We start from the raw sequence: 144,179 nt of genomic DNA on the forward strand, positions 1-144,179 counted from the left end.
TTCAGATTAACAACTCAGTTCACCTGCACTTGTACATGACGTAAACTAGAACACCCAAACTGAAAGCGAACTATTGGTTACTACAAAATACCTCACAGCTTCAAAGTGCAATGGCAGTACAATATTAATGGATTAACTGATTTGAAGTTAACACAAATAAATTGCTTATAAATAGCAAATTTCCTAATATCATAGACAGGCATTTTTGATAGCCTACTTATAGATGACACACATTTTCTATGTTTAGAGAGGGCTAGGTGTGGAAAAGCAAGATCTATGATTATGCCTTTCATTCCATAAAACCTTTTTTTATTCGTTCATGAGGCTGAATTTTACATGTTCCTGGGAGGCATGTTTTCCATGGGGGTCGGGGGTGTGTAAAATAGGGTAGGTGCCCATCCCACCACCTTCCCGCTCACCCCTGAGCTCATCCCCATAATGGGGGAGAGGGCGTCAGGTGACGTGGAAATCGGCAGCCCGCCTGCCATATTTAAATGAAGAATTAAGGGTCATTTAGGCTTGTTATCAAGCCAACTGACCCTGATAATACGCTGCTCACACATTAAACGTTTGGTGGGGGCAGCAGGGTGGGAGCAGGAAGCCATCTGGTGCCCTCGGCGCCGCACCTAGTTGCACCTCCTTGCCATGGGAGCTAAGACCGTGTTTCAGAAAGTGATGGACTCAGGATGTGTCCAAGGTGGCCGTTGGGTGTGGGGGGAGTTGGCCACAGCCGTACTATATTTTTGCGACCAATCAGCAGTAGTGTGGACAGGAGGCACTGGAGGCCTCAGATGGGTCACTGTGGTTAGGGAACGGTGTGCACGTGCAGAGTACATGAGCGATTAGCCCCAATGAATGGTCTTGTCTGTTTTGCAGGAGAAAAATGCGCATAATGCTTCTGAGCGTTTGTGTACTGGAGGCGGCCAGGCTCAGCTGGTGATATTGAGCCCTTTTGAGCAGGAAGCCCTGGAGCTAGAAAGGCGCCATGCGCCCAGGTGTCAGTGAGGCTGGGGTGGAGCAGCCAGGTATTTTAGGTCCACAGTCCCATTTGCTCTGTCTTCCCACCATCCAAAGCACTGAAGATTGTTGGAATCGTTAATGTAGTAACATTGCTCACTCACAGACTGATAGAGTCAGACGTGTGGGTCATAGACAAAGGTCCCTCGGCCCTTCGAAGATGCGCATGTCCAGCACCTTCCAAAGTCGCCTTATCCCATTTCCGACCACTATCCCCATGGCTTTGTATGCCATGGCATCGCAACTGCACACCCAAATATTTATTACATCTTAGGAGGGTTTCAGCCAGCACGTCCCACATTACTGTGTGCAAAAATTCCTCATCACCTCATCTGTCAACCTCATACCCCTTACCTTAAATCAATGCCACCATGTTAGTCATCCGTCTGCCAAGGGGAAAAGTTGCTTTCTGTCCACCCGATCTCATAATGTTATGAAGCTCAATAATGTCACCCCTCAATCTCCTGTGCTCCATGGCAAATATCACTAGTGTATGCTATGTGTCCTCATAACTCCAACGCTCCAGCCCAGCATGCATCCTGGTCAGTGACCTCTGCACTCTCTCCACTCCAATCACATCCCTCCCATGAAGCATTGATCACAATTGAATGCAGGAGTGTAGCTATGGCCGAGGCAGCATTGTCTGCACTTGCAACATGGCCTCCCTGTTCTGATATTCTATTCCTCGGCTAATAAAGGCAAGAATGGCTTTTATCTTCATAAACGCCCTGTGTACCTGTCCTGTTACCTTAACGGGCCTGTCAACATGCCTAGCAAAGTCCCTCTAATCGTCCTTACTTTCCACGGTCCTACCATTCCTCGTGTATTCCCGTACCTTGTTTGTCCTGCCCAAGTGCATCACCTCACACTTATCCACATAACATTCCATTTGGCATTCCTTAGGCCATCTGACCAGCTCGTCTGTATCTGCCTGTAATGTTTGGGCCTCCTCCTGACTATTTGCCATTCCATCAATGTTCTGGAAGGTTGAGCGCATAATGAGCCTGGGGGAAAGGGAGCAGGTGCAGACCAAATCGTTGCCCACGATTGGGTCCGTGCCGCCATTTTACGCGGGTGGGCCAATTAAGGCCCGCCCAGTGTACTTCATGACTCCCGTGCACAGTGGGAGTGGGCAGGCGGTGGCGGGTATGCTCAGCCCGCCAGGTCCAATGATGACCCGGTGGCCTGTATAAATGAGGGCCTGGAAGCCTTGGAAAGGCTGCTCACAATGGCTAGGAGAAGTGCTCTGCAGAAGGGTAATGTTGGTGACGCAAGTCCGGTGGATAGGCCATCTGGGCAGGCCAGGCTGGAGGGTAGGCCAGCGGGGCAGTGTGCCCCTTGTTTTTCAGAGGAGGTGGCAGCATGCCGGGAGATCCTTCTTCCGAGGGACGGGAGGCGGAGGCCCCCCCACCTGACCAAAAGTGCCTGGGAGGAGGTGGCCGAGAGTGAGATCCCATGATATGGTGCGATACACGTTGTTCCAGTGCCGCAAAAGGCTCAATGATCTCCTGCGCCTGGGAAGGGTGAGTACCATGTTGCCTCAAGTCACTTAATACAGCCGTCACCCTTTCCCCCAAACCACCCCACCCCTCCCACACACCCTCGCCAACTCTGAGTACAGTAATGTCATTGAATCCTTCACGGCATGTATCTCTCGGTGGGTGGGCCAGCAGATATTGCCCATGCCCAGTTCACCCTGAGAGGGCTGAGCTAGGATGTGTTCTGCATCTGCAGCATGTGTGACACTGACATCCAGAATATGGAATGGGGTTGAAAGTCAAGGGTCTGCACTCCAGGCAGAGTGCTGGAACTATGAAATTTGTCAAAGTCAGGGTGCTAACATGTTAGGAGGGGAGCTTCCAGTTGGTGGGGCACCAATCCATCTGCTGGTCTTTGCATTCCACATGCTTGTGCCTCCTTGCTTGCCACTTATGAAGGGGGCAGCATTTGGGCAATGGTGGGGGTCAGCCATGGCTTGTTTGGGTGAGTGTGCGGCAGCTGTGGGGTAACGAAGAACTGGAGTCCTGCAATGCCCCACTCTGGATGGGGTGGCAGGGATGTGATGGGACACAGGCTAGACTAATCAATGCTCAATGCTCTTCTCTCCTCTTCAGGAAAAGACTGCGCACAATGCGTCGGAATGAATACGGACTGGCAGAAGGCAGGCCCAGTTGGCCATCCTAATGGCTTTTGAGCAGCAGGCCATGGATCTTGAGAGACACCATACTCCCCGGCCCACCACGGTGGCAGTGAGGCTAGGGTGCCATGGGGAAGTATGTTTGGTGAGCACTCAGGTCATCATGTGTGTCCCAAAAGCCATGGCACTGCTGAATGCTCAGTGATTGAAGTTAACAACATGGGTTTACCATTGATTATGGAAAGATGTACACATAATGATCTGGGGGAGCGGCATACAAATTGACATTGCTTGCACTGTAACGAACCAAATGTCCTTTTTCTTCCTTTCAGCATCTCTGGAACAGGGCTGGGAGGAGGAGGCAGAGGGCCCACCTGTCATCCTTGAGGCCCCTGAGCAAATGCACTCTCCAGCGTCACACCATCTCAGTCAGGCAGGCACCAGCGCAGATGCTAGCACCTCGGTGGGAATTAGATCATCGGCTAATGTCCCGGGGCACGGCAATGAGGGCACTTCACACTCGTTTGAGGTGCAGGCAGAGACAAAGAATGGCCATGGCGATAGCAGTCGGAGGACTGTTGGGGACCAGGTACTTGCTCGGTCAGTGGCTGATGATGTGCCTCTGGAGTCGCCCATGAGGTAGCAAATGCTGGAAGTCCAGCAGGGTTTGCAGGAGGATCTGGCGGCGATACATGAGGCTATGCCTGGCATGGTCTCTGTGCTGGAAGAATCCACATGGAGCATCACTGATGCAATGACCCTCATGGCCGAGCTCCATGCTCCCTCCATAGAGAGAGTGGCGACTCTTATGGAGAGGCTCCTCCAGGAGAGCAATCAGGGCCTCCTGGGGTTGCGCTCAGACCTCACAGCATCATTGGCCACAACTGATCAGTGCCAGTGTGGGAGATGGTTTGGGCACCAAGTATCCCAGCTCGGTGCCCTTCCATCAATGGCGAGCAGGGAGGCCTGAAGCGACTTCATGTCGGCGCAGCAGCTGCCTGTCGTCTCTGTGGGCACCTCTCAGGGTGCTCCAGATGAGGACAGCAGCTCCTCTGCCAGTGACCGTGGCACCCGATGAGGCTGCGACGACTGGGGGGCTTCCAGCTGTGGAACTGGCAGCTCCCTCCCAGGCGGAGCCATCAAATGCTCCCCGGGCCAGAGGACATCCGCCAAGGTCATTGTGGCCAACAGGATGACACAGTAACCAGGCTGTCTCAGAAGCCAGTGCCAGCGAGGGGGCAGCACCTAGATGTAGCACTCATAAGTGTAAATTTAAGGCACCTTAGGCACACCATGGGTTTCTCACTGGTGCTTTTATGTTGGCCCATAGTATTTATTGGAAGATTTAATGTGATGTCCAACACCGTTTTTGTTTTGCTTTATTAATTTATTTTTGTTTACTCAATAAATTTTGACATGTCGCCATGCCTCAGGGTGATTCCTTACTTCTGCATGTGTACGGGAACCCATGATGTTATGAGTGAGTAGTTTGACATTGAGCTTTATTGATGAGGGCCTTAGTTAATATTACTATCCAGGCTGATTTAGCACTCAGGTATCGAGTGTGGAACCTGCAGCCCTGGCGTGTGTTGAAGGTCCATCTGTAGTGGGCTAGCTGAAGGTTCTTTGGACTAAAGCCTCCCGGGTGTCCCTGCCTACCTGGGGTATGCCTGGTTTGGCGTCTACCCCCTCAGCGTTCTCCTGTGCGCGCTCATCCTCGGACTCACTGCTGGACTCATCATGTGCATCCGAAGCAACTGCGTCTACGTCTTCCTTGTCCACTGCGTCGCCCCTTTCCAGCACCAGATTGTGGAGAGTGCAGCATGCAACCACAATCAGCGATACACGATCTGGGGGATACTGGAGTGTGCCCCCTGAGTGGTCCAGGCATCGGAAGTGCATCTTGAGAATACCGATGTTTCTCTCCGCCACAGCCCTTGTGGTGCCGTGGCTCCTACTGTAGCGCTGCTCAGCTTCTGTTCTTGGATGGCAGAGAGGCGTCATGAGCCACCTTTTGAGGGGATAGCCCTTGTCACCCAGCAGCCATCCATCAAGCCGGGCTGGAGCACTGAAAAGCCCCGACACTTGCGAGTGTCTGAGGATGTAGGCATCGAGGGAGCTGCCTGGGTACCTTGCACAGACTTGTAGAATCTGCATCCTGTGGTCACACACTATCTGCACGTTCATGGAATGGAAGCCCTTCCTGTTGACGAAGGCACCGGGCTCACCTGCTGGCGCCTTAATGGCCACATGTGTGCAGTCTATAGCACCCTGGACACGGGGGAAGCCAGCAATGGCCACGAAGCTTCTGGCTCGCTCTGTCTGACTGGCATCGTCCCAGCGGTAGTGGATGAAAGTCAATGCATGCCTAAATAGAGCGTCTGTCACCTGCTTGACACAAGTGTGGAAAGCTGGTTGGGAGACTCGGCAGAGATCATCCACCAACCCCTGGAAAGAGCCTACAAAGACCAACAAAGGACAACTAAAAAAGAAATAAGGAGGGAGAAGATTAAATGAGGGTAAACTAGCCAGTAATATAAAAGAAGATTGCAAGAGTATTTTTAGATATATAAAGGGTAAGAGAGAGGCAAAAGTGGACATTGGGCCACTGGAAAATGACGCTGGAGAAGTAGTAGTGGGGAACAAAGAAATGGCGGAGGAACTGAATAGGTACTTTGTGTCAGTCTTCACGGTGGAAGACACGAGTAACATCCCCAAAGTTCAAGAGAGTCAGAGGGCAGAGGTGAGTATGGTAGCCATTACCAAGGAGAAGGTGCTAGGAAAACTGAAAGGTCTGAAGGTGGATAAATCACCTGGACCAGATGGATTACACCCCAGAGTTCTAAAGGAGATAGCTGAAGAGATAGTGGAGGCATTAGTGGTGATCTTTCAGGAATCACTGGAGTCAGGGAGGATCCCAGAGGACTGGAAAGTTGCTAATGTAACCCCCCTGTTTAAGAAGGGAGTGAGGCAAAAGACTGGAAATTACAGGCCGATCAGCCTGACCTCGGTCATTGGTAAGATTTTAGAGTCCATTATTAAGGATGAGATTTCAGAATACTTGGAAGTGCATGGTAAGATAGGGCAAAGTCAGCATGGTTTCATCAAGTGGATGTCATGCCTGACAAACCTGTTAGAATTCTTTGAGGAGGTAATAATGTTCCGCCTGTAACCATTGCTGAACCTGTGGTTCCTGTTGAAGTTGCTCAACCAAGGATAGACATGCTCGATACACTCTGTTGGAGTGGACGACATTGAACTGCCTGTGCTTAGTGAAGTACCTGATGTTAATGTGGTTCCAGAGAATGTGGTTTCTGTCAAAGAATTAGAAGTCGTGGAGCTATGATATTCCACACGGACCAGGAAACCACATTAAAGACTGAACTTGTAATTTCATGATCTGTGTAAATATTGTAATGTCATGAGATAAGTATCCTTGTAAATATAAAACGTAGAGATATTTTAAAGGGGGAGGAATCTAGTAATTATAGTTTTGGTCTGTACATTGGACTGTAGTTTTAAGTATAATCCTGTGTTGTAAGATCACATGATGTGTGTAAACCAATGAGTTAGCAGCATGGGGAACCTCTCGGAGAGAGTTCGGCTTTAGTTATATAGGGTTAGATGTATGCATGTATTTGCTGCTGCTGTCTTGTAAATAAAGTTCAACGTTTCCACCAAGAAAAGTTGAAAAAACAATAAATTGTAATCTTATTAAGACAATGCAGGACTGCCAGCCAGCCACAATATAGCACTTGCATTCCTCCCAAGTGGGATGAAAAGGGAACAGACACCCAAACCCACACTGGGGAGTGTGAAAGACCCCATCTCCTGTTGGATTTTATACTACCCTAAAACTCTTCAAAAGTGTCTGAGATGAGATATCAAAATGCAATTAGCTGTTCTAAAAACAATGACTACAGCAGACATGCATTAATCAATGACCTCTGAAATATACAGCCAGCAGGACTTTAAGAACTGTTTACCAAGCCAGAGAGATTAGAGATTAGAATGCTGTACTGAAATGCTGAAAAGAAGCTGTATCTCTCTCACTCTCAAAAATATTGCACCCAGATTTGCAATATTTTTGAGAGTGAGAGAGATACAGCTTCTTTTCAGCATTTCAGTACAGCATTCTAATCTCTAATCTCTCTGTCTTGAGAAGTGAAATTCACAGCAAAGCAAGATCTTTTGGGAATAAAAAATGGAAATCTGCTCCATACAACTGCACCCAAGAAGACAACTGAACAACATGGGTGCAACATGAAATCGCTGCATGGAAACCAGCCAAAGAAGAAGTAACCGTGTTCTCCTTTCTTTTATCTTCTTCATGAAACTATAAAAAAAGCCTTAAACTATCCTGTTGTTCTACCATGTGTACTAGTGTGTGTGTGTGTGGGCCCAGGGAATGTGTGTGACGTACGAATGGTGGTTGTGATTTACCTAGTTTAAAAAAAAATTCAGCCAGTACTTTGCCCTTTGTTTAAACTTAGAAATCCTGTCTGGTTAATTATTTATACACTGAAAGTATACACACTGGAAGCTCCTGCAGTATTGGCAAAGAACATCCTCCCTAAATTTATGAAAAACCCTGTTACAGTCAGACCTGGAGTGGTAGAATAAGAGAGTCATTTTACCCCTCATCATGTGGTCGTAACACTGGACAACTCTCTAAGATAAGCCAGTGATATACATTGCATCTCATTAGTGGGTTCAGTGGGACAAAGATACGAATTCTGCTCTTTGACAACAAACACAGCTGAGACCTGAAAACGCCCCCTCAGAGACTTCTTATGCTGCGGCAGTAGATTCAAATAGCTTATCAATCTCCAGGATCTCAACTTCCAATGGATCACTCATTGCTACAATGGTTTGTTTCTCATAGCTTTCTTCAGGAAAGAGCCAACCTAGGAAGCACCACTTCTGATCGAGCTGGCCGAGCCCTAAATGACATAGCTACTAGACTGGGTCTGCCGCAGGTGATGAGGGAACCAACGAGGGATAAACATACTTGACCTCGTCCTCACCAACCTGCCTGCCGCAGATGCATCTGTCCATGAAAGTATCAGTAGGAGTGACCACCGCACAGTCGTTGTGGAGACAAAGTCTAGCCTTCACAAGAGGATACCCTCCATCGTGTTGTGTGGCACTACCACCGTGCTAAATGGATAGATTTTGAACAGATCTAGCAACTCAAGACTTGGCAGCCATGAGGCGCTGTGGGCCATACACAGCAGCAGAATTGTATTCAAACACAATCTGTAACCTCATGACCCGGCTTATCCTCGACTCTACCATCAAGCCAGGGGATTAACCCTGGTTCAATGAAGAGTACAGTGGGGAATGCCAGGAGCAGCACCAGGCATACTTAAAAATGAGGTGTCAACCTGTTGAAGCTGTAACACAGGACTTCTTGCATGCCAAACAGCATAAGCAGCGAATGATAGACAGGGCTAAGTGATCCCACAAACAATGGATCAGATCTAAGATCTGCAGTCCTGCCACATCCAGTCGTGAATGGTGGTGGACAATTAAACAGCCCTCTGGAGAAGGAGGCTCCACAAATATTCCCATCCTCAATGATGGAGGAGCCCAGCACAGCACTGTAAAAGATAAGACTGAAGCATTTGCTACAATCTTCAGCTAGAAGTGCCAAGCGGATGATCCATCTCGTCGTCCTCCAGAGATCCCCAGCATCACAGATCCTAGTCTTCAGCCAATTTGATTCACTCCACGTGATATCAAGAAACGACTAAAGGCACTGGATACTGCAAAGGCTATAGGCCCTGACAATATTCCTGCAATAGTACTGAAGACTTGTGCTCCAGAACTTGCCCGCCCCTAGCTGAGGTGTTCCAGTACAGCTACAACACTGGCATCTACCCGGCTATGTGGAAAATTGCCCAGGTATGCCCTATACATAAAAAGCAGGACAAATCCAACCCGACCAATTACCACCCCATCAGTCTACTCTCCAACATCAGTAAAGTGATGGAAGGTGCCATCAACAATGCTATCAAGCGGCATTTGCTTAGCAATAACCTGCTTACTGATGCCCAGTTTCGGTTCTGCCAGGGCCACACAGCTCCTGCCAACATTACAGCCTTAGTTCAAAGATGGATAAAAGAGCTGAACTCCAGAGGTGAGGTGAGAGTGACTGTCCTTGACATCAAGGCAGCATTTGACCGAGTGTGGCATCAAGGAGCCCTAGCAAAACTGTAGTCAATGGGAATCAGGGGGAAAAATCTCTGCTGATTGGAGTCATACCTAGCACAGAAGTAGATGGTTGTGATTGTTGGAGGTCAGTCATCTCAGCCCCAGGGCATCACTGCAGGAGTTCCTCAGGGTAGTGTCCTTGGCCCAGCCATCTTCAGCAACTTCATCAATGAGCTTCCTTCCATCATAAGGTCAGAAGTAGGAATGTTCGCTGATGATTGCACAATGTTCAGCACCATTTGTGACTCCTCAGATACTGAAGCAGTCCACATCCAAATGCAGCAAGATCTGGACAATATCCAGGCTTGGGCTGACAATTGGCAAGTAACATACGTGCCACACAAGTGCCAGGCAATGACCATCTCCAACAAGTGAGAATCCAACCATCACCCTTTGATGTTCAATGGCATTACCATCACTGAATCCCCCGCTATCAACATCCTGGGGGTTAACATTACCAGGAACTGAACTGGACTAGTCATAAATACTATGGCTACAAGAACAGGTCAGGGGCTAGGAATCGTGTGATGAGTAACTCACCTCCTGACACCCCAAAACCTGTCCACCATCTACAAGGCACAATTCAGGATTGTGATGGAATACTCCCAACTTGCCTAGATGAGTGCAGCTCCCACAGCACTCAAGAAGATTGACACCGTCCAGGACAAAGCATCCTCCTTGATTGGCACCACATCCACAAACATTCACTCCCGCCACCACCAACGCACAGTAGCAAGATGCACTGCAGGAATTCACCAAGACTCCTTTGACAGCACCTTCCAAACCCATGACTACTACCATCCAGAAGGACAAGAGCAGCAGATAGATGGGGATGCCACCACATAGAAGTTCCCCTCCAAGTCACTTACGGTCCTGACTTGGAAATATATTGCCGTTCCTTCACTGTTGCTGGGTCAAAATCCTGGAACTCCCTTCCTAACAGCACTGTGTGTATACCTACACTACATGGACTACAGCGGTTCAAGAAGGCAGCTCACCACCACCTTCTCAAGGGCACCTAAGGATGGGCAATAAATGCCAGCGAAGCCCACATCCCGTGAATGAATAATTAAAAAAAAGGTCCAGAAGGTCATTTTGTGGATGGCCACCATAGGCTGCAGTACCTTCTGTTTCCGCACTTTTCGGCCTATGTCCAAATGAACTGAGAGATCCACGATCTCAATCTGCTTCCAGGTTCTAGTGGATGATGTCTTTGTGATGGGAAATGAACAACGGCTCAAGGGATAAACCCAGCCAGCTGCTATTGGATGGAACGTCATCTGTTCTGCCTCTGACTTTGGGAATTCCTCCAGGAAAGGTACCCAGCTGTCCTGCTTTCTCCAGAATGCCCAGTTGTACACATACATTTCCAGTCAGTAAAGATATGCATTGATTGTAGACAATATAGAGAGTCTCAACAATCAGTCGGCCCTTGTGGCGAAAGCTGGTGGTTACCAATGGGGCAGATAGTGGTGTAGTGGTAATGTCACTGGACTAGTAATCCAGAAACCTAGCCAAATGTTCTGGGCTCATGGGTGCATGTCCTACCACATCAGCTGGTGGAATTTAAGTTCACTTAATAAAATCTGGAATTGAAGGCTAGTCTCAGCAATGGTGAGCATGAAACCATCATTGATTGTTGTTAAAACCCATCCGGTTCATGAATGCCCTTTAGGGAGGGAAATCTGCCATCCTCACCTGGTATGGCGTACATGGCCTCCAGATCCACAGCAATGTGGGTGACTCTTAAAGTACCCTCTGAAATGGCCTAGCAAACCACTTTCAAAGTCAACTAGGTATGGGCAACAAATGCTGGCCATGCCAGTGATGCTACACCTCAATAAAGAATCTGACTTCTTACTTGAAGATTCGTACCATCTGGACCTTGCAATTTAATGTTTGATGGGAGGATGTGTGCTGTTTTGAGCCATTCTAAATGATCAGTGAATATTGCAATGCCAGCTCTGTATCAAGTTTGAAGTCAGTTTTAAAGCCTTTAACTTCTAAAGTGACTGCCAAAAGTCTTGTTCATGGCCCTTAATTGTTCCTAGGAACTCTGTAATCTCATTTCTTTTGTTATTTACAATTTCTTGAATTGTCTGCATTTCATAGATGCTTGCTTCTGTTAATAAGACTTTTAGATTTACAGAACTGCTTGAAGTGCCATCATTTTCCACATTGTAAACACTCTGCACCCCTTGCTGGACGATCTTGCCTTCTGCGCTGCTTTTTCGTGCCACAGCGATGGCTGCTGTGGGGTTTCCCACCTTTTCACCTGTTTTGTCAGGCTTTTGAGCAGGCACGGCTGCTGGCCTTAGGCCTAGCCAACTAACAGACTCATCTAAAGCCTCAGTATCTAAATGGATTACAGCCCGATTTAGCTCCCTAAGTCTGACCTGCCTAGCATATTGAACTGCTTGATCAAGCGTTAGCTTGTCTTTTGTCTGTAAAAAAACCTGACAGCTTTTCGTCGTGGACTCTGACGACAATGAAGTCGCAAATAAGTTAATCTTTCAATGCACCATACCGGCAACATCTGGCTAACATACACAGGTCTGTAAGAAACAATTCAACGGATTCTGCTGTCTTTGGGATCTCTGATTGAACTGCACTCGCTCGATTATGAGGTTCCATTTTGTGTTGAAATATGTATTGAATGCTTTTAGGATGGTTTTGAAATTTTGAAATTGCTTCTACCCTCTGTCACAGGAGGACATCGTTGGCAACAGGTTTGGAGGAAAGAACTAACCTGGTACGTCTGCTCTTTGGCATGCAAACCAGATGCTGCTCAATACTTTAGGAAGGGGTTTATAACCATAACTTCCAATGCTGGCCTCTCTGTAGACCTTTGGGGTTTACGAATGGCCACAGGGACAGCAGGCAGGGACTGCTTGACTGATGCTAACAGTGCTACCGTTTCTCAGGGTGGAATTTTCTATGTCCGTTGGCATCGGGTGTCATGGCAGGTATGAGCGGACAAATGGCGGGAAGGCCAAAAATTGGTTTTGCGCTGTTGTGAAACCAATTTGCAATTGTCCGCTCCGCCCGTCAATGGTGGGCTGCCTTTCCCACTGCCGGACGTCAAGGACTTTATTTTAATACATTTGCATATCATCATAAGTCCTTCTCACCAGAATCATCCCCCCATGCTGGATCATCCAAGCACATCGGCGTGATTGCATGTCGTTGTGTTTCACAACTGTACATAAGCGACATGCACCTGGTGAGCTGCACTTCTCTTGGAACTTTGGGGTTTGTTTGTCTACTCTGCTTCAGGCAGCACTTGTGGCCACCAGAGCCAGGTTTTGCAGGCAGAAGCACGTCACTTTTAGCGGGGCTCACGGGCAGGTCGCTACCTACAAGGCCAGCCATAAGGCAGGGGTGGCTTTTCAATGGCTGCCAGGCTATGGCTTGCTTGGGGAAGAGGGAGAAATGGCCTCAGGCAAGGAAAGAGTCTGCAGGGCGAGGGCTGTACTGTGGATGGTGGGTATCCCAGGGTGTGTCTGGGGGAATATGTTGATTTGTGCAAGTGGCTTCAAGATGGTGAGGACTGAGGAGGCAGTCTCCAGAGGAGATAAGGCCAGATGGAGATGTGAGGGTGTGTGTGATAGAGTGATGTCCCTTGAGTTGGCTGTGTGATGGGCTTGTGAATGTATGAGTTTAGAGTGATGAGATGGTTGCCTTACCCTGGCATGCGATCATTCATCCTCTTTCTGCACTGGATGGCCAACCTCTTCTGTGCAGTGTTGGTACTGATCACCACTGCCACTGCCTCCCAAGCCCGTTGCTGGACCTCCTGTGGCCAGAGTGGGGGTAGAGGACATCATGGTGGGCTTCCAAAAGGCATTCCAGTGATGGGTCACTGAACTCTTCTTGGCTTTCAGGGCCATGTCTTTGCTGGAGCAGTCCGAGGCTGCAAGCATTGAGAACTGTGTGGGCAGCTGCAGTTTAGATATGGCACCTGGAGTGGTAATGGAATGGCGAGAGGTTCAGAGGCCACCCACCAGCGAGATGGTGCATTTCCTGTGGCTGCATAATTGATGAGGCACGAAGTGGACGATACAGTGTCTAAGCCGCCATTGCAGCCGGTGGGTAAAACATCCTTTATCTCACCTGCTACTGCACTTATTGCAAATCTGGGACAATTCCTCTCTTAGAGTGCCTCCCAACATGGGTAAGTCTTCAAATTTCTCCTTTGAAGAAGTCTCCTTCCGATTTCTCTCCATGGGTGTTCTGTCCAAGGCATCAAATTGTTAGTTTGGCATCACCACCGCTGCTACCATGTTTTGTGGTTTATCTCATTGGCCTAACCTGTACTGGGAAGTTTTTCCTGTACTCATGACTGACTCAGGGCTGACTCGGGCAAGTTACTTCAAAACTACTTCATTAACACTATACACATGATAAGATACTCGGTAAGTATATCTCTATTTTACACAGACTATTCCATCTGCTCTATAGACTCTCTAGCACATGACTGTTGAAGTCAATGTTACATCATGAGACACATCACTATCTCATTACCATAACTGTTAACCCATTATGCTACAGCTGCCACTGCCAAATGACCCTTTCTGGGTCCATATCGGGTGGTTAAAAAGATCAATGTGGTAAATTATCTGATCCATACTCCAGACCAGAGAAAGAAATGCTGATTATGCCACTTCAATATGTTGAAAAGTATCACAGCTGAGAGCCTATTCAACCTCTAACCTTTGCTAAGGAGTAGAGGTAGCAGAGGATAACTGGAGGAGTCAGATGAGGAGGAGGAAATAGAAGACTCCCATGCCAAACCCCCAACTATTAGACTGGTAAACACCAAAATTCTAGAAAATATAAATGCCCAGTTCACCCACCTGACAGACTAGCAGACTGATTCATATCCAATTCCTCACATCGAGAGCTGTGTATATATAGAAATAAGTCACTCTTCCGACCACAGTAAAATTGGCCCATTAAAAGGATGTTGACAAGTTCCCATGATCCCAAAGTGAGAGAAATCTCAGCCTTTGTCACCCTAGATGACCTATACCAGTGTAAGGTCACGTCTTTTAGCCTTAACAATGCCCCAGCAACTTTTTAGAGGTTGACAAACCAGGTAGTAACTGGATTGACTAAATGTGCTGTATATCTGAACGACCTTTTAATCTGCAGTGATATTTGGAAGGATCATCTGGACCACCCGGAGGCAGTGTTCCAGGGTCTACAAAGGGCTAACCTTTGAATGAACTTAGCTAAAAGCAAGTTTGCTAAGGCAAAAGTAATTTACCAGGGCACATTATAGGACTAGGTCAAGTGTTACCCCAGGCAGTGAAAATGCATGCACTGGTCGATTTTCCCATTCCCAAACAAAAAGATAAATCCTGCAATTTGTAGGCATGTGCAGGTTCTACTGAAAGTTTGTTCCCAACTTTAGCATGCTAGCCACCCCACTAACAAATTTGCTAAAGAAAACTGCTAAAGTAGGCAGGGATTTTCCAGCCCAGTCATGGCAGGACCCGCCACAGGAGACTCAGCGGCACAGCCAAAAGGCCATTAACTTTGGGCGGGACTAGACGATCCCGGCGGCGGGCAAGGCTGGAAATTCCCACCCGTAGCGTGGACAGAGACATTTTGAGAAGGCTTTTGAGAAATTAAAAGCCATTCCTACATGTTAACCTGTGCTAGCCGCTCCAGGTTCCAGTAAACCTTTTAGAGTAGCTGAATGGGAGCTGTCCTACTCCCGGAAGATGACTTGAATGCCTGATTGGTTATTTCTCAAAAATGATAAATAAACATTAGCAAAAGCATTCTACAATCGAGAATGAAATTTAATTCTTTTGTTAGCTCTGCAACATTTTGAGGTCTATGTTAGCATTGGGCACTAAGAGACGCTGATATACATGGACCATAACCCTTTGAAGTTCCTGGATAAATTGAAAGTGATCAATGCCAGATTGTTTCGATGGAAACCTAGGCTAGCTTTTCATTGCTGGAAAGAATAATGTCATCGCTGATGCGCTATCCAGAACATAAACTAGCTGGGGATGCAAACAACAGAGAAAACTGTAACAATGATAGATACCTGTGTGAGTGCCAGAATCTGTAAAAAGAACAAATGTTTTTTTTTCTTGCTTCACAGAATAATCATGTAAAAAGTTCACCTTATTCCATTTTTTTTCTGTAGGGGGGGGCATGTCATGCTCTGTACAGGCATGAGGATATTGGATACTACAGACTGTAAGATCATGCTTTGTGAAAGTGGTCACAAAACCTGTCAAGATGGGTGCAGCTTAACATGTGACTATGGACATTCAAACTGGAGACATCATTCAATTCTATGGTCAATATTTAGTTAACCATGGACCTGAATAAGGGTACTTTGCAGCTACATCTCACTCTGTAAGGATGAACCAGCGTTTGAGCAATATGGAGTCTCTAGATTGTTGGGCTCTGAGAGTCACATTGAACAGAAGAGACTATTTGAGCTCAAGCTGGGACAGAGATAAGAGTGAATCACCATTGTCAATCGCTATTGTATTATGGTGGTCTGGACCCCAGCAGTGTTAACCCTGCAATCATGTGATTAAAATTTACTGTCAGGACAGAGTGTAATACTACCTGAAAAAAGCAAATCTGTGTGTGCGTTAGAAACACCTGAAATACCAGGACACATCTGAAATAGCTGAACCATCATAGCTGAAAGTCTTCTAATAGAGCCAAAGTACTGTACTTGTCCCAGCTTCCAAACCCAGCTGAGAACCAACCTACTGACTATTCATCTACAGGAGGCTCTGCAGCTTCATGATAATCCTATATTTCTAAAAGACCTTTACTCCAACTGAAGTATCAACTCAGCCAAGAAGACAACAGACCTGCATTGAAATAAAGACTGAATTATAAATCCCATTTTTATAATTACTGCTTTATCTTCATCTGTATCTAATTTTTGTCTGTGTGATAGTGTAAGTGAGATGAACGATTGAGACGTTGTGTTCAAAAATCTGAGGCAAGTGTGTGTGATAATAAATAACCTTTTTCTTTTAAAAAAAATCACCAACACTGCTGCTGGAATTTATTTTTAATTAGGGAAAAATCACTCAGAGGGTAAGGAAATACATACACCTTACACACAAACAGCCTGATTACAGACTTGGAGGGACCACACAAATTCTGTCTGTAACTCTGAGTCTGATACAGGCAGTGATAGGCAAACCATACAGTCATGAACAGGTTCTCAAGAAGCAAAACCTCCACTTACTCAAAAAGGCATCACTTTAGAGCAGCAAACAAGAAAGAATGCTGCCCACAGTACCCTTTGGATAGGGGACAAGTGTCACATTGTGTTGAATAGCTACAAATGTACTCTTACATAACTAAATGTAATGTACAGTGACATAAGGATTAGATTTTAAAAAATATTATACCAAAAAACTCTTAAACTAGTACAGAATGTAAAAAAAAAGTCTTGTGCTAAAAAGTTAAAAAAAGTTAGGTAAAAAATATATATCAGATGACAGCTAGCTGATATTCTCTAATCTGTTCTATTTGTACGGTAGAAGTACTTACAATGGATAGCTTTTGTTGTGCTAACCATCTTGATGTTCTAGACATCCAAATTCAGCAGCTCATTCATCATACACCATTTTGTCCAGATCCAGATCTTTATGTGATTGGCTTGGCAAAGTGGTGCACCCTTTAGGCTGACTTCCTCCTTGCTGCTCCTGAATACTCAGTGACAGATTGGTTTAAGATGGAGCCCTCTATTCCTCGAACCTCTTTGTCACAAATCCACTGCACAACTTGGTCCTTGATTTTGTTCCTGGGCCAGATAAAGCTCTATTGCTGCATATTCAGGAATTCTGCTTGGGGTGATCCCAAAGTACAGTTGACAGCCACCGGAATCCTCAGGTACTAATATTCAATTATTTAATAATATTCAATAATCATTAAATGGAATAGATGCATGATACAAATCAGCAAAAAGTAAAGGTGGTGCATGATTCATGAAGTTCATTTCAGTTAGGCTAAGAAAAGGCATGAGGAAAATGATATGTGAGTAAACAACTCCAAAATGGTATGTGAATTGGAGAACTGGAAGGAAAATGGAGTTTTGATAATTGATTGCCATTCAAGCATATTTCATTCCATCAGAAAGTCTGTAAACTAGACTGTGGTCCAGCACAGGAGAGAGTTCCTGTTTCCAACCTTTTTCCTTGAGTGGAACCTGCTCCAGCATTGATGGAGGTAGGCCTGGTCAGAAGATGCATACTTTCTTGACAACCAGGTGGTTGTTGCGACACTTGGAAGGTCAAGGTGAGAACCATAGCCTGAATCCCTGAAGAAAAATGGATAAAAATTTCCCTGTAAATTTTAAAAAGTGCCCCTTCTCACAAAAGGGGAAAGCAAGATTTATTTTGTGGAGTGGAAGTCTTCAAGCCCTAGAATGGGCATTCATTTGCTGAACTTATGAGCTTTTTTATTGGGTAGCTCCCCTAAATTCATCCCACGTGGTATGACCATCCACTGTTGGCAACCAAACTGGGAAACCTAAAATTTGGTGGAGGTTCCTGAGCATTTCAGTATCAGTCCTGTTCTGAATCAAGAACCTAGAAGGCTACAGAGTGTCCTGGATAAAAGTGAGAACTGCTAAAATTTGTTCCAGCTTGGTCAGAACAGAGTAGTTGGTAAAATCAAATTGGGAATGGAAGGGAGTTATGGGAGGTTGGCATGCAAGCCATGGAGGTGGGGCAGCATCTTTCTTATGAAGGGAAGAACACGTTTGGCAGTAATTGCATAACATGTACTTATGAGGGGTCATCGTCAACCTGAAATGTTAACTCTGTTTCTCTACACAGATGCTGCTTGACCTACTGAGTATTTCCAGCCTTTCCTGTTTTTATTTCAGATTTCCAGCATTTGCAGTAGTTGTCTTTTGTATTGCACAACATGTGTTTGGTATCCCCAATAAAACCATATCGTGAGCAACAAACTAAGTATCCTAGATTGGAAGGAATAAGTCACTTTCTAGCATGGAAAATGTGTTTTTGCACTTCAAAGGTGTGGTAAAATGAATGGATAGTTCTTGCAACCCATTAGCAGCTCTCCTTTGTTCAAATAATTAGCTCATTGGATGGATGATCCTTACCTGTTGATCTCTCTCTTTTTATTTGTTTGTGTTGCAAAATATCTCGCTTGGTTTCCCTTTTCAATTCTGCTATGGTTAGGGCTGCTGTGTATTTCCTGTAATTTTCATTTTTATTTCAGATGTCTGGCACTTGCAGATTTTTCTTTTCATCTGTTTGATTTATAAGCCGGTCCATCAGGTAATATTTGCTGTAGTTGGCATGCAATGTGACATATTTAAATGAAAGAAAATTCAATCTGCTGTAACAAGTGCCTTCTCATCCAGGAACAAAGCAACATCTGGGGACCCATGCTTGTTCGTGAAATGAATTAAGTAACGTAAATGATTGAAATATAAAAGAAGAAAATTCCATTAGCATCTGAAAAGAGAAAGGATAGATTAGTGCTTTACTGTTACACATCTATTCCCTTTTGTATTTAGCCAGCATTTTCTGTTCCTTAATTTTCAGATTTTCAACTTTTGATCTTGTTTTTAGTTTTTATTTCTGAAAGAAATAATTAAGATCGATTAAAGAAAAGCTTTATGTAATGTTAGCCTTTATTGCACAAGGATTGGAGTATAAACATAGGGAAGTCTTGCTACACTGTGCAGGGCATTGGTGAGACATCTGGAGTACTGCATGCAGTTTTGGTCTCCTTTTTTAAAGAGGGATATAATTGCATAGGAGGCAGTGCAGAGAGAATTAATTAGACTGATTCCCGGGATGAAGGGGTTGCTTTATAAGGAAAGCTTGAGCAGGTTGGGCCACACTCTTTGGAGTTTAGAAGAATGAGAGGTGATCATATTGAAACATATAAGATTGTGAGGGGGCTTGACAGGGTTGATGCTGAGATGTTTCTCCTCGTGGAAGAATTTAGAACTGGGGGCACAGTTTCAAAAAGACCCTCCCATTTAAGAATGGGATGAGGACGAATTTCTTCTCTCAGAAGGTCAGTACTCTTTGGAATTTTCTACCCCAGAGAGCAGTGGAGGCTGGGTCATTGAATGTATTCAAGGCTGAGTTAGATTTTTGATCAATAAGGGAGTCAAGGGTTATGGAGGCGGGGGTGGGGGGGGGGGGGGGGTGCGGTGGCGCAGGTGGCAGCAGGAAAGTGGAATTCAAGCCACAATCAGATCAGCCAATATCTTATTGGTTGGTGGAGAAGGATTAAGGGGTCAAATGATCTCCCATTTCTTATTTTCTTAAGCTCTAATGTCTCCTTAATAAGTTCAAGCTGATCGTAATTAATATGGAAACAAAGGCTTAGAAATTTGATGGCTCCACGCCAATTTTGCAGCTTTTTTGAGCTGAAGCTTCCAAAATGGTGGGTCAGAAATGTGCATTCATTATGAGTAGGAAGTGCACCATTCACCAGATTGATAAGTGCAAAAAATAAGCATTCAAGCACATATCTATTACAAGCATGTGCAAATAAGGGTCCTAACATCTGCTTGAGACCACCTGTGTAAAAGTGGGTTGCTCTGAATGTAGCTGAGGCCATATCATTTTGGAACCTAACACATTTCTTCATCTCCTCCCTATCTTGGGGAGGAACTATCATGTCTTCAGCATCTCTAGGGAATTTAATTGTTACAATATGATTGAGGAGAACAATTGGGGAGAATGGTTTGCATAATGTGATGATACCTGACAAATGTAGAAGATAACAGTTATGAAGGAAAACAACACTGGCTGAAAATGTGATGGTAGGAACCTGAAGTGCTGACGCACTCGGCTGCATTTGCTGCCAAGGCCACAGCCAATGCCGGGCATGCACAGTCGACTATGGTGCTCCCTGACATCATAGTGAGTAATGGAGCCAGCCGCCAGCCGCCAGTGGCCAGGGCCAAAAATGGCACCTCTCAAATAATCACATCTGTGTTTTCTCCCATTTTGCACGATCCAGATTTTGTACAGAACTGTTTAAATACGCATTTAACTGGGAGCTGAGATTCGTGCTATAGCTCATGGCTCTTACAGACAAAGGAATCTAATAGTCTCAGCAGAATTGCCTGGCTATCTGATGATCTTGTTATTAAATAAGCTTTGTTAAAGCCTGCGGCAATCATTGCACCAAATGCTCTACTCCTCTTTATTTTCCCATTATATCTTATATCAGAATAAACTCCTGTTTGATTAAATACGGCACACAGCATTACATAGAATACTACATGTACACTTTCTGGATTCCAATGTTGAGAGATGAAGTTGCTAATGAATAGATTCCTATTTGTTGAAATAAAACTCTGGGAAGTAAATCATTGCAGAAATTGGAAAAGGGTTTCATAAATGTTATCATATACCCTCTTGTCCCATAGACTTGGGCTCTGTTCCCCGCACACATTGCTGTCATGTCAACCCCTCCTCAAAAAAAACACCGTCAATCCTTCCATCCTCACCATATACAGTGCAATATCCAAGCTTCATAGGAACATAGGAAATAGGAGCTGGAGTAGGCCATTCGGCCACTTGAGCCTGCTCTGTCACTCTACTAGATCATGGCTGATCTTCTGCCTCATCACCATTTTTTCGCACCATCCCCTTTTCCCTCGATATCTTTAGTATCTAGAAATTGATCCATTCCTGTCTTGAATATACTCAATGACTGAACCTCCATACTCAGCAGGTGTAGAGAATTCTAAGGATTCATCAGCCCATTCCTTCCTCTGTAAAGTGTTCAAGTGTTTCAGTTACCATCCAATTTCAGTAAAAAAGAGGCTCCTTTTCAGAAAAAAATAATTCCCTTTTCAGCAAAAGAAGGCTCCCTTTTAAGTAAAAGAAGGACGCGTTTTCAGTAAAAAAAAATGTTTTCGGCCTCTCTCACTGCTAAGCAACTGCTGAAATTTGAGACTTGTGCATGCGCGGTCCTTTTGATGTCACCACGTGGACATACCTTAGTTCTGCATGCGCACAATGTTAATGCGCTGGAACGTAGTGATGTCAGAATGTGCTTGTGCATGCACAGTAGACAGGATGCAGCTGGGTGACGTTGTGGAATTCCTGCGCATGTGCAGATTTGTACATATGTGCAGAACACTGTTGGTGGCCATCTTGCATTGGCAGGAGCTATAGTGGACACACCCAATGCAACAACATGTAAAGGGCCAACCCTTAAGCACTTTCTGTATTTTTTTGGACTATGTACAAAAACAGTGAGACTTCTGGGCAGTGGGTTTATAACAGCAAGACTTTGGGACAGAAAGGTTAAAACAGTGAGACTTTGGGAGAAAAGGATTAAAACAATGGTGTTCTGTTGAAGGGTCATTCGGACTCGAAACGTTAACTGTGTTCCTCTCCGCAGATGCTGCCAGACCTGCTGAGTTTTTCCAGGTATTTTTGTTTTTGTTTAAAACAATGAGACTTCAGGGCAGAGAAGTTAAAACAGCGAGACTTCAGGAAAGAGGTTATAACAGCATGACTTCGGGACAGAGAGGTTAAAACACAAGACTTTGGGAAAGAAAGGTTATAACAGTGAGACTTTGGGACAGAGAAATTAAAACAGTGAGGCTTCAGGACAGATAGGTTCAAACAATGAGACTTTGGGACAGCGACGTTATAACAGTGAGACTTTGAGACAGAGAGGGTATAACAGCAAGACTTCTAGAGGAGAGCCGGAGGCTTCAGTTTAAAAAATAGTGAACAGTGACATAACAGGAAAGCTGTAAGTTGATTGGCTGGTGAGGAACTGTTTAGGGAAAATGTGCAAATAGCTGGAAGTTGGAAAAAAACATGTATTTTTAAATATTTTAGGTCTATTCTAGTACTAAGGTTTAAATTAGTGCAGTAAGTCGTGATAAGGAAAGGCACCAAATAAAATTTTAAAAGGGGAAATAAATAATTAAATACAATTAAATAATTAGTTAATTAAAATGCATTAAGGGTAGCAGGGCAGTTGATGTGTTGTGAATGCAGAATGTGGGAGTCCCTGAAAGCCATTGTGATCCAGGACAAACACGTCTGCAGTAAGTGTCTGCAGCTTGAGGAGCTTCATTTCAGAGTCATTGAACTGGAGGCTGAGCTGCAGACACTGCGACACGTCAGGGAGGGAGAATGTTACCTCGATACTTTGTACCAGGAGGTGGTCACACCACTTATGATAGGGTCATCTGATTTGGTCAGTGGTCAGGGACAAGAGGGTGTGACTGCAAGTGTGGCAGGTATGGGGAGCCAAAAGACAGGAGTGCAGGAGCCTCAGCCCTAATGGTCCAACAGGTTTGAGGTTCTTTCAGCTTGTTTGGGTGAGAGTGGGGCATGCAGGTTAATGATCTAACAGACCAGGGTGCTATGATACAGGAAACCATTCAAGCGGTGGGAGGTAGGAGGTGGGGGGTGGGGGCGGTGGTGTGGAGTAGGTAGAAATGCCCTGGAAGTAGGGTATAATATAGTCAGGTGGATAGACACAGTTCTCTGCAGCTGAGAGTGCGGGTCCAGACAGCTGTGTTGCCTGGCCGGTGCCAGGGTTTGGGACATCTGCTCTGGGCTGGAGAGGGACTTGCAGTGGGAGGGGGAATCTAGTTGTCGTAGTCCACGTACGTACCAATGACATAGGTATGACTTGGAAAGAGGTTCTGCTGAGGGAGCATGAGCAACTCGGGGCTAAATTAAAGAACAGAACCTCACGGGTAATAATCTTTGGTAAATAAGATTAGAGAGATGAATACATGGCTCACTGACTGGTGTGCGAGAAATGGGCTTCAATTCATGGGGCACTGGCACCGGTACTGGGGAAAGTAGAAGCTGTACCTTTGGGATGGTCTACACTTGAACTTTGCTGGGACCATGTTGTGGTGAATGGTATAACTAGGGTGGTAGAGAGGGCTTTTAAAAAAAAGTGGGGCGAAGGGATCACATGAGAGGAAATATAGTAAAGTAAAGGCAAATAACAAAGGAATAGAGCAGGCCAGCTTAGGTAAAGACAGCCAGAGTGACAGGACATACAAGACAGACATAAGAATGCATCAGCAGATAAGACCGGAGATTGGCAAAAATCGTAAAAAAATGTTTTAAGGCCCTGTAGCTGAATGCAAGCTGCATTTGTAACAAAAGGGGTGAATTGTTAGCACAGAAAGATGTATATTTATATGACCTGATAGGCATGACAGACATGGGGAGGAATCATCCCAGATTTGCACAAAGTATGGTAGTGGGCAGGTAAAATTATGTTTTACCCGCTGGCCACAATGGTGGCTTTTCACACTGTATCGTCCCAAACCAGCCACATTAATTATCCATTCCCAGGGAACATGCCATTTCCATGGCGGGCGGGTTCTCATTCGCACACCATGCCATTACCTCGCTGCTTCATCACACCTGGCACGATATTTAAAGTGAAGCCGTGTGCACACCCCTCAGTGCTTCCATGAATGCTGCACAGAAGACATGGCCCTGAATGTCAAGAAGACTGGAGTCCCCAGGTTCACTGATGCATTCCTCGAGTGCCTTTTGGACACAGTGGACACTCGCTGTGATGTCCGCAGGATGGGCAGCAACCTCACTAATCCGGCTTAGGAGGCGGTGGCAGCGGTGGTCAGCGCCAACGCCCTGCAAAAGAGGACAGCCAGAGGATGAATGATCTTCTCTGTTCACCAGGGTAAGTCACTCTTCTCGTCACTTTCAATTCACACACTCACAAACCCAACACATCCACAGGACCCTCGCTCACTGCCGGTTCAAGGGACATCACTATTCATCTGTCAGCCAAGGCATACTTATCATCTGGCCTGGCAGGCATCCTGCTTACATTCTCTCCATCTTTATTCATGCAGGACAAGCTGGCACACAACAAGAGAGAGAGGTCACTTGTCAGCAGAGGAATGCCTGAAATCAAGGTCCTCATGGACTTTTAAAACAGATCCATCCATCTGGCCAGCAAGGGTCTGGACCAGTCCTGTGCTGACGGTGAGGTCGGCGGTGGTCTATCAAGACAACCATGCTGTGAGTGATGTGTCCTGTTTCACAGGCCACTGCCATACACTAATTATCTCTCCTTGCTTTCGCAGGCACATCTGCCAAACAGCTCAGAGTCCACAACCCATTCAATCTAGCCCTGAAGAAACCCCTGAAGAGGAATCTGGAGGCAACCTCCTTGAAGTCCCGTCACGGTGCTCACCCACACCCTCTGCCAGTGCAGAGGCACAGACCTCGGAGGGACCTCGCTTTAGAATAGCCTCGGGATCATAATCTGGTGAGCACAGTGCACAGTCTGGATCCACTGCAGGTGGCAGGAGGACTTCCCAGGTTTCCAACACTCAGAGGAATGATGGAGGCCAGAAATTTGCTGAGTCCGAGTCAGATAATGAGTCTCTGGACTTGATTATGTCACAATTGCTGGAGCTGCAAAGCAAGCTCGGGAACATCAGGAAGGGATGTCCACTGCACTCCTCAGATTGCAAGGCATGAACGAGGAGTCCATTTGCCTTCAGGCTGTGGTGATAGCACCGGTATGCAAATGCACCCAAGTCAACACTGGTAGAATGGCGGCCACCATGGAGACCTTGGCCCAGGATGTCCTTGCGCTGTTGTGCAAGCTGAACTCCATCGCTGGTGCCATAGTTGGTCTCCAACAGTGTGTACGCGAGAGAGGTGCGGGGCAGCTCGATCTCACTCCAGCTACCCCTCTCCTCAAGGAGACAGCCAGGGGCTCTCGGGCACCCTTAGGGAGGAGGATCAGCAGGTGCACACTCCAGGGCCATCCACCCAGGTGACTCCGGAAGTGTCCAGCCCATCCAAATCCCCTGTTCCTGTGACCCCAGCAGCTCCAGCACCATAGCTTGAGGAGGGTGCCACTGCCACACAGGAAGCAGACCAGAGCCCTCCAGGTCTTGAGCCTCCAAAAGGTGCCCGTCAAGGTCATCAGAGACAGTGTGTGTCAGCAGGCAGCCTCCACCTCCGCTGCGGATGTCCGGGGAGCACCAAGATGCAGTGGCAGGGTTAGGAAGGTTAAGAAGATGTAGTTGTACAGCCTGGGAATGGGTGTTAATCACTTATACATAATGTTCAATGTTGTCAATAAACTCCCAGAATTGTCTCCCTGCCTATGACTCCTTGTTCTGATGAGCAGTGTTCATGCCACTCAGATGTACACCTTTCTGCACAAGATAAAGGCAGGTGTTTCAGTCCAGGGCCTTTTCCCTTTGCGGCCTTCAGACCACAGTGATAGTCTGGCCTCATACCCCCTGGACACATTATTGGTGCTTGCACTTCAATTGTGCTTGTCATTGTTGCCAGAATGTCGTGGGCAGGCATCACCGAGTTCTGTCATTCTCTCTGTGTGCTCTCAGCACCTTTAAGGTGGGGCTGGCCACCATCTTGTCAGCATCTGTGACCAGTGATGCTGTGCTCCTGGAGGGGTCAGGTGCTGAAGGTGGACAAAGGATCAGGTGCATTTAAAGTTTCATGGCTGCATCTCCATGATATGACCCTGATCACTGAGCACAAGTGAGTTGCCCTCAGCCAGACAGGAGTCAGACATTCTCAGAGGTTATGTGAAGATCTAGGGGGTGTCCTCACTGCATGTCACCATCATCCTCCTGCAATCGAGCAACTGTTAGGGCCTCCACTGTATCTCCATGACAGGAGAATTCTCACAGAGGGTATGTGTGCTGCCATAAACCAGACTGGAGTCAAACATTCATAGGTGCGATGTAAGGATCTTATGGTGTCACCTCACTGCTTGTCATCATCATCCTCCACAAATCTAGCAGATATGAGGGCCTCCCAAGCATGCCTGCCTCACCTGACCAGTGCGAGGGCCTCATCACCATCATTGTCACCTCGGAGGACCTCCGCACCCTTATCACCGTCGACGTCCTTTTCATCGGAGGAGACCTCCACGTCCTGCATCTCCTCCTCAGCCAGATCCTCTCCCCATTGCAGCGCCAGGTTGTAAAGGGTACTGTGGTAATCTGAGGTGTAATACACCTTGAAGAGAATGTGAGCAGATTGACCACATGACTGCACGACCCAATAGCCTTGTAGCGCATGCTACTTTGTTGAAGTTAGTCTCTTAGTTAGGGTCTAGTTGGAGAAGCACACATGATGTTAGTGCTCAGTTGTCTGTGTAAAAAAAATGGCACGTTCTTCATTTCATATTGGTCTCTGCGTCTGCTGTATATTCCTATCAACTCATCTATCAACAGATAAGCGTGCAACCAGTTCGCAAGCAAAGCAACCTCACGGCAGAACATAGCAACTGGCGATGAGCACAAACCATGACCAGTTGACGACACCAAGGAAAGCCACGAAAACTCAACTGAAGTGAATCAGCCATGCCTTGCAGGCTGGTTGTAAATACAGCCATCACTATAGCCGTCGAAGTTATCTCCCTCCAGTATGCCACGATTTGGCCATATCGAACCATTTGATCAGACCACGGATGACTGATCACATTATATTGAACGCCTCGTGTTTTTCTTTTTGGTCAATGACATATTGGGGGAGGAGAAGAGGCGGGCGATCTTCTTATTGACATGTGGCAGTAAAACCTACGGCCTAATGCATAGTGTAATGGCACCCAACACCCCAGATTCTAAGAGCTTTGATGATTTGGCGAATCTTGTGAAAAGCCATTTTCAGCTGAAACCCTCAGTAACAATGCAGCATCTTAAATTCAATTAGAGGTGTCGCGCCCCTGGAGAGATAGTCACTTGCTATGTAGTAGCCTTAAAACAACTGACAGAGCACTGGGAGTTTGGGACATCAATTAATGACGTGTTAAGAGACCGATTAGTGTATGGGATTTACGAAGACGCCATTCAAAGAATGTTGTTGTCAGAAACAAATTTAGATTTCAGCAAGGCACTGGAGTTGGCGCTTGCAATGGATAGTGCAGTCAGGGATTCAGAAGCAATCAAGGAAGCACAAAATGGCGCCGTCCTTCACGTCGGGAGGGAGGCACCGGTTCGAAATGGTGCAGAAGTGCAGGCTTCATGGAAATGCAGGAAACAGCTGCCATTAACAGACCAGCAAAAAGCAATGCTTTAATGGATAAAAACCACGTTAATAATAGCAGAAATGGAACCAGACAGCCTGCAAACGAGCAACAATTTAAAAGAACCGAATGCGTCTACTGCCATCGCGATGGGCACATTATGCGATATTGCAAAGACAGATTGTGACAAAATTTAAACAAAAAGGCAGAAATCGTGAAATTCATATAACGGAGGAATCAGAAGAAATAGTCAGATATTTACTCGCTACATAACTTAAAAATGGGTAAAACAGAGCCAATCTACGTGACAGTAGAAGTCAACAGACAACCCATCTGAATAGAGGTGGATAGAGGCACATCCACGACAGTTATAGAAGAACACACATCTTCTATGTATCTGAGTGGAGAAGGCCACTCCCTAAAGCTGGGAAACATCGGATGCTAGATTAAAAACATATACTGGCGAAGGCATACGAGTAAGAGGTATTTCAAGGTTCTAGTACAATATAGAAGCCAGTCTGCTAACCTACCCCTGATAGCGGTAGCAGGGGAGGGTCCAACTCTACATGGTCAGAACTGGCTTAAGGAAATAAAGTTGGAGTGGACTGAGATTTTTCAACTCAGGATGAAAGATCTGCAAGAATTATTACAGAAATGTGCCTCTGTGTTCAGGGAAGAGCTTGGGAAGATTCAGGGGCTGCAACCTGAAATCCACGTGGATCCTGGAACAAGCCCCAGGTACTTCAAGGTGAGGCCAATCCCCTTTGCATTAAGAGAAAAAGTTGATGTTGAATTAAAAAGGCTGGAAAGGTTGGGAGTCTTACAACCTGTGCAATTTTCCTATGGGCAGCACCCATAATTCCAGTCTGACCAGAGTGTGTGAGTTTGCGAGGACTACAAATTGACCGTTAACAAAGTGGCCAGACTTGACAGGCATCCTATACCAAAAATTGATGAATTATTCTCCAAGCTGGCAGGGGATACCGCACATATGAAACTCGACATGAGCCACGCTTACCAGCAAGTCGAGCTAGAAAAGGCTTGTGCTATTTTCCAATGGACTATGGAAAATTTACTTCAAGGTCTTCCCCATGTGGTGGTTTATCTCAATGATATCCTAGTAACAGGACTAACCGATGAAGAACACCTGGCTAACTTGGAAGAGGTTTTGAAGCGTTTCTCACAAGCTTGAAAAGGGAAAAATGTATCTTCCAAGCAAAGAAGTGATTTACCTGGGTCATAGGGTCGACTGGCAGGGCCTTCACCCAGTAGAAGACAAGGTGAGAGCTATTCGTGAGGCGCCAGCCCCGAAAAATGCCACAGAACTCAAGTCCTTCTTGGGAATGGTTAACTACAATGGTCGTTTTCACCCAGATTTGCCAACAGTTCTGGCTCCATTATATGGTTTGCTCAAGAAAAACCACAGGTGGACTTGGCAAGCCCCACAACAACAGGCTTTTATGGCAGTAAAGCAATTACTACATTCATCGGTCCTGTTGGTACATTTTGACCCAAAGGAAGAATTGATTTTAACCTGCGATGCATCTCCTTACGGAGTAGGGGCAGTACTCTCTCACCGGATGGCGGATGGCTCTGAACGGCCCATTGGTTACGTCTCAAGGACACTCAGTGTGGCTGAACGAAGATACTCACAAATAGAGAAAGAAGGCTTATCCATTGTATTTGGCGTTAAGAAATTCCACCAATACATCCATGGTCGCCACTTCACCATCGTATCCGATCACAAGTCACTACTAGGCTTGTTTGGGGAAGATAAGGCACTATTCCCAATCACCTAGGCACGCATCTAAAGGTGGGCACTGATTCTAGCTGCTTACGAATATATTTTTATCCACCAGCCAGGAAGCCAGATTGCCAATGCCAACACGCTGAGCTGATTACCTCTAAAGGGCAGCAATGTGAATGTCCCCATCCCTCAAGAACTCATCTTGTTATTAAACTTTCTGGATTCGTCACCAGTGAATGCCAAACGGATCAGAGAATAGACAGACCGTGATCCATTTGCAGGGATGGTCTAAAGAGCCAAAGTCGGATGAAATGAAGCCCTATTTTAACAGGTGATATGAGCTCACTTGCCAGGATGGCATCTTGTTGTGGGGAGCAAGAGTAACTGTGCCTCCCAGAGGAAGACAACCATTATTGATAGAATTGCAGAGCGCTCACTCCGGCATTTCCAGAATGAAAATGTTGGCGTGCAGCTACTTATGGTGGCCAGGAATGGACACTGAAATCGAAAACATGATCAAGAGCTGCATGCAGTGCCAACAGGTGGAGAAATTACCTCCTTCTGCTCCACTGCATCCATGGGAATGGTCAATAAGGCCATGGGTCCACCTCTATATTGACTACGTGGGACCTTTTTAGGCACAATGTTCCTCTTACTTATCGACGCCCATTTCAAATGGATGGATGTATACGAGATGAAATCACCCACATCTGCCGCCACCATAGACAGATTGCGTCAGAGTTTTGTAAGACACGGTATTGTGTCTGATAATGGAACGGCATTCACTAGTGGGGAATTTGAAAGATTTACAAGTCTCAATGGCATAACACATGTCAAGACCTCGCCAAACTGCCCTGCATCCAATGGGTTGGCCGAGAGGGCAGTCCAGACCTTCAAAGCTGGAATGAAAAAACTAGATGGAGACTCTATACTAAGTTATCACATTTCCTGCTCAGCTATAGGACTACGCCACATACGACCACCGGTATTGCCCCAGCAGAGTTATTAATGAAGAGATGTCTCAGGACACATTTGAGCCTCACAAGGCCAAATTTAGTGGTGAGGGTGGAGAGAAGTCAGGAGGCCCAGAAAAATGAACACGATTACCACAGTCATGAAAGAAGCTTCGCTGTGGGAGAAGCAGTTTTTGCAAAGAACTTTGGAGATGGGCCCAAATGGATATCAGGTGAAGTCAGTGCAGTGGCAGGAACCATGTCCTACCACATATCAGTTGAAGGTCAGATAATCAGGAGACATGTAGATCACCTCAGGAAAAGGAAAACCGATCCACAAGAAAAGGTGCGCCAAACATTCCCATTGGAGTCTATACCACAGATAGAAGGAACTCCCTCTGCTTTGGAGGTACCTGCAGGATCCTTTGAGCCTGAGAAAGTCGAAGAGGCAAACTTACAGGTTCCTGCTGGAAAGCCTAGTGGACAGATAATTCCTGAGAGGGAGGCCTCAGATAAACCATCCGAAGTTGTAGAACTACAACGGTCGACACGTTTGAAAAAGCCTCCTGAGAGACTAAATTTGTAAATTGTTTATTTATGTAAATAGTTAATATTTTGTAAAATGTACTTTCAAGTAAAGGGGGAGGGATGTGGCAATACACCTTTAAGAGAATGTGAGCAGGTTGACCACATGACTGTACGACCCAATAGCTGTGTAGTGTGGGCTACAGTGTTAAAGTTAGTCTAGAGTAGGGTCTGGTTGGAGAAGCACACATCATGTTAGTGCTCTGTTGTTGTGTAAATAAATAGCATGTACTTCATTTCATATTTTTATCTGCATCTGCAGTGTATTGTTATTGACTCACCCACCCACAGATAAGCGTGCATCTGGTTTGTGAGCAAAGCGACCCCGCAGTAGAAAATAACAGGCACAGCAGGCGACAACGATACGTGGCACCCTCTGTGGATTACATTACGGGGCTACACCAGACCTGTCCAGGCACCTGAACCTCATTTTCAGCATTCCGATGGTTTGCTCCACTAAGTTGCACGTTGCAGCATGAACCTCATTACACACTCACTCTGCTGCAGTCTGAGGCTGCTGCATGGGTGTCATCAGCCACGTCGTTTGCGGGTAGCCCTTGTTTCCCGTGGAGCCATCCCTGCAGCCTCTGTGGACCCTGGAAGTTGACCACGTGTTGCAATGGAGATCTGAGCACCACATGAGTCTATTCAATGGCACCCTGCACCTTTGGAAGCCTGATTTTTGGGCAAATCCAATTGCTCTTGCATCCTGGCTCTCTTTTTCCCAAGGGAAATGCACAAATTTGTTTACCCTCGCAAAGATGGCGCCCATGACCTCATGGATGCATTTGTGGGTGACAGAGGAGGATGAAGATGCCACCCCTCATGGGGTGCCCTCATATCCTCATAATGGAGGCTTGTGATATCCCACAGAGATCACCTGTGGAGCCCTGAAGGGAGCCACTGGCTTAGAAATTGAGCGCCGTGGTCACTTTCACAGCCACTGGCAGTGGATGCCCTCCATGTCCCCTTGGCACCAAGTCCTGCAGTAGCTGGCAGATGTGATCGACCAGTTCCCAAACATGCTCAGTCTTCGGCGACACTGGTTCTTGGTCATCTTCAGGAATGAAAAGCGGTGTTTACAAGCCCTGGTTATAGCGACCAGCGACGGCTCACTGTGGTTCTTCGGCAGTGTGTGCGGAAGCTGCTGCCGTCCCTTCTTTCAGAGGGTGCTGCTCCCTCCCTCTGCACAGCTAGGTGCCTCAGTTGCTCTCTTCTCCATTGTCTTTGCTCTCTGTACTCCATGAGGCATACAGCTAGTTTATTAGGCTCCATGATCCTGGTGTACTCCTCCTGCAGGATGAAAGAGAGAGACGCATGGGTTAGCATGGGTGTACTAAGAAGCTCTCTTGTTTAAGCCTGAAGGCCCCTTAACACATCCCTGAGAGTGCTGGACACCACATGGATTGCCAGAGATTAGTGCACTGTCGGGCTGCTCGAAACCCCAATCACCTCCGCCCCACTCCACCTGACCGATTGGCGGCAGCTTTGCCCATTGGACTGCATGCTGTGCTCTCAGCTCGTGCACAGGCATTCTCCTAACCCACACTGCATGCCTGCACTATTGGCTTGAAACATAGGGGAGACTGGTCCAAACCAGGATGTTGACATTGCAAGGGGCTGTGAGCGCCTCCACCAGTGACTGCTCCATGGCCAGCTTTAGCAAGGAGACTGTACAATGTGCCCAGTCGTCCAACTATTCTGCAGTCCACTAAAACGCTCATTAGTTTGCAGCCTGTGCCTAAGGGCGAAAAGCTCTGGAGCATTTGGTGGTAATTTGATGCCACTGCAATGCTTGGGTGGGCAGATAAACTAGAGGCCAGACTCCAATCATATCAATGTGGCTGCACCTGAACTGTCTCAGCTACAGAGGAACGGACACTTTATACAAAGTGTCCCTAATGTATTGCTGCTTCCCTCGCCCACCCCACCGACCCATTACTGTGCGCTCACCCCCAAGTTCCCCTCAAAGTGCAGCTGCCAAGTTCACACCTTTTATGTGCTGTTGTGAAACAAGTCGGTGTGTAATCATGCCAACGTGGGCGGACGATCCATCAGAGGGCGGGATGAGTCTGATAGGCTAGACTTATAATGACATGTAGACGTATTACGATGAGGTTCCTGACGTTTGATGGCGGGAAACGTGGCCCGCCATTGACGGCTGAGTGGACAATCACAAACTGATTTCACAATGTCGTGAAACCGATTTTTGGCCTTCTCACCATATTGTCCACTCATGCCACTGAACACGTCTGCCACCAGCAGGCACAGGTGATTCTGCCCACGTTTGAAAAGTGATCAAGGCTGGGACCCCAATGTTGAAGGGTACTTGACATATGGGAATGACAAGAAGCTATGGTAAGGTGGCAGGGTAGATCTGTTAATTAAGGATGGCATTAGTTCAGTAATGATAGACAAGCTTAGTTTGAAAAGATCAGGATATAGAATTAGTTTGGGCAGAGATAAGAAATAGGAAAGATAAATGGTCACTTGTAGGAGTAATTTATGTCGTGTTTTAATAAAGGATTAGGTAAATATGTTGTGTATCTCATTTATTGAGACTAGACACATGGAAACATTTATATGGAGGTATAAATCTTGAAGACATATCAGCAGAGCTGTCTGCGCTATGCACTCTGATCAAAGCAAAATTTGAAACTAAAACTGGATTGCATGACTCACTTCCTTCTAGTGATGTCATGCTGCAATCCCTTAAGGCATATTACAACATCCCCCTTTCTGCTGGCATGCCCAGATCTTGTGATGGTAACCTTGTCTGGAGATTTCTCTGATTGCTCACAGTGATCTGTGGGATTGTCAACCTTGGATGCTTCTGATTGCATTTAAAATCTTTTCCTAGATGCAATAGGACTGCATGGTGGTTGAGGAGCTGGAATGAATCTGATTTGCCCTCAGTTACGCCTTGCTGTTGTGCCTTTGTATGTAAAGATTTCATAGGACCTTGATTCCAAACAAATCCTTGATTCCAAACAAAGCCTTATCACCTCAATTGGTTGCCACGTACCTTCTATGGAATTCAGGGTATGAACCTATTGTCCCAACCGTAGACTTGGCAATTCTGCACCTGCATTTTTATTGTGCATGTTGGTCATCTTCTCTTGCAGTTTTAAAAGTTGCTCTCTGGTTTCTGAGAGAGTAGAATGGGTAAGGGTAGGTAAATTTGTACATACCGGTCTGCCAAACATGAGCTATGCCAGTGATGGAATAGTTGCACTTAAAGGTGTCGCTCTCAGATGTAACATTGCAATGTGTAAGTCTTGCTTGGCCTGTCTACATTTGAGAATTAAGGATTTCACCATACAAATAATCCATTCAGCTAGGCTGTTCAATCTATGGTAATTAGGAGAAGAAGTAATATGATTGATATTCCACTTCTCACACATATCCTGAAATGGCTTACCAACAAATTGTGGACCATTACTGTAGTGATTTCTCTGAAAATAGTACTTAGAGTGTGTGTGACAGTTGTGCCTGACATATTGAGCAATTGTTCAATAATGTGGTACTTGGTAAAGTAGTCGACGATGACGATGAAGTCAATGCCATGGATGCAATTTTGGACCAAGGATGGGTAGGAGCTTCACATGGACTCAGTGGTTCTTTATGCTGACTTGGCATATGCTCTTCACATGCCTCGTACTTCTTGACAATGACGTTGTTCAAACCAGCCAAATGGATTGTCTCTCTTGCGAGTCTTCTCATCCGATTTATGTCCATGTGTGAGCGCTGAAGTTGTTGAAGAATACCAGGTTGCAAAGATTCCAGTATGATGACCTGCCTGCCTTTAAAAATGACTTCCCAGGAGATGCCTAGCTCATTCCGGTAAGCCCAAGATGGTTTCACATGTTCATGGACATGCTGAATTGAATCAGACCACCTTTCAATGATGGCTTTCCACAGTTTCTGCAGTGTAGACCCCTTCTCTGTTTCTCCTTGTAGCTGCTGGCATTTGCATTTTGCAAAATATACCAGATCAATTGTTGGGCTTGCATTCTCCTGCAAATGTAATATTGCAGCCCCTTGAAACTGCCAATTTTTTAGAATCGTTCTGGATATTTTGATGTTAGGTTGTGAACTTAGGTGATAGGAATTGTTTCTGAGGTTGACCTGCCCTGTAAGGTCTGATTGATTCTGTGGATTGTTACTAGTGCGAGTTCACGGTATGCCGATATCATGATTGCCAGGCCTTTAGTCTCCATGATGTAGAGCATCTATGACACCCACGAGGATTGATTCTACTTGCATCCAGGACTATGGGACCTGTGCATGGAATCAGTGAACTGTTGTACACTGAGAGTTTCACAGCAATAGGTTTTGCCATGACCCTCCATGTCTGTGGATACATGTCTTTTAGAATTCACAGAAGTAGTAAGTTGGCACTTGCCTGTGTGTCAACCTTGGCCAATAATGATTAGTTACCAACTTTCTTAGGGCTGATAATTTGAATCTTGGCAAACACTTCGGACAGTAAGATGGTATCTTTGTTTTCCATGAGATGGATCGTCTGAAACGTGTTCATCACTCTTTGTCTCGCTGTGCACATCTTTGTCATTTTCTGGTTTGTCAATCACCTCATTTATATGTTTCTGACTGGATACCGAATGGGCATTCTTATTGCTTGAAGGTAGAGGTTGTGTATGGTCTGTTTGGATCAGTGCACGGCTCTTTGTAGCTGCACCAGTCATTGCCCTAGTGCACTGTTGCTGCCAATGGCCTTTTCTGCCACATGCCTTGCAGAATTGATTAAAAGCTGGGCATTTCCTTGGTGAATGCAGAAGGTCAAACCTTCCACGTGTCTTGCTAACTTTATGTGTTTTAGTTAGTGTGTCAACAATTGGGGTTGCACTTAGGACCTGTAAGCATTGCTGGCCTGTGAAGATCGCTTTGTACTTAGATCCATCCTTGAGTAGCACTTCAATGCTATACATTTTGGATTTATTTAGCAGATCTTTATGGAATGCTTCCATGGGAGTGAGTGTGATCTCCAACTCAACATTGCTATCTTCTTGTTCTGAAAATCTACAGTAAGTGCCCTTTTCCTCTGCATCTGCTGACGAAGTGGTCTATGGATTCTGTAGGCTGTTGTCAAAATGGAATGACCTTCTGATGAATACCGAAGTTTAACCTGATACTAAACTGGTCTTGCAATGTAATCCATATCTTTTAGGGGATCCTTTAGCTCTTCTGCTGTTAATCCTGTTATGTTCACCCAGTGTAGACCTTTCTCCCAATTGCTAGGTGAATTTTGATGGCTTACTTGTCTGGGCCAGACACACCTGAATCAAGAAACCATAGTTCTGTATGCTTTTTAAACATTTGAATATGCATATTAGGTTAGCTGCGTCACAATTGAAACTGGAATTTTGTGGACATTCTGACAATATCGCTTTGACCTTCCTTCTTCTATAGTACCTGAGGTAACTGTCGCTGTAGCTGCTTTCAAATACTTTTCTGAAGATCTGCTTGTAATACTCGCAACCTTCTCTGGCCCAACTTTTAGGAGTTTTTTGTCTTGTTTGACTCTCCCTTGCTCGCTATTGATCTGGCCCACCCCCTGGTTATTCGCCTTTCCTGACTTAGTTAACCTAGTGCTGGCTCCCTCGATGGCTGTCCTACTTGTGGAACTGACAGGCTATGTGCCACAATCATATGCCAAGGGATCCGTCTGCTTACCAGATTTTATTTGAGCACTATTTTGGCCTGTGCCTTCAAAGCTTTTCTGCGCAGTCACCACATTGTGATTGCAACACTCTCCAATGCTGTGACTCCGTTGCAGTCTGACCAAAACATTGAGGGTCATCTCATGCCATGTAGCACATTCGAAGACTGTTCACCATGTCGTACCTGTACTTAATCTTGCTGCCAGGCTGAGCACCATGCTGTGCTTTTATAATGATATAAAGGCACCAATCACTCATAAGGAATTGGCTAAACACATTGTGGATTCATTTATTGAGAACAGGCACATGGGAACATTTCTATAGAGGTGTAAATGTTGAAGATGCATCAGCAGAGCTCTTCATGCTGTACTCTCTGCTAAAAGCAAAAGTGAAGGTAAACTGGACTGCATGACACACTTCCTTCTAGTGGTGTAATGCTGGAAACCCTTAAAGGTATATTATAACAATTCATGGACCCCGAACAGTACAGTAGCTACAATGTAGGAAAGAGTATACAGGGAGTAATAAATGAGGCTTGTAAGTAAGGTGCTACAATAATCATGGATGACTTTAATCTACATGTACACTGGGGGAATTAGATTGGCAAAGGTAGCCTGGAAAATGAGCACATAGTGTCTTTGGGACAGTTTCTTAGAGCAGTATGTTGTACAGCCAACCAGGGAGCAGGCTATCCTTGACCTGGTAATGTGCAATGAGACAGGGTTAATCAATAATCTCATGGTAAAGGAACCTCGAATTGACAGCGATCACAACATGATAGGATTTTATGTTCAGTTTGAAAGTGAGAAGTGTGGGTCCATGACAAGTGCTTTAACACTAAATAAAGGTAACTATGAGGGCATGAAAACAGAGCTGGCATAGCTGGTTAAGGTGAACTGGGAGACTAGGTTGAAAGATAGGACAGTAGAAATGTAGAGGCAGACTTCTAAGGAGATAGTCAATAACTCTCAGCAAAGATTTATCTCAGTGAGAAAGAAAGGTTCTTTGAGAAAGATGTGTTATCTGTACCTGAATAAGGAAGTCAAGGAGACTATTAAATAGAAAGAAATACGACAAACCTGCAAAGATTAGTGGTAGGTCAGAGGATTGGACAGACTTTAAGAACCAGCAAAGAACGACGATAAAGATAATAAAGAGGGAGAAAGAACAGTATGAGAGAAAGCTAGTTAGTAATATAAAAATGATAGTAAGGGTTTCTGCAAATACTTAAATAGGAAAAGAGTAGCTAAAGCTAGTGTTGGTCCTTAAGAGTAAGCTTGGGGAATTGATAATGGAGAACAAAAAAATGGTGGAGGTGTTGAACAGGTATTTTGTGTCTGTTCTCACAGTAGGAGGCTTAGAAAACTTCCCAAAGATAATTGAAAATCAAGACGTGAATGGGACAGAGGAAGTTAAAGCCATCACCATCACCAGAGAAAAGGTGCTGGGAAAACTATTAGACTTAAAGGCTGTCAAGTCCCCAGGACCAGATGTCCTGCATCCGAGGGTCTTAAAAGAAGTGGCAGCACAGATAATAAAAGCATTGGTTATAATCTTCCAAAATTCCTTAGTTTCTGAAAGGGTCCTAGCAGATTGGAAAATAGCTGATGTAACCCCTTTATTCAAGAAAAGTGGGAGGTAGAAAGCAGGAAATTATAGGCCAGCTAGTCTAACACCTGTCATAGGCAAAGTGCTAGAATCCATTATTAGGGAGATTATAGGAGGGTACTTAGAAAATCACAATGTGATCAGGAAGAGCCAACATGGATTTGTGAAAGAGAAATCATGTTTAGCTGATCTATTAGAGTTTTTTTGACATTCAAGTTGGATAAAGGGGAACCAGTAGATGTGGTATACTTGGATTTCTAAAAGGCATTTGATCAGGGGTAACTACACAAGATGCACATGGTGTAGGGCAGGCTTGTCCAATGCATGGCCCACAGGCTGGATGTGACCTGTAAAGCCCCCCTATGTGGCCTCCAGAGGTATTTTTCAAAATGCCAGTAAGTGGAGTGGAAGAAACTGAAAGAAACTGTTCCTCCAATCACAGGCTATTTTTCTCCCATGTTTACTGCTGATACACTCAAGAGTGAGCCTATCTGCAGCAAATGTGGGGGAGAAGCAATCTGATTGGAGGAGGAGCAACACTGGCAGCAACGAGTGTGCATTGGAAAAAGAGGTATCGGCGGGGCAGAGAGATAGAGGCTGGCTGCCAGGCCAATCCGGGTGGGGGAGGAGGCTGGCTGTTTGGTTGGAAGAGGCTGGATGCAATGGTGCAGGTGGGTGGCCGTGGTGAGGGTGAAGAGACTGGCAACCTGGGGGTGTAGGAGAGACAGGGAGAGAGAGAGAGAGTGTGGGAGATAGAGAGAGAGAGAGAGTTGGAAAGAGAGAGCGAGTGTGGGAGACTACGTGTCTTGCTCACTTGCAGTCTCAGGATTCCCACTCACTCTCACCCCCACGCACCGAGACACAATCACACCCACTCACACAGTAGGTGAGGACGTGCGAGCACCAAGAGATTGGGAGTGAGCCAGACAAACAGACTCTGTCCCACTCACACTCTAATGGTAAACTTTATTAGTTGCTCTTTTTAAATTGTCAATTTACTGCTGTGAGGTTGCTTTATCAGCAAGTTGTCTCTTTTCTTCAAACCTCGACTTTATTTTGAAATTCATGTTCAGTGTTGTGCCAAACTTTATCTTTCTGAAATTTGCTCATCAGTCCCCTGAGTGAGAAAAAAATGGAAATGTGGCCCTGCAAGTTAAAAGGTTGGACAAGCCTAGTGTAGGGAGTAACATATTAGCACAGATACAGGATCGGTTAGTTATCAGGAAGCAGAGAGTAGGGATAAATGGGACTTTTTTGGGTTGACAAGCTGTAGCTAGTGGAGTGCCACGGAGATCAGTGCTAGATTCTCAACCGTTTACAATCTATATCAATGACTTGGATGAAGGGACCGAATGTGTGGAAGCTAAATTTGCCGATGACACCAAGATAGGGAGGAAAGTAAGTTGTCAAGAGCAGGTAAAGAGTTTGCAAAGGGATATTGACAGGTTAAGTGAGTGGGCAAACATTTGGTAGATGGAGTATAATGTGGTACATGTGAACTTGTCCATTTTGGCAAGAAGGATAGACAAGCAATAGGTTATTTAAATGGAGAGAGATTGCAGAACTCAGTGGTAAAGAGGGATCTGGGTATCCTGGTAAATGAATCACATAAAGTTAGTATGCAGATACAACAAGTGTTTAGGAAGGCAAATTGAATTTTGCGTTTATTGTAAGAGAAATGCAAAATAAAAATGAGGAAGTTTTACTGCAGCTGTACAGGGTGTTCATGAGACTACATCTGGGGTATTGCATACAGTTTTGGTCTCCTTATTTGGAAAAAGATATAATTGCTTTTGAAGCAGTTCAGGGAAGGTTCACTCGACTCATTCCTGGGATAAAGGGCTTATCTTATGAAGAAATATTGATCAGGATAGGCCTATACCCACTGGAGTTTAGAAGAATGAGAGGTGATTTTATTAAAACATATAAATAAGATCCTGAGGGGACTGGATAGGGTGGATAGTGGTGGAATGTTTCCCCTTGTAGTGGAATTTAGTACTTGGGAACATTGTTTAAGAATAAGAGGTCTTCCTTTTAAGACAGGGATGGGGAGAATTTTTTTTCTCTCAGAGGGTCATTAGAGTGTGGAATTCTCTTCCTCAGAAGGTTTTGGAAGCTGAATCTTTAAATTTACTCAAGGCTGAGTTAGATAAATTTTTGTTAGACAGGGGAGTCAAGGGATATGGGGTGCAGAGAGAAAAGTGGAGCTGAGACTGCAACCAGATCAGCTATGATCTTATTGAACTATGGAGCAGCCTCGAAGGGTCGAGTGGCCTAGTCCTGCTTCTTTTTAAAAATTCATTCACAGGATGAATGGTCACCCATCCCTAGTTGCCCTTGAGAAGGTGGTGGTGAGCTGCCTTTTTAAACTGCTGCAGTCCATGTGGTGTAGGTACACCCAAAGTGCTGTTAGGTAGGGAGTTCCAGGATTTTGACCCAGCGACAGTGAAGGAACGGCGACATATTTCCAAGTCAGGATTGTGAGTGACTTGGAGGGGAACCTTCAGGTGGTGGTGTTCCCATCTATCTACCCACCTTGTCCTACTAGGTGGTAGTGGTTGTGGGTTTGGAAGGTACTGTCTCAGGAGCCTTAGTGAATTCCTGCAGTGCATCTTGTAGATGGTACACACTGCTGCTACTGCACTTCGGTGGTGGAGGGAATGAATGTTCGTGGATATGGTGCCAATCAAGTGGGTTGCTTTGTCCTGGACGGTGTCAAGCTTCTTGACTGTTGTGGGAGCTGCACTCATTGAGACAAGTGGGGAGTATTCCACTCCTCGCTTGTGCCTTGTAGATGGTGGATAGGCTTTGAGGAGTCAGGAGGTGAGTTACTCGTTGTATGATTCCTAGCCTCTGACCTGCTCTTGTAGCCACAGTATTTATATGGCTAGTCCAGATCAGTTTCTGGCCAATGGTAACCCCCAGGATGTTGATGTGCCCTATGCCCCATGTTCCTATGTTCCATAGACAGCAGATGAATTAAACCCTATAATTTATGTTAATAGATGAATTCTGCCCAAAATATGATTGGGAGTCTTTGGGCAAGGACTGGTAGGTTAAATGACTATTTAAAACGTGTAGTGTTAGGAAGGCCTGGGTTCTTGTTGTTAAAGGTTCACCACTGGTTTTGCTGTATCTTGTAGCAACTAACTTTTGCACTGTTTGAAGTTAATTCAAATGTTACTGCATCTTTTGTCAGTGTGTGCACGGATGTTGCTGCTAGAAAGCTCAATAGTGTCCAGCTAACGGTAATCCTATGGACACATTTGTCTGTTTACAAGTTGTGGAAGGGGAGGAGGAGGATTAGACAATGCATGCCAGTTAGGTGAGATGACATTGTAAAAGCTCCATACAAGTTCCTTTCGGACCTGTTCTTGTGACACTGCTCACATTGCACAGAACCAAACTTCCATGCCAGGATGTGTCCTAAGGCACTTGTGTGCTTTGAATAAGATTCCCAAAGGAAACCATGCTCTTCACATTTCTGCAGCCAAACCTTGAGACTAATTCCAATACAAGTGTGATTTGTGATTGGGCAAGGTTATAGTTTCTCTCACTTTTATGCTGTAGTCTCCTTCCAAGAAAGCACAGGGGACCACTGTGGTGTCTCCCAAACTTACATCCATAAATGTATCAAATATTACTCCTTGAGTCTGTGGATTACCAGCAAGACATCAGGAGAGAGAGGTTAAAACAGCAAGACTTCGGGAGAAAGAGGTTAAAACAGTGAGAGTTTGGGAGAGAAAGGTTAAAACAGCGATACATCAGGAGAGAGATTAAAACAGTGAGACTTCGTGACAGAGAGGGTAAAACAGAGAGACTTCAGGAGAGAGAGATTAAACAGTGAGGTGTCAGGAAAGAGAGGGTAAAGCAATGAGACTTTGGCAGAGAGAGGTTAAAACAGCGAGACTTAGGGAGAGAGAGAGGTTATAGCAGTGAGATTTCAGGAGAGAGAGGTTAAAATAGTGAGACCTCAAGGCAGAGAGATTAAAACCCGGGGTTATCCGCCAGGAGCTAATCAGAGCCCACGTTCAGAAACAAAAGTCGAGGTGTGACATCACAGGAAGGTGCTATGTGATTGGCTGGTGAGTGTTTTCTATTTGTTGTATCTAAACTAGGCAATTTCAATCGGAGTAAGTAGAACATTCATTAAAATAGTAAGAATATAAGCACAGGCAGGACTAGGGGCATTAATTATCATTTAATTAGTTAAATAATTTATTAATTCATTAATTAACACAATATAAAGATGGCATGGAAGCTAATGTGTTGCTGCTGCAATTTGTGGGAGCTCATGGACACCTGTGTGGTCCACAGCGGCCATATCCGCAGCAAGTGTCTGAAGCTGGAGGAAGTTCAGCTGAGAGTTAATGAGTGAGAGTCGAACCTCAGACATTGCGATGCATCAGGCAGGGGGAAAGTTACCTAGACACTTTGTTTCAGAAGGTAGCCACACCACTAGGGTCTTCTGATTTGGTCCTTGGTTAGGGGCAGGAGGATGTGTTTGTAAGAGAGGCAGGAATGGGAATCGAGAAGATAGAAGTGGAGGAACATCAGCCTTTGCAATTGTCCAACAGGTTCAAAGTTATTGCAGCTTCTATGGACCAAAGTGGTAGTTGCAGGGTGGATGAGCGAACTGACCATTGCACTGTGGTACAGAAACCATTCATGCGAGGGAAGTAAATTGGAATGTAGTGGTAGTAGGGGATAGTATCGCCAGGGGCATAGACACTGTTCTCTTAATCAAAGAGTGAGAGTCCAGAAGGCTGTGCTGCCCACCCAGTGCCAGGGTTTGGGACATCTGCTCCATGCTGGAGTGGAACATGCAGTGGGAGGGGGTGCATCTTGTTGTCATGGTCCACGTAGGTATCAATGACATGGGTAGGACTAGAAAAGAGGTTCGGCTTATGGAAGTAAACAGCTATGGGCTAATGTAAATGCAGAATCTCAAAGAATCCCTGGATTATTACATGAGCCACAAACAAATTGGCATAGGGTAAATTAGATTAGAGAATTGAATGCATGGCTAAAGGGTTGGTGTGCGAGAAATAGATTCATGGGGCACTAGTCCCTGTACTGGGGCAAATGAGAGCTATAACGTTCGGATGGTCTTCACCTGAATTGTGCTGGGTCCAGTGTCCTGACGAGTCATATAACTAGGGTTGTAGAGAGGGCTTTAAACTAAATAATGGTGGTGAGGGATCAAATGAGGGAAGACGTGATAAGTTAAAGGGAGAAGACAAGGCAAGAGAGCAAGGTGGCAATAAGGATAATGATAACCAGAACATGGCAGGAAGGGACAGAGCATACAAACTTAAGAGTGCACCAACAGATAAGACCAGAGGCTGAAAAAGTAATAAAAATACAGAACTAAATTCTTTAAATGCATGTAGCATTTGTCACAAAACAGGTGAAGCTCAAATAGAATGTTATCACAGATGCAGTTGGTAAAGCTGAGTTATTTAGAAATCCCAGAGGGAACCTTTAAACAACTCTCATAACCTATTATTTTAAGTGTTATGTTTGAGATGCAACTCTAAATTCAGGAATCAGACCACCAGTTCTTGAGGCTTTATATTAAACTAAATTAAACATTTTATTAATTTACACAGGTTAAAAGTATATACACATGGCTACAAATGACTACTATCATAACTTTTAACAAATTCCCAAACTAATCTCCATTAAGGCAACAGCAACCCATAGGCTTAACCAAACACCAGGCCATAAGACCATAAGACCACAAGACATAGGAGCAGAAATTAGGCCATTCGGCCCATCGAGTCTGCTCCGCCATTCAATCATGGCTGATAAGTTTCTCAACCCCATTCTCCTGCCTTCTCCCCATAACCTTTGATCCCCTTACCAATCAAGAACCTCTCTATCTCAGTCTTAAACACACTCAATGACCTGGCCTCCACAGCCTTCTGTGGCAATGAATTCCATAGATTCACCACTCTCTGGCTAAAGAAGTTTCTCCTCATCTCTGTTCTAAAAGGTCTTCCTTTTACTCTGAGGCTGTGCCCTCAGGTCCTAGTCTCTCCTGCTAATGGAACCATCTTCCCCACGTCCACTCTATCCAGGCCTTTCCGTATTCTGTAAGTTTCAATCAGATGCCCCCCTCATCCTTCTAAACTCCATCGAATATAGACCCAGAGTCCTCAAACGTTCCTCATATGTTAAGCCTTTCATTCCTGGGATCGTTCTCGTGAACCTCCTCTGGATCCTCTCCAGGGCCAGCACATCCTTCCTGAGATACGGGGCCCAAAATTGCTCACAATATTCTAAATGTGGTCTGACCAGAGCCTTGTAAAGCCTCAGCAGCACATCCCTGCTTTTATATTCTAGTCCTCTCGAAATAAATGCCTACATTGCATTTGCCTTCCTAACTACCGACTCAACCTGCATAGCATTTTCACCTAAGGAATTCAAAATGAGGTTCCTTTCATTGTGGAGTCAGTTGGAGGCTTGTAGCTGCCTTTTTCTTACATTGCCTCTGCCCTGCACACTTGAAAACTGCTGAAGTTATACCTACCATCACCGATTGAATTCAAATTCTCATTGTCTCACCAGCATCTTTGAACTTCACCTTTTAAAAATGAAACCCCTTTCATAGTACCAATTTTATTAGTAATATAAACATATTGCTTGGTATCTGCTAGATAGGCATCAAGTTTTCACCCCACTTCTTTAATGATCTGTTCAAAAAATGCAAATGCACGCTATCTCTCTTCCATATGAAAACTAGTACCCATCAAAGCATCCAGACTAGCTGGCTTTAATCTAATTAAGACACATCCGCAGACTAAACCTCTATTTTAAAAGAAAATTATTTTCCACAATATTATATACGTTAATAGGTTCATGACATAGAAATAAAAATATTTGATCTATGGCCATTACAGAGACATGGCTGCAAGATGATATAGGCTGAGACCTGAATGTTCAAGGGTACATGACATTTCAGAAAGACACGGAATTAGGGAAAGGTGGTGGGGTAACTCTGTTAATTAAGGAAGACAATATTACAAAAGTGAGGGATGATCTTAGTTCGAAAGATCCAGATGTAGAATCAGTAGAGATAAGAAATAGCAAAGGTGAGAAGTTATTTTGGGTGTAGTTTCCAGGACCCCTAACAGTAGCTACACTGTAGGACAGAGTATACAGGAAGAAATAATGGAGGCTTGTGAGAAAGGTACAATGACAATCATAGGTAATTGGTTGAAACAGCCTGGCAAGGGTTGCCTGGAAGATGAGTTCCTAGAGTGTTTCCAGGACAGTTTATTAGAACTGCACATTCTAGGGCCAACCATAGAGCAGGCTATTCTAGACCTGGCAATGTGCAATGAGACAGGATTAATTAATGACCTCATAGTAAAGTAGCCTTTGGGTAGCAGTGATCGTAACATGATTGAATTTTGCATTCATTTTGAGGTAGCAAAGAGTGGGTATAAGACTATTAAACTTAAATAAAGGCAATTGTAAGGGTATGGGGAACTGGGAAATTAGCTTAAAGAGTAGGTCACTAGAGATGCAATAGAAGATATTGTAAGGGGTTCAATCAGTGCTCATTTACCCTTACTGTTAGTTCTTGACTTTAGGATTTTATAAGGAACAAACTCATTGGGACACAGACATTTAGGCTCAACCAAAAACTTATTTATTGACAGACCACCTCCACTGCCCCTAATACAAGAGCTCTAAACTAGTGTAATGACGTTGCACAACACTCTAAACCACAAACTCATTTATAAAACTCCACTGAAAATTGGAACTATAGGCAAAACCTCATGTTTCTGCCTCAAAACTTACTCGGTTTAACTCAAACCCCCTTTCAGGATTTAGTTACCACCCTTGAATCTATCCTTAATTCTCAGTCCCAAAATCTGTGGTTCTGACTGATACTTACAACACCTCACATGGTTGGTCATTCCAGTGCGAGCTGTAAGTCTGAGAATCAGGTTGACCATTCCTGATCCTCCTTGGTGACTGCAGTGTCAGATCCCACGGCCTTGGTCTTTTATTACAAATCTTGTTAAGAATACTGAGTATATTCTGTTTGGATAGTTGGTGCTTAATCTCTTTACCCTGGTTCCTGCCTTGGTTCAGACAACCCATTCATCGCGATGTTGTTTCCATGACTGAAACAATGGACCCCATCCCAGTGTGATGTCTCTGGATCTCAAGTTATTGCACATGTGATAAGATCCATATTTCCTTAACTGATGTCGATGTTTGTTTATGTGATGGCTGTTGTTTAGGGCCATTTGCTGTGATGGTCTCTCAGTTTCTTTGATTGGATTGTCTGATGGTACCTGCTTTGTGTCTTTGAGATGATAATGCCCCAGCACCTTTACACAGTATCGATTTGGTTTCAGTATTGACATGTTTGAAGGTTAGCCCCTTGCAGTACAGCCTGTCCCTGTGTTGAGGTTTGGCCTGTTTTGTTTTGTAGTGTTTATGTCCATGATGCGAGGTCTTTGGGGTTTTTATATTTAATAAAGTCCAGTTGGAGGGGATTCCAATCTTACAATATTTAAGGAGAGAAAGAAAGCCTCTAGGAGAAGAATGCCTCATTTGTGGCTAACTAAGGAAATTAAAAACATATCAAATTGAAAGAAAAAGCACGCAATTCTGCGAAGCTTAGCGCCAGGTCAGAATATTGAACAGACTATAAGAACCAGCAAAGAATAACCAAAAAGATAAGAAGGGAGTAATTATAGTATGAAAGAAAGCTAGCTAGAAAAATGAAAAATTATAGTAAGAGTTTCTACAGGTATTTTAAAATAAAAAGAGCAAATCAAGTGAATGTTGGTCCTCTAGAGAATGAGTCTAGAGAACTAATTATGGGAAATAAGGAAATGGTGGATGAATTGAACAGATATTGTGTGTGTGATATTCTGTGTCTTCACTATAGAAGACACAGATAACACCCCAAAACTAATTGTAAACCAAGAGGTGAAAAGGAGAGAGGAGCTTCAAACAATTACAATTGCCAGGGAAAGGCTAATGAGAAAACTATAAGAACTAAAGTCTGAGAAGTGTCCAGTCCTGATGGACTTCATCCTCGGGCCTTAAAAAAAGAGTGGCTGCTAAGATGCAATGGTTTTCATTTTCCAAAATTCCCTAGATTCTGGAAAGATCCCATCAGATTGGAAAATAGCAAATGTAATTCCCCTATTCAAGAAAGGAGGGAGATCGAAAGCAAAGAACTAGAGGCTAATTAGCCAAACGTCTGTCAGAGGGAAAATGTTAGAATCTATTATTAAGGAGGTCATAAAGGGGCACTTAGAAAATCTTGATACAATCAGGCAGAGTCAACATGGTTTTTTAAAGGGAAATTGTGTTTGACTCATTAATTAGAGTTCTTTGAGGAAGTAACAAGCAATGTGGGTAAAAGGGAACCTGCAGAAATGGTGTACTTGGATGTCTAGAAGGCATTTGACAAAGTGCTACATCAAAGGATACTACACAAAGTAAGATCTCAAGGTGGAGGTGGTAACATCTCCATGGATAAAGGATTGGTTAGCTATCATGAAACAAAGTGTAGGGATTAATGGATCATTTTTGGATCGGCAAAATGTAACCATTGGAATGCCACAGGAATCAGTACTCAACTATTTACAACCAATACCAATGACTTGGATGAAGGAACTGAATGTCTGCTTGCTAAATTCGCAGATTACATAAAGATAGGTAGGAAAGTAAGTAGTGAAGAGGATGTAAAGAGTTTGTAAAGGGATATCGACCGGTTAAGTGAGTGGGCAAAAATTTGGCAGATGGAGTATAATGTGGGAAAATGTGAACTTCATCACTTTGACAGGTAGAACAGAAAAGCAACATATTTGGCATTTATTGCATGAGGAATAGAATATAAAAGTAGGGAAATTTTATTACAGTGGTACAGGACATGGTGAGACCACATCTGAAGTACTGTGTGCAGTTTTGGTCTCCTTATTTAAGCAAGGATAGAATTGTGTTAAAAGCTGCACAGAGAAGGTTCACTCAGCTGAATCCTGAAATGAGGGGGTTATCCTATGATGAAACGTTGGACAGGTTGGGCCTGCATCCATTAGAGCTTAGAAGAATGTGACGTAATCTTACTGAAACATGAAAGGGGGGATGCTGAAAGGATGGGCAGAATTTTCCATAAATGAGACCAAATGTGGGTGGCAGGCAATTTTGGCAGCGCCCACCTCGCTGACTGGAATGGTGGGAACTTGTACCCGATTCTGCGCTTGGACCCTCATTAATTATGCAAAGGCAAGCATTGGTCCGAATTACCTGACGGGTCGGGAGCTAATTCATATGGTCGCCGTCAGCTGGCGGGTTTGCAGTTCCGGACACCATTTTTAAAGACCAGTACGACGCACAATCTCTCCCTCTCCAGTCCAACAGAGATGTCTGGCAGCCAGAAGAGGAAGGCTGAGAGCCTGAAGAACAAGGCAGCACCCTGCTTCACGCACCAGGCCCTCCAGCCTTGATCAGAGAAGTGCAGGCACACACTCTATCCTAGGGATGGCTGCAGGAAGCACAGCAGCCTCACCTCTCTGGCATGGGAGGCTGTCATGGAGCAGGTCAGCGCGGCTGGCACTCGCGCCCGAAATGCCACCCAGTGCAGGAAGAGGATGAATGATCTCAACCACTCCGCCAGGGTAAGTCATCCTTCAACACCTCCCAATATCAAACTCTCATCATGGCACCCTTCACTCAAACGGCTACTCTCATCAAGGGTCTTATGCAACCATTAGCGGGGGACACATATCAACAATCATTCTCCCAATGAGACGTTTACATCACCACCATCCCATCTGTCATGTTGCTCACACTCCATCCTCTGGCCCACCTGGGGAGGGCTCACCAGACACAGGGGTCATGCATCTCACCCGACCTCTGCTCCATCCCTTCTCACCACATGCCTTTCTCAGAGAGCGCAGACCCGGGGAGGGACACCTGACATCCCCGCCCTCAGTGAGTTTGAGGAAGGTGCAGCCAAGCTGGTTGGGGAGGACACGGATCGCTCCTGTGGGGAAGGGGAGATCGGCCTCTCTGACCAACTCAGTATGGATCACAGCTCCATCGCTTCATCAAATCCTGACATTTACAGTGAGTCATGTGCAGTCTTATCTAGCTCATGCTCATTAACTGAAACTCTTTTCTACTTTCTAGGCACAAGCACATCGAGGCCCCCAAGCCATTCCAGCACCACCAGTGCGAGCCCCTGAATCTCATCCGAGGAGGAAGTGCTGGAAGAACCATCATGGCACTCAAATACACCCCCTAACAGCTCAGAGACACACATGTAGGTGGGGCACAGATGTAGGTTGGGCTTGGGTTCACTTTCTGGGGAACAACTCACTGACAGGTCCCTGCAGCAGTCAGAGGCAGGGACAGCCCAGGTCTCCGGCATTCAGAGGGTTGCTGGAGACCAGCCACCCACTCAGTCTGAGTCAGATGATGAACCTCTGGAAGCAGCCACCAAATCTATGCTGGTGATACAACAACGGGCGGCGGGAACATCAGGCAGAGATTCGGCAGTCACTCAGCGGACTAGAGCGAATGATGGAGGAATCCATCCGTATCCTGTCTGATGTTGTGGCTCCGACATGTGAGCGCCTTGAGGACACCATGGGAAGGCTAGCAACCACCAAGGAGACCTTGGTCCAGGAGGTCTTGCTGGATTTGTGCTTGACCCTGCATTCCATGGTCACACATCCTGGTCGACACCAGCAGGATGTAGGCGACATGGGAGCGAGGGACCTTGATGGACATGGGAGTGATGTTCACCATCTCCTGCAGAGTCAGGGCGAGGTCCTCAGGCACCCACAGGGAGGATGAGCATCAGCTGGACACCCCGGGGGCCTCCTCTCAGGACACATCAAGGGTGAGCAGCTGCCTGTGACCCCACCTACCCCAGCTGCTCAGGCCACTTGAGCAGATGACCCTTATCAGGCCAGGGCCCTCCAGGCCTCAGGCCACCAGCGGACATCCGCCAATGTCATCACAGGCATCAGGACGTAGCAGTCAGCAGGCTGCTTCCACCTCTTCTGCAGATGTTGGGGCTGCACCCAGGCGTAGTGCTAGAGTTAGGAAAGTTATGAAAAATTGATGTCACTATTGGGTCACAGGTGTGCTAGACATGTAACTAAATTGCACTTTTGTGAATACTTTTGATGGTTATGTGAATATTCCTGTCAACTGAAGGCATTGTGATTTTGTACTCTGGAATCCTCTTATTTCGAGGTTTAGCCTTCCTCCCACTCAGTGATAGTGTCCCACTGTGAGATTCACATTCCTGTGATGTCAACCTCAGCTCAACCAGTATTTGCACCCCTTGTGTGATGTCAGGGAGATGTATTTAAATCTTTATTGGAAGTGTGTGAAGTAATCGTTTCTAACCCTTCTTCCTCAAAGAATACCACTGAATGAGGGCAGCTCATCAGCATTGATATTCTAGTGGCGTTTGTGTCTCCTCAGTGGTAGAGGCAGAAGGAGAGACATACATGGGAGGAGGAGATCCCTGGGCTTGTCCACATCTCAGTTGCAGCAGCATTTACATAATTATATGGCAGCGAAGGCTTCAAGTCTTCTCTCGCATCGATCTTGTTCCTAAGTGGGCTCTCAGTTCGCAGAGTGAGTTCACACACAGGGCCCCACGGACTAAAGCAAAGATCCTGGCCTGGCAATTCATGAGGCTAGTGTGAATGCAGGACTCGTTCTTGCTGCAAGTGGGTGGACATCCTCTGAGTTGAAAGGAAATGGCATTGAGGGCTAGGAGAGATGTGGCCATATTCCCTCACTTGACTTTACTCTTCCTGGAACCTGTCAGCGATTAACGTATCACAGGCACGTCTCCCATGTCTTCCTTCCTCCATGGCTTGATTGCGCTCACACTGATTCTCAGCAGCCTCCTGAGTTTCTTGGGCCTCCGGATCTTCATCCTCCAATGAACTCTCATCCTTCTCTGGCAGGGTGTCATCTCTTTGCATTGCCAAATTGTGAAGGGTGCAACACACAGCGATGATGCGGGAAACCCTGTCGGGAGTGTATTGGAGTGAACCATCTGAACATTCGAAGCATCTGAAACACATCTTCAGAAGCCCTATGGCCTGCTCTATAAAGGAGTGTGTGGAGCGTGAGCAGCGTTGTACCTCTCCTCGGAATGACTCTGAAGGCGACATACTGGTGTCATTAGCCAGTGTTTCAGTGGGTACCCCTTATCCCCAAGCAGCCATCCCTGCAGACGTAATGGCCCCTTGTCAGGCACCTGGAAATGACTCAGGATGTAGGAGTCATGGCAAATCCCAGGGTACCGTGGACAAACGTGCAGCATGGGCTTCCGCTGATCACACACTAGTTGCATGTTGATGGAATGATAAACACTAGGGGCTGCTGCCATGGAGCCTGTACAGCCATACAGGTGCAGCCTATTGCATCCTGCACTGTTGGGAAGTCTAAGACGGCAGCAAAGCCGGTAAATCTCACATTCTGGCTATCTTCGTCCAGAGCAAACCTGACATAAAGATGGGCCTTCCTGTAAAGGGCATCTGTGACCTCCTATATGCATCAATGTGTAGCGGACTGAGAGATGGTGCACAGGTCATCTGTTGATCATTGGAAAGAACCAGAGGCCAACAAATTCAGTGCAACGGTCACCTTTAAAACCACTGGCAGGAATACCCTCCAACTCCACATGGTGTCAGGCCTTCACAAAGAATGTGGTATATGTGATGTGCTGGATCTTGGGACAAGTGCAGGCGGGCACGGCATTGTCTCACACTCATTTGTAAATAGGAGATTCTTGGATGATAAACCCTTGGTTTGGCGAGTTGCCCTTATTGTCTGGGTCTCTCCTCCTGACCCTCCTGTGGCTCCGCTTGACCATGTCCCTCCTGCTGGAGCTGCGTGTGGAGTCACCTCTCCCTCCTTCGCTGCCTCCATTGCATTAGGACCCTGACAAAGGTAGCATTGAGCCCTGGATCCATATTTGCTTTTGTCTTCTCTCTGAAAGGAAACATTGAAGACATAAAATGATTCAAGGGGCAAGAAAGTGAAGCTCAGAAGATGACATGTTTAGAGACTGTAAGGTTCCATAATTTTTCCTGCCCTGCATGCATTGTGGCTGAAGCCACTTTGTTCTTGAGACACTAACACACACATCGAGGTGACCAAGATGGCATCACAGATATGTAACATCTTGAACCCTGCATGGAATGCTAAAGTTTAAGTGAGATGAGTGACCCAACCTAGCTCTATGCTCCAATCTCTGATGTGGCATGTTAATGACCAATCAGTTGCCCATGGTCAATGACTGGATCCCCTTTGGTCCGTTAGGAGTGTCACATCTGGTAAACACGTAACAGGCCTTTATTGATGGAATGCCGTATATGATTCAGCTGTGCCTCTCTCACTGTTTTCTGCATTCCCAAATTCTACATTCCAACGTGTTACTCTTGAGATGCAGCCACTGAGATGTGTAGCCATTTAGTTTTGAGTAGCCGTTTAACAGTGCTAATGAAGCCATTAATTCTCGCCAGACCAAAGGTTTATCATCGCAAGGAGGTATTCCTCCTTTTTATCTGCTCACTGTTGTAGCAACAAGAGATTAGAGGGTGAGCCCAGAAAGGCCCCCATAATATTCGCCCTTCCCTCTCACTGCCATTCCACAGCCTTCCCTCTCCATTGTCAAGCTGACCCTCGCCTCACAGCCCATCCTCGTTGAAGTGCTAGTCCCTGAAAATGGAGGCCTGCATGAGTCCACAGCACAGCGGTGTGCCTCAGTCCAATGAAAGCAAAGAGAAGGAGAAGTCCAACCCTGCAGCCCCAACAGAGTGGCGTTCATCGCAACAAGACTGACGCAGCGCTATGGCAGATATATTCCACTCACCTCGAAGTTACCAGTGAAATGAGGTCTGATTTCAGCACGCCACCCTTTTTCGAACGGAATTGTGGCTGATGTAATTTCCCACTGCTGTGATGAAGATTGGAAGGCGTGGCAAGATTTCAGTGAGCAAATGTTTTAATGAGCATTCATGACATGCTAATGAATGCAAATGGTGTTTGTGCCACCAGTCAGCGGGATAACTGACCTGCCATGAACACACCATCGGGAGAATTGTGACTTGTTTTTACAACAGTGGATTTGCGACTTTTTGCCAGCTGCTGGATTCTCTGCTCCTGCCCGCCATGAAACCTGCCATAGGTGGGATGGGAAAATGCCAGCCAGGGAATCTGGAGGAATAGTCATAAAACTCCATTACCAATATAAATTATTCACATGGGTTACAGAATCAAAGAATTGTGTTAAAGATACAATAATTTATTTTCATTGCTGTTTGAATCAGCCCAAAACATGCCTTTTACAATAAAGATAGTGATTAAGGATGGAGCCTTGGTTAGAATATTCTTTTGCTTAATTTATGTGTGTGTGTTTGCTGACAGAAACAGGCAATTCTGTTTGGGGAACAGGCACAGCTTTGCTGTGGGATAGACTGCTTGTCACCAGATTGAGAGAGCCACAGGACATGTCAGTCAGTTAGGCCTGCTCCTCAAGTAGAAAAAATACTAACTTCATCATTCACCATGTAGAAGGTAGGTGGTGCTCAAGTTTGGTTTGGGTTTCATGAGGGAAAAGTAGCTGAAAGGTTTGCTCCAGCTTGCAGCTAGTGGAAAAAATCTACAGTGGTCCTTACAGAGCCTTGTGGCAGAAAGCAGTCAACTTGAATAGTTAGCTTAGAAAGAGCTGTAAAGGAGTTGTGGGAGTAGACTGGGGAAAAACAGTTTATGTTTGTCCAAAGCCAAAACAAGGAGCTGAAGAGTCCATAGTCATGAGATCTTTAAAGAAAATTGGGGGTTTGCTTTGCCAAAAGCTAATGCAAGGATTCACTCATGTAATTGGTAACTCGAGGAATAGCTGGAACACTAACGAGAATTAAAGTAAATTCTGGAGAGCTGTAGCATACCTCTTGGGTTGATCCAAGGAAAAGGGAATGAACCTTCAAGATTTCAAAAATAAGGGAATTCTTAGGGGGGAGTAAAGAGTGGAACTATGTTCACAGCATTAGTCTTATGAGTTATTGGCCGCGTTCTTCTGTGCCCACTAGTATCGGGCGTGTTCGGTGGTGTGAGCAGACAATATGGCGTGATTGGTTTCACAACAGCGTGAAATGAGTTCACGATCATCTGCTCAGCCCGCCAATAGGGGGAAGTGTTTCCCAACATCGGACTCGAGAACCTCATTGTAATACATCTACATATCATTATTAGGCCAACCCACCAGAAATGACCCTTTCCCACCACCCCACCCCCCACCCCCACAAGCTGGATCATCTGTCTACATGTCTGTAGGAAAGCACGCCGACATGTTTCACAACAGTAAATAACAGGCGTGTACTTGGTGGGCTGCACTTTGAGGGGGACTTGGAGGAGAGTACACAGCAACGATGTGCGGCGCTCGCCAGACTTGCCTTTTGGACTTCAAGCTTGAGGAGCATTGGGGGGAGGTCAAGGTCAGCCCTGCCACTGAGGCAACTTGTTGGGGGGCAAGGGCTGCCTTGTGGTTGAGGTGACTTGGGGGGGAGAGGCAAGGGCAGCACTGCCATTGAATATAGCTTGGGGGGTAGGGTGGGTGAGGGAAGCAGCCATGATTTAGGCAAACCTGTATAAAGTGCCTATTCTTCTACAGCTGAGACAGTTAAGGCACAGCCACATTGATATGACTGGAACAAAAACAGAAATACCTGGAAAAACTCAGCAAGTCTGGCAGCATCTGCGGAGAGGAACACAGTTGATGTTTCGAGTCCGAATGACTGGGTCATTCAGACTCGAAACATTAACTCTGTTCCTCTCCACAGATGCTGCCAGACCTGCTGAGTTTTTCCAGATATTTTTGTTTTTGTGTTGGATTTCCAGCACTGGAGTTTTTTGCTTTTATATTGAAATGACTGGAGTTGGGCTTCTAGCTTATCTGTCCACTCAAGCAATGCGGAGGCATGAAAGTGCTGCCAAGTGCTCCAGAGCTTTTCGCCCCACCCTGGCACAGACTGCAAAGTCATAGACATTTTATTGGACTGCAGAACAGTTGGACAACTGCACACATTGTACAATCTCCTTGCTAAAGCTGGCCATGAAGTAGTCACTGATGGAGGATCTCACAGATCCCTGGAATGTCAGCATCCTGGTTTGGACCAGTCTCCCCCATGGTTCAAGCTAACAGTGCAGCCTTGCAGTGTGGGTTAGGAGAATGCCTGTGCCTGAGCTGAGAGCACAGCCTGCAGTCCAGTGGGCAAAGCTGCTGCCAGTCGGTCAGGTGGAGTGGGGCGGAGGTGGGTGGGGTTTCGGGCAGCCATGCAGCGCACTAAACTCAGGCCATCCAAGTGGTGGGGTTCAGAGAATGGCAGGAAGGGACAGGGAGAAAAAAAAACCCAGGAGTACATCAACAGTCAAGATTGATGTTACATAGGTAACTAAAAAATAAAACTGAAGGCTCTCTGTCTGAATGAACGTAGCATTCATAACAAAGTAAATGAATTGATGGCCCACATTGAAGTGAATGAATGTGATCTGATAGCAATTACGGAGATGTGGCTGCAGGACAACAAAGGTTGGGTCCTTAATATTGAAGGGTACATGACATTCAAGAAGAATAGGAAGCTAGGTAAAGGTGGAGGGGTAGAACTGTTAATCAAAGAGGGCATTGGTGCAGTCATTAGAGATGACCTTGGTTCAGGAGATCAGGATGTAGAATTGGTTTGGGTGGAGATGAGGAATAGTAGGGGAAAAAGTTATTAGTGGGAGTGATCTATAGGCCCCCTAACAGTAGCCACAGTGTAGGACAAAGTATTCAAGAGAAAATTGTGTGCTTGTGATAAAGGGATGGCAATAATCATGGGTCATTTTAATCTACACATAAACTGGAAAAATCAAATTGGCAGTAGTAGCCTGGATGAGGAGTTCTTAGAATGCTTTGGAGATAGTTTCTTAGAGCAGCATGTTCTGGAACCAACCAGAGAGCAGGTTATATTAGATTTGGTATTGTGTAATGTGACAGGATTAATTAATGACCTCAGAGTAAAGGCACACCTAGGTAGCAGCGACCACAATATAATTGAATTTTACATCCTGTTTGAAAAGGAGAAGAGTGGGTCTAAGACAAATAAGGGCAACTATGTGCGGATGAAAGCTGAGCTAACTGAAGTGAACTGGGAAACTAGGCTAGAGGACAGATCAATGCAGTAGCAGTGGCAGACATTTAAGGGGATATTTCAGAGTATTCTGAATAAATACATTCCTACAATAAAGAAAAATTCTAAGGGGAGGAGCCACCATTGTGGTTAACTAGAGATGTTAAGGAAAGATCAAACTTAAGGAAAAAGCATACAACTTTGCAAAGTTGAGCGGTAGGACAGAATATAAAGGACGACAGAGAATGACTAAAAGGTTAGTCAAGAGAAAGAAATTAGAGAATGAGAGGAAGCTAGCTAGAAACGTAAAAATTGATAGCAATAGTTTCTACCGTACTTAAAAAGGAAAAGAATAAGTAAAGTGAGTGTTGGTCCTCTAGAGAGTTACAGTGGGGAGTTAATAGTAGATAATAAGGAAATGGCAGAGGAAATGAACAAATATTTTGCTTCTGTGTTCACTATAGAGGATACAAAAAACATTCCAGTAATAGCTGCAAATCAGGAGGTGAACAGCAGAAAGGAACTTGGTGAAATTGAAATCACTATGGAAACGGTGCTGAGAAAATTGATGGAGCTGCGGGCTGGCAGGTCTCTGGGTCCCGATGGACTACATCCTAGGATCTTTAAAGAGGTGGCTAATGAAGTAGTCTGGTGCTAATTTTCCAAAATTCACTAGATTCTGGAAAGGTGCCATCAGATTGGAAAGCAGCAAATATAACCCCTCTATTCAAGAAAGGAGGGAGGCAGAAAAGAGTAAACTATAGGCCAGTTAGCTTGATGTCTGTCGTGGGGAAGATGTAAGAATCGATCATTAAGGAGGTTATAGATGGGCACTTAGAAGAGCTTAAGGCAATTGGTTTTGTGAAAGGAAAATTGTGTTTAACTAATTTATTGGAGTTTTTTGAAGGAGTAATACGCGTGGTGGATAAAAGGGAGCCAGTAGACGTACTGTGCTTGGATTTCCAGAAGGCATTTGGTAAGGTGCCACTTCAAAGATTATTACAGAAAATAAAAGCGCATGGTGTAGAGGGTAACATATTAGCATGGATAGTAAATTGGCTAGTGGGCAGAAAGCAGAGAGCATGCATAAATGGGTCTCTTTCAGATTGGCAGGATGTGACGAGTGGAGTCCCACAGGGGCCTGTGCTCGGGCCTCAACTTTTTACAATTTACATCAATGGCTTAGATGAGAGGAGTGAAGACATGGTAGCCAAATTTGCAGATGACACAAAGATAGGTAGGAAAGTATGTTGTGAAGAGGACATGAGGAATTTGCAGATGGATATAGATAGATTGAGTTAGTGAGCAAAGATCTGGCAAATGGAATTTAATATCAGAAAATGTGCAGTTGTTCACTTTGGCAGGAAGAGCAAAAAGGCAGAGTATTACTTAAATGGAGAACAGCTGCATAATTCTGAGGTGCAGAGGGATCCAGGTGTTCTAGTACATGAGTCACAAAAAGTTAGCATGCAGGTACAGCAAGTAATTAAGAAGGCTAATAGAATGCTATCCTTTATTATGAGAGGGATTGAACATAAAAATAAGGATGTTATGCTTCAGTTATATAGGGCATTGGTGAGACCGCATCTCGAATACTGTGTGCAGTTGGTCTCCTTATTTAAGGAAGGATGTAAATGTATTGGAGGTGGTTCAAAGGAGGTTTACTAGATTGATAGCTGGAATGAGTGGGTTGCCTTATGAGGAAAGGGTGTGTGCGCTGCCATAAGCTTGTTTCTTCTGGAGTTTAGAAGAGTGAGGGGTGATTTGATTGAAGTATACATGATCCTGAATGGCCTTGATAAGGTGAATGCCAAAAGGATGTTTCCTCTTGTGGGTGAGTCCAGAACTAGGGGGCACTGTTTCAAAATTAGGGGTCGCCCTTTTAGGACAGAGATGAGGAGAAATTTTTTCTCTCAGAGGGTTGTGCGACTTTGGAATTCTCTGCCTCAGATGGTGGTGGAGGTGGGGGTCATTGAATATTTTTAAGGCAGAGCTAGACAGATTCTTGTTAGACAAGGGAATCAAAGATTATCAGGGTTAGATGGGAATGTGGAAATCGAAACACAAGAAGATCAGCCATGATCTTATTGACTGGCAGAGCAGGCTCGAGGGGCTGAATGGTCTACCCCTGTTCCTATTTCTTATGTTCTTATGTTCTTATGACATACAGTGAGGTGACCCCATAGATCCTCACATTGCACCTATGGACATTTGAGTCCAGTCTGGCTTATGGCAGTGCACATACTCTCTGTGATAATGGTCCTGTCATGGAGACACAGTGAGGCCCTAATAGTCACTCCCTTGCAGGAGGATGAAGACAGCATGCAGTGAGGACCCTCCATAGATCTTCACATAGCCTCTGTGAATGCCTGACTCCTGTCTGGATGAGGGCAGTATGGATGAGGCACTAGCGCTCTCTGATCAGGGTCATATCATAGAGACACAACCATGAAGCATCTGATCCATTGTCAGCCTTCAGCACCTGAGCCCTTCCGGAGCACAGCATCACTGGTCACAGATGCTGAAGAGATGGGGGCCAGCCTCACTTTAAGGGTGCTAGAGCACACAGAGAGAATGACAGAACTCTGTCCCTGTCCATTACATCCTGGCAGCAATGACAAGCACCACTGAGGGTCAGGCATCAGTAATGCATCCAGGGAGTGTGAGGCCGGACAATTACTTGGTCTGAAGGCTGCACAGAGCACAGGGAAGAGGCCCTGGGCCGAGACACCTGCCTTTATCTTGTGCAGAAAGGTTTCACATCTGAGTGACACAAACACTGCTCATCAGAACAAGGAGCCATAGGCAGTTTATTGACAATAATGGACAGTATGTACAAGTGATTAACACCCGTGCCCAGGTTGTGCAACTAATTCTTCTTAACTTTCCTAACTCTGCTGCTACATCTTAGTGCTCCCTGGACATCCACAGTGGAGGTGGAGGCAGACTGCTGACTGCACCTCCCTGTCTGGGATGATCTTGGCAGGTGTCCTCTGGAGGGCTGAGACTTGGAGGGCCCTGGCCTTCTTTCGGGGTCCTGCTGTGTGGCATTGGCACCCTGCTTGGCCTGTGGAGCTGGAGCTGCTGAGATCACAGGAAGAGCGGATTCAGATGGGCCGGACACTCCTGGGGTCACCTGGGTGGATGGCCCTGAAGTGTGCACCTGCTGATCCTCCTCCCTATGGGTGCCAGAGGGCCCCAGGCTGACTTGTTGAGCAGAAGGGGTAGCTGGAGTGAGGTCGAACTGACTGGCACCTCTCTCATGCGCACACTGTTGGAGGCCAACTATGACATCAGCGATGGCGTTCAGACCGCGCAGCAGTACAGGAGCGACGCCCTGGACCAAGGTCTCCATGGCAGCTGCCAACCTACCTCATTGCGTTGGCATTTGGGCGCAATCACCTCAGCCTGAAGGTGGATGGACTCCTCCATCGCGCCTTGCAATCTGAGGAGTGGAGCGGACATCCCTTCCTGATGTTCCCAAGCTTGCCTTTGCAGCTGCAGAAACTGTGACCTGACTCAGTCCAGTGGCTCGTCATCTGACTCGGACTCAGCAAATTTCTGGCCTCCAGCAGTCCTCTGAGTGCCGGACATCTGGGAAGTCCCTGCCGCTACCTGCTGAGGATCAGACAGTGTGATGTGCTCACTGGATTGTGATCCCGAGGCTTCTCTAAAGCTAGGTCCCACCGACGTGTGTTTCTCTGTCCTGGTGGAGGGTGTGGGTGAGCACCATGACGGGACCTCAAGGAGGGTGCCTCCAGATTCTTCCAGAGGTTTCTTCGGGTCTTGATTGGAGGCCCTGGGTCATGGACTTTGTTGGCTGCTTCCCAGATGTGCCTGAGGAAACAAGGAGAGATAATTAATGCATAGCAGTGGCCTGTGAAACAGGACAGATCACTCACAGCATGGTTGTCTGATGGATGTTGCACTGATGGACTCTCACTCGGTAGAGCACCACCGATTTCACCGTCAGCACAGGAACGGTCCAGATCCTCGCCGGCCAGCTGGATGGCTCTGTTTTCAAAGTCTGTTTTCAGGCATTCCTCCGCCGGGCAGTGACCTCTCCCTCTTGTTGTGTGCCAGCTTGTCCTGCATGAATAGAGATGGAGAGAGTGTAAGCAGGACGTCTGCGAGGCCAGATGATAGTATGTCTGGCATGTGTGAGTGGTGAGTGGTCCCATGAGCGGGATGAGAACAATGAAGGTGTGTGTGAAAGAGTGAATGGTGATGTCCCTTGAACCGGCAGTGAGTGAGGGCCCTGTGGATGTGTGATGGGTGTGTGAGTGTGTGAATTGAGAACGACGAGAAGAGTGACTTACCCAGGCGTAACGGAGGAGATCACACATCCTCTTGGGGCAACGGGGTCTATGCTCTTTTGAAGGGCATTGGAGCTGACCACCACTGCCACTGCCTCCCAAGCCTGGTTGGTGATGCTGCTGCCCATCCTGCGGCCAGAGCAGAGGTAGAGGACATCGTGGCCGTCCTCCATAGTGTCCAAAAGGCATTCCAGTGACACATCACTAAAACTGGAAGCTGCAGTCTTTTTGCCTTTCGTAGACATCTGCCCTGCAGTAGTCGTGGGCTGGAAGCACTGAGATGTGGTGCGCACAGCTGGCCTTTAAATATGGTGCCTGGCGTGATGAAGTGTCGAGGTGATGGCGGGCAGACGAATGAGAACCTGCCCACCACGGAAACAGCATGTTTCCCAGGAATGCATAAATAATGTGGCAGGTTTGAGATGAAAATCTGCCATCGCTGCCGGCGGGTAATATATCATTTTTCACACCCGCTACCACACTTAGTGCAAACCTGGGACGATTCCACCATAGTGTTAAGTTAATGATGTTTACTTTGTTTAATTTTTCTTTATCTATACAATCAAGTTTGTTTTGTTTAAAACATGAAATCTTGTGGCATAGTTCTGTCATTTGATTGCTGGGTGTTTGGATTTCCTCTTTAAACGTTAACAGTCCCTAAAAGATCATAAGAAAACTGGGATTTCTTGGCAGGGTTTTGAGTATACAGACTGAGAGGGCTGTGCAGGCAGATGGGCTAAGGTTTAAGCTAACATGATTTCACAGTGAAAATACTATGGAAAGCGAACAGCAGGACGACTGTGTCAGTTGCAAAGACTCTTCTGGCACGGGAAAATTGATCCCTGAGATTTTTTTGCTTTTATTCATTCATGGGGTGTGGGCGTCGCTGGCTGGACCATCTCTTTTTTTTGAAAAAATACTTTATTCATAAAATATCTGGAAGAACATTACTAAACATTTCTAAATCGCCATCACAAAACGTGCAATCAGATTCAACTTTTACACATGGATCACGAGGTGCTTCAAAGCAATCAATGAATATTACAGCCCTTTCAACATGGTCATTATAGACAGTTAGACAGTGCAATGGTATTGGAGTTATCAATATACATCATATTGCACTCTGAGGTGCTTCAATACAATTATAAAACAATTAATATTCACTGCATACATTCATTGTGAGCCATACAGCCCGAGGGGTCTATACAATTCCCAGCCCCTCGGTGCACTATGGCAGAAAGGTCTTAGACAGCGACCTTTCCCCATCTGGCTGGGCCATCTCTTATTGCCCATCTCTAATTGCCCTTGAGAAGGTGGTAGTGAGCTGCCTTCTTGAACTGCTGCAGGCCATGTGTTGTAGGTACACTCACAGTGCTGATAGGGAGGGAGTTCCAGGATTTTGACCCTTAGTGATTTGTAACAATTAACCAAAGTTGAGTTAATAGAATGAGCAGGAGAGCTGAAGTTAGAGATAAAAGCAGGTGCTAAGAAAGCAGAGTGGCATTGCATCTGGAATTTAAAGAAGGAAAAGTTAGGTCAATTACATCGCAGCCTGAGTTTGCTAGGATTCAGTTGCAGATGAAGTAGCTTGAATTGGAAGAAAAGACAAAAGAAAGAGAACTGAGAAAACTCAAACTAGAAAGCGATGAAAAAGAAAAAGGACAACAACCGGAAAAAGAAATAAAAAAAAAACTTTACCCATGGGAAGGAAAAGAAATGGAAATGTGAAAGCTTGAAGTTGAATTCTAGAAAGAGAAGTTAGCAAGGGAAGAAAGTGATAAGGACAGAGATTTCCAAAGAAAGAAAGAAGCTAGAAACTTTGAACTGGCTAATAAAAAGCTTAGGTATGATATACCACATAGAGTGCTAGGTGGCAGTAGATCTTCATTTGTAAACCCACAAAGGAACTGGAAAGGTAGACCAGATGCAAGCAAATACAACTGGAACTATAGTAAAGGGGTTAGCAGGAACGATAGCAGATTCTCCCCAAGATGGTCAAAGGATACTGCAGAAGATAGGGGTGAGTCGAAAAGTCTGATATGTTCTCACTGTCATAAAGTTGAATATTTAAAGGCAAATTGTTGGAAATTAAGAAGTAAACTTGTGGCATCGGTACTGGCCTTTATCTGAAGAAAGCTTCACCAAAAAGTGAACCTCGTGAGAAACTGATTGCTTCTAATGTTTTTACCATGGGTACAAATAGAGGCATGAGGAATTATGCATGATTTTTTTTTTGAAGAGGAAGTCACTCCATTTTTGCCCATGGCAAAAGATTGTTATCCTAAGGGATACAGGTTCAGCTTAAAACTTATTGTTAACAAAAGATCTAGACTTTATTTTAAGTAGGTTTGCTAAATAAAAAATGCATTTGCAAAGGGTATTGATGGGAAGTGTGGGCCTATCCCATTGTGTAGAGCAAATTTGAATTATGCCCTGGTTAAGAAATCTGTTAGGAGGTCTTGTGGTGCAATGGATAATGCCCCTGACTCTGAACCAGAATCTCCAGAGTCAAGTCCCACTCCAGGACTTGATGGCCAAAGGAAGATGCATTCATAATGCAGCAAAACAGGTTGAGTATCAACTTGTAAAATCCTTCCAACATATGCCAGTGGCAGGTGCTAAGAGCAGGAGAGATTTCTGGTCAGCCATGTGATGGAAAGAAATTGGAGCTTCTCCCATCGCTATCCATAGCTCCAGGCTACAACATGCATGTAAAAGTGTATGTTGTCTCAGAAACTTGGACTCTTTGGGGGGCTGGTTGGCTCACTTGGTTGGATAGCTGGTGTGAATCAGATTATTAGCAACAGCATGGGGTTTGATCCCTGTTCTGGCCAGGCTGGATTTGGGACCCGCTTCTTTGCCCTACTCCTGGTGGAGATTGCAGTGCTGTGGGTCGGAGTCCCCTTTGGGCAGAAAACTCAAGAAGAAAGAGATCTGTTAATGTTGGTATCATTTCTAAATTACCCATTCATCAAGTGGCTTTTATATTGAAGAAAGATATAGTGAGCAATATAGTTTTTCCACAACCTGGCACAGTATGTCACAGTTCAGGAATGGTTCCTGTGAGTGAAGACCCTCTGCCTATTTGTGATCCCGTTGAAGCAAGCAACTGACTCAAGTAAAGAATACTGATGTATCCACAGTAATAGACAGTACAGAGTCAGTTGAAGTGTCTGCAGAATTTCCAAATCAAAGAAGGAACAGAAATCACAAAGGGACTCTGAAGGGTTAATAACGCATAACACTGAATTAACAATGCATGTCAGTGTTGAGCCATAGAATACAGCTGCAGAAATCCAGGAAGTTGGACAGAGTTCAAAAGACCATTTAAAAACACCAAGTGATTGGAATAATGTGGCTTGTAAATTGCATGGAAGACTCAAAAGTGTTAGAAAAAATGAAATTCTAAAATGAAGAAACTGTCAATATTGCTCAGAAGGAATTAAATAAAACTCATTCAGAACGGGATCATGAAAAAGTGAAGGATTACAAATTATTTTAAAAATTAGACTAAACAATCCAACTTTTCTGTTTGAACATAAAAAATGACTGATATTCTTAAAGTGGCTAATGAAGATTTTTTTACCAATGAAGTAACAAATTGTTGGCACAAAAAGAAGCCAATTTGAACTTATCTCAAAAAGATAATTTAAAATGTTTGATTCTTGGAAATAAACTTAAAATTAATATTTATCTACTGCTGAGCAAGATGAAAGAAACATAGTAACTGTGGAATGAACTGGGACCTTCTTTTTAAACTCCAGGCACCAAGGTGTTTCAACACTAAAATCTGAACAAACTGTTTTAAAAGCTGAGCCTGCAACTTTCCATGTAACACCACCCACTTGCCAACCAATCAGCACTCTCTTCACTCACAGTATAAATTGTTGTTTTCCCCCTTATACTGGTATTTTTGCGAGTGTCCTGATGAGTGCAAGCTGAAAAGCTTAAACATGTCTCTTTTGTCATCAAAACTCAAGTTCTGTATTAATCAAGGAATTGGTGAACAAGAACAAAGTTAATAACTTAGCTCTTCTTAACTACAGAACTGCACCACTAAAAAATGGGTTCTCGTCATCAGAACCAATGATGGGAAGACGGCTGCAAATACAACTCCCAGCTCTACAACTAACACTACAACCTAGCATTACCTCAGATGATCATAAGAAAATTAGGAAATGTGAGGAGCAACAAAGAGACAGTCGAGCTCACAATTTCAACTTCAGGTACAGAGCATGAGATTTGAAAATGCCACAACCTGGGGAGCGAGTATGAATACAAGACCAACAGAAAGAAGGTATTGTAATAGAAAGAGTTCCACAGCTGAGATCTTATAGAATTGAGACAGATGAGGGAGGTATCAGAAGGAATCGAAGAACGTTGGTATCATTGGGAAGGAAACCAATGGAACCTTGGACATACTATTTAGGTCAAGGTGGAGACAAAGAACCAGACACAAGTAGAAACTCTGCAACTATCCAGGTGGAAGACATTCCTATTGAATGATGAGAGAGTTCAGTATGTCCTCAACTTAGAAATGAAATCAGGACTAGATCAGGGAGATTGGTCAAGGCACCACAGAGACTAACCCTTTGAAGCCTGAGACTTTGGGGGGAGATGTAGAAGGGTATATAAAGCTGGGATAAAGACTTGGGGGGAGATGTAGCGTAAAGGGTTAACATCAGGAGCACCTGATTCTGATGTAACTGCTGATGTAATTATAATGCAATGACACATGACTAAGAGACTGAGATCTGGTGGGAAGGAGAAGTACAACCTCGTATAGAGAACCAAGATGTATATAGATCTCTAAATAAACATGAATGGTTTTTATGAATAATGGCCTATGGCAGCATTCTTAGGATAAAGGAAAACCCTAAAGAAACCCCATCTAGACTTCGAACTGAAGACAAAACAGCTGATTGAGAAACTGATAAGCTATACTGAGGTAAATGCAAACAAGCTTGGAGTTAATTACAGATAAAAGCTAACTTGTTTTTGTCTTGCAAAGTCAGAGTTGATAGTGGAAAAACATTTGAACAATGAATGATCCATCTCTCAGCTTGAAATGGAGTTGGGGAGTCTGGAGAAAGAGTCGCAAAAGTTCCATTACTGATATTAGTTATTCATATGGTTGCTGAATCAAATAGTTATATTGGAGTTATATTTGTTTGCATTTCTGTTTGAGTCAGACCAAAGCATGCCACATTGCCACAGAGAGAGTGATTCAGGATGGAGTCTTGGTTAGAATGTTCTTTTGTTTAATTTGCCTGTGTGTGTTTGTTGACAAAAGCAGGCAATTCAGTTTGGTGAACAGGCAGAGGCAGTTGAGCTTGCTGTAGGGTAGACTGCATATCGTTGGATTGAGATAGCCACAGGATATCTTAATCAGTTGGGCCTGCACTTCAAGCAGAGAAAATACTAACTTTGTTGTTCACCATATAGAAGGTGGGTGGGGCTTAAGTTCATTTTGGGTTTTGTGAGAGAAAAGCAGCTGGAAGGTTTGCTCTAGCTTGCAGCTAGTGGAAGAAGTCTACAGTAGTCCTCATAGAGTCTTGTGGCAGAAAGCAGTCAACTTGAATATTCAGTTTAGAAAGAACTATAAAGAAGCTGTGGGAGTAGACTGGGGAAAAATAATCCACGTTTATTCAAAGCCAGGGCAAGGAACTAATGAGTTCAAGGTCGTGGGGTCTTTAAAGAAAATTGGAAGATTGCTTAGCCAAAAGCTAAAGGAAAGATCCCCACAAAATTGGCACCTTGAGGAATAGCTGGAACACTAAGGAGAATTAAAGTAAATTCTGGAGGGCTGTGACACACCTTTTGGCTTGGTCCCAGGAAAAGTGAATGAACCTTAAAAATTTCAAAAGATAAGCGACCTCTTAGGGTGAAGTAAAAAATGGGGCTGAGTTTATAGCATAAGCCTTTATAAGCTAAAGTGTTAATGGTGCTTGCTTTCTTTAGTCTTTCTTCATACATACAATAAAGTTTGTTTTCTTGAAAAACATGAAATCTCGTGGAGTAGTTCTGTCGTTTGATTGCTGGGTGTTCGGATTTATATTTAACACATTAATGGTCTCCAACAGGATCGTAACAGCATTTTTAGTGCAAATGTGTGACCATGGCCAGGATTTTTAGAGTGGCAGGCTTTGCCTTCCTACCAAAGAGCTGGTGGGGGACACATTGCCTGCCGATACTGCCTGCCCTGAGGCCATTTAACACTCCAACGAGAAGTAATTGGCTGGAGGCAGGATTTCCATCCCTCACTAGGGAGGAAGTCCTGTTTCAGAGAGCTGCCGGCTAATCTGATGGGCCAGTAGCTCCCTAGTTCCCGTAGTGCCAAAAGCTGTAGTAGACAAGACTGGGGCTGTAAGTAGTACCCAGAGCCTAAGTCCCAGGAGCCCAGGACCAGGTAAGGTGAGGCCTGGGGTGGTGGACAGAGGGGATTGGGATATCGGTGGAGAGGCTGGGTGGGGAGGGAGCACCAGCAGTGACTGGACCTTATGAGGTTTTAAAGGGGGATGCTGATGGAGGTGCCCCCCACCTTCCTGCCCGGGGCCTGAACCTGGTTTATTTTTGGGTTTCTCCCATACCCCAGAACTCTTCCTGTCAGCTTGAAAATTGAGGCTGGGTGGAAAAAGGCCCTTAAGTGGTCAATAATTGGCCACTTAAAGGCATCAATTTGGGCCAGGGCGGGCCCACCAACCTAAGCCTTGCCCGCCCCAGCGTGAAATTGCGGAGAGGTTGGGGCAGGGGGGAACCCAGTGGGAAGCCCATCTGAGGAATTTTATGCTCAATCCCCACCTACAAACCCGGCAGCAGGGTAGCGTAAATTTCTGCCCCATAAGTTTTTCCAATTCATTGCTTCCTAATCCACCATATTTACAGGAAATACAATCTACAATAAAGCTGTATAACTGCAGTTTGAATTAACACAAGAGATTGCATATTGTATTATCTCAGCCTTTGTGAATTCTTATGTCATATTCAAAGAACAGAAGAAAGTTAATGCCTTTTTGTAGGACGTTGTACAAAGGAAAGGACCAAATTAAAGAAGCATTAGTAGATTATATTAGTAGATTATAAATGATAAATAAATAATGTAGTTTGAAGAAAACTTACATACATCATTTATCTTTTCCCAAAGGTGATAAAAAATCAAAAAAAAAACATTTTGAAATAGAATGATGTATCAAAAATTCAGTGCATTGCTCTGCTGCTTTTCCCAAAGGCATCTTAAACTCTAAGAGATAATGATTACTATTATCTATACACAGAAGAAATGATTGCAGGTTCTAATGTGAAGAGTAAATGCAAAGTCAAAGCTTCACTTTCTTGTCTATAGCTTTGGGAATCAATTGCAGTCCATTACTTCTATTGAAGAAAAGGCTGATCTAAATTTCTCCCCCTTTATTATAACTAGATTGGGATTAAGAACAGTCAGCTGGTATAAATCACAGTCTTTCATGTCTGAAGATACAGTTTAAATTCTATTCAATGTAAAACAATAAAGAAATCAGCAATTCCTGCTCTATCTTTTATAAATAATGAGGTATTTGATATGCAAATTAGAAGCAATGGCAATAAAAAAATGCATTGAAAAGAATGGTTCTGGATTAGACCACAAAATCACTTCAGCTTCAAGTACACCATATGTTTTATTATTTAAAATTCATCAGGTAATATCTAGGTGATTATATGGCTCAGATTTCACCATGCTCTGAGACTAGGTACTGAAATGGCATGGTTCTTCACTTATCTTTAACTCCCATTAGCTTGCAGTGCTCTACTGAAGTCCAGGATCAGTGAGGGTATAGTTTTATCTCTCTTCTTTAAATTATTGGGAAAGAGAAGTTTTAAAATTTAAATTCAAATGCAGATGTTGTTGGTTGATGCTTGCATAAACAAGCCTTAATTACCATTTTGGAAACACCAGCTGTGAAGAATAAAATAATAGAAGCATAGTATGGGTCAAACCATTAAAAATGAAGGTTTTAATTTTCACTTTTCAGTACATTTAAAAGAAAATCTTATTATTACATATTGCTGTTGGCTGGTGTTAACAAAGTAGGGCCCTAGGGAAAAAACATGGATCCCAGAGCGAAGAGGAACTAACCAGTTGCTCTCATGACTGGCCACATCTCCTTTGATAGCAAAAATGCTAGTGACAACACCAGGGCTACTCAGGGCTGTTGAAAGAGTATTTAGTGTCCTAGGCAAACTTTCAGCCTGGTAGTTATTCTCCGTGACCTGCCTTCGCTCCAGTCTCAGCCTCCCACTGTTCTGATCCTGCAGCACCATGTTCCCTCAGCGCTGCTCACTGGATTTGTGTGCTCTGCTCCTTTACCTCTCACAAGACCTCAACATCTGCATCACCATAAGATCACCCAGGAGCTTTCTGATTGGTTGAAAATGCAGAAAACTTAGGTAACCAGCACTTTTGATTAATCGGCAGCACCACCCATTCCCCACACATGCCAGACAATAGAAATTGACTGTATTGTGCATATGAGTAAAAATTCTGCACACCTGTCAGTCCCACTTTGACATAACTGCTCCCTGGGTTTGGTCTCACTAGAGGAAGCTCACTCTACACTCTCATCATCATTCCTTACCCCAGCCTGTCAGGAAAATGCCTCCCCATTTGCCTTTCCATTTCCATGCTCCACATTTTATTAATTCTCAGATCTCCAATTCAAAGGCTGTTACTTGACTCTAAGCTGCAGAGCAGAGGAGTGCAAGGTCCTCCTGCTGCTGACCACTGAGTGAAGGTGGTTGATTGGGCTGAAGGGCGGGGTGGCCACGAGCAGTTGAACCCATGACTCAATGTCAAAACCAAAGGCACAGTGGAAAAAGCACGGGCACAAGTGGTGGCAGAGAAATGGGCCAAGGGATTTGCAGGAAAAGGGGGAACACTGCAGATGATCACGGAGCGAAGATGAAGGCTGAAAATGGGCTGAAGGGCAGCCATGAACAGCTGAGTATCAAAACCAATGGCGCAGTGGTAAAAGCCACAGTGGTAATGGCAGAGAATGGGTTAAGGGATTTGCAGGAAAGGAGGAAATCTCATGTGATTGGAAGATCAGTGAGCACGTGCGAGAGGGGGCAAGGAAGTGGGAAACAATTGGATGGTCAGCGAGCACGCGGAGGGAAACGGGAGGCTGTCATAAACAAACATGCACGGGAGTATGAGCAGTGGGGCTGGGAAACAGCTGCTACCTGCTTCAGAATATTCCAGAGGGACTGTCTTAAAACCACTTAAAGTTTTAAAATGATGCAAACAACTTTCCATGTGTGCCCCAGGTGCTCGTGGAAAGTTGCTCACATCGCTTTAAAGCTCTAAATAGTTTCAGCTCAGTTTTTTGCTGTAGTCCGGTGCCAGCAGGCCCCTCACCCCCCATCCCCCACTAATCTGGGTACCCTAGGAAACTGCCTAGTTTGCCAAGTGCTTGCAGTCGTCCCAGGGGATACTAATTTAACTCTTCAATTGACATCAAAACAAACATGAGTCTGGAAATATATAATCACCTGTAATATGTTCTTATTTTCTCCACAACATTTTTTGTGTCACAGATTTTAATGAGACTGCAAAAAGTTAAATTTTTGTTTTTGAATCTAGATTTACAATTCTAGTAGAAACAGAAAAAATTGGAAATGCATCCTGCACTGACATCTTTAGTCTTTCTCATGCCTGAGCAGGACAATCTTGCTTGTCAGTACTTTTGCCTCTTTGTGGTTTATTAAATCATAATACAATTCCTACTTTTGGATACATTTGCAGTTTTTATATACAAGTAGCATATTTAATTTGCTGAAACCTGTTATTCTCTCACCATGTTTTGACCAGCACTATAAAAAGACTCACCTTTGTACCCTTTCGGTTCTAAGGGTCTCCATTCAAAATACTAACCTGTTGTGTGCTTCCATCATTTTTCTTCTGTTGAATATTTGAAGCTTTTTTTCTCATTTTTAATCTTGAATTCAGATGTGAGAGGCCAGCAGAGTGAGAAAGCAGCTGCATGAACAGAAAGAGCTTGGCCAGCAGTGGAATGTGTGGATAAGTGCTTGGTTATAATTTTGACCAGTTTGCTGCTAATTCAGGTAACTGAAGCAGTAACTGGGCTGGAATGATTGATGAGTTAGCTACTAACAAGGTGTGAAAATTCAGATTGTTATAATTTTACATTGACTTTGAAGTGTAGTTGAGTTACAATTACTTTTTTATTTGAGTTCCTGATTTACTAGCATATGGCAGTGCAGACGTGAACGTTTGAAAACTGTTTCCAGGTGGACATGCTTGAGCTAAAAGTTGCTGAGCTTGGAAAACAATTTCAGACCCTCCACACTATAAAACATGAAGAATTCTGAGTAAACAGATTGGCCGGAATTTTCCGTGCCACTGGCGGTGGGCATGATAGGTGGCGTGAGCGGACAATATTGGTTTCACGACGGCGGGAAGGCAGGTCATGATTGTCTGTTTAGCCCGCCAACAGCGGGCAGCATTTCCTGCCATCGGTTATTGGGAACCTCATTGTAATGCATCAGCATATTATAAGGCCATCCCGCCAGGCTCTTGCACTCCTTGTTGGATTGTCCATCCAGGCGGTGGGAAAGCACGCCAACGTGTTTCACAACAACACAGAGGTGACGTGCACTTGGCGGTCTGCACTTTGGGGGAACTGGAGGTGAGTGAATAGCAGCATTCTGCAGAGCTCGCCAGGGTCGCCTGTTGATTTGCAGGCTTCAGGAGCGCCGGGGTGGGGGGGGTCAGGGTTAAATGACGCCCTGCCTCGGAGGCGACTTTTGAGAATGAGGAGGAGTGGGGTGCATGAGCAGCCCTGCCTCTGAGGCGACTTTTGAGGGTGAGGGGGAGCGGGGGCAAGTGTAGCCTTGCCGTTGAGGCGAATGGTGGCGGGGGATTTGGGGGGGCGGTGGGGTGTGGGGGGGCAAGGGTAGCCCTGCCGTTGAATATAATGCAAAAGCATTTGGGGTGGGGGTGTGGGGTGGGCGGGGGAAGTGGCCATGCATTCAGGAAACCTGTAGAAAGTACCCATTCCCCTGCAACTGAGAGAGTTCAGGCACAGCCACATTGATATAATTGTGGTTGGGCTCCTAGCCTATCTGCGCACTCAAACAACGCAGAGGCATCAAAGTGCCACCATGTTCTCCAGAGCTCCCCCACCCCTGCCACCCTCCTCCCCCGCCCCACCCCGGCACAGACTTCAAATTCACGAGCACTTTAGTGGACTGCAGAGCAGTTGGACTGCACACGTTGTACAATCTCCATGCTAAAACTGGCCATGTAGCAGTCACTTGAACTTTGGACCAGTCTCCCCCGTGGTTCAAGCTAACAGGACAGGCATGTAGCGCACTAATCTCTGGCCATCCAAGTGGTAGCCAGCACTCTCCTGGAAGTGTTAAGGGGCCTTCATGCTTAACCAGGACAGGTTCTTGGTATGCCCATGCTAACCACGTGACTCTCTCTTTCATCCTGCAGGAGGAGTACATCAGGATCATGGAACCTGGTGAACTAGCTGTATGCCCGGTGGCCTACAGAGCATGAAGAAGATGGAGGAGAGAGTGACTGAGGGCCCTGGTTGCGCAGAGGCAGGAGCAATAGCCTCAGGAAGAAGGGGAGGCTGGAGCTCTCGCACACGCCGCCCAAGAGCCACAGCGGGTCATTGCAGACCGACGCCTAGTGACACCCAGGGTCTATAGCTGCAGCCTTTTATTCCTGCAGATGCCCGAGAACCAGTGTTGCCAAAGACTGCAAATGTCTAGGGAACTGGTTGTTCACATCTACTAGTAACTGCAGGTTTGGCACCACAGGGACATAGTGGGTTATGAAAGTGACCGCAGCACTCAATTTCTATGCCAGTGGCTCCTTTCAGAGCTTCACAAGGGACCTCTGTGGTATCTCTCAAGCCTCCACCTGCAAATGCATCAATAAGATCATGGATGCTATCTTTATGAGGGCACACAACTTTGTGCATTTCGCCTGGGACCAGGACAGCCAGGATGCAAGAGCGATTGGATTTGCACAGATCTCAGGTTTCCCACAGGTGCAGGGTGCGATCGAATGCACTCATGTGGTGCTCAGATCTCCATAGCAACACACGGTGGACAATATCAACTGCAAGGGCTTCCATTCGGTGAATGTGCAGCTGGTGTGCGACCACCAGAAATGCATCCTGCAGGTGTGTGCACGGTTTCCAGGGATTGTGCACAATGCCTACATCCTCAGTTGGTCACAGTTCCCTAGAATCTTCCAGGGTGCACAGAGTCTGTAGGGAACAAGAGCCACCCACAGAGGCTGTGGCTGATGACACCTGTGTGGTGGCCTCAGACTGCAGCAGAATGATGGTATAATGAGGCTCATGCTGCAGCTCGCAACTTGGTGGAGCAGACCATCAGGATGCTGAAGATGAGGTTCCGGTGCCTGGACCGGTCTGGCGGTGCCCTGCAATATAGTCCACAGAGGGTGTCACACATTGTCGTTGTCTGCTGCTCCCTTTACAACTTAGTGCTCCAATGGGGAGCTGGCTGAGGAGGAGATGGAGGAGCTGCACATCTCCTCTGATGAGGAGGAACTGACGGGGATGAGGCTGAGGAGGCCTCGGAGGCGCCGATGATGGGGTTGAGACCCTTACACTGGCTAGATGAGGCAGGATCGCTCGAGATGTCCGCATAGCTGCTAGATTTGTGGAAGATCTCTGGGACCATTTCTGGGGAAGGTGGGATCTGTACAAGCGGGATGGTCTACATCTGAACCAGAGCAGGACTAACATCCTTGCGGGCGAGTTCGCTAGTGCTGTTGGGGGGAGTTAAACTAATTCAACAGGGGGTGGGGACACAGACTGTTAGCAGAATAGAGTCACACCATAATACAGTAAAACAATCAAGTCAGAGGGAGTACAGCTGCGTTATGCTTCAAGGGAGTAAGGCAAGGCTGGATGGCCTCTACTTTAATACCAGGAGCATTACAGGTAAAACAGATGAGTTAAGGGTGAGGATTGACATGTGGAATTATGATATAGTAGCCATAACTGAGACGTGGTTGAGGGAAGGGCAGGATTGGCAGCTCAACATTCCGGGATATAGAATCTCCAGACAAGACAGGGGAGGGGGTAAAAGAGGAGGAGGCGTTGCATTATTAGTTAAGGAGTCAGTTACTACAGAGATGATATCTTGGAGGGGGCATCGAATGAAGCTTTGTGGGTAGAGCTTAGGAATAAAAATGGGGCAGCCACACTGTTAGGTGTTTATTATAGACCCCCAGATAGTCAGCGAGAAATGGAGGAGCAAATAAGTGCACAATTTGTGGAGGTGTGTAAAAACAATAACAATAGGGTAATTATATTAGGTGATTTTAACTTTCCCTACATTAATTGGGATAGACATAGTGTGAAGGGCTTGGATGGAGTAGATTTCTTGAAATGTGTACAGGAGAACTTTTTAGGTCAATATGTAAAGGGTCCAACAAGGGATGGATGCATTGCTGGACCTAATTCTGGGGAAATGAAACCAGACAGGTGGCTGAGGTGGTGGTGGGCGAGCATTTTAGTAATAGCGACCACAACATGGTACAGTTTAAGTTTGTTATGGACAAAGAAATAAACAAGTTGCAAAAAAATGTTTTGGATTGGGGGAGAGTAGATTTTAGTAAAATAAGGCAGGATCTGGCCAAGGTAGACTAGGAACAAACACAAAAAACTACTGCGGATGCTGGAAATCCAAAACAAAAACAGAATTACCTGCAAAAACTCAGCAGGTCTGGCAGCATCGGTGGAGAAGAAAAGAGTCGACGTTTGGGATCCACACAACCCTTCAACAGAGAACCCATATGTCATAACATTCAAGGCTATGGGCCAAGTGCTGGTAAATGGGATTAGGTGGGTAGGTCTGGTGTTTCTCCCATGTCGGTGCAGACTCGATGGGCCGGAGGGCTTCTTCTGCACTGTGATTCTGTGAAGATGATGACGACATGCAGTGAGGTGACCCCATAGTTCCTCACATCGCATTTGTGAATGTTTGACTCCAGTCTGCCTTATGGCAATGTGAATACCCTCTGTGAGAATGCTCCTGTCATGGAAAGGTGGTGGAGGCCCCAATAGTCACTCGATTGCAGGAGGATGATGACGACATGCAGTGAGAACACTCCATAAATCTTCACACAGCCTTTGAGAATGTCTGATTCCTGTCTGGCCGAGGGCAGCTCGCTTGTGCTCCGTGATCAGGGTCATATCATAGAAACACAGTCATGAAACTGTAGAAGCATATGATGCTTTGTCCTGTGAAAGAGGGCACATCACTCACAGCATTGTTGTCTGATGGACGTTGCACTGCTGGATCCTCACCTGGTAGAGCAGCGCCGACCTCACCATCAGCACAGTAACGGCCCAGATCCTCGCCAGCCAGCTGGATGGCTCTGTTTTCAAAGTCCATGAGGACCTTGATGTTGGGCATTCCACCACCTGTCTGTGACCTCTCTATCTTGTTGTGTGTCAGCTTGTCCTACATGGATAGAGATGGAAAAATTGTAAGCAGGACGTCTGCCAAGCAAGATGACAAGTATGCCCGCCCTGTGTGGGTGATGAGTGGTCCCATGGATGGGATGAGGACAATGACAGTAAGCGTGAGAGAGTGAATGGTAATGTTCCTTGAACCAGCAGTGAGTGCAGGCCCTGTGGATGTGTGATGCGTTTGTGAGTTTGTAAGTAGAATGATGAGATAAGTGACTTACTCTGGTGGAATGGAGGAGGTCATTCATCCTCTTGCGGCAATGGGTGGCTGTCCTCCTTTGCAGGGCGACCACCGCTACCACCGCCTCCCAAACCGGATTAATGCTTTTACTGCCCATCCTGCAGCCAGAGCTGAGGTAGAGGACATTCAGGCAGACCTCCACTGCATCTAAATGTCGCTTGAAAGACGTGTCGCTGAACCTGGGGGCTGCAGTCTTCTTCAGTTTCAGTGCCATGCCTTCCATGCAACAGTGGTGAGCTGGAAGCACTGAGATGTGTGCTTGTGGCTGGACTTTAAACATGGCGCCTGGCGTGATGCAGCAGCGGGGTAATGGCGGGTGGGTGAATGAGAGCCCACCCGCCATGGATATGGCATGTTTTCCAGGAGTGCATAAATAATGAGGTGGGAAAACCCACCATCGCGGCCTGTGGATAAAACATCATTTTACCTGCCTGCTACCGCACTCCATACAAATTTGGGAAAATCCCACCCATTGTAGGAGTAGGTCATCCTTCCGCTAGAGAAGAACAGCAAGGCATGGGAGGATGGAAAGAAGATTTAGTTGAAAATTTAGAAAACTCTTGGAGGCGGTGTATGGGATGTTGGAATTTTCTTAAAGGTATACATTGCTAGATAGTGATGAAACAGACACAGTGGAGGGAAACCATAAGCCCTTCCCTACACCCATCGTATCTACCAGCTCTTCTGATCTGCCAGTTCAGCTATCGGAGGTCTATTGAGAACTTAGGAGAATTGAATCTCATAAGTCAAGCGGTCCTAATATATGAACATATGACATGAATTAGGAGCAGGAGTAGGCCATTCTGACCCTTGAGCCTGCTCCATCATTCAGTGAGACCATGGCTGATCTGATTGTGGCCTCAACTCCACATTCCCTACCCCCAATAACTTTGTTAGTCATGAATCTATCTACCTCTGCCTTAAAAATATTCAGTGACCCTGCCTCCACTGCTCTCCGGGGAAGAGAGTTCCAAAGATTCGTGACCCTCTGAGACAAAAACATTCTTCTCGTCTCCATCCTGAATGGGAGACCCTATATTTTTCAACTGTGTCCCCTAGTTCTAGTCTCTCCCACAAGGGAAAATACTCTTTCAACATTCATCCATCAAGTCCCCTCAGGATGTTATATGTTTCAATAAGATCAACTCTCATTATTCTGAACTCCAGTGGATGCAGGCCCAACCTGTCCAGCCTCTCCTCATAAGCTAACCTCCCATCCCTGGTATCAGTCAAGTGAACCTTCTCTGAACTGCTTCTAATGCATTTGTATCCTTTCTTAAATAATGAGACCAAAGCTATACACAGTACTCTAGATGTGCTCTCACTAATGTTTGTACAATTGTAGCAAAACATCTCGATCTTTACATTCCATCCCCCTTGTAATAAATAACAACATCTCATTTGTCTCCCTGTCACTTGTTGTTCCTGCATACTAACTTTTTGTGATTCATACACCAGGACACCCAGATCCCTCTGTACCTCAGAGTTCCACAATCTCTCTCCATTTAAATAAGCTGCTTTTCTATTTTTCCTGTCAAAGTAGATAAGTTCACATTATACTTCACCCAACAAATTTTTGCCCACTCACATATGCCATCTTCACAACACACTAACTTACCTATCTTTGTGTCATCAGCAAATTTAGCAACCATATATTCGGTCATTTCATCAAAGTTATTAACATAAAATCTAAAAAGATGAGGTCTCAGTGGCACTCCAGTCATCACATCGTGTCAAACCAAAAATCACCCATTTATGCCTGTTCTCTGCTTCCTGTTGGCTATCCAACCCTCTATCCATGTTAATTTGTTGGCCCTTTCACCATGAGCTCTTACTTTGCATAGTAAACTTTGAGATGGCACCTTGTCAAATGCCTTCTGGAAATCTAAGTACAGCACATCCACAAGTTCCCCTTTATCCACATTGCTTGTTACTTCCTCAAAGAACTCCAATAAATTAGTCAAATATGTTTTCCCTTTCACAAGTCCATGTTGATTCTGCCTGATTGCATTGAGATTTTCTAAGTGCCCCACTATCCTCTCCTTACCAATAGATTCCAGCATTTTCCCTATGATAGATGTTAAGTTAACTAGCCTGTAGTTTCCTGCTGATGATGAATGACAAAGTCCTGATAACAATGAATGAATACAAGAATGAATGAAGCCTTGAAACCATCACTAAATGAGGAGAAGAAGTGATACAAAAAAGTGAAGCAAATGGTCACTTTAGGGTTTGCTATCAATATGGAGGTACATTGTCCATTTTATAGCTATGATCAGGAGCCTTGAGGCCTGGATATGAGTGGACAGGTGAGTGAATCAAGGAAAGGCAGTGCCACTGAGTTGGGCCATTGAGGAGAGATTTTGAAAGGGAATGGTGCGGTCAACTGCACCAAAGGCTGCAGGCTCCCATAACAATATATTTTATGGAGGAAGTGAGTGGCAGTAAAAGATAAGTTTGCTTTTATTTGTTTGGGGATCTGAGTGCTATTGGCAAGAGCAGCATTTATTGTCCATCTTTAGTTACCTTTGAGCAGGTGCTTTTGAGTCACCTTCTTGAACAGTTGCAGTCCATGTGATGTAGGTACAGCCACTGTGATGTTAGCGACAGAGTGCCATATTTTTGATCCTGCGATAGGGAGGAGCAGCAATATAGTTCCAAGTCAAGATGGTATGTGACTTGGAGCAGAACTTGCAGGTGGTGGCATTCCTGTGCATCTGCTGTCTTTGTTCTTCTAAGTGCCAGAGGTTGTGGGTTTTGAGATTATGGGTTTTAAGGTTGTTATTGAAGCAGTCTTGGTGAGTAGCTGCAGTACATCTTCTGGATGATATATACCACTGTCACTGTGTGTCAGTGAAGGGATGAGTGAATGTTTAAGTGGTGAAGGAGTGTTGATCAAATAGGCTTCTTTATCCTGGATGGTGTTGAGATTCTTGATTAATGATGGAGCTTCACTCAACCAGACAGTTGGGGAGTATTCCATCATACTCCTGACTTGTGCCAAAGAGGGTTTGGGAGTCAGGAGGTGAGTTACTCACCTCAGAAAGCCCAGCCTTCGACCTGATCTTATAGCCACTGTATTTACATAGCCAACCCAATTAAGTGTCTGGTCAATGGTAACCCCAGGGTGTTGATGGTGGGGGATTCGGTGATGGTAATGCCATTGAATGTCAAGGGAAGATGATTATGTTCACTCTTGTTGAAGATGGCCATTGACTAGGACTTGTGTGGCATGAAAGTTACTTGTCACATATCAGTCCAAATCTGAATATTGTCTAGGTCTTACTGCATGCGTGCATGGACTGCTTCAGTATCTGACAAGTTGCAAATTGTATTGCACACCATTTAATCATTAGCGAACATCTCCACTTCTGACCTTATGTTGGAGGGAAGGTCATTAATTAAGCAGCTGAATGTAATTGGGCCTGGACTAGTACCCTGAGGAACTTGTGCAGTGATGTCCTGGGGCTGAGATGATTGGCCTCCAATGATTTCAACCATCTTCCTTTGTGCTAGGTATGACTCCAACCAATGGAGAATTTTTCTCCCTGGTTCCCATTGACTTCATTTTTGCTAGGGTTTCTTGAGGCCACAAAAATGTTGCCTTGATGTCAAGGACAGTCAGTCTCAAGTTCCCTCTGGAAATCAGCTCTTTTGTCCATGCTTGAACCAAGTCTGTACTGAGGTCAGGAGTTGAGTAGTCCTGGCAGAACCCAAATTGAGTATCAGTGAGCAGGTTGTTGCTGTGAAGGTACTGCTTGATAGCACTATCAATGACTCCCATAATTTTGCTAATGATTAAGAGTAGACTGATAAGGCAGTGATTGGTCTGAATGTATTTGTCTTGCTTTCTGTGGACAGGACACACCTGGGAAATTTTCCGCATTAATTTATTCTAACGTGGGATTTGGGCATCGCTGGCAATGTCAACATTTGTTTCCCACTCTTAATTGCCCTTTGAGGGCAGTTAACAGTCAATCACATTGCTATGTGTCTGGAGTCACACATAGGCCAGACCAGGTAAGGACAGTAGATTTTCTTCCCTAAAAGACATGAGTGAACTGATGGATTTTTACGACAATTGATGATGGTTTCATGGTTGGGTAGATGCCAGTGTCGTAGCTGGACTGGAAGAGCACAGCTGACGGCATGATTAGTTCTGGAGCACAAATCTTCAGTACTACAGTCAGGATGTTGTCAGGGCCCATAGCCTTTTCTGTACCCTGTGCCTTTGACAATTTCTTGGTGTCAAATAGAGTGAATCGAATTGCTTGAAGATGGCATCTGTGATGGTGGGGAGCTCCGAAGGTGGCCAAGTTGGTTCATCGATTCGGCACTTCTGGCTGGAAATGCTCCAGCCTTGTCTCTGCACTGACATGCTGGGCTCTGTTATCATTGAGGATGGGAGTGTTTTTGGAGACTCCTCCTCTTGTGAGTTGTTTAATTGTCCACCACAATTCATGATTGAATGTGACAGGACTGCAGGGTTTTGAGCTGCTCTGCTGGTTGTGGAATTGCTTAGCTCTGTCTTCAATTTCCTGTTATATTTGCTGAATAGTTCAAGATGAGGCAGATGGAGGAAAGTAGTAATGGAAACAGACCAGTTTATACGGCTGTTCAAGGAAGAAACAAAGGGCCTAGAGATGATCCTTGTGACGGATCGAGACATAGAGCACATGTTGATGGTAGAAAAGAGGCAATAAAGGCTGAGGAATCATTAATCTTAAAGTTGCAGAGGGTAATAGAAGGATCATGACTTATGTGGACTGAACAACTGGGGAAAGGACAGTTTCAAATGAGGGTAATTAATTCAGGGAGATGGGAGAAGGTTGAAATATTAGTTTGCATTCTTGGTAAGGTTCATTTGGGAGAACAGTGGAATAGATAAATTTGGTCACTGATAGCCAACATAAAGTCTAATTGCAAGAATTTTACATAGGCAATAAAACAATAGGCAAAAAGATGCTACTAAAACCTTGAAATGAAGGATGCCGTCTTGATTTTGAAAGTCAGGGATTTGTGTTGATGTTTAATAAGTATCTTAACATCAGGTTTTATAGAGGAAATTGGAAATAAAATTGCAGGGGTGCTTGAGAAGGATTGGTAAATCCATTACTGGAAATAAATATTCAAAAGTGCACTGTTTTAAAAAGTTAAGTACACTTAAAAAATAGAAAAGCCACCAGGCTCAGATGGTATGGATCCAGAAGAAATGGTAACCATAATTTCCACAAAAATCTTTGGAAACTGATTATACCAGCACGCTGGAGGGTGGAAAATGCCACACCTCTGTGCAGGAAAAACAGAAAGTCAGGAAATTAAAGGTCAATTAGTCTGAATACAGATGTGGACAATTGTTAATTTTAATAATTCAAAATTGTGAATTGTACATACCCAAATTGACAATAGACACTGCCAATTGGTGAGGCTCCCCTCTGGTAGTGCCAAGACATAAAATTATGTCTCTTAGCTCCATAATATTGGATGAAATTATTGAACACTTAAATTATGGACTGATCATGGATAGTCAGTGTGGATTTGTTATGGCTGACTAACATAATGGAATTGTTTTAGGAAATCAGAGTATAAAGTTCAAGGGAATGCATCAAATCTTGTACTAATGGATTTTCAGAATGCTTCTTACAATAGCTTATTTAAGATGGAAAGGACCATTCATGCCCTTAGGATGGCAGAAAGCACTTTACAGCTAATTAATTATATTTGAAATGAAATCACTGATATTCTGTAGATAGCCAACTTACAGCTAGTAAGGTCCCACAAACAAAGAAATGAAAGGCCAGTAAATCTATTTTTTATTCATGGCAGTGTTGGTTCAATAATAAATGCTCGGCAGAAAATACCAGTATTGCCATGGGACCTTTCAGGTACATCACAGGGGACAGATAAGGCCTTAGTTTAACATCTCATCTGAAATTTAGCAGCTTGAGAAAAATAGTACTCCCTCAGTAATGCATTGAAGTGTCAGCATATATGCTTGAGATTCTGGAGTGGGATTTGAACCCACAATCTTCAGCTGTGAGCAATAAGAACACTACCATTGAACCAAGGCCTCTGATATGCAGTTTGTTGTTAGACATTGTTATTTCATGCATTCATCTGTTTCTGATATGGGGGAGGCAGTGGTATTGTCACTGGACCTAGTAATCCAAAGACCCAGGGTAGCCCCCTGGGGACCTGGGTTCGAATCCCAGAATAGCTGATGATGGAATTTGAATCCAATAAAAATCTGGAATTAAAAGTTTAATGATGACGACAAAACCATTGCTGTTTAAAAAAAACCATCTGGTTCACAAATGATCTGCATCCTTACCTGATCTGGCCTACATACCACTCCAGAACCACAGCAATGTGGTTGACTCTTAAAGGCCCTCTGAAATGGCCTAGCAAGCCACTTAGTTGTATCAAACTGCTACGAAGCCCGTAAGGAATGAAACCGGATGAACCACCTGGCATTGACCTAGGCACAGGAAACAACAATGGCAAACTCAGCCCCGTTGACCATGCAAAGACTTCCTTACTAACATCTGGGGGCTAGTGCCAAAATTGGGAGAGCTGTCTCACAGGCTAGTCAAGCAACAGCCCGATATAGTCATACTCACAGAATCATACCTTACAGATAATGTCCCAGATACCACCATCACCATCCCTTGGTATGTCCTGTCCTACCAGCAAGAAAGACTTAGCAGAGGTGGCGGCACAGTAATATAGAGTCAAGAGGGAGTTGCCCTTGGAATCCTTAACATTGACTCCAGTCCCCATGAAGTCTTATGGTACCAGGTCAAACATGGGCAAGGAAACCTCCTGCTGATTACCACATACTGCACCACCCCCCTCTCTCAGCTGATGAGTCAGTGCTCCTCCATGTTGAACGCGACTTAGAGGAAGCACTGTGGGTGGCAAGGGTGCAGAATGTTGTCTGGCTGGAGACTTCAATGTCCATCACTAAGAGTGGCTCGGTCGCACCACTACGGACTGAGCTGGCTGAATCCTAAATGATATTGCTGCTACACTGGGTCTGCGGCAGGTGATGATGGAACCAACAAGAGGGGAAACATACTGGACCTCACCCTCATCAAACTGCCTGCCACAGATGTATCTGCCCATGACAGTATCGGTAGGAGTGACCACCCCACAGGCGTTGTGGAGATGAAGTCCCATCTTCACATTGAGGATACCCTCCACTGTGTTGTGGCATTACCACCCTGCTAAATATGATAGGTTTCAGATTGGCAACTCAAGACTGGGCAACCATGAGGAGCTGTGGGCCATCAATAACAGCAGAATTGTATTCAACTACAATCTGTAACCTCGTGGCCTGGCATATCCCTCACTCTTCCATTACCACTAAGCCAGGGGATCAACCCTGGTTCAATGAATAGTGCAGGAGGACATGCCAGTACCAGCACCAGACATACCTAAAAATGAGGTGCCAACTTTGTGAAGTTAGAATACAGGACTACTTGCATGCCAAACAGCATAAGAAATACTAGACGGAGCTAAGCGATTCCATAACCAATGGATCAGTTCTAAGCTCTGCAGTCCTGTAACATCCAGTCGTAAATGACGGTGGACCGTTAAACAATTCACTGGAGGAGGAAGCTCCAAAAATATCCTCATCCTCAATGATTGGGAAGCCCTGCACATCAGTGCAAAAGATAAGGCTGAAGCATTTACAGCAATCTTCAACCATAAGTGCCAAATGGATGATCCATCTCAGCCTCCTCTGAAGGACCCCAGCATCACAGGTGCCAGTCTTCAGCCAATTCACCCCACGTGATATCAAGAAACGGCTGAAGGCACTGGATACTGCAAGGCTATGGGCCCTGACAATATTCCAGCAATAGGACTGAAGACTTGTGCTCCAGAACTTGCTGTGCCCCTGGCCAAGCTGTTCCAGTACAGCTACAACACTGGCATCTACCTGGCAATGTGGAAAATTGACCAGGTATGTCCTGTACACAAAAAGCAGGACAAACCCAACCCAACCAATTACTGCCCCATGAGCCTACTCTCCATTATCAATAAAGTAATGGAAGGGGCCATCAACAGTGCTATCAAGTAGCACTTGCTTAACAATAACCTGTTAACTGATGCTCAGTTTGTGTTCCGCCAGGGCCATTCAGCTCCTGGCCTCATTAGAGCCTTGGTTCAAACATGGACAAAAGAGCTGAACTCAGGAATTGAGATGAGAGTGACTGCCCTTGACATCAAGGCAGCATTTGACCGAGTGTGGCATCAAAACTGGCAAAACTGGAGTCAATGAGGATCATGGGGAAAACTCTCTGCTGGTTGGAGTCATACCTAGCACAAAGGAATATGGTTGCGGTTGTTGGAGGTCAGTCATCTCAATCCCAGGACATCACTGCAGGAGTTCCTCAGGGTAGTGTCCTAGGCCCAACCATCTTCAGCTGCTTCGTCAATGACCTTCATTCCATCATAAGGTCAGAAGTGAGGATGTTTGCTAATGATTGCACAATGTTCAGCACCATTTGTGACTCCTCAGATACTGAAGCAGTCCATGTCCAAATGCAGCAAGACCTGGACAATATCCAGGCTTGGGCTGACAAGTGGCAAGTAACATTCCCGCCACACAAGTGTCAGGAAATGACCATCTCCAACAAGCAAAAATCTAACCATCGCCCCTTGACATTCATTGGCATTACCATCACTGAATCCCCCACTATCAACTTCCTGGGGGTTACCATTGACCAGAAACTGAACTGGACTAGCCACATAAATATTGTGGCTACAAGAGCAGGTCAGAGGCTAGGAATCCTGTAACGAGTAACCCACTTCCTGACTCCCCAAAGCCTGCCCACCATCTACAAGGCACAAGTCAGGGGCTTGATGGAATACTCTCCACTTGCCTGGATAAGTGAAGCTCCAATAATACTCAAGAAGCTTGACACTATCCAGGACAAAGTAGCCCACTTGATTGGCACCCCATTTACAAACATTCACTCCCGCTACCACCACACCACCGGTTCTTAGACAGCACCTTCCAGACCCCATTTAGATGGACAAGGGCAGCTGGCACATGGGAATATCACCACCTAGAAGTTCCACTGCAAGCCACTCAGCACCCTGACTTGGGAATATATCACCGTTCCTTCACTGTCACTAGGTCAAAATCCTGGAACTCCCTTCCTAACAGCACTGTGGGAGTGCCTACACCATATGGCCTTCAGCGGTTCAAGAAGGCAGCTCACCACCACCTTCTCAAGGACAACTGGGTATAGGCAATAAATGCTGGCCTCGCCAGCGATGCCCACATCCCATGAATAAATAAAAATAAAACATAAAGAGTAAAGATACAGTGACAGATTTGTTGAGTCGCTTCATTACTTAAAAGCTTATTGTTACTGTCAATAGAAGACAGTCTTAAGAGCTATATCTACTTTCATGGGGCCTTCCCTGGGATCATAAATCTCCACTAACACTTTGGTATTGTTTTTTATGTGTTCCACTGTTAGTATCTGTCTTATATTGATTTCCATCTCTATGGTGTTTGATCTCTTTCCATGCTTCCACATTGCATTTATTCACTTTCTATTTTTTCTTTCCTGACCTTTCTCCTATCTTTCTCTTCACCTTTCTCAGTTTTAATCTCTGATTATCAACTATCATTTGCTGTCTGGATCGTGATCAATCTTATTTGTCTACTTGCTGTTCCATATATTGTCCTGTCTTCAGTGGCAAAATACTGATAGGCTTCTCAAAAAGCAGCCTGGTCCAAGTTTTTATTTAATTGCCTAATTCCTCATTCAATTTTCATGGGGATCCATCCTTTCAATTTCCTTTTCAGCTCAAAATCCAGAAATATTTCATACTAGTCCACCCCTAATTTATTTCTGTCCTTGTACATTTTTAATAATGAACACATGCTCTTGTGAAGCCACTGCAATTGTAAAAGCCAGTGCTGATGTCACACACAATACTTTATTTATGAATGTCTCTGAATCTGGAAAAAAAACACTTTCCCCTTTTCCTTATTTGTCTGAGAATTCCACCTGGCAATGAAGACTATCGGGTGTGTGGATTTACTATAAAAAATTAAGGCATACAGGGCTATAAATTGGCTTACTTTTCAAGCCCTGTGGTCGTGATTCCTGACCTGCCTGCACTGGTTCCATTGAGGGTGGGCTGTAAACTTGATGTTACTACTTCATTACCATGATTTGAACATAGGACCGAGTTAAAAACAAAAAGCTAAAAGCTACTGCGGATGCTGGAAATCCAAAACAAAAACAGAATTACCTGGAAAAACTCAGCAGGTCTGGCAGCATCAGCGGAGAAGAAATCAGTTAACGTTTCGAGCCTTCATGGCCCTTCGGCAGAACTTCGTTCTGCCGAAGGGCCATGAAGGCTCGAAACGTTAACTGATTTCTTCTCCGCTGATGCTGCCAGACCTGCTGAGTTTTTCCAGGTAATTCTGTTTTTGTATAGGACCGAGTGTTTGCTGTGCTTTTAGTGGCCTTCGCACTCTACAAGTGGCTGTGAAGAGTTGTACTCCTGGTACGTGGTGCTGGCAATCATCTACTCTTAAAGACAGTCCATTCTTCTTAAAGGGAAGCTATAGCGTGGTAACAAAAGTGTTAATAAGCCTGACAACAGCAACCTATACATTGTTGTTAAACAACAGATAGTATGGTTTAGTTGTCAGTAAATGAAGAGAATAACATCTGTAATTTAACCCCTGACTTTTGCAATATAGAGATAGAACAAGATCACGATGAAATTGTCAGAATGGAAATTACCCAGCATTTGCTATTGCAGATGTTGATATTTTGACATTGATATTTTCATAGTTTGTTTCTTTGATCCACATTTTTGAAACTTATGACTTATGTACCAGTTTTCTTCATAGAATTCATACCAACCGTAACAAAAGAGATTGAATAATGTATTTTTAGTATAACACAAAATGGTTGCTTGGTGTACCAAGGGCTGAAGGGAAGAGGGTTAGGTTGTGTACAGACAACGGCCAGAAGAGAGAGAACATGCCCAGACATGTAGGCAGGAATGACTCAAACTGCAGGTACGCACACAGAACCCTGGAACAAAGGACCAGCCCAGCGTGATTTGAATGCTACAATCAGGAAATGGGCAGTTGTGATGACCCCAAGGACCCATCATCTCATTGGGGGTTAAATTGAGGCTGAAAGCACTGTGTCAATGAGAAAGCAACATCGCTGCAAATGTAGTATGTGGGTCTGACAGAAGGATATAAGAACCAGATGTGCAGGAGACTCATGGCTGCAGACGGAAGAGAGGATTGCCTGCTCAGCTATCAACGTGAGTTACAAAAAATGATGGTTCGACCACTGGATCTTGTCTGTCTCTCAAGAAACCAAGCAACTGGATTGTGAGTATACATTAACAGATATTTGTATCAGTAGTTTTACATTGATATTGATTCATATGCTAACGGATTTAGGTTAATAAAAGCGTTAATTGTAACACAAGTAAGTGTACATTGGGTCATTGATATCCAGAGTAGACCTCCAAACTAGAAGAGTTAAGTAGCTGATACAGGGAAGGGGATTGCCTACAGTAGTGATTAATTTTGTTACAATTTAAAACATGGAAAATGGAACACCAGGACAGACAGACGGGCGGGCCCAGGGTGACAGATGCTGCACTGGTGGCCTTAGTGGTGGAGGTAGACAGCACACAAGACCCCATGGTTCTGCATAGGTACCAGGAGGGACTGAGAAACAATACTGAGAAGTGAGTAGGAGAATAATTCCCACATCTTGTGGTAGCAGGGCCACAAGAAATTTAATGAGCCCATGTGGGTGACCAAGGCCAGTAAATGCATCTTCACATGATATTATCTACCTACTGTACCACTAGCCTATCATGTTTTTTTTTATTGTAAAAATATACTTTATTCATAAAAATCTTCAATCACATTCAAAACCATTTCAAAAACAACATTACAAGGGTACAATCCAGGTTAAACTTTTACAAAATGTATCACCAGGTGCATCAGTACAAACAATATTACAGTCATTTACAGCCTTTCATTTTGATCTGTACAGCCCGAGGGGCTCTAAACAGTTCCCAGTCTCTCGGTGCGCTGTGGTAGAAAGGTCTTAGACAGCGACCCTTCCCCATTGCGCCTTTGCGGCAGCTGCCCCAAGCTTTAGTGCGTCCCTCAGCACGTAGTCCTGGACTTTGGATTGTGCCAGTCCGCAACAATCGGTCGGGGACAAATCTTTGTGCTGGAAGACCAACAAGTTTCGGGCAGACCAAAGCGCGTCTTTCACCGAGTTGATGATCCTCCAGCTGCAGTTGATGTTTGTCTCGGTGTGTGTCCCTGGGAACAGCCCGTAGAGCACAGAGTCCTGTGTCACAGAACTGCTCGGGATGAACCTCGACAGCAACCACTGCATCTCTCTCCAGACTTTCTTTGCAAAGGCACAATCCACAAGGAGGTGAACAACGGTCTCTTCCCCACCACAGCCACCTCGAGGGCATCGTGCAGAGGGGGTGAGACTCCTGGCGTGTAGGAAGGATCTGACGGGGAGGGCCTTTCTCACCACCAGCCAAGCTACGTCTTGGTGCTTGTTGGAAAGTTCTGGCGATGAGGCATTCTGCCAAATGACTTTGACAGTCTGCTCGGGGAACCATCCCACAGGGTCCACCCTCTCCTTATCCCTCAGGGCCTCTAGGACGTTACGTGCTGACCACTGCCTGATGGACTTGTGGTCAAAGGTGTTTTTCTGCATAAATTTTTCCACCAGGGACAGGTGGTACGGCACGGTCCAACTACTTGGAGCGTTCCGCGGCAGCGTGGCCAGACCCATCCTTCGCAACACCGGGGACAGGTAGAACCTCAGCACGTAGTGACACTTGGTGTTTGCGTACTGAGGGTCTACGCACCGCTTGATGCAGCCGCACACAAAGGTGGCCATCAGTATGAGGGCGATGTTGGGCACGTTTTTTCCCCCTTTATCTAGAGGCTTGTACATCGCGTCCCTGCAGACACGATCCATTTTCGACCTCCAGATAAAGCGGAAGATGGCTCGAGTGATCGCCATCGCGCAGGAGTGTGGAATGGGCCAGACCTGCGCCACGTACAGCAACAGCGAGAGTACCTCACACCTGATGACCAGGTTCTTACCCGCAATGGAGAGGGAGCGTCGCTCCCACATGCCCAGTTTCCTTTTCACCATAGCCACTCGCTCCTTCCAGTTTCTAACGCATGCCCCGGTCCCTCCGAACCATATCCCCAGCACCTTCAGGCCGTCAGCCCTGACAGTGAAGGGGACAAAGGATCGGTCAGCCCAGTTCCCAAAGAACATGGCCTCGCTCTTCCCACGATTTACCTTGGCTCCCGAGGCCAGTTCGAACTGGTCGCAGACGTGCATCAGTCTGCGCACCGACAGCGGATCCGAGCAGAAGACGGCGACGTCGTCCATGTACAGGGAGGCTTTTACCTGAGTGCCTCCACTGCCTGGGATCGTCACTCCTCTTATGCCCGGATCCTTCCTGATGGACTCGGCAAAGGGTTCTATGCAGCACACAAAAAGGACAGGCGAGAGAGGGCAGCCCTGCCTGACTCCAGATTTAATCGGAAAGCTATCTGTTTCCCACCCATTGATTGAGACTGCGCTACTGATGTTAGTGTAGAGCAGTTGGATCCAATTTCGAATTCCCTCACCACTAGCCTATCATGTTGCTCAAAGCAGCACATCCCCATCACTCAGCCAACAGTATTCCCTGACACTCAGGACAAGCATAACATCCAGACACTTCACCTCACGGTCATACTCCTGCCATTGAAGCCAGCCTTCAACCACCTTTTGCTAATCAGCCTTGGCAGCCCCATTACCCATACACAATGCGACTGAATCTCTGACATTCTGCCCTCTTTCTTGCAGGACAAGGTGACACACGATAGATGTGAGCTCAGCAGAACTGCTGGGGGACCAGGACCTGCATTTCCTGAGCTCAGAGGAGATGGTTCTCAGCATCATGGGGCTGGCTGTGACAGAACCTGTGTCATTCAGCATCACTGAGAATATTGAGGATGATCGAATGTGCCTGCTTTGTGTTCCTTCTCAACTCCTAGCTCACCCTCATCCTGCTATCTGGTGTGATGAGCAAGTTGCAGATGTTGTGATCATGGACTTCTTGCTTCCCACCCACCCTCACGCCTTCCCTCAGCCTAGCCTTTCTCTTCTGAATTCCTTCTCTCAGGCAACTAAGAACTGCAGCCTGCCCAGCCACTGCACATCCAGGAAGAAGACGGAGACCAATAGCATAGCACTGCTGAAGATACCCTGTTACTTGATCTGATACTTGTAACCATCAGTTCAGATACTGGCATTGCACAAACTCTGAGGCTTGTGTCGAGTTAGGATCAGCACATGGTGAGTCCTGCAGGCATTAGTGGGCTGCAGCCATGCCAAGGCTAAAGGTTGGTTTGTTTGCCAGTTCACTGGAAAGTGAGACCTCGGATGGGTTCTGCTGCAGCAGACTCAGATGAGGACCTTGATGAGGCAGCATATAGGAGACTGCTGATCCACATGCACAGTGATTCTGGGTGCATTATCCGCCAGACCATGTCCTGTCACTGTCAAAGGACATGGAGGAGTCTAGCTCCGACTTTGCAGAGAGCATCGCACAGAGCTTGCCCTCTCCGCAGCCTCAGTTCCATCTCCCTGTCAAGGTGCAGATCCAGAGGTACTACAACTGCAGCCCCCCATATCTGTTTCAGTCTTTTATACAGACAGGTTACATAATCTACTGCCTTCTTCAAAATGACCTTAGCTGTAACTTAGTACCTTGGCATTTAAATAGCATTGCTGCAGAGCCCATCATTGCAGAGCAAATGCTTGTTCTTTGCAGAGTGATGCACAAATTTGTTCAATGGATCTGTGTGGTTTAAATTAGCAAGTTTTGCGACACATCACCTGGGAAGGTCATGTAATGTCAGGATAGTACCAAACAGTTACTTCTGGCACAAACTGGAAAAGCCCACGTGAACACCCTTCTCAAGAGAGTGTGACATGTGCAGCGGCACTATGGAAACCAAATTCACTCCCATAGGGTAGAATTTCACGGATTGCAGAGTTTCCTGTCCTGCTAACGAAAATGTTGGTGGGTAACTCACCCATTCTCGGGACAGCTGCTCTGCAGCTGTTGAAAACTCTAAGGAGCATTAATTGGCTAGAGATGGGCCTTCCACCTCCATCTAGGGATGAAATCTTGCCTCTGATTGGCTGGCAGCTCTCTGTCCCAACAATGCCACCAGGAGCGGTAGCCACCATTAGGACTGCATCCAGCCCCAGAAACCAAAGAGCCTGAAGCTGGATGAAAGTTAAGTCTGGGAGGCTCTTGGCGGTGCCAGGACATGAGGCTGCGTGCTGGGGTGGGGGTTAGCTGGTGCAAGAAGGTGGGGGATGGAATGCAAAGGCCAGTGGTGGGGGGGAACAACCAGGGGGAGCAGGGAAGACTTGGGAGGGGGCCCCCAATCAGAAAAGGGGGCCTGTGAAGGAGGCACCCTCCCCACTTTCCAACCTGGGGCCTGAGCAGGCTAACCTGCTGGGCAACCCCCCCATTGCTGAGCTCCTCCCGTTAGCTGGAAAGTTGCAGCCGAGGCTGGAAATGTCCCTTAAGTGGTTATTAATTTGTCACTCAGGGCCTCATTTGGGGTGAGGGCAGATGTGCCACCCTTGGTCTTGCCTGCTACCTTAAAATTGCAGACGCCCAAGGGTGGGTGTGCAAGCGGCCAGAGGGTGGCCACAAAACTTTTGCCACCCCTTCCGCCTGAAAACCCGCTCACAGAGAGCTGTAAAGTTCTGTCCATAGAATGAAAGTGTATGCAGCTGTATAGATGGAGGGATAGCTAGAGGACATAAAACAAAGTCAAAGAGTTGAGCTAAATGCATGTTTTCCATTCATGCGAATGATTTAGACATAAGAGGAATAATATCAAAGCTTGCTCATTATAACAAATTAGCGGGCGTAGCAAACTGAGCAAGAATGCCAGAGATTGTAAGAGGACATAGATGGATTGGCAGAGTGGACTGATGGGTAGGTGGGCATCAGATTCAGTTCAATGCAAAGAAATGTAAATTAGTAAACATTGGAACTATGACAAGAAGAATAACCTATTTAGTTAGGACCTTAGACGAATGATGTTACAGAGATTTAAGAGTGAAGGTAGATCGTTAAATGGTGGATGCATGAGAAGAAATGCCATGAAAAGGCAACTAGGATTCCAGATTTTATACATGGGTATTACATATAATGGCATGAATGTGATTCTGAATTTATGCAGAACATTGGTTCTATCACATTTATGTATCCTATTATGAGAAGCATGTTAGAGACTTGGAAAGGGGAAAATAAAGATTTGCTGGAATTAAACTCACGATTGACAAGCTATATCTTTGATAAAAAACTAAAACTAATTTTGTTCATTTTTCACTGGAACAGAAAAAAATAAATGTTGATTTAATAGAGGTTTACAAAATCATGAAAGGCTTTGAGATGCTTTTTTCTAATGGTTGACAAATCAGTAAGTAGAGCTTATGGATTTAGAATTATTGTTGGAAGGATGAGAAGGAAAGTTAAAGGAAATCCTATTTGCATAATGGGTTATTAGAACATGAATGATTTACTACAAGTGACAATTGAGGTAGAAATTGCTATATACTTAAAAAAAACCTTTTGAATAATTAGAGTAGAAACAAATGTAGGGAAAGGTAAAAAAAGATTAGTGTGAACAATTCTATTCAAAGTGGTCAAAGGCAGGATTTTGCCCTTGTTGGGCGGGGGCAGGCGGGTGTAGCCAGGAAGGCAACTGCCACCTGTGATCAGGGCCTGACCGTGATTTCACGCTGGCGGGCCAAATAAGGCCCACCCAGCATGAAACGCAGCTCGTCACTGGCTGGGAAAGGCCAAGCTGCGGTAGGGGCTTGTCGGCCACCTGGTCCAATGGTGACCCGGCAGCCGGTTTAACAACGGCCCAGGCAGCCCCATAAAGACTGCCAGGGAAGGATGGTCTGTCTGCCATTGTAAAGATGGACTCGAGTGCAGCAGCAAACACCAGGCAGGAGGGCCGGTCGGGTGGGCTCTCGGCCCTCCATTTTTCTGACGAGTGCCTTGCTGCCCTCCTGGAGGAGGTGGCTGCCAGAAGGGACACCCTTATCCCCAGAGATGGGAGGAGGAGGCCACTGCACCTCACAAAGAGGGCATGGGAGGAGGTGGCAGCCCGGATGAGCAGTCACAATGTGGTGTGGTGCACCTGGGTGCAGTGCCGGAAGCTCTTCAATGACCTGCTGTGCTCAGGAAGGGTGAGTACCATGTTGGCATGGGTCAGTGTGTTGAATTGTTTTGGGCTGGCCTTCCTCCTTGGAGCTCAGGGGTGTGAGCATCTGAATGCCAACTGTCAATCATGCTGAAGCTGGGAGCTGGCCAAGGGGGTGAGCCCTGGCTGCTTTGACTGTGTGCTTTGTGGCTCGAGGGCCATGACCCGGATGTGCCCTGCAAGGTACTCCTCAGCTGGGGTTGGCCAGGCTGCAATGGTGCTGCAGGTAGAGAGTGGACTAATCAATGCTCCTTTGCCCTTTCAGGAGAAGACATCCCAAACCAACATTAAGAGGCCGAGGACTGGCGGAGGACCCCCACATCTCCTCATCCTCTCCCGGTATGAGTAGGAGGCCTTGGATCTTGAGAGGTGCCAAGCACCTCGGTCAACCAGCCATGGTGAGGCTGGGGTGTCAGATGAAGTTAAGAGTGCAGTGCACCGAGGTAAGAATTTTGGCTTGTGCAACCACTCTAGTGCAGTGTCTTCATGATATGAGCCTCCAACCTGGATTCCCCAATGATCATGATGATGGCACCATGATGCAGGTCTCATTGTCTCACAGGCTGCCTAGCATGCACAGTAACAGTGTGATGACTTTAACTAATGACATGTCCTTCTTCTCCCTTTTAGGTTCACCAGCAGGTCCTCCAGGAGGGCAGCAAGGCACTTCGGCAGAAAAATGGAGGGCCGAGTGCCCACCCGACCTGCCCTCCTGCCTGGTGTTTGCTGCTGCACTCGAGTCCAGAAGGGCACCCTTGACCCCGGAGAACCACCATGCTCCAAAAGCACGTGCTTAACACCCAGGTACCAGTGCAGATACCAACACCTCGGTGGGCATTAGTTCGGCAGCTAGTGTCTCGGTGCACATTGGCGAGGGCACTTCACACTCACTTGAGGGGCAAGTGGAGTGCCCAGGGCACCAGCAGTTGGAGGACTGCTGGGGACCAGGACGATGCTCAGTCAAAGGCTGATGATGAGCCTCTGGAATCATCCATTAGACAACAGGTGCTGGATGTCCAGCAGGGTGTGCGGGAGGATCTAGCGGAGATCCAAGAGGGTATACATGCCATGGTCTCCATTGTAGTAAGAACTGCATTGACCCTCATAGTTGAGCGCAGTACCTCCCCCATGGAGACAGTGGCGACTCTGATGGAGAGGCAGCTCCAGGGAAAGAATCAGGGGTTCCTGGGGTTGCACACAGACCTGCAAGTCCTCACACAGGCACTGACCTCAGCTGGTCAGTGGCCATGTGGGAGATGGATGAAGCACCCAGTATCCCAGCTAGGTGCCTGTCCATCAATGGCAAGCAGGGAGCTTCACAGTGACCTCACATTGGCCCACGAGCTGCTTGTCGTTTCTGTGGGCTCCTCTTAGGGCGCTCCGGATGACAGCAGCAGCTCCTCTGCCCCTCTGCCAGTGACCATCACATCTGATGAGGCTGCAGTGACTGGAGAGATGCCAGCCCTGGCACTGGCCACTCCCTCCCAGGTAGGGTCAACACAAGCTCCACTGGCCAGAGGATGACCGCCAAGGTCATCAAGGCCAACAGGACAGCAGAGTCAGCAGGCTGTCTGCAATGCCAATGCCAATGAGGGGGGAGCACCTAGACGTAGCACCCGCAAACGTAAGATTAAAGCATCTTAAGCACAAGAGGGACTGGTCACGGGTGATCTTTTGTTCCCCCATTTTGTTTTTTTTTAATGGTGTGACTACCAACACTTTTTTTTTTCCCTTCAAGATTATGTGAGTTTCAACATTAAATTACATTTGCTTTTGTGTTATTGGCCTGAATATGCTTCATTTGTTTTGTAGGTGTAGTATGTTTACTGAAACTTTATTGCACAGGCAATGAGTGTATCTTGCGGGCCAAGGAAAGAGCCATTTCCTCGATCCAGGATGGAGGCTGCAGCCATGGCATGAGGTGGTAGTTCATATTTTGCAGCCTAGCTGAAGAAGCATTGGATCAAGGCATCCCTGGTGTTTCAGCCTCCCTAGAGGCGACCGAGGTCTGGCTCCACATTCTTAGCGTTCTACTCACTGTGCTCCTCTTCTGACTCACTACTGGATTCATCCTCTGTGGCCTGTGCAGCTGTATCAAGATTCTCTTCCTCCACTATGTCCCCCCCTGCTAGCGCCAGATTGTGAAGGGTGCAGCATGCAACCACTATCAGTGACAACCGCTCTGGGGGTATTGCAGTGTGGCCCCTGAACGGTCCAGGCATTGGAAGTTCTCTCTACCATCGCCCTTATGGAGGCATGGCTCCTGTTGTACCTCTGTTCTTGGGTGGCGGAGACGCATCATGAGCCATCTTTTCAATGGATATCCCTTGTCACCCAGCAGCCATCCATCCAGTTGGGCTGGAGCACTGAAGAGCCTCGGCATCTGGGAGCGTCTGAGGATGTACTTATCATGGGAGCTGCCAGGGTACCTTGCACAGATTTGCAGAATCGGCATCCTGTGATCACACACTATCTGCACGTTCATGGAGTGGAATCCCTTCCTGTTGACGAAGGCACCCGGCTGACCTGTGATGCCTTGATGGCCACATTTGTACAGTTGATTGCACCCTGGACGAGGAGGAAGCCAGCAATCGCTGTAAAGTTTCTGGCTCGCTCTGCCTGGCTGGCCTCTTCCATACAGGAATGAAGGAAAGTCAATACCCGCCTGAACAGAGATTCTGTCACCAGCTTGACACAACTGTGGACTGCTGATTGGGAGACTCCACACAGATCCCCCATTGAGCCCTGGCAAGAGTCTTGGCATAGATGTTCAGGGTCGTTGTGACCTTCACAGCCATTGGCATGGGGTGGCCACCCACACAGTTGGAGCTGATCTCAGGCCCAATAATCCAACAAATGAATGTCATGGTCTCCCTTGAGAGCCGGAGCCTCCTGTGGCATTGCACCTTGTACATATTGAGGTAGCTGCATCACTGCTTGTAAACCCTGGCAGCAGGATAATGGTGTCTTGTGTGGCCCCATTCCGCCTTGGACTTCCTGCTGGCCTTGTGCCCCTTGTGCCTGCACCTCTCCTCCCACAGGAATGTCCACTGGAAGCTACAATGTGACACCTGGCCTCCTCTCCTTTCTGCCCCTCTCTCTCTCCTCAGAGAAGGTCCTTCCAGCGGAGACCACAATCCCCATTACCAGGGTTATGGAAGGCTGTCTGATACCTGGAAGGGTCCACACGGTCTGAATCCTCAGGCGGCCTGGAAGTCACCAATGAGTCCAGAAATGAAGCCTGGAAATGCTAAGCATGAAGCCCCAATCAGAGATTAAGCTGACAATATCAATAAAACACCAGCAGCAAGTTATATCCAAAACTCCCCACTACTCACATTGACAATGCTGCTGACCCTTCTTATCCTGCCTGTGGATGAGGCTTTGCCAATTGTGGCCTGCCAGCCTGCCCGTGCGACGAGCGAAAAATCACACGGGCAACGTTAAATCGCCGTCAATTGAGCTGTCAAGGGCCTTAACTGGCCTATAATTAATGGCGGGTGCGGTTCCGACTCCCACGTGCGCCTACCGAGCGAAATGTTGCGCGAGTGCGTGATGACATCAGGACGCTTGCCCGACATCATTGCGCATCACTTTATGCTTGAGTTGACTGGACACGCGCCTGCCCGCTCAGCGAAAAATCTGCCCAAAGTTGGTCAAAGTGAAATGGGTCAAATAGCTTTCAGATATGCAGTAAATTTTACCATCAGAACTAATGTACATCAATATGAACATTGTTGTGAATGGTGAGAGTTGGTGTTTAGCACAGAAATTGGAGGCGATTCAGAGGAGGTTTAACAGATTGATACCTGGAATGGGCGGGTTGTCTTATGGGGAAAGATTTAACACACTGGGCTTGTTTCCACTGGAGTTTAGAAGAGTGAGGGGTGATTTGATTGGAGTATATAAGGCCCTGAATGGCCTTGACAAGATGGACATCAAAAGAATGTTTCCTCTTGTGGGTGAGTCCAGAACTAAGGGCACTGTTTTAAAATTAGGAGTTGCCCTTTTAGGACAGTGATGAGGAGAGTTGTGCGACTTTGGAACACTCTGCCTCAGAAGACAGTGGAGGCTGAGCCATTAAATATTTTTTTTAATTCATTCATGGAATGTGGGCTTCGCTGGCTGGGCCAGCATTTATTGCCCATTCCTAATTGCCCTTGAGAAGGCGGTGGTGAGCTGCCTTCTTGAACAGCTGTAGTCCATGTGGTGTAGGTATACCTACAGTGCTGTTAGGAAGGGAGTTCCAGGATTTTGACCCTGTGACAGTGAAGGAACAGCGATATATTTCCAAGTCAGGATGGTGAGTGACTTGGAGGGGAACATCTAGGTGGTGGTGTTCCAAACTATGTGCTACCCTTGTTCTTCTAGATGGTAGTGGTCGTGCATTTTTGAAGGTGCTGTCGAAGGAGCCTTGGTGAATTCCTGCAGTGCAATTTGTAGATGGTACACACTGTTGCTGGTGGAGGGAGTGAATGTTTGTAGATGTGATGCCAATCAAGCTGGCTGCTTTGTCCTGGACCATGTCAAGCTTCTTTAGTTTTGTTGGAGCTGCACTCATCCAGGTAAGTGGGGAGTACTCCATCACACTCCTAACCTTGTAGATGGTGGACAGGCTTTGGGGAATCAGGAGGTGAGTTACTCATTGCACAATTTCTAACCTCTGACCGGCTCTTGTAGCCGCAGTATTTACATGGCTAATCCAGTTCAGTTTCAGGTCAATGGTAATCCCCAGGATGTTGATAGTGAGGGATTGAGTGATGGTAATGCTATTTAACATCAAGGGGCAATGGTTGGATTCTCTCTTGTTGGAGATGGTCGTTGCCTGATACTTGTGTGGCGTTAATGTTATTTGCCACTTGCCATCCCAAGTTTGGATATTGTCCAGGTCTTGCTGCATTTGGACTGAACTGCTTCCGTATCTGAAGAGTCGCAAATGGTGTTGAACATTGTGCAATCATCAGGGAACATCCCTACTTCTGACCTTATGATAGAAGGAAGGTCATTGATGAAGCAGCTAAAGATGGTTGGATTGAGGATACTACCCTAAGGAACTCCTGCAGTGGTGTCTTGGAGTTGAGTTGATTGACCTCGAACAATCACAACCATATTCCTTTGTGCTAGGTATGACTCCAACCAACGGAAAGTTTTCCCCCTGATTCCCATTGACCCCAGTTTTGCTAGGGCTCCTTAATGCCACACTCAGTCAAATGCTGCCTTGATGTCAAGGGCAGTCGCTCTCACCTCACCTCGGGAGTTCAGCTCTCTTGTCCATGTTTGAACCAAGGCTGTAACGAGATCAGGAGCTGAGAGGCCCTGGCTGAACCCAAACTGGGCGTTACTGAGCAAGTTATTGCTCAGCAAGTGCCATTTGATAACACCGTTGATGACCCCTTCCATTACTTTACTGATGATCGAGAGTAGACTGATGGGGTGGTAATTGACTGGGTTTGATTTGTCCTGCTTTTTGTGTACAGGACATACCCTGGCAATTTTCCATACAGCCGGATAAATTTCAGTGTTATGGCTATACTGGAACAGCTTGGCTAGGGGCGCGGCTACTTCTGGAGCACAAGTCTTCAGTATTATTGTCGGAATATTCTTGGGGCCCATAACCTTTGCAGTATCCAGTGCCTTCAGCCGTTTCTTAATATCATGTGGAGTGAATCAAATTGGCTGAAGACTGGCATCTGTGATGCTGGGGACCTCCGGAGGAGGCCGAGATGTATCCTCCATTCGGCACTTCTGGCTGAAGATTGTAGCAAAAGCTTCAGACTGATTTTTTGCACTGATGTGCTGGGCTCCTCTATCAATGAGGGTGGGGATATTTGTGAAGCCTACTCCTCCAGTGAGTTGTTTAATTGTCCACCACCATTCATGACTGGATGTGGCAGGACTGCAGAGCTTAGATCTGATCCGTTGGCTGTGGGATTGCCTAGTTCTGTCTATTACTTGCTGCTTATGCTGTTTGGCAAGCAGGTTGTCCTACATTATAGCTTCACCAGGTTGACACCTCATTTTTAGGTATGTCTGGTGTTGTTCTTGGCATGCCCTCCTGCACTCTTCATTGAACCAGGGTTGATCCCCTGGCTTGATGGTAATGGTAGAGTGGGGGATATGCCGGGCCATGAGGTTACAGATTATGTTTGAGTACAATTCTGCTGCTGCTGGTGGCCCACAGCACCTTGTGAATGCCCAGTCTTGAGTTGCTAGATCTGTTCGAAATCTATCCCATTTAGCACGGTGGTAGTGCCACACAACAAGATGGAGGATATCCTCAATGTGAAGGTGGGACTTCGTCTCCACAACCATTATGTGGCTGGGCTCCTCTATCAATGAGAGCGGGGATATTTGTGGAGCCTCCTCCTTCAGTGAGTTGTTTAATTGTCCACCACCATTCATGACTGGATGTTGGATGTGGCAGGACACCTATTCCTACCGATGCTGTCATGGACAGATGCATCTGTGGCAGGCAGGTTGGTGAGGATGAGGTCAAGTATATTTTTTCCTCTTGTTAGTTCCCTCGCCACCTGCCGCAGACCCAGTCTAATAGCTATGTCATTTAAGACTCGACCAGTTTGGCCAGTAGTGGTGCTACCGAGCCACTTTTGGTGATGGACATTGAAGTCCCCCACCCAGAGTACATTCTGCGCTCTTGCCACTCTCACTGCTTCCTCCAAGCGGTGTTCAACATGAAGGGCCACAGATTCATCAGCTGCGGGAGGGTGATCAGCAGGAGGTTTCCGTACCCATGTCTGACCTGATGTCATGAGACTTCATGGGGTCCAGAGCCGACGTTGAGGACGCCTAGGGCAACTCCCTCCTAACTGTATACCACGGTGCCAACACCTCTGCTGGGTTTGTCCTGCCGGTGGGACAGGACATACCCAGGGATGGTGATGGTGGTGTCTGGGACATTATCTGTAAGGTATGATTCCGTGAGGATGACTAGTCTGTGAGACAGCTCTCCCAATTTTGGCACTAGCCTCCAGATGTTAGTAGGGGGACCTTGCAGGGTCATCAGGGCTGAGATTGCCATTGTCATCTCCAGTGCCTAGGTCAATGTCGGGTGGTCCGTCCTGTTTCATTCCTCTTTTTATGACTTTGTAGTGGTTTGTTACAACTGAGTAGCTTGCTAGGCCATTTCAGAGGGCATTTAAGAGTCAACCACATTGCTGTGGGTCTGGAGCCATGTGTCGGCCAGACCAGGTAAGGACGACAGATTTCCTTCCCTAAAGGACATAAGTGAACCAGATGGGTTTTTGCAACAGTCGATGATGGTTCTATGGTCATCATTACACTTTCCAGATTTTTATTAAATTAAAGTCCCACTACCTGCCATGGCAGGATTTGAACCTGGGTCCCCAGAGCATTACTCTGGGTCTCTGGATTACTAGTCCAGTGATCATTAAGGCAGAAATAGATAGGTTCTTGTTAGGCAAGGGAATCAAAAGTTATCCGAGGTAGATGAGAATATGGAATTCAAAACACAAGCAATTCAGCCATGATCTTATTGAATGGCGGAGCGGGCTTGAGGGTTGAATCGTTTACTCCTATTCCATTTCTTGTGTTCTTATGAGATTTAGTATTACAAATACCAACACTGCATGTCCTTTATTTGGCTCAGAATTTCACATGGAGTGAATAGAGATAATATAATGATGTATCATTATCCTTGTCAGTCATGCTGGTACTCAAATCCTGATTGATGAAGGATTAAATTTAACCTAATTATAATGATATTATGTTGAATGTTGTGTAATGATGATGGACAGGACAGGTTGAATTGAAAATCCATTTATATCCACTGAGTTGTAATTATGCACTGCATGGAAAACTGGATGAATCGTCTCAGTAGGTTAGATAATCCTGTAACTACATCAGTAATGATGAGGTTGTGCTTTATTATTTATTCACAGCCTCATTACTTTTCCAATATTGTAATTTTCAATATTTTACATTGTTCTTTTGGAAAGGGTGATAATGCTTCATGATTTGTAAGTTTTTACTTAAAGAGATTGCACTGATACAGGTAATTATGGAGGAAATTGCCTTATTTAAGTCAATTCTGCCAGTAAAGATAGGGAGTGGAATTTTCCCATCCCACCCGTGGCTGGTTTTCGTGACAGGCAGGAGTGGAAAATCTAGTGGGAACCAAAAAATTGGAAACCTGTCGGCGTAAAAATAGTTTGCAATTCTCCTGATAGCAGGTTAATGGCAGATGGCGTGTTGGGTATCCTGCTGAACAGTGGCGTGAATGATACCTGCAATCATTACCATCTCATGAATGCTCATTAAATTAACTTCTTGCTGGAATCCACATGCAGCCTTCCAATCTTGTCTCACGCCAGTGGGAAATCACTTTGGTCTAAATCTCATTTGAAAGGGAGTGGCACGCACAGGTCGGACCTCACTTCACTCGTGAATTTGAGCAAATAGCCTACCTTCCACACCACTGTGCCAGTCTCATTGCGATGCCAGTGGAACACTACAATGTCACACTGTTGGGGCTGCAGGGTTGCTCAGGCAGGGCTCAACTTTCGGACACTGATCAGTATTGTGAATGGGGGGCTGGTGGTAATGGGAGTGGGGGTTATTGTGGTGTTCTGCTCCCGGTGGGTGCTACTGTTGTCCAGAAGGACAGCACTGTACAGCAGTTATCATACAGGGCTGATCATTCAGAAACCAGCATTTCGACTGGGGAAGGGGTAGGGGGTGTTGGGGAAAGGTGAATACAATGGTGGGGGTGGGTGGGGGGGGGGTGCAATGGCAAAGGAAGGCTTTGCAAGAGGTTGGGTGGGGAAGAGGACACGGTGGAAGACAGGGGGTCAGGAAGGCTTTACAAGGAGGTGGAGGAGGAGGGGAAATGATGGGAGGCAAAGGGTAGACCGAGGGGTGGGAAGCTGGAGCCTGAAAAGGGCAACTGAAATGATGGCAAACAAGGGGGTGAAAGGGCTACCAAATGTATGAATGGAAGGAGATGCGCGCAGACTCTTGAATAGGAAAGGGGTATGGGGTTGTTAGTGTGCCACAAGAGGGCTGGGTTGGGGGAGGGTGGTTGTTGAGAGGGAGCCAGTGTAGTCTTCAGTCCTGAGGGCAATGGGGAACTCAGTGAAAGGCAAAATCATTGGCCTGGGGTTGGCAGTCAGGAGTCAGAGTAGAGACAGTCCTGGGGCTTTGAGGACCTAACTGTCAACAGTCAGAGAGTAGAGACTGTCCTGGGGCTCTGTGGAAAGCAGTCAGAGAGTAGAGATAGTCCTGAGGCTTTATGGAAAGCAGCCAGAAAGTAGAGACAGTCCTTGGGCTCTGTGAACATCACAGTTAACAGTCAGAGGGTGGAGACAGTGATGGGGTGCAGTGGGCATGCTGCAGGAGTAACCATTGGGAGAATGGTGTAGTCCTGCTCCAGGGAGGGGCAAGGGCTGTGTTCTCAGTATGGATAATGCACAGCTTGGTGTGCAGGGCTGTCTCACAGTCACTGTCCATTGACTTGCCTGTCTCCGTACTGGGCTGCAGATGGTGATGGTAATGGAAGGCATCTGCAACCTGTATTTGGGGAACACATAATAGAGAGGGGGGAGGGTATGTGGAGCTTCCCTGAGGGGATTCACCTTGGTAGGTAACCGTGCACACAGCTTTCAGATGGGATGGGGTAGAGGTCCACAAGGGGCATGGGCGCTTCAGTCATGATGGGCTTGGGTGGCGGAGGGTAGGAGTGTCCACCACAACAACTAAGGGATCTAGTATTATTGGGGGACGCTGGAGAATAACAGGAGGGAAATCTATCTTCACATCTTGAGGTTCCCGGTAGATTTCTGGGACATGGACAGTGAGGGGGAGGGAGAGAGCATCGAAGCTCATTTCGAATAGTAGTGCAGAACCACCATTTTTCTCTACTGGAGTTTTGGCGCAGTTATAAATCGAAAGTAGAAGCAAACCTGAACAGGAGGGGTCTGAGGCTGTGTGGGAGGAGCACACTGCTGGAGTAAGGGGCCCTTTCTGGGGGCGCACTCTAATTTGTTGGTGCTGCAAGAGTGAACTGAAGTCTAATTACAGAGAAAGGAGGAAGATCTCCTTGTGAAGGAAGCCATTGGGAGCCAAAGCCTTTAGCAGCGCTGTAACAGGGATGCTCAGAAGTCAATGGCTTAACATCACATTCGCAGCACATCAGCATGAACACATTGGAGTGTAAAATTTGGGAATGCAGGTAATCAGTGAGGAGGAGCAGGTGCAGCGTATATGGCATTGCATTAATGGAGGCCAGGCACATGCTCTCCGGAATTGCTATCCCTGATGGGCCAAAGGGCATCCAGTCATTAATCATCAGCAACTTATTGCTCATTAGAATGCCAGATCTGAGATTGGAGCACTGAGCCAGGTTAGGTAGCGCTTGTCATTCAAACTTTCTCAAAGCAATGGGGGATTCAGATGTAACGTTCCTGGAATGGCATCTTGGTCACCTCAATGTGGGTGGTAGTGGCTCAAAGACAAGCAGCATCAGCGATAATGCAAGTAGGGCAGAAAGCACTATAGACACTTACAGTTGTTATAGGTAACAGATTGTAAGCTTCAGTATCTAGACCCCTTATTCATTATTGTCTTCAGTGTTTCACTTCAGCGAGAAGGTAAAAGCAAAAATTGATCCAGGGCTCAATGCTGCCTTTTTGAGGGCCCTAATGCAATGGAGGAGGTAATGGAGGGAGAGACGATGCAGAGCACAGCTCCACAAGGAGGCCCTGTCTGAGGTCCAGGGTCAAGGGGAACCAGAGAGTCAGGAGGAGAGATCCAGAGAATGGAAGTGAATTGCCAGACCAAGGGTACATCGAAGAAGACTTTCCTATTTACAAATGAGTGAGAGACAATGCTGGGCACATCTATGCCTGTCCTAGCTCTAGTACATCACTTCTGCCACATTCTTCGTGAAGACCTGATGCCCCGTGGAGTTGGAGGTTGGAGGATATCCTCTGCCAGTGGCTTTAAAGGTGACCGCTGCGCTCAATTTCTTTACCTGTGGGTCGTGCCAGGGATCCACATGAACCTGCATGGCATTTCACAGTTCACAACATATGGGGCGGAATCATGCCAGATTTACACTGTGTGGTAGCAGGTGGGTAAAACGACATCTTACCTGCCGGCCACAATGGTGGCTTTTCACGCCATATCATCCTAAACCCGCCACATTAATTATGCATTCATGGGAAACACGCTGTTTCCATGGTGGGCGGGCTCTCATTCACCTGCCACCCAATCTCCTTGTAGCTTCATCACGCCGGGTGCCATATTTAAAGTGCAACCATGTGCACACTTCTCAGTGCCTCCAGCCCAGCACTGCTGCAAAGAAGACATGGCCCCGAAAGGCAAAAAGACTGCAGCCCCCAGGTTCAATGACACGTCCCTTAAGCATCTTTTGCATGCAGTGGGGGCTCTCTGTGATGTCCTCTAACCGCGCTCTGGCTGCAGGATGGGCAGCAACCTCACTTGGGAGGCAGTGGCAGCAGTGATCAGCGCCAACACCCAGCAAAAGAGGAGAGCCACGCAGTGCTGCAAGAGGATGAATGATCTCCCCTGTTCTGCCAGGGTAAGCCACTCTTCTCATCATTCTCAGCACACACACTCACACACCCATCACACATCCACAGGGTTCTCACTCACTGCCAGTTCAAGGGACATCACTATTTACTCTCTCATACACACCTTCATTGTCCTCATCCCGTCCATGGGACCACTCACCAACCACACATGCCAAGCAATACTTATCATCTGGACTGGCAGGCATCCTGCTTACACTTTCTCCATCTCTATTTATGCGAGACAAGCTGGCACACAACAAGAGGGAGAGGTCACTTACCAGTGGAGGAATGACTGAAATCAAGGTCCTCACAGACTTTGAAAACAGAGCCATCCAGCTGGTCGGGGAGGATCTGGACCGGTCCTGTGCTGACCGTGGGGTCGGTGCTGCTCTACCAAGTGAGGACATCCATCAGGCAACCATGCCGTGAGTGATGTGCCCTGTTTCACAGGCCACTGCCAGGCACTAATTATCCCTCCTTGTTTTCGCAAGCACATCTGCCAAACAGCCGACAGAGTCCATGACCCAGGGCCTCTAATTAAGCCCCAAAGAAACCTCCGAAGTGGAATCTGAAGGCACCCTCCCTGAAGTTCCATCACAGAGCTCACCCACACCCTCCACCAGTGCAGAGACACACATCTCGGTGGGACCTAGCTTTGGAGTAGCCTCAGGATCACAATCTGGTGAGCACATCACACGCTCTGATCCACAGCAGGCAGCGGCAGGGACTTCCCAGATGTCTGGCACGCAGTGGACTGCTGGAGGCCAGAAATTTGCTGAGACCAAGTCAAATGATGAGCCTCAGGACTTAGTCATGTCACAATTGCTGCAGATGCAAAGGCAAGCTCAGGAACATCAGGAAGGGATTTCCACTGCCCTCCTTGGATTTCAAGGCACGGTGGAAGAGTCCGTCCACCTTCAGGCTGAGGTAAAAGCGCCAGCATGCCAATGCACTAAAGTCAACACTGGTTGGATGGCGGCCACCATGGATTCCTTGGCCCAGGACATCACTCCTGCACTGCCGCGTGGGCTGAACTCCATTGCTGACCCCAATAGTTGGCCTCCAACAGTGTGTACGCGAGAGGGGTGTGGGGCAGCTCGATCTCACTTCAGCTAAAGATGTAAAGAAGACATAGCTGCACAGCCTGGGCACGCGTGTTAATCACTTGGACATAATGTTCACTATTGTCAATAAACTCCCAAGAATATCTCCCTGCCTGTGGCTCTTTGTTCTGATGAACAGTGTTCCTATCACTCAGATGTGAAATCTTTATGCACAAGATAAAGGCAGGTGTCTCAGTCCAGGGCCTCTTCCCTTTGCTTTGTGTAGCCTTCAGACCAAAGTAATGGTCTGGTCTCACACTCCCTGGACACATTTCTGATGGCTGAATCTCAATGGTGCTTGTCATTGCTGCCAGAATGTCGTGGGCAGGTGTCAGAGTTCCGTCATTCTCTCTGTGTGCTTTCAGCACCTTTAAGGAGGGGCTGGCCCCCATCTCTTCAGCTCTGTGACCAGTGATGCTGTGCTCCTGAAGGGGTCAGGTACTGAAGGTGGACAAAGCATCAGGTACTTGTAAAGTTTCATGGCTGTGTCCCTATGATATGACCCGGATCACAGAGCGCAAGTGAGCTGTCCTCGGCCAGGCAGGAGTCAATCATTCACAGAGGCTGTGTGAAGATCTATGGAGTGTCCTCACTGCATGTTGTCATCATCCTCCTGGAATTGAGCGGCTATTAGGGCCTCCACTGCGTCTCCATGATAGGAGAATTATCACAGAGGGTATATGTACTTCCATAATCGAGGCTGAAGTCAAACGTTCATGGATGCAATGTATGGATCTTATGGTGTCACCTCACTGCATGTTGTCATCATCCTCCACGAAGCTAGCAGCTATGAGGGCCTCGTCTGGTCAGTGCAAGGGCCTCATCGCCATCATCACCGCCTTCGAGGACCTCCTCACCCTCATCACTGTCGATGTCCTCCTCATCAGAGGAGACCTCCAGCTCTTGTGTTTCCTCCTCAGCCAGCTCCTCTCCCTGTTGCAGCACAAGGGTGTAAATGGCGCATCAGGTGATGATGATGTGTGACTCCCTCTGTGGACTATATTGCAGGGCTCCACCAGACCGGTCCAGGCCCTGGAACTTCATTTTCAGCATCCCGATGGGGTCTGCTCCACCAAGTTGCGAGTTGCAGCATGAACCTCATTATAGCGTCGCTCTGCTACAGTCTGAGGCCGCCGTACAGGCGTCATCAGCCACGTCCTCTGCGGGTAGCCCTTGTCTCCGAGGAGCCATCCCTGCAGCCTTTGTGGACTCTGGAAGATGTCAGGGATCTGTAACCGACTGAGATGATAGTAGCCGTGCACACTCCCTGGAAAGCATGTGCAGACCTGTAGGATGCGTTTGTGGTGATTGCACACCAACTGCACATTTAGCAAATGGAATCCCTTGTGGTTGACATAGTTGACCCCTTATTTCCATGGAGATCTGAGCGCCATGTGAGTGCAGTCTATCACACCCTGCACCTGTCAGAAACCCGAGATCTGGGCAAATCCAATCACTCTTGTATCCTGGCTCCCCTGGTCCTGGGCAAAATGCACAAAGTTGTGTGCCCTCGAGAAAATGGCATCTGTAACCTCATGGATGCAATTGTGGGTAGAGGCTTGTGAGATCCCACAAAGGTCACCTGTGGATCCCTGAAAGGAGCCACTGGCACAGAAATTGAGCACCGGGGTCACTTTCACAGCCGCTGGCAATGGATGCCCTCCATGTCCCCATGGCGGCAAATCCTGCAGTAGCTGACAGATGTGGCCGACCAGTTCCCTAGTCATGCATAGTCTTCGGCGACAGTGGTTCTCGGTCATCTGCAGGAATGAAAGGTGGCGTCTATAGACCCAGAGTCTAGCTAAGCACCGACCAGCAACAGCTCACTGTGGCTCTTTGGCAGCATGTGCGGGAGCCCCAGCCATCACTTCTTCCAGAGGGTGCTGCTCCTTCCTCTCCGCAGCCAGGCACCTCAGTCGCTGTCTTCTCTGTTGTCTTCATTCTGTGTACACCGCAAGGCACACAGCTGGTTCACCAGGTTACATGCTCCTGATGTACTCCTCCTGCAGGATAAAAGAGAGAGATGGGTGAGTTAGCATGGGTGTACTAAGAACCTCTCTTGGTTAAGTCTGAAAGCCCCTTAATGCATCCCGGAGAGTGCTGGCCACCACTTGGATGGCCAGAGGTTAGTGCGCTGCATGGCTGCCCAAAACCCCAACCACCTCCACCCCACCCCACTTGACTGATTGGCGGCAGCTTCACCCACTGGACTGCATGCTGAGTTCTCAGCTCCAGCACAAGGAATTCTCCTGACCGCACTGCAAAGCTGCACTGTTAGCTTAAACCATGGGGAAGACTGGTCTAAACTGGGATGCTGACATTGCAAGGGGCTGTGAGCTCCTCCACCAATGCAAAGAGATCGCATAACATGCCTAGTCGTCAAGGGGAGGTGATGGCACAGTGGTACAGTTACTGGACTATTATTCCAGAGGCCGAGATAAATGCCCTGGGTACTTGGGCTCAAATCCCACCGTGGCAGATGGCAAAATTTGAATCCAATGAAAGTCTGGAATTAAAAGTCTAATGATGACAATGAAACCATTGTTGATTCTCATAATAACCCATCTGGTTCACTAATGGCGCTTTAGGGAAGGAATGTCCCTTCCCCAATATCCTTTAGGGAAGGAAATCTGCTGTCCTTGCCTGGTCTGGCCTAAATGTGACTCCAGACCTTAAATGGTTGACTCTTAAATGCCCTCTGAACAAGGGCAATTAGTGGTGGGCAATAAATGATGGCCTAGCCAGCGGTACCCACATGAACGGATATAAAAAAAGCTGTTCTGCAGTCTCATTAGTTTGCAGTCTGTGTCTGAAGGGTGAAAAGCTCTGGAGCACTCGGTGGCACTGTGCTGCCTCTGTATGGCTTGAGTGGGCAGAGAAGCTAGAGGCCTGACTCCAATCATTTCAATGTGGCTGCGCCTGAACTGTCTCAGTTGCAGAGGGATGGTCACTTAATACAAGTTGCTCCTAATGCGTGGCTACTTCCCTTGCCAACCCCACCACAACCCTACATGTGTGTGCTACCTTCAACCAAAGGGCAGCCTTGCACACCTCCACTGCCGCAACCCCCCCCACCACCCCCCTCACAACAAAGTTGCCTGAACCGCAGGGCAGCCTTTGCCAACCACCACTCCCCCCACACCTCCCAAAGTTACCTCAGCTGCAGGGTAGCCTTTGCCCCCCTCCCCCCACCCCCCTCCACAACATGCATCAACCTTGATGTTCAACAGGCATCCCTCGCGAGTGCTCCACAACATTACTGTGCACTCAGCTCCGAGTTCCCCTCAAAGTGCAGCCTGCCAAGTGCACGCCTTTTATACGCTGCGCCCAATGCGATTTCCTCTACATTGGAGAGACCAAACGCAGACTGGGTGACCGCTGTTTGGAACACCTTCGGTCTGTCCGCAAGCATAATCCAGACCTCCCTGTCACTTGCCATTTCAACACTCCACCCTGCTCTCATGCCCACATGTCCGTCCTTGGCCTGCTGCATTGTTCCAGTGAAGCTCAACGCAAACTGGAGGAACAGCACCTCATCTTCCGACTAGGCACTTTACAGCCTTCCGGGCTGAATATTGAGTTCAACAATTTTAGATCATGAACTCTCTCCTCCATCCCCACCTCCTTTCCAATCCCACTTTTTTCCAATAATATATATGGATTTTTCTTTTCCCACCTATTTCCATTATTTTTAAATGTATTTCCATCCATTCTTTTATCTTTGCCTTTTAGCCTATTTTGATCCCTTCCCCCCACCCCACGCCCACTAGGGCTATCTGTACCTTTATTATCACATTCCTTAGATAATATCACCACCTTCAACACCTCTTTGTCCTTTTGTCTATGACATGTTTTGGTTATCTCCACCTATCACCGGCCCTCTATCCAGCTCTACTTGTCCCACCTCCCCCTCGTTAAACCAGCTTATATTTCACCTCTTTTCTATTTTTCCTTAGTTCTGTTGAAGATTCATATGGACTCGAAACGTTAACTGTGTTCCTCTCTGCAGATGCTGTCAGACCCAATGTGAACAGGATACTGAGAGGTGTAAGAAGAGGTAACAGGTTTAAATAATTTAATACTATCTCTACATTGAAGGAAGAATTTTGTTTTTAACTCATTGCCATTGCATCATAGGCATAGCAGGAAGATTTTCATCGTGGGGTAAATTTTTCTCTTCACTGCATAATCTGATAATCTACCAGAGCAGATAGCCTCCTTGTAATGGAACCCATCCATTGATTTCAATAGATTTTGTAATGGGTGCGGAAATTCACTTTGCCAGGTTATTACCTCTATGATGAAAGTGAAAATTTACCTGCATGAACCCACAGCAAGCATTCTCCCCTTGTGATGCTAATGGGCCATGTTGAAATTCTGTAATCATCCATTTTCCCATACAGCTAGCTTCCATTTTCCACTCAGATACCTTTCTCCGCTACATACAACTAAAATAAAAATTAATGGAAAACCTGGACAAAAATCTTATTTGATCTTAACTCCAAGTTGTATTCTGCACGTAAAATAGACTTAACAGTACAACTTTAAAACAAGATAGGCAAGGCAGGAAAACCACAATTCTTAAACATGCCTTAAATGTTTAATTTCTTTAAATGAGTTTGGTTTGGTCCACAACAGTAGAAACAGTGCATATGTTCTTTGCTTGAAGGTGGGGGTTAGGATTGGGTTTGGGAGGGTGGGGGTTGTTGTTAATAGGTACATTTAAAACTAAAGAATGGCTTCCTTCTGTGCAGATCATGCCAATGTCGACGTTCTTTCGAGATTTCCTGTGAATTCTGAATCAATTCTAGCTACTGAGTTACCTGTGAATTACTTTACATACACAAATGACATGTCAGTGTGTGCCAGACAAATTAGTGAAGAAACTCTTAAGGTAGTGCTGCTCAGTAAAGTACTCAATTATCAATGTACAATCAGTCATGAATGGCTGGTGTAAAGAGTGTGATGATGAGAAATTGCAGGAGTATTTCACACATAGAAAAGAACTAAATGTAGATCAAAGCTGCCTCCTTTGGGTTTTATGAGTCAATGGGCTGAATCTTCAGCTGGGCAAGCGGGGGCAGGGCCCACTCGCTGAGGCGTAAAATGACGTGTGGTGACATCGGGCGTGAGTCCTGACGTCACTGCGCATCGTTCAGACTTTCAGTTCGGCGGGTGCGCACCCGAGTCGGCTGCACGCCCACCCAACTGTCAAAGGCCTATTAAGGCCATTTAACTCTCAATTAAAATAATTAACGGAGCTGCCCGTCCAACCTTAAGGTTGGCGGGAAGGCGAAGAGCCCAGGCGGCCTTCGCATTTTTCATGGAGTCTCATTCACGGACAGGATGAGGTTTCATGAACAACTTTAAATTTTGACAAAAATTTTTATTGAAGTTAATGCACATGCCCCAGCTCATGTGACAGTTTCACATGAGGGGACATGTCATAAAATTTTTCTCAAATCTTTATTAAACTTTTTGGACTTAAAACTAATCTCCCTGAGGCACCTTTGTGCTTCAGGGAGATTTCTGCACTCTTCCGCTCGCATGTGCGAAAGAGTGCACTCCTGACACAGGCAAACCCCACCCCACCCACACAGGGAGCGCACAGCGCTTCTGGGTGCGCGTCACACTGGGCGGGCCTTAATTGGCCCGCCCACGTAAAATGGCAGCGCGGACCTGGTCAGGGGCGCCGATCGGGTCTGCGCCAGCCCATGCCCTCTCCTGCTCCGCCCGACAGGCAGAAAATTCAGCCCAATATTCTGTCAAATTTTAGAGAGGGATTGTTAGAGGAATTTCATCAAGAATGCAGAAGGATAGTCCACATGAAATCAGTAGCAAGAAGCTTTCTGGTATCCAAAAGTAGATAGAGATATTGAAGCATTAGTGAGAAGTTGTGAAGCATGTCTTTTTCCTTTCATTCCATGGCCAAACACAAGGAAACCATGAAAATGAATACAAGTCGATTTCTTTGAAGTGGAAGGGGAGAAGTACCTTGTTTTGGTTGATAGCTATACATAGGAAAAATGTTGAGTCTTTTCCTAATATCACAAGTGACAAAATTTTGGAAGCTTTGAGAAGTTGGTTTGCAATTTATAGGTTTCCAGAGGCATTGGAGTTTACATCAGAAGAATTTGTAAAATTTCTGAGTAAGGATAGAGTCAAACACTCTAATACCACAATATCACCCAGCATCAAATAATGCTGCAGGAGGAAGTGTACAGATTGTGAAGACGTATTTCCAGAAGTATTTGCTAGGTGACAAGCTAGGCAGTAATTTTCATGTTTTTCTACAACACAGGCTAGACAATTTTCTGCTCTCTTACAGAATAACTTCAGAGTCTATATGTATGTATTCAGAGTCTAACTGTATGTTGCTCACCCTGCGCATTGGCATTTAAACACAATCCTAGGACAAGGATTAGTTTGCTTAAACCTGGCACCAACCGAAACTTAAAAGCAAGGCAAGGCAAAGTGAAAATGAGTAATAATACATGAAGCATGAAACTTGGAGAGTTCAGTGCTAGCCAGGAGGTGACAATGAAAAATTACTGAGGTGATAAGGAGAAATATATGATTGGACTTGTTGTAAAGAGACTGGGTGCATTCTCATATCTAGTAAAGATTGGAGAGAGATTTTGTCAATGTCATGTAGATCATTTTCTTGAAAGAGAAAATCTGACAATGGGAGTGCAAGAGAAACCTCCTATAATCCAAGTTCCTCCTATAGCCCAAAGTGAAAGTCAAAAAGAAACTGTATGTTTACTGGTATCACAGAATCCATCAGTAGAGCAAAGTGAATCAGGGTCTTTGATTAAGACAAGTCAATGTCACAGTCTGAAGGGTTCTCAAAATTCCCACATTTTTCATATCATCAACAAGGATATGACTTTTGGACTTTTAAACTGCTGAGTTAAGTGTAAAACCCTACAGACAGGAGGCTGGGCCCATGAAGGCCTGGGGCTGCACATGCCCCAGCTTATTGAGTGCAGTATGGATTGTTTTGCCTGAAACCAGACAACGAGAGGAGACAAAATACGCATTCTTCCCTTTAATACAATCAACCCAGAGAAAGACTTCACCTCACACGAAACTGAAGCCCATCAAAATCTTGCATAAATAATCACTACTAACTACTAAGGCAGGAATGCACAATCAATTCAATTATGCGAACCCATCAATACTCCACACATACAATGGCTTTCAGTTCAAAACTAGTTACTAGGCAGGAAGACAATGATAAACATCATGCGAGCCCATTAAAAACGAGACAACAATCACTGGGGGGAGCCCACCAAAGTCAAACAAAGAACTAACCTTGATTTGGATTTCGATAAGAAATTCGAAAGACAGTATAACTGGGCAGTCAAATACGAAGGAGAGAGAGAGAAACCAGCTAGCAGAAGGGTAAGCAGTTTTGAAAGCTGACACAGAGCAGTGAGCAGTTGGGAGTGGTTGAAACAGAGTTTAAGCAAAAAGATCTGGAGGTTTGCAGGCCCGCAGGCAACATCACGGCGAAGGGCATGGGGTGGCAGGCTCAACCGAAGACAACAAGACCGCAACCACAGCCCTCCACGAAGATTGACCACCCACAACTGCGTCCTCCACTCAACTGAAGAACATTCGCAGATTCCACAGACCAGGACCACGTGGGGACGGCAGGCCCCAGAGGACACAAAGAGCGTAACCTAAAACTGCAACCAGCTTACCTGGCTGGATTTCGACCTGTCAAGGAACCCTGATTGGTGAGCATGATCCCTGACCTCTCCTAGTTCAATTTAGTTAGGTTTTGGGGGTGGAACAAGGGTAAGGGGATTAGTAGCGTGATTTGTCCCTCGTTATGCCGTGTGTTCCCCATTCTTAACTAAGTGTACTTTGTAAGTCTATATAACCTCAGTGTAATCCTAATGTTATAAATTCATTTGTGACTTCAATAAACTCAGTTTTTCTTGCACCAAAACTAGTTGTCTGCTGCACTTTGTCACAACCCCCAATTAAGTCCAAGGTCTAGAACCCAGGGAGTGGGAGCGATTCGGACTGCTCAGAAGTCAGAGGTGAAACTGACACACACACCACCCCCTACAAGTCTCAACCATTAAGTGGAACTGATAGTCAAAATCAAAGCTCAGATTTGACATAGTCAGAGATATCGAGAGAGTAGGATCAAGCTAATGGAAATGGTTGAAAATTTCCAGACTGAAAGAGAAAGAAGCCAGGTATAAAAACAAAAAGCTAAAAGCTACTGCGGATGCTGGAAATCCAAAACAAAATAAAAACAGAATTACCTGGAAAAACTCAGCAAGTCTGGCAGCATCGGTGGAGAAGAAATCAGTCAACGTTTCGAGCCCTCATGGCCCTTCAGCAGAACTGAAGCATAGTTTCAACAAGGGAGAAATATAAATTGGTTTAAGGTGGGTGGGGGGGAAGAGACACATTGAGGGTGTGGTGTGAGCAGATAATCAAAAGATGTCAGAGACAAAAGGGTCAAAGAGGTGTTGAAGGTGGTGGTCTTTGTCTGAGAAAAGTGCTAATTAAGAATGCAAGACAGGATATTCAAAGTACAGCTCTAGTGGGGGTGGGGTGGAAAGACTAAAGGTTTTAGTTTTAGATTTAAAAATAATGGAAATAGGTGGGGAAAGAAGAATCTATATAAATTATTGAAAAAAAAGGCGGGTGGGGGGGGGAAAGGAAACGGGGTGGGGATGGGGGGAGGGGGAGTTTAAGATCTAAAGTTGTTGAATTCAATATTCAGCCCAGAAGGCTGTAAAGTGCCTAGTCGGAAGATGAGGTGCTGTTCCTCCAGTTTGCGTTGGGCTTCACTGGAACAATGCAGCAAGCCAAGGACAGACATGTGGGCAAGAGAACAGGGTGGAGTGTTAAAATGGCAAGCGACAGGGAGGTTTGGGTCTTTCTTGCGGACAGACCGCAGGTGTTCCGCAAAACGGTCGCCCAGTTTGCGTTTGGTCTCTCCAATGTAGAGGAGACCGCATTGGGAGCAACGAATGCAGTAGACTAAGTTAGGGGAAATGCAAGTGAAATGCTGCTTCACTTGAAAGGAGTGTTTGGGCCCTTGGACGGTGAGGAGAGAGGAAGTGAAGGGGCAGGTGTTGCATCTTCTGCGTGGGCATGGGGAGGTGCCATAAGTGGGGGTTGAGGAGTAGGGGGTGATGGAGGAGTGGACCAGGGTGTCCCGGAGGGAACGATCCCTACGGAATGCCGTCAAGGGGGGTGAAGGGAAGATGTGTTTGGTGGTGGCATCATGCTGGAGTTGGCGGAAATGGCGGAGGATGATCCTTTGAATGCGGAGGCTGGTGGGGTGATAAGTGAGGACAAGGGGGACCCTATCATGTTTCTGGGAAGGAGGAGAAGGCGTGAGGGAGGATGCGCGGGATATGGGCCGGACACGGTTGAGGGCCCTGTCAACGACCGTGGATGGAAAACCTCGGTTCAGGAAGAAGGAGGACATGTCCGAGGAGCTGTTTTTGAAGGTAGCGTCATCAGAACAGATGCGACGGAGGCGAAGGAACTGAGAGAATGGGATGGAGTCTTTACAGGAAGCGGGGTGTGAGGAGCTGTAGTCGAGGTAGCTGTGGGAGTCGGTAGGCTTGTAATGGATATTGGTGGACAGTCTATCATCAGAAATTGAGACAGGGAGGTCAAGGAAGGGAAGAGAAGTGTCAGAGATGGACCATGTGAAGATGATGGAGGGGTGGAGATTGGAAGCAAAATTAATAAATTTTTCCAGGTCCCGACGAGAGCATGAAGCAGCACCGAAGTAATCATCGATGTACCGGAGAAAGAGTTGTGGGAGGGGGCCGGAGTAGGACTGGAACAAGGAATGTTCCACATACCCCATAAAGAGACAGGCATAGCTGGGGCCCATGCGGGTACCCATAGCCACACCTTTTATTTGGAGGAAGTGAGAGGAGTTAAAGGAGAAATTGTTCAGTGTGAGAACAAGTTCAGCCAGACGGAGGAGAGTAGTGGTGGATGGGGATTGTTGGGGCCTCTGTTCAAGGAAGAAGCTAAGGGCCCTCAGACCATCCTGGTGGGGGATGGAGGTGTAGAGGGATTGGACATCCATGGTGAAGAGGAAGCGGTTGGGGCCAGGGAACTGGAAATTGTTGATGTGACGTAAGGTGTCAGAGGAATCACGGATGTAGGTGGGAAGGGACTGGACAAGGGGAGAGAGAAGGGAGTCAAGATAACGAGAAATGAGTTCCGTGGGGCAGGAACAGGCTGACACGATCAGTCTGCCAGGACAGTTCTGTTTGTGGATTTTGGGTAGGAGGTAGAAGCGGGCCGTCCGAGGTTGGGCGACTATCAAGTTGGAAGCTGTGGGAGGAAGATCTCCAGAGGAGATGAGGTCAGTGACAGTCCTGGAAACAATGGCTTGATGTTCTGTGGTGGGGTCATGGTCCAGGGAGAGGTAGGAGGAAACGTCTGCGAGTTGACGCTCAGCCTCCGCGAGGTAGAGGTCAATGCGCCAGACAACAACAATACCACCCTTGTCAGCGGGTTTGATGACAATGTTGGGGTTGGACCTGAGAGAACGGAGTGCAGTGAGTTCAGAGAGAGACAGATTAGAATGGGTGAGAGGAGCAGAGAAATTGAGACGGCTAATGTCACGCCGACAGTTCTCAATGAAAAGATCAAGAGAAGGTAAGATGTGTTTGGTGGTGGCATCATGCTGGAGTTGGCGGAAATGGCGGAGGATGATCCTTTGAATGCGAAGGCTGGTGGAGTGATAAGTGAGGACAAGGGGGACCCTATCATGTTTCTGGGAAGGAGGAGAAGGCGTGAGGGAGGATGCGCGGGATATGGGCCGGACACGGTTGAGGGCCCTGTCAACGACCGTGGATGGAAAACCTCGGTTAAGGAAGAAGGAGGACATGTCAGAGGAACTGCTCATTAACGGCTCAACTGTTAGTGACTTTTCGTGGCCCAACCAACCTTATGGTTGGCGGACAGGCCAATCGGCCAGGCGGGCTTCACATTTTTGATGAAACCTCATCCAAGAGCGGGATGAAATCTCCATTAGGATTTAAAATAAAAAGAAATATGAGGGACTACTTTTTTTAATGAGGTATGCTTTCAGGTGGTTGATTGTGCTGCATGGACATTGGTTGCAGCAATTTTGTGCTTTCTTTAATTATTTGGGGGTCTGTGCCTCATGAGCCATCTGTCTTCCTTCAGGGAGCTCAGTGGAAGCCTCACCAGCACCCACGGTGACAATGGCACCCGTCCTCTTCCCACCCTCAATGACAGTGCTGACCCTTTCTCTGGGCGCATTTCATGCTGGCTGGCTGCTAATTGGCCAGCATCATGAAATCGTGGTAGGAGGCCGATCACGGTTGGAGGATGGTTTTCCGTTCGCTCCCGGGCCCGCCAATCATGTGCACCTGACAAGCATAAAATACAGGCCACATAATGTAATTCGCATCCTGATGGCCCCGAGTGCACCCAATTCTAAGACCTATAATGAATTAGTGGACCTCGTGAAAACATACTTCCAGCCAAAGCCATCTGTAATAATGCAGCGTCTTAAATTTATTTCCAGAGTTAGGGCCCCGGGAGAGTCCATTCCAACCTATGTAGCAAACCCTAAGCAGTTGACAGAACGCTGCGACTCTGGGGATACATTAAATGATATGCTGTAGGACTGATTAGTTTGTGGAGCTCAGGGCAATGCCATACAGCACCATTTACTCACTGAGGTCAACATCAACTTTAAGCGCACCCTAGAAACCTCCCTCGCCACAGAAAGTGCTGCAAGGGACTCGCAGGCTTTGCAACACATTGAACAAAGCACTGCTCTTCATATGGGGTGGGATCTTACCACCAAGAGTGGTGCGAAAACCAGACCCACAACATTGAAGTGAAATGCAATGTCCGCTGTTAGAAACATGAAAAGACCTAATAGAAACACTTCAGCAGCGACTCCAAGATTAAGTTTTTATAAACATGGAGGTGACCACGGACTAGGTGCCTGTAAATTCAAGGAGGCAGAATGCCAAAAGAAAGGTCACGTGGTAAGGCAATGCAGGGCAAAGTTGAAACAGCCTGTAAAGCAGAAAACCAACATGGCTGAATTAAAAAATACAGCAGAGCCTGAAGCTGCCAACACCAACATTTATTTCCTATATAACGTAACCGCTGTAAAAACCAAATCTATCACTGTCACAATCCAAGTTAACGAGGAGCCATTAATAATGGAGGTGGATACAGGTCCCTCAACTACAATAGTGGGAGAGCACACTTTCAAATATCTTAATGAAAGTAAACAGCCAATAAACCTGGAATGGATAACCGCTAAACTAAAGATGTACACTGGAGAATCTATTCAGGTAAAGGGCATCGCCATAGTTCTAGTTTCTTAAAGGCAACAGACAGCCCAGCTACCTGTGATAATAGTGAAATGAGAAGGACCCAGTCTTCTAGGCTGAGACTGTTTACAGAAGATCAAGCTTGACTAGTCTGAGACATGTCATCTTAAAAAAGGAGTTCCTGAATTGCTAAGGAAATACGACAGGGCATTTCTGGGTGAATTAGGGTAGTTAAAAGGTGTGCAGGCCAAGGTATATGTGGAACCTCAGGCAACATCATGTTTCTTTAAGGCCAGACCTGTGCATTATGTGTTGAAAGAGAAGGTGGATGCAGAACTGTGCCAGTTAGAAAAGCTGGGCATCATCCAACCTGTTCAATTCTCAGAATGGACAGCGCCCATAGTTTCAGTGGCTAAACCTGACCAAACCATACGCATTTATGGGGACTATAAATTGACTTTAAATAAGGCAGCAAAACTAGACAATTACACCATTCCAAGGGTGGATGACTTATATGTAAAGCTGGCTGGAGGCACATCCTATACAAAATTGGATATGATCCACACCTACCAACAATTAGAACTAGATAGCACGTTGACAGAATACATGATTATTAACACACACAAGGGTCTTTATTAGTACACTCATCTACCCTTTGGAGTATTGTCTGCATGCACTATTTTCCAGAGAACGACGGAGAGTCTTTTGCAAGGACTTCCCCAAGTGGTAGTGAACCTAGATGATGTTCCGATCACAGGGTCAACGGAGACTGAACAGTTGGCCAACCTGGAGGAGGTGCTAAGAAGGTTCATGGAAGCCGGTATAAGGCTAAAGAAGGAGAAATGCACATTTCAAGTGCCAGAAGTTATTTTCCTGGGTCACAGGATGGGCGCCATGGGTTTGCATCAGGTAGAAGAGAAAGTTCGGGCAATAAAGGATGCATCTTCACCATGCAATGTAACCAAACTCAAGTCCTTCCTGGGTATGATCAACTACTATAGCTGCTTCTTGCCTAACTTATCAACTGTGTTGGTACCATTGCACTTGTTGTTAAAAAAAGAATCACCACTGGTCGTGGAATTCACAACAGGAAGAAGCCTTTGTGAAAGTAAAGAAACTGTTTCTTTCGTTGTGTTTATTGGTGCACTACGACCCATCGAAAGAGATGGTATGAACATGTGATGGCTCTCCTTATGGCATTGGAGCCGTGTTATCATATAGAATAGAAAATGGATCAGAAAGGCCCATTGGCTATGTCTCGAGGACCCTATCCACAGCCGAGAAGGGTTATTCCCAGCTAGAAAAGGAAGGGTTACCGGTGATATTCGGAGTGAAGAAATTCCACATGGACATTTCACAATTGTATCAGACCATAAACTATTAATGGGTTTATTAAATGAGGATAAGGCCATTCCGCCAATGGCATCAGCAAGAATACAATGTTGGACTTTGATATTATCTGTGGATGAGTATACCTTTATGTACCGTCCTGGCTTACACATTGCAAATGCGGACGCACTCAGTCATCTCCTGTTACCAGCATTGTACATGGTCCAGTTCCACAAGAAGTTGTACTTTTATTGAATTTCTTGGATTCTTCGCCTGTTGTGCAAAGCAAATTAGAAATTGGACGAACAGACATCCAATATTGCCGAAAGTCAGAGACTTTGTTTTGCAAGGGTGGTCAAATTGGCCTGTATCTGAAGATTTGAGATGACTCCATGCCAGAAACACAGAGTTAAGCTGTCAAGGTGGAACTTTGTTGTAGGGATCAAGAGTTGTCATCGCTTCACAAGGTAGAGAACCAGGCATATCGAAAATGAAAATACTTGCGTGAAGTTATGTCTGGTTGCCAAGCATTGACAGTGACATTAAAAGAATGGTCAAGCACTGTCTCCACTGTCAGCAACAACAGAAGTTGCCTGTTTCAGCTCCCCTGCATCTGTGGGAGTGGTCTGGTTGACCCTGGGTTAGGCTATATATCGATTAAGTAGGACCATTCTTAGGTGCCATTTTTTCGTTGATTGTAAAATGCACATTCTAAATTAATGGATCTATACGAAGTCAAATCGCCAACACCAAGTGAAATTATCGCGAAACTCAAGACTGGGCATCCATGAGGTGCTGTGGGCCATCAGCAGCAGCAGCAGCATTGTACTCGAACACAATCTGTAACCTCAGGGTCCAGAATATCCCCCTTTCTACCATTACCATCAAGCCAAGGGATCAACCCTGGTTCAATGAAGAGTGCAGGAGGGCATGCCAGGAGCAGCACCAGACATACCTAAAAATGAGGTGTCAAACTGGTGAAGCTATAACACAGGACTACTTGCATGCCAAACAGCACAAGCAGCAGAGCTAAGCGATCCCACAACCAACGGATCAGATCTATGCTCTGCAGTCCTGCCACATTCAGTCATGAATGGTGGTGGACAATTAAACAACTCAATTGAGGGGGAGGCTCTACAAATATCCGCTTCCTCAATGATGGGGGAATCCAGCACATCAGTGTAAAAGATAAGGCTGAAGCATTTGCTACAATCTTCAGCCAGAAGTGCTGAGTGGATGATCCATCTTGACCTCCTCCAGAGTTCTCCAGCATCACAGATGCCAGTCTTCAGCCAATTTGATTCACTCCACATGATATCAAGAAACAGCTGAAGGCACTGGATACTGTAAAGGCTATGGGTCCTGACAATATTCCAGCAATAGTACTGAAGACTTGTGCTCCAGTATTAGCCGTGCCCCTAGCCAAGCTGTTCCAGTACAGCTACAACACTAGCATCTACCCGTCTATATGGAAAATTGCCCAGGTATATCCTGTACACAAAAAGCAGGAAAAATCCAACCTGGCCAATTACCGCCCCATCAGTCTACTCTTGATCATCTGTAAATTAATGGCAGGGGTCAACAACAGTGCCATTAATTAGCACTTGCTTAGCAATAACCTGCTCACTGACGCCCAGTTTGGGATCCGCCAGGGCCACTCAGCTCCTGACCTCATTACAGCCTTGGTTTAAACATGGACAAAAGAGCTGAATTCCTGAGGTGAGGTGAGAGCAAATGCCCTTGACATCAAGGCAGCATTCGTCTGACTGTGGCATCAAGGAGCCCTAGCAAAACAGGAGTCAATAGGAATCAGGGGGAAAACTCTCTGCTGGTTGGAGTCATACCTAGCACAAGGGAAAATGGTTATGGCTGTTGGAGGTCAGTAATCTCAGCTCCAGGACATCACTGCAACAGCTACAACACTGGCATCTACCCGGCTATATGGAAAATTGCCCAGGTATATCTCTACAAGGCAAAAGTCAAGAGTGTGATGGAATACTCCCCACTTGACTGGATGAGTGCAGTTCCAACAACACCCAAGGAGCTTGACACCGTCCAGGACAAAGCAGGGTGCTTGATTGGCACCACATCCACAAACATTCACCCCCTCCACCACCGATGCACAGTAGCAACAGCGTGTACCATCTACAAGATGCACTGCAAGAATTCATCAAGACTCCTTCAACAGCACCTTCCAAACCCACAACCACTACCACCTAGAAGGACAAAGGCAGCAGACAGATTGGAACACCACCACCTGGAAGTTCTGCTCCAAGTCACTCATCATCCTGACTTGGAAATATATCGCTGTTCCTTCACTGTCGCTGGGTCAAAATCCTGGAACTCCCTTCCTAACAGTACTGTGGGTGTATCTAGACCTCTCCAGATTTAACTCAGGCCTAAGGTGGGTGGGCAGCCAACCTGGTCCAAGGAGGCAGATTGGAACTTTAAAAAGGATAATAAGCCTGTGGGCTTCCATTATCATTCAGCTTTCCAACTTTAACCGGGTCAGCCAGGTTTCCCAAGTGACAAAAAACCAGGGAGCGTTATCAAGGCAAGGAGTTGGTGGATTCAGGAGATGGTACCTTTACACCCACCTCTTGGATCAAGCATTTCCACAATAGGAGCTTCTTCAATTGGACAACCCCAACTGAACTTCCCTCCCTGAAGCCTTCTGTTTCCAACAGGAGTCCTCTCCCCCGCTTAATACTGCCAGATCCCTGACCCTGCCTCCACCGGGGCCCCTGGTTTCCACAACCAACAGTCCCTTGATCCCCCTCACCACAAGGCCCATCATCCCAGTCACCAAGAAGCCTTGATCTTCCTCAGCAAGTTTCCTATTTTGCCTCTACCACCAAACCCTCCATTCCCCCTATCACCAAGTCCCTGAACCTCCCCAACACCAGGCCCCCAATCCCTGTACCTCCTCCTCACTCTCAGTCTTCCCTCCATCCCTTGGATCATTTCCCAAGCCCTCCCCAGGATCAACACTTTCCACACCTCCAGGTGACCACTGATCGATGCCTCCCTTTTCAAGATTGCCCACCCCCACCCTGGCATAGACTGACCTGGTCCTGTGACCTTCACTGACCAGCTTCCTGCTACCTCAGGCAAGTCACCTATCAGTCACTTCATTTAAAACTCCACAGCATGTGGGGGAATCCTTACTTTAGAATTCCCTGAGTCTTTCAGATCCATTTGTTCAGAGGGGTGAGTTAGTAAAAGTTCAGCTCTTAGGGTTGAGCAGCTGAAGGGATGTTGGAAATGTCCCTGGTTGAACAAAACTGTTGGAAAGCAACTATGAAAGCTCAAATATGTCAGCGATGACAGCCTTCCAGCTGCGTAAGATGATGGGCATGCGGCAAGTCAAATCTATTGGGGATAGAGTAGCTACACATTAGCTATTTGCTGAAGAAACCAATCTGTGAGAGGGAGGTTCTGCCCCAAGTGCCACATATGAATTAGTTATCAGGTGTCATTGAGAGTTGTTGTTTTTGGTCTTAGCGCATGTTGCCACCCGTTGTCATGGTGACACACGCCAGCTAACAGGTGATGTCACCATTTTCCTCTGTCATTGGCTATTATCTCCTAGATGTGAAAATCAATGTTTAGGGCCTTCATAAGCTCAAACATGCAGCACTGGAAATGATCGCCCCACACTTCTCAGCAAAAATAATTAAAGACATCTGGGAGAATATACTCCCGCTGTTGATCTATTTGATGTTCTCAACAACGGGCCAGACTGTGAAAAAGAAGGAATGCTAATCCTCTAAATCTGGTAGAATCTGTAATTAGGAACCAATTAATTATCTGAGTTAACGTCAAGAAGGCAACGCCAGATGTAGAATTTGGCATTCCTGTGTGAGGAAAATTGAATGCATGGACTGCAAACTCTAGTGCAAAAAACTCACTTTATGGGACTGCTTTGTCCAACCTACCCACATCCCCCTACCTCCCGCAGCGCTTCACGTTGAAGAAGTGATGGGCATACAGGAAGAGATGGTTAGAAAGATGATAACACCAATCAGCTACTGTAGTCTCAATGTAATACAATGCCCAGTGAGGTCCAGGGAAACCCTGCAACCTGCCAATTGGGAACCATTCTACAAGAAAGTGATTTAGAAGTGGTTCTTGGTGATACATCATACATTGGAAATAAGCATCAAAGCTTGGCACCATGATAAATGGATTTAGGAAATCTTGGACCAATCTAACTGGTTGCACTCCCTTTGGAGGGACAGAGAACTACTCTATGTGTTTAGGCTGTGTGAATGTCCTTATTAAACCACTACGGACATGGACACTAGTTCCCGATATATTATTAACTCCATGCCTGAGGTTTAAGGAGGCCAAAGTGGCTGGTAGAATTTCTGCTCTGCCTCCAGCAATAAAACTAAATTTCTATGCTTTAATCTAGTCCCTTAATTAATAAGAGTGCACAACTTGAACACATTAGGCCTCTCTCCTGCTTCTCACTCTTCAGCAGTGCTGTTAGGGCCAGGAAACATATGATTCATGAGTTCTTTTCTATAATCCTGATAGTGCTGCTTCTTGTTAGGCAATTAGTGGAATGGTTTGCATAGACAGGAATTTTCAGGCTAAAGTTTTGTTAATGGTGGAATTTTGTTCTTATTTTGGAACATTTCTCTCTGAATAGAGTGAAGTTTTATGAAGTAAGGTCATGGCTTAGTGACTGATATTATTAGAGTGCGCATGATGTCACTACAGTATATGTGGTTACTAATGACTGAAGGATGGCGGTGTGGCTATTATTCACTAAGGTGCAACAAAGGATTTGTTTAATTTAATTTCACCCTGTCAGTGGTTATATAATTTTGTTATGGAAGGCATATTGACAGGTTGTTTCATTGGGTTTTCTTCTGTATGTTGTTTTATAATTTTATTATGCTGAACAATCCAATATTCTTTATCAACTCTCTGATGTGGATGTAGTTTGTGGACTCAACACTACAGAAAAATTCAGCAGCTGCAGTTACCAGGAATGAGTTGCCATGGTCACAGCCAGTATTCGTTGATGCTGAAAGTAAGTTTGCAGCTGTTTTATTTTCTTATTTTCAGTTGAAGCTGGCTCATGAGAAAGTAGTTCTGGTTCGCTTCTTATCTCACATCTTTGAAATAAATTCCATAATGCATGTACATATAAGAAAAAAACTGCTTTCTGAGAGTCTACTTGATGCTTTTAGCTAATCCAGAACTCTTCATATGACTTCAGGTCAAAAACATTGACCTAGAAATTTGATCATGCTGCAGCCGTTGACATCTCCCAGTTTGCCGTTTGCCATTGTATCAGGGAGGCCACTGAGGCTTTTAACCCCGGAGGAACACAGACCCACAGAATCACAGAGTTGTTATGGCACAGAAGGATGCCTTTCGGCCCATCGTTTCTGCACTGGCTCTCCAAATAAGTATATGACTTAGTGCCATTCTCCTGTCTATTTCCCGTACTCGTGCACATTGTTTCTATTCAAATAACCATCCAATGTCCTCTTGAATGCCTCGATTGAACCTGCCTTTACCACACTTCCAGGCAGTGCATTCCAAACTTGAACCACTTACTGAGTGAAAAAGTTTTTTGTCACACCACATTTGATTCTTTTGCAAATCACTTTAAATCTGTGCCCTCTCATTTTCAATCCTTTTATGAATGGGAACAGCTTTTCCCTATCTACTCTGTCCAGCCCCCTCATGATTTTAAACACCTCTATCAAATCTCCTCTTCGCCTTCTCCTCTCCAAAGAGAACAGTCCCAACCTCTCCAATCTATCTTCATAACTGAATTTTCTCTTCTCTGGAACCATTCTTGTAAACCTCTTCCACATTGTCTCCATGTCTCCAATGTGTTCACATCCTTCCTAAAGTGTGGTGCCCAGAAGTGTACACAATACTCCAGCTGAGGTCTAACTTGTGCCTTATATAAGCTCAGCATAACCTCCTTGCTCTTGTACTCTGTGCCAATATTGATAAAGCCCAGGATACTGCATGCTTTATTAACTGGCGTACATATTAACACACACATCACCTTCCCATTGCACAGAACGAAGTAGGATTTCAGAGCACTAAGCTTCACCTACTTTATAGGCCACCTGAGAGTCCAAAGTGTCTGCATTGATTGCACTGATATTGTCTTACCTGCTCCTCATCACTATCCTGGCATCTTTCATTATGTATATTGGCTGGCCACAGCATGTTCTTGTTCGGCCGGCCACGCGATCCCTTCGGATTTGTGATGATGCTATTTCCAGATCCAGATCATTGGAATGAAATTCAGCCCACAGAATGCTGATAAAAGTTAAACAATCCCATAAAATACTATTGAATTTGGCTTATACAGCCAGCGTAACCCATTGATTAGAATGTTACAAAAACAGGATCTTCAATGTTTCAAACTCTTCATGGCTTCCCAACTCTTGGAAAAAAAAGGAGCCCAAAAGGTAACCTTATAGAGGTATATAAGATTGATAAAGGTATCGAACAAGTTAATCTAGTCTATTACGTTAAATTAATCCGTGGGAGTAGAGCAGTCGTTTTAGGACTGATGTTTCAGAAAAATATTCTTCGCACAATAACATACAAAGAATACATATCCAGTTAAAAGAGTAGTAAAGGCAAAAACTCTGGAATTATTAAATAATCTACTGGATGCTACGCTAAGGGAAAGTTAGGGTCTCACTGGATGTGTCAATCAAGATGGCCCCATTGGCCTTCCACATTTATAATAATATTGTGTTCTTCTGCAAATATACAAATATATAAACAGGCAAGCTGCAGCTGTTAAAACGCTCCATAAGTGCAACTTAAAAAAAAGCACATAAAAATAATTTCTTATTCTGAATTTAATTGAAATGACTCAAAAACCATGTAGTTTTCTTTTTATCTGGTTAGTTAATCGCAAAGCTGAACCAAGTAGGGAAATTTAACTATTGCTTGCAATCAAATGTGCATTGATTGTGGATACAGAACACAGAGATCCTTGATGCTTACAACACTAAAATGTAATTACTAAAAGGAAGACATGAAGGGATGTGATCTGTAATGCAAGGGTACTGAAAGAAGAGTTGAAAGGATCTGAATTTGCAAGTTAGTTACTGTTCGCCCGCATTTAAATCAGGTAATCATTGAAATTGGGTGAATGATGTTAACTAATTCTCAGTACAATTATTGTTGATTACAATGTCACCGCTTACAGTGAGTTAAGCCAGGCGGCTTTTTTGGATAGAAAAAGATGTTCAATGAGCAGTTCACATTGCATTAAGATGCAATTATCTTGCACACTTCATCTCATTTATATATGTTGGGTTACCGTTTATGATCCATTGTTGGCCTATAATTGCAAATGGTGTAGAGAAAGGAGTGGGAGCATGTGGTGATGGTAGTAAATGCCCAGAAGGTAGCACTACGGACCTGGCAGTAATGTTGATAGAAGTTTAATGAGTTCATTCAGGTGGTCAAGGTGAGCGAAGGAATTGACACACCACATCTCATAACCACCACACCACCCATCCCTCTCACTGCTTAATGCCCCACACCCCAATCCCTCACCCAGCACCACACTCTGTCATTCAGTACTCACCCCTACCATCCTTATACTACTTTCCTAGATACTTTGGACTCGAACTGTGACAGGTTCCTAATATTGCTAACTCCTGGCTAGCAGGATCTTGTTGCAAAGAACAGAGGACAATAGTGATCTTCACAGGCAGTGGGCTGTCCTTGCCCTGGTTTGAGGCTCAAAGTCTTTGTGAAGGTGGTGACACAATTCCATCTACAACGACATCCTTTAGTAAAGCAAAGCCTCCTGAGGCACTACTTCAGACTCATCCCAACAGTGGACTGATGTTCCTGGAAGATCCTCTCAGGTTCAGGACTTTTAAGCAGAGCCCTTCTTCTCCTCTCCCCTTCTAGAGGCTCCTGTCTTTGCCTCCTCCTCTGCTCACCTTGCTCTGTTGCAGAGCAAGTGACACTGCAACTGCTGCCCCCATACTTGTGCAAGGGTATATAATTCTCTCAGCCTTTCTGAATCAATGAAACCTTCAAATTATTCCAGCAATTCATCAAAATTCTCCCAGCAATGCACCAAACTTCTCCTACCTACTTTGCCTGAGTACAAATAAGTCGAAAACATCTCAGTTGAAACTTGTTGAGTAGTCCAATAAACAGGCCAGAACAGGGCCCAACTTGCTTCCTAAAATTTTGTTGTTTCATGAGTGAATAAGGAAGGCATTCCCTTCACACTTTTTGGCCAATTTTAGTTGCCGTGCATTATACCAACCTGTTGACATATGTGATGTCATGATAGTGATTGACAATACAAGTGAGAACCAGGCTGCATAGAAAGTTCAGTGGGGAAATGAGAAGGAAATCAGAGAAACAAACAGAGAGAAGAGACTGACAGCTAACATAACAAGGAATCCAAAATTCTTCTATAGGCATATGAATAATAAAAGGTTAATGTTACGGACAGGGTCGGGAGAGAACTTAAACTTTTTCCCTTTCTGTCCATAATCAGTGTGTTTTCTGGGAAAGGTAGATGTGTGTGTTTCTTAGCCCCTGGAGTGTGTGGTCAATTTAAATAACAGCAAGTTCTTGTGGGTTTATATAAAGAGGATTAGTTATTCATGCTTTCGCTCTGAAAGTTTGACTTTCACTCATGCCCACACACACATAAACGAAAGATACAGTTAAAGAGAATAATATACTTTTACAAGTTGTAAACCAAAAGAAGAGTTCTTAGTTCATGTGTCTGGCTCATTGTAGAAGAACAGTTGTTCCAGGCCTGCTAAAGAAAGGAGTTTTATGCCATTCTTGGATTGTAGTTTAGATGAGTTCAAATCATTAGAGTCGAATATCATGATTAATGCAGGATTTCCTCAAAGAGATGGCTTCTCAGCAGATCACGATGTTATTTCCTTGTGGATACTTTACCAGGAGGTTGAGTTTTGTAATGCTGGACTTTTGAGAGAAAAAGAATCAGGCTGAGAGGCTTTTAAGATTTTCACAGCCTCTAGGTTCTTAAAGACAAAGGTGACACTGCATTTGACTGCTGCTGTTCTACAGCTTTCAGTGTTCTCTGCAGACTGCCCATATCTTTCTGGGTCTTCAGATAATAAGACTGGTTATCTCAAGCTGGTTTTCATCACTTGACCAACTGCTATTGTCCACCCAGCATGGTCTAAAGCTGAGAGCCATTGCTCTACAATGGATGAGTTCACACTCACTCAGGATAAATTGTTTTCTGCCCAGCTCTCATTGTTAGGGCTCAAGTTGGAGCCAGACAAACATACAAATTTGGAGCAGGAATAGGCCATTTGGCCCCTTCAGCCTGCTCCACCATTCAGTAAGTTCATGGCTAATCTGATTGAGGCTTCAACCCCACATTCTGCCTACCCTCAATAACCTTTACCTCCCTTGTTAGTCAAGAATCTATCTAGCTCTGCCTTAAAAATATTAAATGACTCTGCCTCCATTGGTCTCCAGGGAACAGAGTTCCAACGATTCATGACCCTCTGAGAAAAAAAAAATTGTTCTCATCTCTGCCTTAAATGGGAGACCCCTTATTTTTAACCTGTATCCCCTAGTTCTAGTCTCTCCCCAGAAGGGGAAACATCCTTTCAGCGTGCACCTTGTCAAGTCCCCTCAGGATCTTATATGTTTCAATAAGATCACCTCTCAATCTTCTAAACTCCAATGGATACAGGACCAACCTGTCCAACCTTTCCTCATAAGAAAATACCCCCTGCCACCCATCCCAGGTATCAGCTGAGTGAACCTTCTCTGAACTTCATCCAGTGCATTTCTAGCCTTTCTTAAATAAGGAGACCAAAACTGCACACAGTACTCTAGATGTGGTCTCACCACCACCCTGTACAGCTGTAGCAAAATATCCTGACTTTTATGTTCCGTTCCCCTTGCAATAAATGACAACATCCCATTTGTCTTCCTAAACACTTGCTGTTCCTGCATATCACTTTTTGAGATTCATGTACCAGGACACCCAGATTCCTCTGTACCTCACAGTTCAGTAATCTCTCTCCATTTAAATAATATGCTGCCTTTCTATTCTCCCTGTCAAAGTGGACAAGTTTATATTTTTCCACATTATATTCCATCTACCAAATTTTTGCCTACTCACTTAACCTATCTTTGCCCCTTCACAGACACCTTATGTCCTCTGCACAACTTACTCCCCTACATATCTTTGTGTCATCAGAAAATTTAGCAACCATATATTCAGTCCCTTCATCCAAGTCATTGATATAAATTGTAAATAGCTGAGGCCCCAGAATTGATCCCTGTGGTCTCTACCCATCACATTTTGCCAACACGAAAATGACCCATTTATGCCTACTCTCTCTTTCCTCTTAGCATACCAATTTTTTACCTATGTTAATATGTTACCCCCTTTACCATGAACTGTTATCCTGCATAGTAACCTTTGATGTGGCACCTTGTCAAATGCCTTCTGGAAATCCAAGTACACCAAATCTACAGGTTCCCCTTTATCCATGTTGCTTGTTACTTACTCAAAGAACACCAATAAATTAGTCAAACACGATGTCCCTTACACAAAACCAAATTGACTTTGCCTGATTGCATTGAGATTCTCTAAGTGCCCCGCTATAACCTCCTTATTAATAAATTCCAGCATTTCTCTATGACAGATATTAAGCTAACTGGTCTGTAGTTTCCTGCTTTCTGCTTTCCTCCTTTTTTGAATAGAGAATTCACATTTGATATTTTCTAACCTGATGGGACCTTTCCAGGATCTGGGGAATTTTGGAAAATTAAATCCAATGCATCTACTCTCTCTGCAGGCACTTCTTTTAAGACCCTAGGATGAAGTCCATCAGGATCTGGGGACTTGTCAGCTTTTACTTCTAATAACTTTCTTAGTGCCCTTTCCCTGGCGATTGTAATTGTTTTAAGTTCCTCCCTCCCTTTCATCTCTTGATTCACTGTTATTTCTGGGATGTTACTTGTATCCTCTATAATAAAGACAGATGCAAAATATCTGTTCAATTTATATGCCAATTCCTTATTTTCCATTATTAATTGCCCATTCTCATTCTCTAGTGGACGAACATTCGCTTTACTTAGTCTTTGCCTTTTTAAATACCTGTAGAAAGCTCTTACTATTTGTTTTTATATTTCTAGAGAGCTTCCTCTTATACTCTAATTTCTCCCTCCTTATTAATCTTTTAGTCACTCTTTGCTGTTCTTGATATTGGGCAGAATTTTCCAGTTGGTGGGTCCGACATGCCGATGCGTAAAATGACGTGCAATGATGTCGGGCATGTGTCCCAACGTCATCATGCGCCATCGCGATATTTCGTTTGGTAGGCGTGCAGTGGAGTCGGTTGCGCGCCCGTCGAAATGTAAATGGCCTATTAATTGAACCACTTGTGAATGCTACCTGTCCAACCTTAAGGTTGGCAGGCAGGCAGAAAGCCCAAGTGGCCTTCGCGTTTTTCAGGAAACCTCATCCACGAGTGGGATGAGGTTTCCTGAAGCTTTTATTAAAAAAAATTAATTAATTTTCATAAATATAAAAACATGTCCCCACTCATGTGATACATGAGGGGACATGTTTAAATAAATTCCTAAATCAATTATTTTAATATCTGTACAATCCCCCTGAGGCAGCTCTGTGCCTCAGGAAGATTGCTGCGCCCTTTCGTGGCATGCTGAGCGCTATCGGCCATATCGCTGGCGAGCCTTAATTTGCCCGCCCATGTAAAATGGCGGCATGGAGCCGATCACCAGCGGCGATCAGCTCTGCACCTGCCCCACCCCCTCCCACCCAGCCCACCCACCATAGGAAAAACCTGGCCATTCTGTCCAATCTTCTGACTTGCCAGTCATCTTTGCGAATTATATGCATTTTCTTCCAATTTTTTAGTATCTTTAATTTCCTTAATTAGCCACCGGTGGTGTGTCCTTCCCTTAGATTCTTTCTTTCTCAGTGGAATGTTCCTTCTCTGACTATTCTGAAATATCTCCTTAAATGTCTGCTACTGAACCTCTACCAACCTATCCCTTAACCTAATTTCAGAGTTCACTTTAGCCAGCTCTGTCATTGTGCCCTCATAATTGCCCTTATTTAAATTTAAAACGCTAGTCTTAGATCCACTCCTCTCTCCCTCGAACTGAATATGAAATTCAACCATATCATGATTACTGCTGCCTAGGGGCACCTTCACTATGAGGTCATCAGTTAAATCTAATTGTACATTACCAGATCTAGTATACCCTGCTCTCTGGTTGGTGCTAGAACATGCTACTTTAAGAAACTGTTCCAAAAAAGCTCTTTGATCTCATCATTCAGGCTATATTTGCTAATCTGATTTTTCCAATCTATATAATAGACAACATTTGTCAGATGTGACAAAACTTGTGACAGAATTCTGACGAATACCTGATAGGTTATGCTATGACAAAATGTTGCAATCATTACACACTGTATCTTAAAGGCTCTATAATTAACTTCTTTTCAGAAGCAATCCTGAATTCCTGTCAGGTATTGTGGAACTTGGCAGATGTCTGGTAAAATCATGAAAATACATTAATAAAAAAAATGCATGTAAACACTTTTAGAAGTTAGATTTTCAGTGTAGTCCATTTACACAGATTAGGTTGTGAAAGACTAAAGGGGCCGTAACTTCTGAGCTCCAGGGCAGTGTAACTGAGAGGTACCCCAAAGATGTGCTGGGGAACACCCTGCCCAACCCCACCCCGGAAGTTTCCAGGTAAGGTTGGCACAGCAATTGCCTGGATAGTGCAAACTTCCGATGGGCAATTGCCCTGAACTGGGAACCATCTGAAAATGCGATTTGAATCATAAAGTTCAGATGGTTATGACTGTCTTACATCAATAGTTTCCCAGCAAAAGAACTAAACCACTTCTAGCTTCTGGGTAGCTATCGTATAGACCCACACCAACCCCTCCACGGGATGCCCCCAACCCCTGAACCCCCAGGGGACTCTCCCCACCGCCCCTGGCTACTCCCTCCCCCATAGGACTCCCCCAACTCTCCCCAACTAACCCTCCCCACCAGACGCCCCCAACCACCAACTGCCCGGCCACCCTCCCAACTGTCCAACACACCTCACAAACCCCGCCCAAAGTCTAACCAGTTATCTGACAAATCTGCCTTCTCCCTGGCTTGTAAGTGGCTGGATCTTTAAACCTACCTGATTTATAACAGCTGGTGCCATAAAAAAGGGGGTGTGGCCTCCTTGTGTCTGACTCTGAAGCACTTGATAGAAGGTCCTGGGAACGCACTGCCCTGCACAGTTCTCTTGGCCTGAGTCAGAAGGTCGGACAAGAAAAGGTCTTCCAAGGTAAAAAAGTAATAGTGGAATGGCAATCTGACTCTGACTAGCACTCCAAAGAAGCTCAGGCCCAGTGTATCCGTTAAACTTGTATTTAACAGGACTGGGTTAATTAGGACTACTCAAACAGTTTAAGATTTGCATTTAGTAAAGGACATTTGCATTCCTAGCGAGTCTCACCATGGACATTCCTTTGAAACTCTAAGCAATTACAACAAAATATGATTGAAATAAAGTAATTTTAGTTTTATTTATTGCTTGAGTTGATTTTAAAATGCTTTGTTTAATATTTCAAAAATAAAATATTTATTGTGTGTTGATACTTTTAGGGCCACTGGCTTCTTAGACCTATTGGCTAGAAATTGCTTAATCCTGTTTTTTGGGTGCAAATGCAACTATCCAGACTGTGGCAGGCAACGTGCAAATTTGATGTACCCACCTCATCTGCTCCCCTCTCCTAAACACTGCCTGTGACTCCTGTCTGCATTCTGCCTGTTTTCCTGGGTAGGCAGGAAACCCTCACTCACCAACTTGAGGGGGGCGTGTGTTACCTGGGAGATCAATGCTCAGAGTCTGGAAAAAGTACAATGAGCTCACATGAGTGGCTAAGGTAAGTGAATGCATCCTCACATGTCCACCACATCATCAACCTCTCAGCTCGCTCAAATCACTGCACCACTAGCAATCTCCCTGCAGGACTCCCTGGAGCTCAGGACTCATGCATAACATTCACATGCTGCACCTCAACCACACACAGACCTTCCAATGTGTCAGTATCACACCAACTCTCACTGTTTGCACAGTGTCCAAAGATCATCCACCGGCCCCTGGAAAGAGCCGGAGGCATAGAAGTTGAGGACAGCTGTGACCTTTAGAGTCACGGGCATGGGGTGCCCACCCACACAGTTAGCTGAGATCTCTGGCCCAATCATCTGACAGATAGTGTTGACTGTCTCCCTTGGCAGATGAAGCCTCCTTCGGTTTTGCACGTCAGACATATTGAGGTAGCTACTTAACCTCCTGTATACCCTGGCAGCAGGATGGTGGCGTCTTCTGTGGCCCCTTCCACCTTGGGCTACCTCTTGGCCCTGCACCCCCTATGCCTGCGCCTGTTCTCCCAAAAGTGGCTTGCCTGGAGGCTGAATGTGCACTCCTGGCCTCCTCCCCCTTCTAGCCCTCCTTTCCTCCTCAGAGGAGGTGCCTCCAGTGGAGAGACCATCTCCCATTCCCAGGCTCAGGGAGGCTTCCTGAAACCTACAGGCCCCAAAACAAATCCTCACTGCAAAGTGCTGACCTGAAGATTATGAGTCCAGTCCAAGCAGCTGGTATGCGTTTTGAATTTTTCCAGCTCACACAGGCAAGTTTCAGTAACTTTTGTACAATAAGTTTTAAATCTGTAGAATCGTGACTGCACTGAGCCCTCTTCTCCTGTACTAATTTCTGCTGCCCGCCTGCCCATTGTGCCCGTGGAACAAGCCGAAGATCGCACGGGCGCCGCAAAATCCCATCAATTGGAGCCTCAAGGGCCTTAAGTGGCCCGTTAATTAATGGCGCGCGCACAACAGAGATTGTCGTGCGTCTGCCCACCGAAATATCGCGTTGGCACATGATGGCGTCAGGACGCTCGCCCGATGTCACTGGGCGTCATTTTACACGTTGGTGTGTGGTTCTCGCTCCCCGCACATCAAATGGAAAATTCTGCCCCTAGTAATTCTCTATGACAGATATTAGGCTAACTAGCCTATAGTTTCCTGCTTTCTGTCCTCCTCCTTTCCTGAATAAAGGAGTTGCAGACCACTGGGACTTTTCCAGAATCTAAGCAATTTTTGGAAAGTTATAACCAATGATATAACTATCTCAGCAGCCGCTTCTTTTAAAACTCTAGTAATGCAGGCCATCAGGTTCTAGGAATGTGTCAGCCTTTAGGTAATTGTTTTCCCAGTACCTTTTCCCTGGTTATGGCAATTGTTTTAAGTTTCTCCCTTCTTTTCATTTCTTGATCTTCAGGTATCTTTGGGAAGTTTTCTAAGTCTTCTGCAGTGAAAAGAGACAAATAGGGGAGGATTTTCTCCCTGTCAGGCGGGCTGCGTGAGAATGGAGCCGATCGCTGCCCGTGATTGGCTCCGTGCCACAATTTTACGTGGGTGGGCCAATTAAAGCCCGCCCAATGAAATGCGGCTGCCGAGGACAGTGGGGTGGGCGGGCGGTGGCGGGATTGCAATGACCGCCGGGTCCAATAGCGACCCGGCGGCCTGTTTAAAGAATGCTCCTGCAGCCTTGGAAAGACTGTGAATCATGGCCAGCAGAAGGGCTCCCCAGAGCGCTGCTGGTGAGCAGGCCAGTCAGGAGGGCAGGTCAGCGGGGCACTGTGCCCCTCGCTTTTCAGACGAGTGCCTTGCTGCCTTCCTCGAGGACAGCATGGTGTGAGATCCTCGTTCCCAGGTACGGGAAGAGGAGGACCCCCACATGACCAAACGTGCCTGGGAGGAGGTGGCGGAGATAGTGAGTTCACACGACGTGGTGTAACGCACCTGGGATCAGTGTCGCAAGCATTTCAATGACCTCTTGTGCTCAGGAAGGGTGAATACCATGTTGGCAGGGGTCACTTAACACAGCAGTTAGGCTTCCCCCCGGCAACCCCCCCACCCCCCCACCAACTCTGAGTGCAGTTACAGCATTGAATCATTCATGGCATGTTTCCCTCACTGGGTGGGCCAGCAGACATAGCCCATGTCTAGTTCACCCTGAGAGGGTAGTGCTGAGCTGGGTTCTGCACCTGCTGGATGTGGTAGACTGAGACCCAGAGTACTGTTTTGGGCGTGACCTCAAGATCTGCACCTAGGCACAGTGCTGGAATGCCAAAACTTGTCAAAGTCAGGCTGCTGACATGCTAGGAGGGGAGCCTCCAGGTGGTGGGGCATCCATCCATCTGCTGGCCTTGGCGTTCCAAGTGCTTGTGCTTCCTTGCTTTGCAAGGTGAAACCGTGTGGGTGGCAAATGTGATGGAGGCAGCATTTGGGCAAGCCCTGGCTTCTTGGTGTGAGTGTGCGGCTGCTCCAGGGTCACGATTCACTGGAGCCCTGCAATGTTTCACTCAGGTGGGGGTGGCAGGGATGCAATGGCAATCCAGGTACCGGGTGGACTAATCAATGCTCTTCTTTCCTTTTCAGGAGAAGACAGCACACAACACCACTGAGCGGATGCGGACTGGTGGAGGCCAGGCACAGTTGACCATTATAACCAGATATGAGCAGGAGGTGATGGAGCTGGAGAGGCGCCATGTGCCCAGGTCCATCAGTGGCGGTGAGGCTGGGGCGTCTTGGAGAGATAAGATTGCTGAGCACTGAGGTCACCATGTCTGACCCAGCAACCATTCCACTGTTGAATGTTCAGTGATTTAAGCTTCCAACATGGGTTTCCCATTGATTATGGAAGGATGAGCGCATACTGATCCGGGGGACAGGCATGCACATTGACATTGTCTCGACTTGAACTAATCAAATGTCCTTGTTCTTCCTTTCAGCATCACTGGAGCAGGTCCGGGAGGAGGAGGCAGAGGGGCCGCCACTAACACCTGAGGGCCCAGAAGAATTACAAGCACCAGCATCACACCATCTCAGCCAGGCAGGCACCAGTGCAGATATTACCACCTTGGTGGGAATTAGATTGTTGGCTAGTGTCCCGGGGCATGGCAGTGAAGGCACTTCACCGGCAGTCGGAGGACTGTTGAGGACCAGGAACATGCTTAGTCGGTGGATGATGATTTGCCTCTGGAGTCGTCCATGAGGCAGCAAATGCTGGAAGTGCAGCAGGGTACTCGGGTGAGTCTGGCGGAGATACGTGAGGCTATGCGTGGCATGGTCTCCGTGCTGGAAGATTCCACGTGGAGCATCACTGATGCAATGAGCCTTATGGCCGAGTGCCACGCTTCCTCCATGGAAAGAGTGGCGACTCTTGTGGAGAGGGGCTTCCAGGAGAACAATCAGGGCCTCCTGGGGTTGCGCTTGGACCTGCAAATCCTCACAGCGGCATTGGCCTCAGCTGGTCAGTGCCAGTTTAGGAGATGGGTTGGGCACACAGTATCCCAGCTCGGTGTCTATCCATTAATGGTGAGCAGGGAGGTCTGCAGTGACCTCATGTCGGTGCACGTGCTGCCTGTCTTCTCTACGGGCTCCTCTCAGGGCGTTCTGGAAGAGGCCAGCAACTCCTCTGCCCTCTGCCGGTGACCGTGGGATCTGATGAGGCTGCGACAACTGGGGAGATGCCAGCTGTGTTAACTGGCCGTTCCTTCCCAGGAGGGGGCCATCAAAGGCTCCATGGGCCAGAAGACGGCTGCCAAGGTCATCGGGGCCAACAGGACAGCAGAGTGAGCAGGCTGTCTCAAATGCCAGTGCCAGCAAGGGGGAGCACCTAGACATAGCACCCGAAAACGTAAACTTAAGGCACCTTAGGCACACCACGGGCTTCTCGCTAGTGGTTTTGTGTTGCCCCGCTATTAGTTGATTCTAATTTGGTGTGATGCTGAACACATTTGAAGTAAGTTTCTTTTCTGTTTTATTTTGTGAACTCATTAAATGCTTCATATGTGAACATGGCTCAGGGTGATTCCTTACTTCTGCAGGTGGATGGGAACCCATGATGTTATGAGTGAGTTGTTTGACATTGAGCTTTATTTACAAGGGCCTTAGTTAATGTTACTATCCAGGCAGATTTAGCACTCAGGTATCGAGTATGGAACCTGCAACTCTGGCGTGTGTTGAAGGTCCATCTGTGGTGGGCTAGCTGAAGGTTCGTTGGATTAAAGCCTCCCAGGTGTCCCTGTCTCCCTGGAGTATGTGCAGGTCAGCGTCTAACCCCTCAATGTTCTCCTGCGCATGCTTATCCTCAGACTCACTACTGGGCTCATTGTGTGCAGCTAGAGCAGCTGCGTCTACATCTTCTTCCTCCACTGCATCACCCCTTTCCAGTGCCAGATTGTGGAGAGCGCAGCATGCAACCACTATCAGTGACACACGATCTGGGGGGTTTATTGAGTGCGGCTCCCGAACAGTGCAGGCATTGGAAGCGCATCTTGAGAAGACCAATGGATCTCTCCACCACAGCCCTTGTGGAGGTGTGGCTCCTATTGTACCGCTTCTGTTCTTGGATGGTGGAGGGGAGTCATGAGCCACCTTTTGAGGGGCTAGCCCTTGTCACCCAGCAGACATCCATCCAGCCGGCCTGGAGCTCTGAAGAGCCCCGGCACCTGGGAGTGTCTGAGGATGTAGGCGTCTTGAGGGCTGCCTGGGTACCTTGCACAGACTTGTAGAATCTGCATCCTGTGATCACACACTATCTGCACGTTCATGGAGTGGAATCCCTTCCTGTTGACGAAGGCACCGGCCTCACCTGCTGGTGCCTTGATGGCCACATGTGTACAGTCTATAGCACCCTGGACGTGGGAGAAGCCAGCAATGGCCACAATGCCTCTAGCTCGCTCTGTGTGGCTGGCCTCATCCCAGCGGTAGTGAACGAAAGTCAATGCACGCCTGAACAGAGCATCTGCCACCTGCTTGACACAAGTGTGGACAGCTGACTGGGAGACTCTGTGAAGATCACCCACCGGAGGCTCTTGAGGAAGTTGAGGGCAGCCATTACCTTCAGTGCCACTGGCATGGGGTGTCTACCCACATAGTTGGCACAGACCTCAGGGCCTATCATCTGACAGATGGAGGTCACTATCTCCCTTGAGAGACGGAGCCTCCTTCGGCACTGGACCTCAGACATATTGAGGTAGCTGCTTCACCGCCTGTAAACCCTGGGAGCAGGATAGTGGCGTCTTATGTGGCCTCTTCCGCCTTGTACTTCCTGTTGGCCCTGCGCCACTTGTTCCTGTGCCTGTCCTCCCAAAGGTTGCTCCCCTGGAGGTTGAATATGGACTCCTGGCTTCCTCCCCCTTCTGGCCCTCCCCTCCTCCTCAGAGGAGGTGCCTTCAGTGGAGAGCACAACTTCCATTCCTAGGGTAAGGGAAGGCTTCCTGAAACCAGCAAGGTCCCAAAGATGATGTTTACTCCAGAGCCCTGACCTGCAGCCTATTATTCCTGTCCAAGCAGCAGTGAAGAGATTTGAAGTTTTCCTGCTCACACAGGCAAGTAGCAGTAAGTTTAAACACTAACTGTCTACCAAAGACCACTCGTGACCCCACTCACTCCTCTTATCTCGCCCATGGATGAGGTTTGTAAAAATGTGGCCTACCCGCCTGCCCGTTGCGCCCGTGTGACAATCTGAAGATCACATAGGCTCCGAAAAATCACCATCAATTAGTCGCTCAAGGGCCTTAACTGGTGGGCACGCATCGGAAATCATCACGCGCCTACCCACCGAAATATCTTGATGACGCACGCCCGATGTCACCGCCGCCATTTTACACATCGGCATGTGGGGCCTGCCCCCGTACGCCGATGAGAAAATTCTGCCCATAATACCTGTTCAATGTTTCTGCCGTTTCCTTGTTTTCCATTAACAATTCCCCAGACTGACTCTCTAGAGGACCAAACCTAGTTTCAGTTACACTTATCCTGTTTAAAAACTTATAGAAACTCTTAGTATCAGGTTTTTCTGTTTCTAGCTAGCTTTCTCTCATACCCTAATTTCTCAGCCTTTTTTTTAAATCATGTGTTACTGGTTCTTCAGATCTGTCCAATCTTCTGACCAACCACTAAACTTTGCAGATTTGTACAGTGTCTCTTTCAATTTGGTACTATCCTTCACTTCCTTATTTAGCCACGGATGATGCATCTTTCTCCTAGAGCCTTTCTTTCTCACTGGTATAAATCTTAGCTGAGACTTATTAAATATCTCCTTAAATGTTTGCCACTGCATCTCTACTGTCCTATCTTTCAGTTTCCTTGTCCACTTTGGACAACTCTGCCTTAATTCCCGAGTAATAGCCTGGCATGGGAGGCATGAGAAGGACCTTTTGAACTAACCTTTCGAAAGGTTTCCTCATCCAGACTATGGTTCATGACACCTCTGAGGTGCCGTGAACTATGATTCTTGGAAAAGCTGGCCCAACTCCAAGAGAAGTGCAGAGTATAGGACATGCCTATACCCGCAATGGAGTCGGCCAGGTCAGGAGTGCAGGGTGAGGCTCATGACCCATACCAGGCACTCCTGAAAGTCGGAAACCCCGGGAATGGGGTTGAGAATCCCAGAATGGGGAGCCACCCACAATTTTTAAAGGGCTCCTTAGTCATCCCGACTTGGCAAAAATTCAGGCTGAAGTGTTCAGGAAACGTTCCCCCTCCCTGACTCATTGCAGTGTCTGCAGCTTGGCCTCCAGCTCATTAACTATGAGCCAAATTTCTTCAAGCAGCAGGCAGATGTGTTTGCTGTGGATCACACTGGCATCCACACATCACCTGCCCTGCCCTCCTTAATGTGTTTCAACTGACTAGCTGATTAATTATTTTCTTAATTAATTTTACATTAAATTAAGTTAATGCATCTCCTCAGCACCACTTACCATACTAATTTAAATCTCATTAATACAACAAAGTAAACCTTGCCACTTAAAACAGTAGGCTCAGCAGTTTCTTTCTTCCTATCTGCTTGCGTTTCTTAATTAATTATAAGATAGCTACTTAATTAATTAAGGTAGCTACTAATTAACTAATTATTTTTTTAATTAAATTTTAATGAATGCCTCTAGTGTTGCTTGTGCTTATATTTTATTATTTCAATTTATGTTCTACTTTATTAGATTGAAATTCCCTAGATTAGATAAAGAGAAAAGGCAAAAGAGAAAATACTCTCCAGCCAAACATTTAGCTATTACCCTGTGATGTCACACCTTGATTATTTTTCCCGAATGCGGGATCTGACTGGCTCCTGGTTACAGGCAGCAGCCACACTATGTTCTCGTTCCTTCCCACCTCTCTCGCATTGAACTCTCTCTCTCTCCTAAACTGCTTTATGCCCCATTGTGTTCTTGTTCCTTCCCACCGCTCTTGCAGTGAACTCTCTCTCTCTCCTACACTGCTTTATGTCCCATTGTGTTCTCACATTTTCTGCTTTTCTCACAGCGAACTCTCACTCTGTCCTGCTTTGTGCCCTGCTGTGTTCTTGTTCCTTCCCACTGCGCTCAAAGTGAACCGTTGCTCTCTCCTGTGCTGCTTTATGCTCCGCTGTACTTTTGTTCTTTCATACTGCTCTCTCAGTGACCTTTCACTCTCTCCTGCACTGCTTTGTGCCCTGCTGTGTTCTTATTTCTTCCTGCAACTCCCACTCTTGCAGGAGAAGGTTGCACACAATACCAGGGAGACCCAGTAAACTGGAGTGGGTGGCTGCATGACTCCATCCCCTGACCCTCTCAAAGAAATAATGTTCTAGATCATGGACATGGAGTCCACACAACCTGTGGCATCTGACACCTTAGAGACTGTCCAGTATGACACTAGAGCCTGGAGGATGATCTGCAGTCACCATATGACAGCGATAAGGAGGTCCTATCAATTGATTTAACAATCCCAGCCACCAGCTCAGATACTGGCTCTCCATGAATTTGAGAAGCTAGTACAGAGTTGGGATTAGCTGATGGTGAGTAACTGAGCATGGGCAGGCTGCAGCCAGGCCAGAGGAAAAGGAGAGCTTGCTAGCCAGCTCACTGGAGAACTCAGATGGGGACTTTGATAGGGCAGTTTACAGGAGAATGCTAATGTCAGTGCACATTGAGATGTTTGGTGCATTGGCAGACCTGCTAGATAGCTGCCACTTACAGTTTAGATAAGGAGCATGGAGAAGTCTGGCTCCAAATGGCAGAGGACAACAACCAGAACTTAAGCCCATCCTTTCCAACGTAGAAGTGCTGACCAACTTCATGGAAGTAATGACATACCCAGCCTTGATGCAGAATCTGGTGGCTGCTGTCTCAACTTGTACTGCAGCACAAGTGGAATCCTCCTGACACCTGTGCAGCAGCAGAAGCTCAGACACAGGTCATGAGGCCCATGCTTGCTGCAATGCAGACTCAGGCTGATACCATTGTGAGTGCAGATCTCAGTTTACAAAGGGGCATTCAAGCTGCCACAGCATTCCAACAATCTGTACTCCAGCAGATTACATGAATTTCTGAAATCCCGCACCCTTGGGTGTGACAGTGGACTGGTGGACCTTAACCTGAAAGAGGACAGAAGGTCAACAGCATTCATTCTCCTACCAGCAAGAAGCCTCTCTGATTCAGATTGCAATGCACACCCTTGAGTGGTCCAGGGCAGTGCAAATGCTGTTTCAAGAGGCCAATTGCCTGCTCCACAATGTTTCCTGAAGCTCTCTAGCTTTCATTAAATATCTGCTCTGCTCATGGATGGCGGGAAAGACCATAAGTCCCGCAGAGATGGCGTAGCACTTGCCCCTGAGCATCCAGCATCTTGGAAGTTCAAAGACGGTGGGTAGGGCACACTTTGGGTGCATTCACTGGGATTAACTTCTTAGCGTGGTTGTACACCATCTGTACATTTATTGAGTACTACCTCTTGCAGTTCTGGTATCACTTCTCATTGATGGCAGGGGATGGGAAGGTACAGGGTGGCCTATGGAGCCACAAGGATTCAGTCGTTAATACCCACCAGCACCATCGGGAACCCTGCTATCCTAGCAAATTCATATACTCTCATCCTGCTGTTGCCTCCTGAGTGAGAAGGTGATTAAGTCCCCTTGTTTACACAGTCCCTCGGGACCGAGGGTGACTTTCTTCCACTCCGAGGTTGTGGGTCCTGAAGTGACTAAAAAGTCCAATGCTGGATCCGCACACTCTGCCACAGGTGAGGCAGGTAGTGTTTGATGAGGCGGGTGGGTGGGATGCTTGGATTTTGGTAAGCTCCTTATGCTGTTTGCGCTTGTCCTCCCCCGGGCCTGTTGAAGATGTTAGAAATGGCTAGCACCTTCACAGTTTGGGTGGCCTCAAGCAAGAGATTCCCACATATCAGTGAGAATGTTACCTTTTTCAGGAAGGTTTTGAGGATGTCCATTCTGCTGTCCTGCTAACTGCTTGCCATGATGGAGCTCGGAGTAGAAAGCTTGTTTTGGCAATCTGGTGTCAGGCATGCTGATGATGTGGCCCACCCAAATTTGCTGATTGGCCAAAACTAGTACCTCAATACTGGGGATGTCAAACTGAGAGAGGACACTGATATTGGAGCACCTTTTGTTAGGAAATAGAGATAAGTTAAGTAAGTTATATTGGTGTCTGTAGGTATTAGGAATGAATTTTAGCTTTAATGCTTAAGTTTGATTTGTATTTCTGTATCTGTGTGTTAAGAAAAGGTCAAGTTGAGTTTTAGCTTCACTTTAAAAGGTGCCTGCATTTCTAATGAGAGTTTACGACTGTATGAGAAGCTAAGCAAACACAAGAATAGAAAAACTGGGGGGTTGCCCAGCAGCAGGGGTCCAGAGTGGCAGGCCCCTCCCACAGACACACACACACACAGAAGAAACTAGAAACAGCAGATTGATTTGGAAGCTGTTTGAAGTTGATTTTGAAGATAGCTGCCAGGCAGGAGCAGCTTGGAAGGGGCAGATAGCCAGTTCCATGCTAAAATTGGTTGAAAGTAGCAGCCAGACAGAGACTGGAGTAAAAGGGACAGATAGCAAGTCCCAAGCTAAAGAAGAAAGTCCCCAAATCCAGGGGAGTGGGACAGGAGAATGTCCTGACAAGAAGACCTTCTAGTCAAAGGAAGAACAAAAGCCTGGGAAAGGTCTTGTTCTGTGGAAGTGAAAGTAAAGAGCGGAGAGGCAGGCTCCAACCTTCAAGCAGATTTAAAGTGTGAGGCCAGATGGTCTAAGGCGCATACTTTCAGACTCTTCCATGAATGCTTCAGCTACCCCTCTTTGCCTCCTCCATTCATGCCTTTGCAAGCATGGGAAAGCCATGCTACTCCTATTTAATCCCTGAGTGACTATTAAATTCTGGCCAGTTTAGGGATAATTTGGTCAATTTACTTATTACTCAGCCTAATTGACATCCCTCCATGAGCAGGCAAAATTCCCACATGGGGCCCTTTCTGCCTCCGACTGAATCACTGGAGCTTTTCCCACTGCCAAGAGACTGGCATGCGGCCTCTGCCACAATTAAGTAGGACCAGCCGCTGTGCTTCCCATCACAACAGGCTGGGTTAAATTCCTCCCATTTCCATGAACAGCTAATGTGGTTCTGCTATTTAAGAAGGGTTGTAGAGATAAGCCAGGGAACTACAGGCCAGTGAGCCTCACGTCAGTTGTAGGGAAACTATTGGAGAAAGTTCTGAAGGAGACTATCTATCTCCACTTGGAGAGGCAAGGTTTGATCAGGAATAGTCAGCATGGCTTTGTCAGAGGGAGGTCATGCCTAACAAATTTGATTGAATTTTTTGAGGAGGTGACCACGTGTGTAGATGAGGGTAGTGTAGTTGATGTAGTTTATATGGATTTCAGCAAAGCCTTTGACAGGCTCCCACATGGGAGACTTATAAAGAAGGCAAATGCACATGGGATACAGGATAATTTGATAAGGTAGATTCAAAATTGGCTTAGTTGCAGGAGGCAGAGGGTGATGACAGAAGGATGCTTTAGTGACTGGAAGCCAGTGTCCAGTGGCGTACCACAGGGATCTGTGCTCGGTCCCCTATTATTTGTCATTTATATAAACGACATAGATGACTAAGTTGGGGGGTAGGATTAGTAAGTTTGCAGATGACACAAAGATTGGCTGGGTGGTTAACAGTGAGGTTGAGTGTCTTGGGCTACAGGAAGATATAGACGGGATGGTCAAATGGGCAGATAAGTGGCAGATGGAATTTAACCCTGAAAAGTGTGAGGTGATACACCTTGAAAGGAGTAATTTGACAAGGAAGTATTCAATGAACAAAGGGACCTTGGCGTGTGTGTCCATAGATCTCTGAA

Source organism: Cetorhinus maximus, chromosome 2 (assembly GCF_964194155.1).
Source record: "Cetorhinus maximus chromosome 2, sCetMax3.hap1.1, whole genome shotgun sequence".
Lineage (NCBI taxonomy): Eukaryota > Metazoa > Chordata > Chondrichthyes > Lamniformes > Cetorhinidae > Cetorhinus > Cetorhinus maximus.